The sequence below is a fragment of the Atractosteus spatula genome, chromosome 7 (assembly GCF_055471065.1).
Source record: "Atractosteus spatula isolate fAtrSpa1 chromosome 7, fAtrSpa1.hap1, whole genome shotgun sequence".
NCBI lineage: Eukaryota > Metazoa > Chordata > Actinopteri > Semionotiformes > Lepisosteidae > Atractosteus > Atractosteus spatula.
In genome coordinates this window covers 6,033,543-6,150,000 of record NC_142712.1, presented here as the reverse complement: position 1 = coordinate 6,150,000, position 116,458 = coordinate 6,033,543, and the positions used below count along the sequence as shown (strand labels likewise).

The window sequence follows — 116,458 nt, the reverse complement described above, 5'->3', positions numbered from 1 at the left end:
GAGAAATTCAACTTTGTGTTGCTGTTGTTGCCCTTGCATCTGCTGTTATTGTTGCAGTGGCTGTTTCTGTTGCTGTTGTTGCTATTTCTCCTACTGTCATTTTGACTCAGCTGGTAATATGATCATGGGGGTAACAGAGGACAGTAAAGCAAAGTGTACCTGGAAGTAGAAGAGGTAAAAATATATTATAAAAAAGCTGTGAAGAAACTGCTTGACTTTCCTGATACACCTGTCTATCCACCAGTAAAGCTGTTTCTTGAAAGATCCAATTTTCAGTGGGACTCACTGCATTCCAAACACAAATTGCAGCATGAAGATAAACCCACTTCAAACATAACAGACTTGCTACGAGCATGAATTAAATGGAGACACTCGATTTTTCCTGGAATCCTGGCTAGGATTTATAGACTCTCTTCCTATCCTAAATATTCCCATTTGTCTTTGACTTTGGTGAAAGAGTTTTCCCAGGTTTTCCCAGCTTGAATGAAGCACAGCAAACCAGGGATAAGCCAGAGCCTGTACTGCTGACTCTTTTACCTTTCTAATGAGCGGAGCTGAATAATCGCTCCCAGTTCATGGTGCTTTGCTAAAGGAAGCTGCAAACACAGATTAGGTGTTTCCACTGACTGTGTGCAAAGTGGTCTGTTCTGACACTGTGGTCGCCAGACCCTATAATTCTCACCTGCCCAGAAAGGAACTAAAACCCACAGTGCACTTGAGTCTTTACCGTCACCAAAATAAAACAGAAACTTCTCTTTTCAGGTCATTTTTTAACAATTTAAATAATTCAATCCAATCAGGGGAAATATTTGCTGATCGCAAGACTGCTTCTATAGAAATACCCACCTACATATCCATATAAAGAAAATCAGCTGTTTTAAGAATCCTCTAAATCACAGTTAGTAGCTGCATGATTTGACTTTGAGCTTTGTCCTGTATTTCTCCCTGAGTGACGGTGCTCATAGACTGTCTCTGTTCATTGTTCATCTCTCCCACTGTCCTCTCTTACCTGCTGGGTTGTGTATGTTCACGTTTGTTTAAAAAGGAACGTCACTGTTTTAGTGCATCGGAAATGTGGATTCCATTGTGTTGCTTTCCTATGCACAATTCTGAAACTTTCTCGAAATTACTCATTAAAAACGTTCACATGCATGTCTGTACACGTAGTAAACAATTTATGTTGACATCTATTATTAAATGTATTAATGCATTAATAAATTACTATTATTCAGTGCGTTCTATTCTAAAATATTAGGAAAGTGTATGTTTTAAGATTTAGTTATTTGTTGATTTTAAAATTCATAATGCACCAATATTTTTAAAGGCAGATTGCCTGATAATTATTTACCTTATTTGTTTGGAATCCATATTTTTACTTCCAGAAAACATCTCCTACCTTAAGAACGAGTGGAAATGTCTTAAATTCTTTAACCCTTTGCTCATCGGTCGTGGCTAGCACTTGCCGGAAAAGACGAACGAATCGCGAGTTTCTAAGAAATATTTTATTTTATTATTAACATCAGCATTATTTCTTTAAATAAATAAATAAATATTTTCCATTACATTGACGATACAATTACACAACTATTTCGAAAAAGAAACATCAGGAGAAAAAGCAAGGCAACAGTGTACATCGTTCTGAACACATTTCACAGTTCAGTAAAAATACCGTCATCTCCCATCTCCGTCAAAGGAGACGCTCGAAAACATTTCAGTAAAGCTAAACAGTTTTCACCATTGATACAAAATACTCGACTATTCGTTTCCAAAAATATAGAACGCTAACAAATGTGTCTGTTTTTTTTATGTACAGGATATCATATCTGGAATTACAGACCGTTATTAGGCGATCTTCTTGAAATCATTTGGATAGGCAACTCTCGGTAAAGATGAATCGCGTTTCGAAAGACTACCAACTTACGATAGGTACACAGATATAAAGCAATATAAGAATATCACACATTTAACAAGCTACAGTCTGGTTTTACGAAAGAGGAATCCTTCGTATAGCAGGTATAAACCAGTTGTTGTTGGGTTTTTTTTACATATACAGGTTACGGTTTAGAAAGTCTGTACAGGTGAGTTTTGGCTGCGTAGTGAAAGAGTTCGGAATTTAAAATTCCACAGGTAGGATCGCCGGCCAGCTTTCCTGGGACAGGCGTGTGCTCAAGGGGTCACGGAAAGGTCTCTGTCGTCCTTCCCCGAAGATGAAGGTGACATGGGGAGGTCTTCCTCTTCCTCCGAGCACCGCGCCGAGGACAGCGAGGTGCACTTGCAGGCGTGGACACCCACCCGGTGCGAGCTGCTCTTGCCCTCCTTCTTGTGCTTGACCCTGCGGTTCTGGAACCAGATCTTGACCTGCTTCTCGGACAGGTTCAGGTAGGTGGCGATTTCGATGCGCCGCAGTCTGGACAGGTACATGTTGGAGGAGAACTCCCTCTCCAGCTCCAGGAGCTGCGTGCTGGTGAACGCCGTGCGCATCCTCTTGCTGCTCTGGAGCTGGCTGCTGTTGCTCTCTGCACAAAACAACCAAGGGGGGGGGGAAATGTTAGCCGCGCTTGGCAATGCAGCAAACAGAACACCTGTTGTCGCACCACGGTAAAACTTTAACTACCCTGTTCAAGAATACAATAACTCCTACCCTTAGCCCTGACATGCATGCGTCCACCGCACACACCAAATGACCTGTTTCATACACCTTCGCCTTCCGTGCACGCAAACAGAACAGCAGATCACGCAAACGAATGGCTCGACAGTAAAGGTCTGTGTACATACCGATGGAGATGCAATGAAACTGCCGGGGATCTGGCACAGGGTACGCCGCCTGGTAGATGCCCGCGCCGTGGTTGATGCTGACCCCCGCGGACGCTGCGTGCTGCCTCCCGAGCGCCGAGTGACAGTACTGGGAGCTGAAGGCCGGGAAAGAGGCCTTGAGCAGCGGTATGGCCGGGGGAGAGGGGTGAAGCTGGGAGGCCGTGACGCACAAGGGACAGACGCACAGCAGTCCAGATTTGCGCGAGTGGCAGGAGCCGGCGGACAGCCCGTGAAGAGGGTGCGGAGGATGCACGGCGTAGGGAAACAGCGGCGGGTTGCTCTCAGTCCCCTTTTCGTTAGCCTCCCTCAGAATCAAGGAATCCACAAGGAACGATCTGGGCATCTTTGCAAACTTTGTCTTCTCTCTCTCACTTTCTCTCTCTCTTTCTCTCTCTCTCTCGGTCTTTCCCTCTCCGCGTTGTTGTCAACGTGGTTGGACAGCAGAATGGTGCTGAAAGCGAAAAGTGGTCTTGTTTAAATAGTCAGAGCATAGTTTACCCATGTGATGGTTACGCCATGAGCGGCTGAGAGCCCTCAATAGGCTTTTTGTGGCTTTTCTCTTGGCATTCACACTGCACGCTTCCCTATTATTTCACTTGTTAACTAAATGAACTGCATAATGTACTCTATTCTTGTCAGCCCCACCCACGCCGTAAGAGGCGCCCCACCCCCTCCCCGGCAGTCTTTCCCCCTTTTTTATTTTCGTATTTCAAAACGATTAAATATTTTTTCCCCCTTTCGTTCCCATCCAGGGCTTGTTTTCCTAGGCTTTACGCCTCTGGGTTCTTAATTGGTAGAGCTCTCATTTAGGTGTTATCCTGTCTCCATCTGGGGCTCGTTAGGACCCCAACTTTTCTCAGCGCCGTCTCCCCACTCAGTGTCCCAGAAAGTATTCTTCCTGCACACCTGCAGTACCTGACGCCTTGCGTTCTTCTGAGCACAACAGCGGTGCAAGTCCGGAACACTGCGATTCCTTATGTGGCAGAAGCTTTGCGTCCATTGAAATGTTTCCCCTGTTTTGTCACCGAAGGGCAGTGGGGATGGCGAGGTGTTCTGTCTTGAAACTCCGTTAACACATGATTGAAATGCTCTGTACTCATCTGCCGGCAGCTTGCGCGTGTTCTGAGACGAAAAGAATTGAAAAACGACGTGTTTGTTTTCCTCGTCTTATTTTAGCAACTGCCTCCGATGGACGTTTCTCTGGCTACGACGAAGAAAACATCTTCCGTTTTGCATTCCACTGATTTTTATGATTATTCCAAAGATTTCGGGGAATCCCGTTGTTAAAATGATTCAGGCTAGTTTTAATTTTTTTAATGCGGGTAATAAAATGGTTTCTCATACGCTGTCTTATTTTCATTAGTGAATTTCACCTTAGTAACATAGCAATTTTTTTTTCAATATTATACAGATTAAAAATATGTTTTATGCACAGCCGAAATAAGGTTAATTATTTTTGGATTAAAACTCCAATAAGAGCGAGGTTCAGCTACGTCCTTATAACGATCATTTTCATTTCTTAAGTTATTATCTTTGCGTTACAGTGATTGCAGGAACATAGACTGCTTTAGCTATTGTAAGGTCTTTCTGACATGTAAAATGTTTGGTGCTAAAATTCTTCGCTGTCTCAAACAGAGATCAGATATTATAAGAACGAAATTGTGTTTACTAAATACAATTTATGTTTCTCGACTGTATTTTTAAACGCCCATATGTGTTCGAAGTACTGTTCAGTGTAATAACAAAATAAACCTTTGTACTATTCTATGGGTTATTTAATGGTTATTGTGAGGGACCTGTAGCCTTTCCACTTTTTACTGTGATTGTCGAAAAGAACAGCAATCACCGAGCTCCAGGCAGTGTGGTTAAAAAACGGAATAATTCCCTAGCGCAGACCCCCGGGGTACGTGGAAGAATATATAAAAATAACCAGGTTTTCAGTGCCTGGACCTTATTGAATGTCATTGTAGAAAGTTCTGAATGGCGAATAAAGGGAGTCGAATTAAAGTGTGCGACAGGGAAGGCTCAGGACACACAAAGAGAACTCTGTCACACTCAGGCCAAATCCGTGGGCTTTTTAGCAAGCCTCCTCGCTATGATTGAATTAAGTAATAGGAAAACATTTTCTTTCACTTTAGAGCCACTAAACAGGGACTTCAAAGGAATGGCACTTTTTAATGTGCGAGTAAACAATGGAGTGTGTTTTTGTACTGAGAGTTTCTGCTTCTCCGCCCAAATAGTTCAGACCACTCTCCCGCTTTCAGCCGTAAGGCGTTTTATATACTTCACCGCGTCAAAGGCATACATTTTAAAATACATACGCAAAAGAAAAAGAGATAGTAATACAATTCGGTGTTTCAGTCTCGGTTACCAAACACACCCGGTGCTGGCGTGACAGAAACATATTTTCGTTTTTCGTTTTTTTTTAATAAGAACCGTGTTCCTGGGGAATACCGAAGGTTTAAATTTCGTTGCTCTGGTGTTGTGTTGCGTTGCGTGTTGAAAATCGTTTTGTGTGATAGCCAGTCTATACAAGACATCAAACACTCGAATGAGAAAATGAACCTCCACGTGAAATCGCCTGATATATCTACTACCGTCTACACGAAGTTTATCAATTTCTTTCTTCTATATGATCTATATCTTTGCACTTTTTAAATGTTACTTTCCTCACACGTTTACATGCGTACATCGCAGTGGCAGTGGAAATAAGCTTATATAAAGTTTCCGTCAGCTCGGTATTCATGGGGTTTCTTTCTTTTTTTTAAAAAAAAGTTTAGCCCCCCAAAGCCGATTATTTTGTCGAACCAAAGCAGTTAAAGAGAGATCGATACGTCAAACTAGTCAGCTCTGCGTAGGAAGACCTTGTGCTGCCTTTCAGGTGAGCACAGCTTTCACAAAGTGGAAAACCCTTTTTTTCGGAGTACTTTTACTGCTCACGAAAACTCACCACCAGCCATGGTAAGAAATTGTCTTGGACTCCCTCAGATGCCTATTGGTGTCAGACACAAACATTTCAGGTGGTCGAGACAGAGCCCCGTGCTGCTTGGTGTAACAGTTCTACTATAATATTAATATCCCGGTAGCGGGTGTATTGCTGCGGTTTTGACGCATTAACGAGGCTAGAAACTCAGAACGCTTTCTACTGGCGATTGAAAACGCTTTCTATTGGCGATTGCATGCAAAGGTATGGGGATATTCTGTCAATTCTTCACCCACGAGAAGAAACAATTCTTTGGTGCTCATGACCGTATGAGACAGAAGACAACCTGATGCAATGTTTTAAGCTGTGGACATATTTAGAATGGTTGGAGTAGCAGACATAATTTGCTCGTGACTGCATAGATAGCCTGAATTGCATACTCTGTAACATAATCTATATTGTAGGTCTGCTTTAACACAGAATGATTTTTGATTGAGAATATACGAAATATTTTGAATAACGTTTGCAATAATAGTGTATACGATGAGGTGAAATAGTTTCCATCTTAAATATAAAAACCCATTAGTTGCATTTTTCTTACACTTTCTAGGTACAGTAAATACAGTTTATCGCTCACATGTATCATTGAGCTAGTAAAGAGACTGCCGCCAGTAATTCGTTTCTTTTGTTTTAGACAAAAAAAAACAAATTAAACCATTTAAAAAATCGATTCCGCTGTAATAAGGAATCCCAATCCTATAATAATACGAATAAGAATAAGAATTTGATAGCTCACCTATCAATAAATATAATACCCTATAATATAATATATATAAATATATACAATATGATACATATATAATACACCTATAATACCTTTATACTAATTGAAAGAGTTTCTTTGTCATTTGTTCTTGGATTGAACCTGAAATAGACACCAGACCGCAGACCCCTACAAAAAAACTTCCGATATTTTGTTCGGTTGGTTGTGACAGTTCAAATAATCTCCGCTGGCTGATGAGTCTCTCCGCCCCCCCCCCCCATCCCATACTGTCAGAGACAAGGGCCACCGGCGGCTTGGCACCGTCCTTAAGCAGTATCGGATAATTACCACCGCACGCGTACTCACTGCCGACGCGCTTTTCCAATCAGCACCTCCCGGGCCCGGCGCGCTGAATGAGTCCCCTGTCATAATGACCCGTATTTGTTTAGCTCATCCAGGCTCTGATGGAGGGTGCGCCGCACGAGACAGGCAATACCACTTAACTGCAATGAAAGGTATAATTTGTTCACCACGTCCCTGCGCCTTAATAGCTCGTCTTTACCGCCGCCACCACCACCACGACGACAACAACAACAAAACAAAACCCCGGCCAATTAAGTCCTTTAACAAGCAGCAGGTCCATAAACACGATCGTAAGAGCCTGTTATTTTCTTAATGTTTCTGTAAGTAACATTATCCACTTGCGAACAGGTTATTTAATTCAGTGCGAGTGTTTGTGCCGTGCGCTTGTCCTGTTTACCGGATGATGCTGTTCCGTTCCTACCCATTTCCTAGACACCTTGCGTTAAACTCGAAGCGCAGAATTAACCTAAATATGGAATGTTTTAATTAGAGCACCGTATTTCAATTACACGTTTTCTTTCACAAAAGCGTCAATAATAATAGATGGCGTTGTACATTGTATTTCAATTTTAATAGAACATCAGTTCAAATTCTACAAATCAAAGATTTGTGTCGGGTAAATGTATGGTCTCGTAAGTATTTCCTTCGATTCACAGGCCAATTTGTCTCCGTTTGCTTACCTAGAAAGCGAACCTATGTTATTATTACTAAATACATCATACTGACAAAAGCCTAGTCTATCTGGCTGAAGTGTGAAATTCGCCCGTTATTAACAGGTGCCTTTAAGAAATATTCAGGGGGGAATTTATAACGACTAATTTAAAGAAAGGTTTGGGATAAAATGGAAAACAAATAGCACACTCAATTTTTAAAAGTGGGGTTCGTTCTGGTAACAATTGTCTATCCCCCTTCGAGAAGAAAATAGTTTTCAGGTAATGATTCCAAAAAACAAAATCCAGCCGACAGATGGCCTAATTTAAAAAAAAAAGATCAATGTATATCCTTTTCATTTCCTGAGTAGTAGACGTTTGCAATTAATTTTAACACAAATCAAAGATCGAACCGGTTGACAAGCCACACTTCCGCTTGGTTCCCTGCTCTTACAGGAGCAGGGACATCGAGCGCAATTGTTTAATAGGGACCGAATAGGTGGAGCATTTTACAGCGCTCATCTGTTTCTGACTTTGGGTGTGTGTGTGTGCACAATACAGAGGGGACAGCGAACGACCGAAGGATGTATGGAAATAATCCTTATTTGCAATCCCAACTGGGAATCGACGTATAGTTTTGACCTCACTGAACCCAGCTGTGCAGAGGCCCTCTAGGGGCGAGAGTAGGAACTGCACAGCAGAAGTGTGCTCCTGAACACGACACCTATGTTTACATTTCTGTCCGTCACATATCGAATTAGAGGAAACCAGACATAACAATGTTATATTTTCGTTTTTCAAATTGAGTGTTCCTCGGACTTAGATTAGCAATGTGAAGCAGCAGGTTTAAGTCGGGGGCTCAGAATGTATTAACGGAAAAGCTGTGGGTTCAAATTCTAGACAGCTCACTGTACCCTTGAACAAGGTACTTAGGCTTCGCTCCTATTGCTCCACCGTTGTGGCATGCTATAGAAATAGGTTCACCCCTAAAATGATTTGGATAAAGTCAGTCATTACATTTAATAACGATAAAATAGACCATTTCACATATCTAAGCGTCGTAATGCGTAATTTTATTTTTTTTCGGAGAGTATCCACGAGAAATACATCCGATTCTAGCCTCTCAACATTACAGTCCTTGTGTTTCGAATAAAATAGTGTCTTCATACATCAAAAGCCACCCAGCGTGGACATATATATATATTGTATGGATATTTAACACAAGGGAAAGGATTGTATTTCAAATTCTTTATCATTTTAAGAAACGTGGACAACGATACTAAAATGCAATCTCGATTATGATTTTCTTGTTTAGGTTGCTGCTGTTACATCGTTTACTGCTATTATTTATATGTAATGGCTTCTATCTGGCTGTTGATGCCAGCATATCAATATGGTAGACCCGAAATAAATAATAAAGCGTTGAATTAATTCGCTGAGATTTTGTGCCACTTTTCCCTCAAGTAGACTAAATACACTTCATCCACTTTTAAATTAATAATGTTGAACAAGGTCAATTGCAACAGTTTTACTGTTTTATAAAAAAGGCAGCGATGCACATCTTTTAACAAACAAATTTCTGCTGTGAAATTGAAGTTTACATTTGTATAGTCGATTCTGTATGGAGGACACGAGTTCGGGGTGTTCAGTCGTGCTGCAATTCGGTATAATCATCTACCACAGTGTTCATTGTTTTATTGTATTAGTAGTAGTACTATGGTCACTATTGTCATGTGGATGTTTGTTCCTGTCTTCTGGTAGTTTTTCGTTCGTTTTGCTCAGAAAACTGCTTCACAACCAGATGGGTCGTTTTACAGCAGTGAGTCGAGGCACGAAGCAGAAAACCCAACACTGAAGACGAATATTGAATTCTTGCACATTTTCCACACCATTTCTGTCATAGGTACAATCAGATCAGAACGAATGAATCAATCAATCAATCGATCAGTCAATCAATCACATAGAAATGTATTCCCTATGTTGCGAAACTATTGCTTTTTTGTTACACTGACCTAATTCAATTGCTGAATACAATCTATTTACTATCTCTGACTCGTACATATCTAGTACTACTACCTATCAGAGCTGAGCTCTACACCAGGCACAGCGGGTAGCCCAGAGCTACAGCGCCCCGCTCTCACTGTCCCCTCCTGTCGTCTCCCAGAGTGCGCTGGCTGCACTCAGCTTCCGCGTGGGCACCTACAGGCCGCGTTGCTCTGGAAGGTGCGCCACAGGAAGACACTTCAAAGCAAGACCGTGTCCCCCACTGGCCACCAGAGGAACAAGCAGGGCCGCTGGCAACCGTCTTCATATTCCCAAGCAGGCCAAGAGGAGCAGAGAGGCTCATTTCCTCCTCAACACTTACTACAAAGAAACCTGCCTGCAGGAGGTCTAGTAATCCAGGTCGCTGTGCACTGATCCTAAACAGCCCCTGATGGATGTGAAGGCTTTGGGGAGATCAATGAGGTGGGCATGCTGAGCAGCCAAGACCCAGAGCGGGGACCTGCAGCCTTCGAGAGTCTCGCGTCCTGCAGTAATAATCCTAACCTTGGAGCTGGCCGGGCTCAGGCCATGGGCGGAGGTGACGGCAGTGCTGGAGCTGGCTGGCAGGTCTCAGACCCCACTGGCCGCGTTTCACAGCTTCTGCCACCTCCAGCACCACAGCAGCCCCCAGGAGTCATCACTTCACTGAATTGTGCTCTTTTTCCACCCGGCATCAGCAGCAAGAATTCATCAAGTTATCACAGGAGGACAAATGTGAGTTCTAGAACGTTTTCCTGTTTGATTGCACTAAAGTGTCAGCGAAGTTCATACTGGGCGCACAACATCAGAGGAGAACGACCACAGTTTAAGAAGTTCACTTCAAGCTATTGAGAAGAGTTTGCGAAGGTGAGTTTGACTCTGAACAGCTGTCTGGATGGCTCTAAGGGGAAGAGATGACAGACTGGCGATGAGGGTATCAGGGGTGGTAGACTGGAGCTCCTAGAAGCGTCAGTGTTTAGAAGCCTTTTTCAAGGTGTTCGTTTTTGACATAAGTAGAAGCAGTGATGTACAGGAAAATAACATGGCATTGTAATCCAAGAACAGCAGAGTGAAATCAAATCTCCCAAGCAATATTTAACATCTAAAACAATTGATTGCCCCCGTAGACTTTGGAGACGAATCCCGGTATCTAAGCTTGAGGTTTTTAACAAGATAGATTCCCTTCTTGCTTTAAAAAATAGTGTTATTTAAATGTCATTATTGGTATTTTTATTTTCTTATACTTAATAAAAATGGCTGTTTCTTGTGTGCCTTCCCTGGGGTCTCTGTCTCAGGCTCTACCTGATCTTTCTCATTCCTGACAGGACAGCAGGCTACTAATCTCTCACTTACCCAGGCAGTCCTGACAATTAGACAGGATGCCCCCCTGCCAGCCCCTCCTGTTTACTCCAGACCGGCAGGCAGGTTCACCCTTTCCCAGTGTCTCTTGCGTTACTCATGTACTATAACCATATCTTCCCTGGGAACTCTTCCTCTGAGATAGCAGGTCAGGCCTTTGAAACAGCAGCTGCTTTCAGGGCAGCACCAGGGAGGTCAGTGAGTTCTCTGCCCAGCCCTCTGGGAGAAGCTAAAGGTCATGAGTGAGTATTGATCTGCTCCTCAAGCTAAAAGCAGTGATACCTGGTAACACCATCAGACACTGATGAGGCCAGAAGAGCCACAGAAAGCCCTGGAAAAGGGAGACTCCTGTGATGTTGCTATGAGTTTCTGGTCTCCTTGAGTTTTCGTGGAAGCATAGTACCCTATATAAAAGAGCTCCGATGTGTTCTACTTTTATGAAACTGGCTTTGGGTTTTCAGCAGTATAAGACCCCAAATGAAGACTGAATCTTGAAACTCACAGATAGCTTTTTCACTTTTGGCATTGATACTGTGTCAGTTGTCGCAAGGCAACACCAGTGTGCAGATCCCTGCATGTTGTGTAGTTCCAGTGACAGAGAGTCATTGTAAGGCTGCCCCAGGGAGTGTTCAGCACAAGAAACCAGCTTTACCTGGTACAGAGATTCTACAAAAAGCACAAACATATTTAGAAATCACTGCAGTGTTCTTACTCCCTAAGCATTCATGTACTTAAAAATGCAGTTAAAATGTGAAACTGTACTGTCACCTCAGTCAGATCAGCTCTGTTTTTGAGTGCACAAAATACAGAATCACTCATGAAGAACAACTCTTAAGTACCAGTACGTTCATTAATATTGTTTAAAATGTGTGCAATTAAAAGAGATTGCTGTATAAGCATCTAAGGATAGTCAGTCATTGGTCTTTTGCTTGTGTGTGTATGAATGCTGATGAACGCTGTGTAAAGAGTACAGAGACGTGAAGTTCTCAGAGCAGCCCTGGAGAGAGTGATGAAGAGTCCCTGTGTGCACCAGCCTGACATGTAACCAGTATATGTTTTCATCTGTACAGTGCTCACGTCTGTAGTTATGTGATTGCTAACACATAGCCTCCAATGGAGTAAAATATGTAGAAAGAGTATTTTTTTTAAATCGTGCTACTGTATGTATATGAAGAAATATCCCATTCTTTATCAATGTTCATGAGCTTACGCATAATCTAATATTATTGGTTTAGTCTTAACATTAAAGGTTTCTGTTTTATCAACTTAATTCTTCAGCGTGTTGAACCTTCTTTTTTAAAAAAATACTGAGTGGCATTAAAAAACAATAAAGGCTATTGATTGTCTCCTATGCTCCATTGTTGTATTTTAAATGCATCACAGTATGGTTTTAGCAATAAGTGGTAGGAGCACTAAAGGACTATATGAAATGTGGCTCTTTTAAAAAAATCATTAGGTAGGTCTCTTGAATCGAATAGCTGTTAAAACTCCTGTGAGCTAGATGGACTGAAGGACCTTCTCTCATTTGCAAACTTGATCATTTTCTTCCATCCACGCATTTTCTAACCACTATCCAATACAGGGCCATGGGCAAGCTGGGGCCTATCCTAGCTGGGGCAGAATAGACTGATGGACACCAGTCCACTGCAGCACAGACACACACAAACACAGACCAGTTCACACCACCTCACACCAGGGCCAGTCTTCCCAGAAGCCAGTTAACCTGCCAGCAAGTCTTTGGACTGTGGGAGGAAACCAGAGGAAACCCATGCAGGCAACATACAAAGTCCACCCCAGGTCTAGAATCGAACCCAGAACCCCTGCACAACCATGCTATAACCATGTTATTTTCCTCTGTTCTCATACATCTCAACCAGGGTTTGTTTACGTGGACTCCAGCGCTGCCGCTTGATCACACACACACAGATCCCAACTACAATGATTTTTTTTTTTATTCCCAAATACAATCAAACTCCAGTGAATCCCTCCCACCCCACCCCGGAACAAACAGCCTCCCTCAGACGGCCATGTTCGAGCTTCCCTCGGGGATGTGCTCCGGGGCTCACACAGAAACCTCCAGAGGCAGTATTAGGGAAGGGAAAACCAACAATGACTAAAAGTGGGGCTTTTTTTTTTTTTTTCCGAGCAGCAGCAGGACATGTGAACAGAAGACAATGGGTTTGCATTCACCCTGCTACAGTAGCAGGCTAGGTTTCCAAGTAAGAACTCTGAATGTGAATTTAGCTAGTTTTGGATAAAGACGCCTTTCAGCGTCAATAAACAGCATGAATGTGTGCGGCGGAGTTACAACTTAATGAGATTGAGTGGAAGTGTACGGGTCAGTGCTGGGCTTCTGGCCTGTGTCATGCTAATGAGCCCGGCAGACTGCAGCTGAAAAACTGCTGGAATTTCTCTCCTCGTCTCATTGAGCTCGGAGGCAGAGTGACCCAGGTGATGGGCCGCCACTCCAATGGCAGCCGGCAAGCTTCCCGGCGCGGGACGCCGGCCGGAGGGGGCGGAGCGTTTGCCCGTCCTCTCTTTGAAGCCGCGGGGATAATGGATCAACCGCGGCGGAAGGGAATTGATTTCATGATTTTTCTATAATTTCAACCCCTCTCCACTCCATCTGATTTCAGAAAGGGATCGGGGAGAAAAAAAGGCTAATTTAATCAGCCTGGCCCTCAATACTAATTAAAGGAGAAGAAAGGGGGCAGTAATGAAAGAGGTGGTGAGGAGCTCTGATGTTGCTGGTGGGAACCTCTTCTTAATTAGGTGAAGTCTTAAAGTAAATAATGTTACTGGAGACAAGCATGAAAGCTTTATTGCGTCGTCACTGTATGGCCAGTCAAATTCCCATGATTGATTACAGAGGTGTTCCTGGCTGGGCTGGGACGTGTGGAGCACGCCCCGTCATGCGCAGGACGGCGCTCTCCTGGGTCCTGGGTCTCCCTCGGCGTGGCTCCCGCGTGGCGCAGCCTGTGTGTGTCGCTTTGAGCCTCCACAGGGGAGATCCCCTGCCCCTGCCCCTGCCCGCTCGCTCGCTCCGCGCACACAGCCCCGCAGCTCCAGGGTGCGTCGTCTGCTGGGTGCCGCCTGGCACTGCAAGGCCTCCACAGCGCCCAAGCAGACAAGTGGAAAGTGCATTGACACCAGGGAGCAGGAGGATCTTCTTTACTCAAAGAGTTGTAGGAGTGTGGAACACCTGACCTAGCCATGTTGCTGAAAAGAATACCCTGGTTCTTTGAAGAAAGACAGCTGGGAGAGATTCCAGGATCAATAAGCTACCGACAATAAGCTACAAACAGGCTAGATGGGCCGTATGGCCTTCTCTCTTTTAGAACCGTTCTCATGTTCAATGATGCTCTAGTGGAAAGGACAGTTTTCGTTCTTGCAGCTATTAATGCAGACTGGCAGAAAACCTTAAAAAATGTTTTCTGTGTTCAAACACTCAAATCAAACACCTGCGTTAGTTCACTTTTCGTGATATGGTGGAAGTTAAGGGTAAGTGCTGTAAGAAAAGATTAACCTGCTTTGCCACAGATACGTATGTCTGTCAGTGCACTGATCTGTAACTTTTAAAACAGCTGTAGTTTTGTGCTGTTGTCCTCTTTCACCAAACCAACTAAATGATGGAAATTGCCATTGGCTCCACAGACAATTCCTGCGATTTTCCAATAAAATTCCTGTTTAATTATTGTGAGCCAGTTCTAACTTCAGACACAAGTTGTTTCTGCCTCAATTACAATGAACAATGGAAGTGCACCCGGTGAAGCATGGGGGCATCCTGCTCACTCTATTTAGCTCAGTGTTGACTAATGATACTTCGCCTCCAGAGAGAGCCTTCAAGAGGCGGGTGAGTAGAGGAAGAGATCAGCCCCTTCACTCCCCACAACAGACAGGCCCTTCTGCCTTCTCTGCTGGGTGTCTTGGCCAGCACCTCTCTCTCTGAACACTGAGAGAGCTTGCGCTGTTAGTGTGTCACTCGCTGCCCTCCATCACCAAGGCTGGAAAATAAAATAACACTTCGTCTCTGCGGCAGAAGATCCCATGCTGCTGCGCAGTTGCATTGTGCACTTGCCTGTCTTGGAAGTTTAAATCCTTAGTCTTGCTAATTTGGAGTTGAAGTAGTTTAATAGCGGGCATTAATCATCACAATTGGCAGGCAATGAAGTGCCAAGCCATGGAGCCCTGTGGGCTTCTTCAGGATTCGTGCGTTAGTTTAGACTTCAGGAATCATCTCAGCCACTGTGAGTGTTGTAAAATTTCCCTGTTTTTGCTTTCGGTTTTGAAAACAGAATCAAGAGCCCTCGGAGTCCTGTTGTTCAGTGAAGGTGCAGCGTGATAGAGCTGCTGCTGCTGCTGCAGTTATTGCAGATCGGAGGGTTCTGGCAGTGGCACAGGGATGGGAGGCAGTCCGACATGGGCACAGCGATCGCTGCAGGAACAGTTACAGTGCAGGGGTGCCAACACAGGTCTTTGTATTGCGTAACAGAGCAGCTGTTTCTCTGAGCCCCCTGAGGCTGCAGGAGCGTGGGGCTCAGAGGCATGAGAGAATAAGCACAGGCATGCGTATGAGAAATACAGGTTATGGACCAAGTTAGGTCTGGGAGAATAGTTTACATCAGGGCTGGCCAGGCCTCAGTGCCAGTTTCACAATTCCCCACTGTTGACAGTGATAACTATTACTCTATATCAGGTTACAGCAGGGACCCTGTAACTAGGGGTGTATGTGTGTGAGTTTCTCTCTTTATGGGGGTAGGAAAGACAAACTGCTGAGAGGAAATCTTTCTCGTTTTATTGACTTTAATCCTGGCGCTCGAATAAAGGTACCGTAAAGGGATTTGTGGGTCCCCAGAGCTGCCGGGCAGAGTCCTGCTGTGTCAGGGGTGCCCCGCGGGGGCGGGACGTGTCAGGTGAAGGAGCAGATTAGTGGTCGCGCTGCGCGCGGGCAGCAGGCCGTAGCAGATGGGCCAGGCCGCGCGGCGCACTGCGGCCGTCGGGGCGCCACTCCGAGCCATCCTGACAGAGCTCGCCACACCCCCCTGGCCCAAAGCCACTGGCATTAAAGCGGATTAAGCAGAGTTAAGGGCCTCGACTGGCCTCCACATTGATGAATCCACTAGCCTAATGCACCTTAGACCACTGCATAAAAGCCAGATAATGGGCTTATCCACATTCATACCTCCAGGCTGGCTCCTGGTCACAGTGCCCTGCTTGGTTGAGGAGTTACTACTAAGTACCTGGGGAGATTTCAGTATGAATGCATGGTTAGAGCTGTATTTTTGACTAGGTTAGGGCTTATGATTAGGGATATGGTTAGATTTCTTATTTACTCTCAGATACGCCTACCTACATCCTAGAGGGAGAAAGGAGAGGGAACTCAATTGAGCTGGCAGTACCCAGTACCTGATCTCCTGTCCCAGCCTGAGGAACAGACAGTGAGCCTGTCTCTCAATAATAATAATACAGTGTGTGATCCCCTGTCCCAGCCTGAGGAACAGACAGTGAGCTTGTCTCTCAATAATAATAATACAGTGTGTGATCTCCTGTCCCAGCCTGAGGAACAGACAGTGAGCCTGTCTCTCAGTAATAATAATACAGTGTGTGATCTCCTTTCCCAGCCTGAGGAACAGCAAAGCTGTCTTTCAATAATGTTCTACGTGTTGTATGTTGTATGTAAATGTCCTGTGATGTATTTGTATTGTGAATGTGTGAGGATGTTGTCTTGAGTGTATATGCTTTGGCAACACTGTAATTTCTTGGTCATGCCAATAAAGCTGTTTGAATTTGAATTTACACCTGTGTGCCTAGCATGCGTTTCTGTGGCAACATAAAAACCCTTCTGACCGGCTGTTTCTTACTGTCATTGTTGGGGTCCGACCCAGGTGTCCAACAAGGCATGCTGCTCTGTTCTTGCACTGGACAGAGGCGGACTGGACTGGACTGGACACCAGGACACTCACGGGACCTGTTAAACCTGGTCAGCGCGGGGCCATGCTGTGTATCAATGGGCCCATTTGAATGGTTCTTCTATCAAAGTGGGTGTTTTTTTTTCTTCAGTCTTCTTTCATTTCTAACAGCAGCTTGTTCCTCACTACCCCTCTGCAGATCCTCATCCTCTTATTTTGCCTGCTCCCTCGCAGAGCCGCAGAGCCAGACGTCACATGTGGAGTGTGCTATCGGTGACAATGGGACCAGGGTGCATTAGCTGTTACCCCCAGCGCAGCCAACGCAGGGGCAGTGTCACCAGCACACCTGATGTGTCGGACGCATTGTGTCGGCTGCAGGAGATGAGCAGGGGGAAACAGCCTCTCTGTGGTCACCCACCCCCTCCCGGCCCCCAGGCCCTGTGTCAACCAGACAGGAGCCAGTGACCATCCTCTAACCTCCCCCCTGGTAAAGCCCCTGATCGGCCTGCAGGCCCCTTCAAAGGGAGGAGGAACAAGGAGTGTGGAGAAGAGGGGGAGGAGGCTGTGACATTAAAGCTTATCTATCTCCCACATATCTTTGTCCAGCCCTCCTCCGGCCCATCTCCCCTCCGATAAAGAAGAAAAAGCAGACAGGCCTGAGGCTCTGAGGGAGGACTTTCTTAATTCGCATGAGCCCTCAGGTTAACTGTGGCGTGACCTCTCCGTGTCGCTCTCTTCTCTCCGCCCGAGCCTCTGGACAGCTCACAGCTGCTTCCTCGCGGTCGCCTGCCGCCCCGACATTGTTCTGCTGGAGCAGCGAGTGGGCGCCTGGTTTCGCGGTTAAACAACCCGCCCCACGCGGGCCAGGGGGACGTCCCCGCGCGCTGGAAGAGGGGCTCGCCTGCCCTCCTGCTCGAGGCCCGTGTGTGGACTTCCTTCCGTGGCTAAACTCGAAACCTTCCGAGAGACGAGTCTCAGAGGTTCGTATGGACCCACACAGGTTCACCTCTTCGGCGCCGGACGTCCTGCGATCTTATAGAAATGTGCCTTTATGCCGCTCGAGAACCCCTGAATGGCTTTTAAAAAGTGTTTCACACGGAGACAGCTCCTGGGGACTGCCGCCTGCAGAAGCAGAGCAGGGAGCTGGAGGCTGGGTTCTGAATGAGAATCAAGCCCCACAACAATGCAATGGATTTCTTTTCCCCACAAGTTCCTCTTTTGGCTGCCTTTTAATAGGTATCACACAGTGTGGGGGATTTCATTCATTCTGACTTTGCAATGTATCTTTTCCACTAGATTTGCTAACATTAGGCTCATTAGAAATTAAACCATTTGATCTGGGAAGAATTAGCCCACGGGAATGGACCACCCAATCTCTTCAAACCATTTCTCCTAATGTGGTCCAAATATTGGTTTTCCCTTAGTGTGTACATCCATACAGCAGCCATAAAGTATTCATTGTGCAACAGTAAATGTGTCAGCAGTGGGCAGTGTCAGAGTTCATGATAATCCCAAGATTGAGCTCCTCTGATTTGCATACATACATTTTTAATGGACTCTATAGAAAGAGATTCTTTTGCTTGCAATATTACCGATTGTTGTGTTGCTCATGGCAATGGGCTGCTTGAGAAGGATATTTTACCTTTTAAAAAAGGTGGAAAATATTCCTTCGATTCTTTTTAGTTTTAGTCTGGTCATTTATCGTCCAATCAGAAGATAGATTAATCAGAAGATTTAGTTCAGGGGAATCTGAAAGGGTAAGTCATGAGTAATAGAAGTCAGGAGGCAGATATTGTGGAAAGGAACAAGGAACGAAAGAGAGTAACTCAACTGATATGATTTCCCCTCACTTTTTATTACTTGCCCTCAAAAATAGAAAATCACTTTTTAACGTTGTTCCTTCTTCGTTTATTTAAATCCCACTGGCCTGGTCAGCTAGTTCAGTCTCAATGTGTAGACTTGACAGCTTTTACTGTCTCTGAGTATATATACTCTCTTGCTGAGCTGTCACAGAATTCAACAGGGAGGGCCTATATGATTGTAAATCGATATTAATACCCACATTAAGGTTTGCTTGTGACGTTTAAATGAACATTCTTGAATAACAGAGGAATATTTATTTTATAATATTTCTATCTAGATTCATACGCAGGCTTGCATGCATTCAGGTTTTTAGTACCAAACGATGTATTGTCAAAACTGCAATGTGAATACATTTGCTATGGTTCAGAAAAAGAGATCTTCCGAATCTTGCAGCTTTTTTTTCTCTTTTTGCTCAAACAAAGGCTCAGACGTCAAGGAACTCAAAAGAGTCCTTCTCCGCAATGCTTCATGGGTTAAGGAGGCCTAAAACACTTTGTATGAGATTTTGTATGGGCGACACCGTTTTTCCATTTCATCGGACTTTTGGTCTTTAAAATCACAGGTCAAATCAATGAATTTAATGAAGACCCTGCCTCACAATGGCTGTGTCGTGCATTTTGAACCCAAATAAAAGACTCAGCCCAGGTCACAAAGCTTTTTGCAGAACTTTTAAGTGGTTTGTACACAAATGTGACAGAATGCTTAGAATTTGGCAGCTCTGCGGTCCCCATTGACAAGATGTTCAAAGTATTTGGAAGAGAGAGTGTGAATGACCTTAGATAAGGTACTACTTTTGTTCCCTTTTGTGTCTGTTTTTTATTCACACCCAAACACTCTCAAACAAGAATGTGTGCTGTATTGTCTTTGCGCCTTTATTTTTCCGTCTTTAAAAAGGCAGAATCGCTCTTTAAACCTGCAAACTTTGACTCTGTGGTCATGCCACTTAAAATTGCGGCATTTTATGCTTTTTTCGTTGCATTTAAAAAGCACTCCCCTTTTATCCATTTTCAGGGAGTTACAGAAGAACTCAAGCATACCTTAATGACACTTTGATCTTTGACATCATTTTAGCCTCTGCTACCAGGGAGAAGAGTGATATTTTTTATGTTAATTGGAGACTCTTTTCATCTCTGCTTTTGTCCAAGAGCAAGTGGTTGGCAATACTTTCAGATTTTAAAGGTTTATTCTTAAAATGTGTGTGCAGGGTTTACTCCCTTTTCTTAATTGTTCCCCTAGCACAGTCTCAGAAAATACTGTAGATTTCAGCATTCCACGGAGAGATGTACAGAATGCAGCGATTGTATTCCTTTTTGTTGGAGTTAAAGCAAAAACAAATGGTTGTGCAGATTCGGTCCTGTAACTTGAAGTTCCAATTATTTGCCACTTTTAAAACCCTTTGTCTCTCATTATTGCCCTCAGCTGGGGATGGCTAATTAATCAAAATGGATTCAATTGCTCGCTGAGAGTGGCAGTGACAGTTTTGGGGATCCTAGTGCAGGATGATGGATGTAGCTCTGGGACCCTTGTCTTTTCCTCCCTCTCTTTCCCTCTGGCTCCTCCTGTAGCACTTCATTCCTGACAATCCTGCACATTTTCACATCATACAGGGATCACAATGCTGGACACCCAGGAAAGGAAAGCTCTGGAGCTCAGAGCTTTGAACGGAGCTGTGGTTTTCCCAAAGTTCAAAACCTACCGGCTGCACAATCGTGAGAAATCATGGGCCCCCAGTGTAGAGGACAGAGCTCCTGGTAAGACAACGCTATAAAACACCTTCTGGTTCTGCAGGAGAGGCTGTCATGCAGGGCATCACAAACTTGTATCTTCTGTGTTATTCAGGACTGTGGGGTTCCACTACTGATTTGAAATTAAGTCACGAAATCTGAAGACAGTTATCGATAAAGGTGCTTTTAAATGTTCACAGATTTCACTTTAAAGAAAGCAGTAATATTTCCAGTAAAAAGTAAATCACATTGTTCTAGAAGACAGCTGCATCACATTGCAATTATTACTCTGCTATTGAAGATCATAATGCTACAATTGTGTGTTGTACACTGCCTGTCTCCAAAACTTTCAGGTTTCCTATGAAAACCCAGCTCAATATAAATGCAGAGTCCTTTGTATTGGTCTCTGTGTGGTGTTTTCCCTTCATATCATATTGATGGAAGTTTAAACACCGAGTGATAAATGAGGGCACTTGAGTCATTTGCATATGCATCAAAGGTTTTTAAAGATTTTCATAACCGAATATCTTCTTTTCTTCCCAAATCTCTATGGATCGTATTGTTTATTTGGGGGACTTTTGTCCCCCTGTTTTGTTTGATTTTTTTTCTGCTGTTCATTCAGCAGCAACTTTCTGACACATCTCTGACTTTTCTCCTTACATCTGCATTAAAGCTGTCACTTCTGTTTTTTCCCCTCAATATTTGACAGCAATAGGCTCTATCAGGCTTTTATCCTTTTTTGTTCGCATTATGACGTAACCTGTGCAAAATGGCCCTGCTCCCTGGTTCTTGAGTGTAAAATTTGCTACATTTTTTTGAAACGGGTCACTGATCATTTTTGGGTCCCTTTCTTTATCTGAGTAGCGTGTTAAAACTTTTTGCAGATGCAGGCTATTCAGGAGGAGCCTGTGGCTACATGCAGAGATGAGCGAAGAAGAAAAGGCCTTCCTATTTTGCGATTGCCATAGTAACTCAAACATTGCCATTTCGCTTGTCAGTTTTGTAGGCCCAGACCAGAGAAAACAGCTTCCTGTGTAATCAAGCCCTCTACTGGAGCCCAAGCCTCCTGTGACACCGGGTTACAGGGAGGACAGTGTGCTTGTTAGGCCTGAAATTAAGCATTTCATTTTAAAATAATGCCCATTTGTATCCATTTTGTTCAACATAACAACAGCTGCTGTCTGCACCATGACAGACTTGCCTTTTCAGCATGCTATCATATGACATTTATTAATGAGTGTGCCCATTCCCCCCTCAGTTTCTATACGGCAAGTTGGATGAAATCATAAGGTTTTTAGTTGGGGTTTTTTCACATCACCAAAACCATGAGCATTACGTAATGACTTACCGAATAATGTCCCAATAATACTACAGTATATGCTTCAAACCAATGCCCCACTGGATTTCAAGCATTTGTCATCTTCTGTGACAACAGAAGTTAATTTAAATGCGTGGCTCCCACATCAAGTTTATTTTCCCCATCTAACAGAATAAAAGCAAAGCTACTCTCACTAGCAAAATCTTCCCATCTTACTTCATAAATGAGCTGATATATAAGCAGTCCGCCGGGCACCGGCAAACTCTGATCTTCTCGACTGGGTTTCTGGGACTGCTGTACCACAGTGTGCGGGGAGTGGGGGGTCCCGACGCATAAGTCCTGCAGTTTGGGGAGTGGGGGCAGCTTGTCTGGGCCTCTCCCCACGCATGAGAAGGAACAGAGAACCTCTCCTTTGTCAATTATGTTGACTCAAGTTCATGATCACCATTTTTTTTGGCTCTTCAAATATCGTTTCTTTTTTTTTTAAATTGAAAGAGCCCCCTCCGGTCCTGCCTGAGCATTGCCGATGGGATACTGAAATAACGTCCCATTGCTTCTGGTTCTCACTTGTTGCCATAGACGCGGGGGCATGGGCTTATACTCTGGTCTGTGTGTGCGCCCCAGCGGGCTCGCGTGCACTTGCTGATTTTGTCCATCTTTTTGTGTTTTTTCCCCCCTCTTCCGCTACTGTATTAGCTCCCTCTAGTTAAAGTGTTAAAAGACCAGCATTATTTCCCTGTCTTGAAGATTTACATGCCTAATGGCTTATTTATGTAATCCCGTAAACAGAGCCGCAAGGACTGCACTGTGCAGGGCTCGCGGCTGCAGACTGCGCAGGGGGCAGGTCACGGGGGTCTCAGCTGCAGCCCCGATGGGTAGCAGGCCCGTCTCCGCCGGCGCCGTGGCCTGAGGACCACCCAGCCTGTCCCCGAGCCGCGGCATCGCCAGGCGGGAGCAGGGCAGGGTTATAGTTCACCCTTCTGTGCGGAACAATCGCCAGGCTCCAGTACGGAAACCGTTTCATCCTCGAGATGAACTTCCTTCCCTCTTGGGGCAGATGCTTTCCCCTCAGCTTTTTCCCTTCTCTGTACTTTCTCTTCAGCTTCTTTTGTACGGCTCTCTCTCCTCTGCGCCAGTGGCGGGCGCAGGGCTGTGGTCTGGGGGGGGGGGGGGGTTGTCTAGGTGCTGTTTGCAGCTGACATTCTTCCATTTCATCAGACCCCTGCGAATCCTCCTCCTCCTCTTCTTCACACTGGCTCAGAGCTCTGAAAGAGGAGGACTCCACTGTGGCAATCACCTGCTCCTGGGGCTTTATCCAAGAGCGACGCACATTGAAGTGCTAAAGCCGATTCAGAGCGGACACTCCCAGTGGCTTTGAAGGCGGCAGCCTGTTTTGTGTTGAAGGAAGCGCCTTTCTCATGGATGTTACTTTCAAGGCCTAAGTGCCATGCCTATCCCCACGCAATGGCAGTAGCGTGTCATGAAACTAAAACCCAGTCATTTATTTGGTGGCTTGTTTATGGCAGCCGTTGCACAAAAGAGCAGTGGTCTTCTGTTGTCTTGTTCCATGACAGTGTCCCTCCCTTCAGGGCAGGCCGCCGCCGATCTCTTGAGAATACAGAAAGAATGAAAATTCAATACTGAATAAAGCCTGTCCCCAAGTTAATTTTCGGATGTTCCTTGAAGTGCTCTTTTTCTCTGTTCTTCCTCTCACTGTGAGCAGAGTGGACGACTGGGTGCAGTTACTGGGCCCTTTTACAGGGTACAGTGTCCAGAGTGCCAGTCTGATTTGTGGGTGTTGACTGTCAGAAGTTTTAGTAGTGTCACTAGCTGTTCAATTCAGTCTCTTGGACTGAGCAGATTCCTAGTCCAGATGCTTAGTGTTAATGCTGTCCAAGTTGGGTTGATGCATACTGGTATAATGCAGTATCCCAGTTCATTTGCTGAGTTTTTCTTGTGGGATCAGGAATCCCAGACCAGCTGGTGTGCATTGAAACTATTGTTCCCAGTCCAACTTCTGATGTTGATTTTCTGGATGGTGGTACAGCTCTGTACTGCAGTCTTGTCCACTCACAATGGAATTCCACTGCACGATGGCAAGTAAAATAGAAACCCAAGACCACTCTTTTACACACAAGCAATTCAGCTACAATCTCAATAGGATCGGATAGGATGGTTTTGTAAATGAGGCTGTTTGTATTCCATGACGTTCATGCAGGCTGAACATTTTCCATTGTTCTCTAACATACATGCATATTTATTATTACAGCAGAGGGCAATGGCTTCAGAGTTCCCTCTCAAAGCAACAATCACATAAAAGCAGAATGACATATTCAACTGAGATTTTGAGAGAATACAATTTTTGTACTGTATTTTGTACTCATCATTCAATCAAATGAATTTCCTTTACTCCTGAAGAGAATTCAGACTGACATTTCTTCTTGCATCTGTGCTAATAAATCACATTTCTGGAGAGAAACTTTACAAACCTTAAGAGCACATGACCAGATATCCCATTCATTAAACCCTGTTTAAGGTAAGAATGTGTGCTGCTGCTGTCTAGAATAGGGATAAAGTTACATCATTAAGAGACATTTTAAAAAGGATGAACAGCAATTCCTCCTCTAAAGCAGGGCTGCTGGACAAATAGAGAGAAAAAGCTTTGTCTTCAGGAAAAGCTCCCCTCTGGCAGCTTTATCCTACTGATCTGAAAAACCTACAAACCCCTCTTTGTTAACACGTTTTCGGGAGAGATTTCATGTGCATTGTGCAACTTTGTAGCAACTGCACACAACAAAATGCGCGATAATAAAGCCAGGAATTTTATTCATGGGGAGTGAGAGCACCTCCTCTCTCCCTGCTCTAACGAGAGACTGTGCTCATACAGCAAGCCTGTCACAAGACACATGGGCACACAAGAGAGCATGGAGGCCCACTGTGGTATTACAGAAAATATTAACAAACCATTCTCTTCTACAGCCGTTGTCTCACACTCCACGTGTGTGTGTGTGTGTGTGTGTGTGTGTGTGTGTGTGTGTGTTTGTGCTGTACTTCATTTTAAGCTTTTTCACTACTTCAGTACTGCAGAATCGCTACCCCTACAAATCAATACAATTTCTAGGGCATCTGAGGAAATGTTCAGATCACAGTTTGAAGGTTCACTATAATTCTTTTCCAGAGGTATTCCCACACAATTCACCTAAAGAATTCTGCATTTAATAAAAAGGTCTGTAAATAAAAGTTCCCAGACATGGGTTTAGTCCTCAGGAAACTGAACTGCAGAAATCTCACTCACACCACTCTTGATTATCTTATTGCTTAAATGAAAATGTGTGCACTTATTTAAAATTTTGGCGCGTCTTCCATTCAGTTTTGTACTAAGCATCTGTTTTATTTAATTACCCACTGGAATACTCTACTTGTGTATTCAGAGTCCCATATGATTCTGTAACAAGCCAGAGCCAAGGATGGCCCTTATCTTGAAAGTCATAGAATAGCAGACCCTTTCTTGAAATTATGCAGGCTAGGTCACATCTTAAACTGTGAAAGAATTGCTGAGTGAGCCAATATCTTCACCCACATAGGCTGTAGCACAGATCAAGAATAACACAAGATCCACCACAGAAACCTCGAAGGCAAATGTTCATTGTAAATCCTTAACCCTGCTGTCAACTCTTACCTTATGTACATTTATAAAAAGAACATTTAAGCCTTTGTGAGTTACTTAAAAAAAGCGCTTCTGTTCGGAGAACTTAATTGAAATTCTCGCTCTTAATGATCAAAAGCATTGTCAATTAACCAAATTAACATCACATCATGGCTTTTTAACGCATAACAACCACTGAGCTGGGGACATGTACATTTTAGCTAGCTTTTGAAGGTTCCCCTAAATTATTAAAACTAATTAAACAGTACTTGACACATTTTGTTGGGTGGATTCTAATGGTGCACTTCTTAATTTCATACTTAACTAAATGCTCGTTTCTGCAAATGGAAGTGATTACATTTTAATAGGAATGACATCCAGCTCAAAAGACACAAGACAGTGTGAATATCACATTCAAGGCAATCCCAGAAACTAGATAGGAGTTTTCACCGTACAGGGTATGTTGCAATTTAAATACCAGTATGGTCCTTTAGCATTACTACAGTAAATGGCTAGAATGCAAAAGGCAGCCGATAAGATTATTTAAAGTGCTGATTTTACAACTTTGCCAGTGTGCAAGATTTTTTCAGAGCTATTTGGGAAGGCCTGTGCCCTCTTGTAGTTTTGCTTTGAAAGATTGGCAGGAATTCACTCAGTGTTTTACGCAAAGCAGAGCAAATTCTGCTTCAAATTTGGCAAAAAAAAAAAAAGATTTTCTTCTCGATAAGTGCAAACCTGGGATTAACACAACCCTAATAAAGAAACTATTGGGGTTTCACAACACGGTTGAGAAAACAAGCTTCATGCTGTTGATGACCCCCAATTCATTCATTTTCCAACAGCATTAAAATCACATGCAAGTCTCATGATCAGTATCTGAAGAAAATAAAAACACCATTAGCACCCTCTGAACATCCCCCCCCATCTTAAACAGGCACCCCAATAAGGCCTACCTAGATACTGAAGAGGGCCCCAGTGTGGTATAAAGAAAAGCCTTCAACCCCAACAATCAGGTTAATTACAGGATTCCAATGTACATGCATGAAGAAAAAACACCTTACTATATTCCTTTTCTATTTGTTTTATTAAAGAAGTCAGCGAAATGTCACAACAAGCTTTTTTAAAAAGCTCTTATTACAGAGTAGTTCTGTAATCCACAGACAAGTGGATTCAGCTATTTTTAACAGTCGTTTTAAGAGGGAACAAGTGCAATAGTTTAAGTTACCCAATACTATGGATCACTTAATGAAATAAAACAAAGTAAAGAAAATGAATAAAACATTGCTTATTTAATTCCTATTTTCAGCAGTGTTAAATTCATACAGATACTGCACTACCACATCAAAGCATCTGAGGATAGATGCAGTTTCTTTTGATATTCAGACAGTAAAATCATTCTCAGATTGGAAATGCATCTCACCACCATCAGAAAAGAAACATTCAAAACATCCCTGAACAATGTCTGAGCAATAATGTGGAAGTATAAAATGAATTCCCAGAAAAGTCAAATTCCTTGGGCATTCCCAACAAGAAGATAAAGGTGAGGTTTAACCGGCATGGAGCTCTGAAAGCGAGACTTCCTGCGTGACTCAAACTTGGCATCTGTATGAAGCAGTAAGTTGTCTAAAAGCCTTTTGAACGGAATCCATTCATCCAGCATGAGAAACCTGCTTATTTGTGGCAATATTCATGGCAGCCTGGAGCCTCTCCTGGAAGCAGAGGGTGCAAAGCAGAATGACACCCTGGACAAGCTGCCAGTCCAGTGCAAGCAGGCAGAGACACAAGGATAAACATATCCAGGCTGTACTTCTAAGCCAGAGCAGCCAGTAAAAACCTATGGCTCAATGCCCTGCTAAGTGACTAATTTCTGTTTCCATTTCTTTTGCCTACTAACTTCATTTTCAATGCGTTTTTCAGCTTCACTGCTTGTCTCTCACAACAGCAGTTTTTAAAAAACCCGGAATGCAAAGTTTCACTAAGAGGACTCCAACTACATGCCTCTGGCACGGTGGCTCAGAAAACAAGGTTGGTGACCAAACCTAAAACAGAGAAAAGGACCTTTAGTCCTGTACTCGTCACCTTCCTCCACAGTCACCCTGGGCCAGGACAGCACAATCACCATGTCACATGGCGCACTGACCACCGGACACTACAGACCGACCACTGCGGAAGAGACTGCACACTGAACGTTCCCACGGCCGTTTGACGGCTGTCCTGTTGACGTCGCCAGGAAGTGCCAGCAGTTAACAGGAGATCTCTCCCAAGATGCCTGGAGACGTCATCTGTCACATCCGTCATGTCCCTGCATCTCATTCACCAGACTCACACAACCACACACTCATCTCATTTTCTTAAAATAACTAAAACGCACAACTATGTACGGAACATTGCACACAGCAACACACAAACTGGGATAATTAGGCTATGAAGTCACCGACGTCACCTGTTAAACAAGGGACACCCTGGCACAGCTGTAGCAGTCCATGTCCTACAGTCAATCTGAGCATCACTAGCAACCAGGTGGCCTGTCTGTTTGGAAGGAGCTCCCTATCTGCAGCTCCCCACAGAGCTGCCCTGAAGGGGGTCTTCTAGAAGGCTGCGGTGTTGGAGGGTGGAGAAGGGCAGGAGGAAGGGGGGCTGGTGGCAGACCTGGGGCTCTGCTGGCAGCCAGGTGGGCTATGCCTGACCGGGGAGCGAGACCTGTCTCTGTTGTAGCGCTGTGTGTGCCTGCCTGAACGAGAGTGGCGTTTTCTTGGCGTTTCTTCTTCTTCCTTCTGGTTCCTGGCTGACTGGTGGCCTGTACTGCCTCCTGCTGGTCGCCGCTCAGACAGCCCGCGAAGGGGGACTGTGTTCCTGAGGGTGTTGAGGAGGAACCTCTTATTGGGGCCTCTTAAAGGACACTTCATCCTGGGAAACAGTGAACAAACACAAAACCAATGCATGAAAAGCACTCCGGGGGCCACAGATAATTGCACAACGGGCACCCCAGCACCCCACTTTCTTTTCCTTGTTTCCTTGTGTCGCTACCCAGGGCCAAGACACCTGGGAGAAGCAGCTGCAGTAGGCATGTACAAATTCGATAAAGAGATTGAAAAAAGCAGATATTCCCATTCTAAGGAACTATGTATGTCGCAGCTCTTTACTTACAGTACAGTAACACCATTCTTAAGCATCTAAAAGGCTCATGGAACTACAGAGGCTGTTCGCTGTTCATGGTGAAGTGAATCTCGAGGAGTGTTCGAATTATTACACACCAGCGACAGTGGAAGACATCAAAGCAGGCAGAGGAAATGCGCCCTCTTCACTGTCCATTCTACACAGGAGGTTTTAGTATGGTAGATGAAATGGAAAAAAAGAACATGATATGTGAAGAGACCCTGTGGGAGAATCGCTGCCCAAGGACTGCTGGTTTTGACAGGCTCTCCCCGTGCTCAGGTTACGTGAGCCGGCAAGTCGATGAGCTGTGCTCTTAGCACGAGAGCACACATGAATATTGCATCTCTGTGAGGTGACAAGAAACCCAGCTCAAAGGAAAAGAACTCAGAAACAATGCGATGTGGAGTCTTCAGTGTCTGTCTTGTTAAATGGGCAGGGACACAACACGTCTACAGTACTCTGTTAATTTAGCTCCCTCATTTCACTCGTACTAATGAAAGAGTCGAAACATGAAATCAGATGATACCTAAACATCACTCTCCTGAGACGTCCCCGCTATCTGCCAGGAGACTGCATCATCAAATCAAAACGATCGATTGCTTTCTGCCTTTCAGTTTACCAACATCTCAATTACTGGAATGTGAATCTGTCACTATTAGTGCATCCAGCGTATCAGCTCTTAAAAATGGATTTCAGCAATTGTGGGGAAAGAAGAACTGCTCTCATGGAATGACCTTGGCCGGAACAGTAACATGGAAAGATATTAATAACTAGTAATCATGCATGAAACCTAACTCTGCTTGCACCTGCAAAAGGGACTAAAGTATTATAACAAGTGTGCTGAAATAAAACTAGGACAGGAGAAAATGCATAAAAGGCACGAGCCAGAATGCTTGAGATGACCCATAAGTATCTTTGAGAGACAAGCATGCTTCCCTGACATAATCCCTGCTGTCACTGGAAGAGCTATATTATCTTTTTTGACACTGATGCTCGTGTGCAAAATGTTACCACCTCACTAAGGTGACAACTTTCTAATGGGAAAACATCATCTGACCATTTCCAGGTTAATAATAAACCTGTTCAGCATTTATGTTTAAACGCTTCTTTCTTTATTTGACGACACTGAGTATTTGATCAAAATTGGTCAAAATGGTGTGACAGGGTATTCCTGTCAAATGTGGCAGGGAAGTCCCAGAGCACAGCACACTTGCACAGTGCTGTGTGTCTTACCAGCCAGCAGGGCCCATAGTCTCTGCCCGGATCCTCCCTCGCTTCGCCTCGTTGAGAAGCTCGTCCACAGCTCTCCTGTTCAGGAAGAAATCATAAAAAAGGCTTTTATACTGCAATGCTGTACTGAGTGCTCAACCTTGCTATAGACAGCAGCTCTAAAGACACTGTAGGCAAAGTGTTATAGGTATCTCCAAATCAACATGTGTTACAGAATTTTAGCAATACCAGTTATAACAACTATAAATTGGCACAGCCAGCGTTAAACATTTATGTTATAACTAAAGACTTGCTGTACAGAGTTTAAGATGGGTAATTTAAGTTTAACTTAGCTGTTGGGGGTGCAGTATCAACCTCTTTTTCTAATATTAAAGCTTGAGGTGCAGGTTATAAAATTGTCAAATGATTCTGAAACTGAATGAGGCTGTGCTTTTGTCTCACACAAATATGTTTTTTTGGTTTTGCTAAAGCTATGAATAAAAGGTACGCCGATCTGAATTCAAGACAGACCTCTTATTCTCTCCAATGCTGCAACCTGACACCACGCTGAACTGAATACAGAACCCTGGTTTTGAGCCAGCTGTTTCACACCATCTGTTATAACACCTATCAGTGACAGGGCATACCAACTGCTGGGCAGCTGTCATCCTCTACCCCGGCACAATGTGCCCCAAGTGTGGATCTGCCCAGCCTGCCTCCTCTGTACAGCCCTCACTGGCAGTGGGGGCGAGTTTATGGCTGAACAGTGCTACAGAGCTGCCACCCTTAAGCATTGCAATTTCATTCCACACAGCCAAACACAGAGCCACAAAACAATTTATATTTCACCACAAAGTATTCTGAAATGTGCAGAATTAGTGCAAATGCTCAGTGGCCGCCTCTCAGAATAAATCTAAACTTCGACCAATAGAAATGAAGCACTAGGTGCTGGATGGCAGGTTTTCATTGAGTAGAAGCAGGAAATGTGTCACACAAACGGCCATTGTCAAATATCAGGAATGGAGCTCCTGACTGGCCAGCGGGTCAAAGCATTGAATAAATTCACACCTAACACTAATTTAAACGGTTTTAATAGCAAATCACAAGTCCATATTTACTGCGATATTGCAAACAATGTGTAACAATTAATTTGAGAAGCAGAAATGTTTTACGAATTGAAACTTTGCTTCACAAAGCTAGAGAGTTGTAATTTCCGAGACTGAAGTGCTTGTTGTGGCAAAAACAGCCGAAAAGCAGAACACAAAGCTGCCTTCTGGGAGTCCCAAGACATCCTCTCTCACCCCTACTTATGAATCAGGTTTAAGGAAACATGTAATTTAATCTAGTGTGGTAACATTTAACAACTACTTAATCATTCTGGTCTGGCAAGCAGTCAACTACTTTATACTGAGCTGTATAACCACCAAAAAGTCAGAAATATGGGATAATTATAATGCCTTCTAAACCACCACAAGGACTATATTTACAAAGAAAAATTCATAATGAGCTTTTGCCCTGACATCTTTGCCCTTTGAAATGCAGAAACTGTACTCTGACAGCTACATCTGCTCTCGTCAGCAGTTCTTTTCCAAGTTTGTTTTGGTGGATTGGCATATGGAATAATAATATAATTTACTCACTCCTTCTTAAAAAAGGAGAAATCTATTCCCAGCTCCGTGCCAAATTGAAATTAGCATGTACAGCAAACATAATATGAAGCACCATTGATCTAAAGGGGAAAACTCTTCATCGGCAGTGGGTTTTCAGGAACATATACACAACATCCTCTACAGCTTTATATTAATTCATTCTTCTCTTTTGTCAAATGCACTAAAACTGCTGAAAAAATAATTAGAAAAAAATCTGTTACTTATCATTAATGATCTTCCAAATTCCACTTCTAAAGACTGTAATGAACTTCCGTTTTCAGTTTCATTCCATGGAAACTGTCTGATTAGTTTTGACTGTTAATGTACAAAACTGTGGTTTTACCCATAATAGGTGACAACGTAAAAAAAAATGTCTGATTTTCGCCAGCTACTGAGCGGTGATCATAGTAGTGTGCGATACATATCAGACATGTACTGTATAGTTACTAATAGCTCACCTCAAACTTTTAAGTATGTTCTCCTATTACACGTGTCATAGAAAATACATTGAATTATTGAGCAATGCACAGCACATTTTTTGAACATGAGTACTTAATAAATTCGGACGATCGGTATGGCTAGTCGTGCAGTAAAATATTTTATTAGAGTACAAAGGTATAATAAAATGAGCAAGGATCAACACCACAGTAACAGATCAGACAGTTAATTCAACGTGTTAAGAAGTGCAGAACGCAACATTAACAAGCTCTCGGGTGGTATTACTAGTAATGTTTTCCATTGTAAACAAATGGATATATGGTAAAGCGCTAACTGCAAGTACAATAGTTCACTAAGTGTTTCGTTAATGATTGTGATTATTTCTAATTTCTCGTATTAATAATAAAGGCATTGGAAGCATTAATTACAGCACATTAAGGAAGCGGTACTGATGCCGTGATACCTGCTTCAGCTGACAACCAGCGGCCGCGGCACCCCCTCTTTCGAAACCAGCACGATGTTTCTACATTCAATGTTCAAATCTGTGTACATTTTCCACCGCTGTACTCACCTCTCCAGCTCTCGATCCTCCTCCATTTCAAATACCACACGCCGAGACTAGACTAGACGAGACGACAGCACTCAACGCCGTCTACTCCAACTTCCTAAACAAGAGCTTCCAGGACCAGTAGGACCCCTCCGCGATTGGTGCCCTCGCAGATGCCGTACTGCGTCGCCAGCGCTAGAATCGCACTAAGCGATTGCACAAAAGCATTCTTTGGCCTACGTGGCGCTCAGATCATTTTTTAAAGCGACTTCTTGGTGCGGCAGCCATGAATAAGCGGTGCTCCGGGGAGCGATCGCTTAGCAAAGCACCGAGGCGGCTGTGTTTTGAGTCAGGCGCTGTGAGGGGGTGCAGGGCGCTTCATGCTACCATGACATCACGCCGGCCCCGCCCCTCTCCGGTGAGCTCTGGGCAGGAGGGCGGGTGGGGCGGTTCTCCTCCCCCGGTAGGCGGCGAGGGCGTCAGTCCGCCGTGCGGTCGTGCCCTGTGTGGCTCAAGTGAGTTTTGATTGAGCCGCAGAATTGTCCCAGGTCCGAGCTGGAGTTCACAGAAGGGCGGCGGCGAAGAGGGGGTGGTGGGCACTTTGCAATAGGTAATGTACTGCGGTATCCATTTGTTCGTTCTGCATGCGTTTATAATTTTAAAATAAGAATGTCGCCGCCTCCGCTACGATTCGAAATAGTTACTTTGTTCAGGAGGACAGAAAAAAAACGTGTGAGAATTTTTTCAAAGTGTCTCATCGTACTGTTCTTGGGGAGTGTAGTGTAAATTGTACTGCTTATCAATAGGCGGATATTATTTGATAATACATGATCTGCCTGTGTTACTTACACCCCCTTTCTTTAAGTGAACGTGATGGATGCTTCGCTTAGGTGACAAGCCGTAGAAAACAGCTGTACAGTCTGCTATGTACAGTGAGCACTTTCAGAAATGTGTCCATGATTTGACGTCCAGTTCTTTGTTGCCGTACAGTATATAGGTTAAACGAGCAGCGAACACAGTAGGTAACAAAGACATTTATATGAAATATCGATTGCAGTGCTCAATGTTAAACGCCATCCGTATCAAATTGCCCGTTTCCTCACTGGGATTCCTGCTGACAGATCTGAGACGGCGGACTCAGTGCACGCTGTTCTCTGCGTTGGTTGCTTGTCATCCAGCCACGGTGGGGGCACCCCTTGAGTTTCAAGGAGAATGACAACGACTTTGTGTGAACAAAGCAACACCTAGAGAACAATAACTGTTGGTGGACTTCGCTTTCCCTACTTCGACGGCATTGTCTAGTCGCAGCCTGGTGCCGCGAATGAATTGCTCGAAGGTTCAGCGTTCTTTGAAATTCATGATGCATGGAAAGCACACGCTGAGCACACCTTATAGCAGTCATAATTTGTCTCTGTTTTACAATGTGAGATAATTGTGTCATTTATCTGAGATGTAAAATGCAAGCCTGCATGCTACACACAGTGTGGCCTAGATTTTCTGAAATATATGTGTGCACCTACTGTATAGTGTGCACGCTCTTGCACAGAGACTATAAAAGATGAATTGAACTCCAAGGCTTTTCAGGTCAGTGCACCAGATGCAATATATATATGTTCTGGCTTATATAATGGTATTTTTCATTTAAAGCTCTGTACAGTTGCACTGATGTGGTGTTAATAAAAGATTTAGCGACCTAGTCCTGGCAGTATGCGGTCTCTCGCAGTCCTACAGGGTGGTGAGGAGCGTGGACAGAAGTCAGACATCTTGTGTCGGATTGGAGTCTTGGGGTGCAGAGGGCAGATTGGCGTCCTCAGGGCAGCGGTCTCTATGGGCACAGGCAGCTGTGGGCATGTGAGGAGACTGTTCGTGTGGACAGACGCCCCATGTGTCCACTAACACTGGACCAAAACCCAGTGACCATTTCTGCCTGATTCCTCCGACATGCAGCGTGGATTCAGAGTAAAAGTAACAGCTTCTTTGGGAGAAGGAGAAACTCGCTGGCGTTATCTGGCATCGAGCTACAGCTGCAAAGTATTTTGTAGGTTGTGTGGTAGTTTTAAAACAGATCTTACACAAGCGTTCTCTGGTGTTTAAATAATTTAAACTGCATGCCTGTTTCTCTGAAGAGTCTGGCATGAAGCTTGGGCCTGGCGGTTTGTCTCGAGTCTTGCTTTACTCCGCTCAGAGTTGAACCTCGCACAATAATGTAGGGAAAAACAAGCCAGGAAAACGAGGTTGTTGATGTACAAGGCTGGTTTCATTTCCAAATCTTTGCCTTTGCTGCTGTCGCAGTCGAGCTTTGACGGCATGGTACGGTGTTTTATCACAAAGAAGAACCCTGCGAGAGAACCTCTGCTGCTACCCATAAGCATAACATTCCACAATAGGTTGTTGTTCTGGAGGAACAAATGCTTTTTTTTCCCCCAGTTTGTGCGAGACAAAACGCATCTTTGCAGCGTGACCTTGTGCCAAGCAGTGAAGCACTTGTCAGGCTCTTTGCCTCTAGGAGCTCAGCACTCCTCTTTTGCCAACATGTGTCTTTTCCACTGACCTTTCCACCTGAAGCCTCCTGGGACGATCAAGGCAGAGCGGTTTTTTTGAGGGCAGGCCGTCCGAACAGCCGGGCTGGGAAGTTCCCTGCATCGGCTTTATCTGTCTGGCCAAAGAGATCTCAGGTGACATTGGAGCTGCTAGGGGGTGGCATGGAGCGAGGGCTGGAGGTCTGGAATGTATACAGGAGTGTTCTGGGCTCAGAATGCTAATGAGGACATGAGTCTTGTAATCCTGCTTCCTGCACAGACCCACTGTACATAGTGGTACATCAAAGGGGTCCAAATCGCAATAAATCATCTCTAATAGCAATGACAGTGGTATCACGCGTTCCAGTCAGTTCTAAGTCACTCTTTGTCAGGTGCTCTTCATCATTAATCACCTTTGTCAGGTGCTCTATGCACATCCATTATGTTGAGAAAACTTCTTTTTATGCTACAGTTCATAGATCTCCCAGAATAGCTGAACTATTAGCTATTAAAAAATTGGGTTCAGTTTCCATTGAAAATTGTTGTAGAAGTGTGTTTCTGCAAAAGAAGGAAAAGCACTTGAGTGAAAGGAGAAGAACAATGCAAAATGTCTAGCAGAGTATGTAAAGCCAGGATCCTGTTGTGTTTCTTCTGCAGAGCACATTATTGAGCACGGTTTTTCCTCTGTTGTCTCCATCTGTTGTTGGGGATAAAGGTATCTGGAAGATCAATGTCCATTTCATTGTTACTATTAAAGACAGTTTATTGCATCAGTTATTGATGCTGTGGGATTGATTGACTCCTCGTCTCCGGATTGCTCTAATGGTAGCTGTCTCTCGCAAACCACATAGCTGGAATCTAGAAGCCAGATTTATGTTTACTCTGCTACTCTTCCCCCATCAGACTGCAGTCAGGATTCAGCTATTCATTTTCATTAAACCTATTAAATTAATTTCTTAGAGGCTGCCTTCTGAAAGTGAAAGCAATCAAATTACTAAGTGAAAAATGGCTAGACTTAATGATTATTGATTATGAAGTACACTGAGTGTCTTTGCTCCTCTTTATGGTCCTAATCAAGAGGTTGGGTAGCAGCTGTCACCGAGCGCAAGTTAAAACACATAATATTACAGAAACGGACCAATGAATCGGCATAAAAAATGAAACCATATCTTAACAAAAAGTGTTTAAAATACCTGAGCAGGACTCCTTCCTTTATCTACTGTTGACTATGAATGGTGAAATGGATTTTTGACAAAGTGCAAAATGTAGACTGGAACTAAAAGAATTCCTTTGAGTAAAATAAACTTATCATGGAAAATTAAGTAAGTAGGCAAATGTCTAATATTGCTTCCCAGTCAGCCAGGGGCGTGATATGTGAAATCACAGCAAGATGCTAAATATGGAAAAGGAAATGTTTGTTGTTCGCCTGGATGCACAGGAAGGTTTATCCTGCCACCACAGACCTCTGGGAGTCATGCGGCTGTGACACTGGGGATAATACAGTACATTTGCAAGCACTGGCATTGTCAGTATCAGAAACAAGGTTTTATTTGTATCAGGTATCCAATTATTTTAGTAAGTGCACTAATGTAATAAAATAGGAGGTGTGGATATTTAAATAAAGATGGGTAAAGTTATAATCATAGAATTATAATATAAAAATTGTGTCCTGACCCCAGCTTGCCTTGTAAGCAAATTATTTAAGTGTCAGCGCTTAAAGGCAGGTGCTTTTTTTGTCTTCTTGGGCACACTTTTCTATGCTACCAGTTAGGTAACTGTAAAAAAAAAAGGCAACAAACCTTAGCAGAACTTAGCCCTCCAGCTGAGCTACTGTAAAAGAGAAAGGGGAATCTGCTTCTTATAAAATGAGAGCCCCTGCATTGGACTGAATCCCTTCCTAAAAGGGAGCTAAGCAAATGTTACATATTAGTAAAATTCCTTTCTCCATTCTCCAAATAGCACATCACTACATACCACAGATATATGAGAAAAGTATTTTTACAACTATACGACAGAAGTTTCTAAAACTGTGAGTTTTAGAAACAGTCTGGGTGCCTACAATGCTGTTATAAGAGAAAGAAATAATCCGAGAGTCGGTCTGTTCAGTGCTCCAACTACCTTACAGCAAAGATATCTGTCATCTGGTCTGCAAAGGAGGAGCCCTCACACAGTCCTGTTCTTCTCCCTTCCAATTCCTCTGGTTCTGTGACTCAGTGTGTTGCTCTCTTTAACCTGCCTCGTGCCCCAGTTTCTGTCTGTACAACCCCTAAACTGACAGGCGTAATGACCTTGCCACAGATGATCTGGTCATTGTTAGATATTAGTAAAACTGGTTTGCTACCTGGGTTTATGGCCCTTGGGACTGCCTGGAGTAACAAGATAATAGTCAGCTGAGTAAATGCTGGAAAAAATGGGGTGCACTGAGCTAATTTTGATACCTTCGGCCCATATGACATGATTATTTGTGAAACTGTCGGTTGCTTGTTATTATATACCCTCCTTATTTGATATGGCTGATTGTATTGTATCTTTTATACCTAGGCTCTCCCCACATAGGGAGAATGCAGATGGGCAGAAGGACACCCCTGGCCTGCTTGTCTTTTGGAACGTCGCAGGCTCTGCAGTGACGCACGGCAGGGTGAGCGCCGATTGGGGGAGAGGCGTGTCCCTCAGTGATGTCACTGCAAGCCTGTAGGTGTCTGGGAAGTGGTTCACAGGGTTGCTCCTTCACTGACAGCCAAAAGCTCCAGCCCTGATGGACCCAGCTGTATGCCTGACACTCGTGCACGACCATAGAGCTCCACATACCTCCCTTAGCTGGAAGACCCAGCTGCAGGCAGATTATTTAAACGTTCTGAACATTTAGCCCCTCTGCAGCATGTTAGCAAGTGGTAGTTCGGACGCTCGAGTGAGTGAACCTAGTTAAAATAGGTGTCTCAATGCTTATACCTGCAACGGTATGCAAGCTCATTGACCAGACTGTACCTGTAATGACAGCCAGTTAATTAGTTGCTCATTCATTCCGGTGCCGAGAGTCAGGAATCTCGGTGCGAAGCAGATTCCATTAAAACTGGTGAGTCCAGCCCTTAGGTCATGCTCTGGTGGAAAAACAGCCCCTTATCTGAATTGACAGGGCAATTAGCAGCTTCATTTGAAAACATCACCAGTCAATTTTTCAGTGATCAGGCTCTTTGGCTCGCTTCAGGAAGTCAGGGTTCTGGCAGCCCTTTTGCCACTCGCCCTCTGCTCTCCAAAAAAAAAAAAGATGCAGTTTGCCGTTCCGTGACAGCCTGTAATAAATCAGACGCTCGGGGAGTTTGTCAGTCCGCGTGAGGCCTGTGGCGGAGACGGAGTGCGCGCGTGCCTGTCAGCCTGCCATTGCTTCAGGGGCGTTCGGTACACAACCGCTCCCTTACACTGTTGCACGTTCCTCTGTTCCGTATTTCCGACTCTTCAGCCCTGCTTCTGATTTCTGGCTCTCGTCCGGATTCATTCCAAAGCAGTGTTTATTTTCCTAATTATCTCCAGGAGATATCCTGGAGGAATGTTTGTGAGCACGTTGGCTTTAAATTGCACCAGGGAGGCAGAGGACATTCATGAAGAGATCACTACTGGGACAGCTAGCAGGTCTTTAGGCAAATCAAGACCCCCTTCCCCTCTGTTTCCCTTAATTCATTCTGGCGCACGCCTTTAGTTTTGATTCATAAATATAATTACAGCTCTCCGCTGTCAAAGCACAGAACAGCAGAAAAATGCAGAATGCATCTCTGCTCTTTCTGCTCAAGTCTTTAAAATGAATATGCGGTTTGAAGTGTGAGCTGATCTCTGCACTGGCACACCGTACAGTCTGATGACGCTCCTTGCCTTCCCACAGCTGCAGATGAACCCCGCAGAGGGCCGAAGGCAGTTTTACGTTGTGCTATTTGCGTGACCCCCATGGGATTTATATGCTCAGTTCTTAATTTGTGGCAAATGTATTAACAGCCTGGAGGAAAGGCTAATCTTGTCTAACAATGCCAGGAATTATCTGGGACAAGGTTGGTACAGGAAGTTTGGAGTGTCTTTCTGCTGCACATTTCTTGGGATTATTTCTCTCTTATAACAGCATTGTAGGCACGTATACACGCAAGACTGTATTCGGGATTCTTGAATTCTGTTGATCAGAGAGGCTTGTTTTTGTAAAACCCCTTGTTCTGGGGCATGTATCCTTTCACTCTGACCCTCAGGACACCAGGCTGTTTTCTCTGACTGACAATGTATGTAACTGGACCGTGGTCTGTTTTTTGGCAGTACAGACAAAATCGAAACCATCCTTAATCCCTTTCTCTTTGGGGACAAGGAACCTCTGCCTTGTTTAATCCACAAGAATGGAAACCACTCTGTTGTCCTTTTAGTGCTTGTCTCGGTTTCTGTGGAATATACAGTATGACATAATCTTCAATAACCTTGAGTTACTTTATAAAGTCCCAGAGATACAGAGAGCAACTATGAAATTAATACTGCAAACCTGGTTGACTGTGTGAACATATGTAAACTGGTTTAGAACATTTGAAATTAAAATTTGATAGATTAGGAGCATGAAAATTACAGTACAATTGGTTTGATTGCAATCTGCATAAATATTAATACCTTGCGAGAATTCTCTGATTATTTTAGCTGAAGTAGAAATACTATTACAGATAGTCTGGTTGTCTTAGGAAGATGCCTGTGGCAGATGTTATGTCTCTGGAGTTATGCAAAAAAACATCAGATATGAAGATTAAAGGGTGTATTCCTTTAAGTACAGCCATGCCCTCTCTCCCACCCTGCTGTCGTGACAGTCGTACAGCACATCTGTCCACAGATGTGTGACAAGTGCACTCAGCTTATGTAAGCAGTGGAGGAATCACCTTTGTTGTAGATAACAGATTCCCTGTAAAGAGAAAGAAGCAAACAATGTTACAACATTAATTATTGCAGAGATTATCCATTAAGGGGAAGGGATTCATTATTTTGTATCTCTGCCCTTCTGCTTAGTGTGTGTCGGCTAGGCAGCTTTCAGAATGAGATAAGCATGATTTAATACAGAAATTGTCAAGGAGACAACCAGCAGAGTCTCAGTAAGTCTGAGCCGTGCCATGCAGAAGAAGAAGCTGAACTCCGGGCACCTGTCTGTGATTTAAAACAAAGTAGCCATTTTTTCATCCTCGTTTTGATTTTGCAGTGTTAAGCCGCAGTGTTTTCATCTTGGGACATGACCTCTGTAAAACTGAACAGCACTTAATGAACTGCAATAGCCCAGAGCTGTTTAAACAGATTTCTAATGTCATTGTTTTTGTAAATTAGTCCCATGTGCAGTAATTCACACATTTCTTTGACTAATAAAAGTCTTTACGGGTTAACTGCATTTAGAGTTATACAAGAAAACACATGAACCGTGTTTTCTTTCAGACAGTATCATTGATAACCATCTCTAGTTCTTCCTCCTGTTGTTTGGAGGGATATTTTTGTCCTCTGGATGTTTTCCCTGCCTGTTATTCTCCCAGATTACCAAGTGGTCAAAACCCTCCTGATCAAAAATCCAGATTTCCCGGTCATTGTGCAGTATGGTGTCTGGCGCCGAGCGGATTTCTGAGTGCGGGAGACTGGCGGTCACTAAGCTGTTTGCCAGCATCTTACTGCTGCCATTGAACCGCAAGAGGGAACCCAACTAATCCTGGAATATTTTGGGCTAAGCTTAGAAATTGGTAGGTAATTTTAAACAAATACTGAAAACAGTGGCTGGGCAGCGTTGGGCAGACATGAATAAATGGCCTTGTCCCCTTCAGAGTCCTCAGGGGTATTCACTCAGGCTGGTGAGCGTGTCTCTGTTTGTGTGTGCCCACATCAGCAAGTGTCTATACTCGATGTGTATGTGTGTATAGCGGAATAAATATATTTTGTGACAGAAGTGTTGCGGCGATCGTCTCCTCGTTTCAACGGCACGTGCGGATTTGATCCAGAGCCGGGTCTGACGCAGTCTGTGGTTTCTGATCGCCGCAGGGCTGGGCCCCATGCTCTGAACAGGACTCAGGGCTGCGGGAGTGACGGGCTGGGCCGAGCAGAAGGGGAACAGGAGAGGGAGTCACTTCCAGTGTGGTGAGTGGAGTGGGGAGATGGGGGCGGCTGCTCTACACTCACTGTCTGCCTGCTGAGGGACCGCTGTCATGCTTTCACATCACATTGCTCCTGATTTCCTCTACCCTTCACATTTGTGACAGTTGGAGCGAGTTTTGACTCTGACTAGAAAAAGAATAGCCTTGAACTACGGTAAATCTTGAGTGTGACATTGCACCAGGTTGCAGGAGGTGTGAATGGCTGGACCTGTGGGTGGCATTTCTATTTTCTGTATCCATTCACGAATATGTAGAGAAAAAAACAAATTAAAGACAGAAACCTTGTGACTGAAGCACCAATTAATGAACAATGAAACTGACATGCTGTAACATCCCTTATTACATTTTGTGACCTAGAAATGTTACCTTCATCGCTTTTAATTTAATTTGAGCCCCAAATGAAAGCAAACATTTTCAGGTGTCAAATGAAAAGAGTTTTTATTTTATTTATTGCATTATGTTTTTGTTTAAGTACAAGATAATGGCATTATCTCTCTGCACATAAAAGCACAGCACAGCACAGCCTTTATACAAACGCATTCACAGATCCTCGTTGCTTTTGCTGGCTTGCTTGAAGCAGTCCTGTGTGTCTGAGGTGGCAGTGGTGTGTGTGGTGTTTGTTTCAGGGACATCCTGTGTGGGATGAAGGGTTAGTTCTGGGGCAGTACTGGTATCAGATGAACTCTGACTGTGGCAGCTGGGAACGAAAGGTACTGTTCAGCACTTTGCAATGGAATGCGAAGCCTCTGCAGAGCTTCAGGTCAACACTTGTGTCTGTTGCTGCTATATTTTTGCAGTCAGTGAAAGCAACATGGAGACAGCACACAGGCTCACGATTTACTCTGCACACAAGTGCTCTTTTCCATTAGTTTATTATTTTTTTCAGATGCACGTATATTATTCTTTTTTCCAACAGAGCTTGGGCCTTGACTGATGTGAATTGCACTCACTAAGGCATTGAGGATCCCGCTTGTGCTGGAGGACTTCTGTTCTGTGAATTAAAACTGGGGCTGAAAGAGAGAGAGGGCTTGTGGACTGGGCCAGTGGCGTTTATCTCCTTTGATCAAAGGAGTTATGTAATGTAGATTATTGCCAGACGTCCCACAGCTCTGTCTTATCCAACCCGGCATCATTCCTGCAGTGCAAGAGAGCCGGGAGGTGTGGGGGGAGGGAGTTTGGTGCAGGACAGCCCAGTCTAAAAGGGTCCAAAAAAAACAGGCAGGCACTTCCTGAGCTCCCTGATGCGTGTGAGGTGAGAGGACAGATCATTTCCACAAAAGGAGCCATTTCGCACTGAGAAGTGCCGTGGCTGAACGATGCCAGTGCGGCCATTGAATTAAACCTTTTATAAACTTAACGAGCCCCAGAGCCTTGGTGCAGCAACTCTGTTTTGCACACTGCTGTTTCAGTCCAGTGGGGGCAGGCAGGGGGCTGAAGGAATCCTCCAGCAGAGCAAGCAGTTCCCTGCCCTCGTAGACCCCAGAGCAGAGCCTGTTCTCTCCTTCTCTCAGCCTGTGGGCTGTTAATATAACAGTAAGCCAGCTTTCGGTGTAATTGCAGCTCGTGCCGTATAACACTGGGAGGAACTGGGGTTCAGGCCTCCGCAGGATGTTCTTGTGTTTTTTGCACCTCTCAGCTCTTTGCTGCCAGATTGACCTAATTAGGTGCTTCAATGGGCCAATTTTAACAACATAATGCCATAAGTAAGGCTGAAAAGAAAGGAAGCCCTTCGGCCTGTCTCGCTCTTTGTGGTTACTCAGTAGCTAATCGATCCCAGGGATTCATTAAGCCTTTTCTTTAAAGAAAGATTGAAAGAAAGGAGTCCACTTCAACAATGTGATTGGGTGGTGGATAGTTCAGTACAGGTGCCCTTGTTGGATAGCAGCATTACCAGCTTGTAGACTGAGCTTCTCAGGTCTCAGAAGCTCAGGAAGGCTGGGCCTGGGGAGTACTAGGATGCAAGACCTGGAGTGAAAGCTCGCTCTTGGCTGTAAGTGATTGACTGGTGCTGTAAGAAGTGGTTTTCCTGCATTATTATATTTCATAATTATAAAATTATACTAAATAATAAAATTACTGTGACTGTCATCATAATATTGCTCATAATATTTCTCTTAATATTCCTCAGAATCCTTCTATAATTGCTTTGTGGAAAAAGCACAGTACAATATCCTAAAGCTTGGCAAGGAACATGATAAGAAACTATAAAGCCCAGGGAGGTATCATAAAACATGGTACACAATGTGCTAAACCACTTCAAAGCAAAATAAATTAATTGAACATGGGGAAAATTAACCAGAAATTCAGCATTGTGCAGGTATATTGTGGCAACTTGTCATTAGAATTGAGCTGTTGATGAACTCTTGTAGCCTATTGAGGGCCATGGAGCTGTTTAGGCACAGCTCTCCAAACTTGTCATGTTCTGACTTCTGCCCTCTGACCTCAGCTTCCTGAGAGAGGGCAGCATCCACAGTTAAGTTCCGTTAATACCTGGCTGTTCTCCTATGGACTTGTTCACTGACAGCAGAAGCATCTGCTGATCTGTTAGGGAAATGTGTTTAGGTGTTCCGCATGGCACTGTGCTGGGTCTTTGTGGCTTCTAAATTGATTGTTTTTCAGGGCTTTCCTAATATTACTCCAACCTGGAGTGTTCGAAAGAAACATGCCACTCTTTAATTTTTTTAACCAAACAGTGTTAGTTTCTTTGCTGGAAATTAAGTCAGTTCTATTCCACATGAGAATTAGAATGTGTCTAATTGAGATCAAATCCTTACCTTCCAAACCCCTGTCTGAAAACCCTTTCAGAACCTCTGTTACTCTTGAGTTCGCTGTTCACCGTTAGGTAACTGATTCTGTAAACAGAAGGCTACACAGGGTTTTGCAGCCTTCTATGAAGAATTGCCTTGGCCAATCCCAATCCCAATTCCAATTCCACTGACACCAGTGGCGCAGAGCACTGGGATTGTACTACAACAGCTGTGACAGATGTGTCAGATGTTTGCCTTTCCCTGGTAACTCCTGCTGTCCCAGGCTGGCTGTCCAGTGGTTCTGTTCTGCGGCCTTACACTGCAGGCATTGGAAAGACCATGGTGATGGAATGGGCATGATTTAATGGAAGGAATTAAGAGTGATTATGCTGCTGTTGGCAGATGGGTTTCGGAGTGCGGGGGCTGTCAGACTGGATTATTAGAGTTGCCTGGCTCCTTTCCCTAACCCTGGGCCCTGTTTTAATGAGCTAGGCAACTGACTGCTCGAGTCCTGCCAGCTGAGATCTTTGTTGAAAGAGTGCTCTTCCGCTACCTTGCTGGATTAGCTGGATTTGTCAAAACTGTGTTTGTAAATTGCCCGGGATTCATTTCTCTCGCTTATCTGGGTCAGGCATCGAGCGATTCAAGGTGTTTATCATTTAATTAGTTTCGTTAAGGAGACATTGAAAAGGGACAGGTCTGCAGGCTGGCACACAACGGAATGGGATAGGGGGCTGGCGGTCAGCCCCATTACATGGTGAATTCCAAAATACTGACATGTGACCCATCCCTTCTAAAATATGAAGACCCCCCCCAGCCAGACTAACACTGAGTTCCTGAAATCAGAAGGAAAAACGAGGTGCTAGTTTGCCCTGCCACTTGACCTGAACATCACCGAAGTGTAAAGAAGCTTGACAGGAGATACAAGCTGAGAGATGGACCAGATAGAAAAATAATGAGCTCTAGTAGACTATCAGAATGTGTAGAGAGGTGTGGCAGGTATGCTTGCTAACAAGGGGCATATTTCGAGGAGAGAATGTTTGTCATGAATGTCAGCACAAATATCCTCTGGTGTTTTTTTTTTCTTTTTAGAAGGCTAGTATGTTTTCACATGGACCAGTGCAGTGGGTCAGATGCAAACTGCTTTTACCCCTTACATTTATTCCTGTGGTGCTGTCCAGATGTCTCCATCAGCCCTGGGCCCCCGGTGAGCGCGTGACTGTGCTGGGTAACATCCCCATACAGCACATCTTAGTTTATGACTATCGGGACAGTGTTTATCAGGGAGCGCAGCGGAATGAGAGTCTTCCTCATTTATTTATATGTTTCCTCTGTGTGTGCTGACAGTTTTAAAATTATCATCTTTGAGGGCTGTGAACCCCTCTTAGGTACTCCACCGTCTTTGTACTTTTACCATGGTAAATCGCTCAGACCTTTCATGTTTGGCCAGCTGGGTTTAGGGACATGCAGGGTTAAATGGTGCTGTTGGAATCTGCAGGGTTAAAGGATGTGGTTTGTTGTGGATTGCTATAAATAGATCTGCAAACTGTTTGTTTGTGCACCTGTTCCCTGGCTCGGAGATCACTGGAAGCTCAGGACAGCTGCAGTGCTGCATGATGGGTACTGAAAGTAAAACATACGTTGATAGTAATTGTTCACCTGAAACTGTGACTTTTGTAACCAAAAATAAGCTCAATGCAATGTTGTTAAATTTAATATGAAGTATCTGTGATACTTTGCATACTTTGAGTTTCTTTACTTCTTACCAAAAGCACAAATTCAAAAAACAGACAAGGCAGATTCATTATGTGAGTGTGTTGATTCGTACTCCTCCATGTCATTTTGGTTCCGTATCTTTTCTTTTTTCATTGGGATTGCAGCAGTTCCACAGGAGAATATGCCAACCTTAAAACACAACAGCGCTGAAGGCTGTGTGTCAAATGGGACTCCAACACTGCTGCAGAAGTGAGATCCTTTATTCAGACCCAGAAGCCTCCCCTTTGTCATCGGAGGTGTCATGGTGAAACTAAAATATTTTAGATTTTTTTTACAGATGCATCTTCTGTTAGTGATGAGCAGTGTTGAGGCTTGAATTCTGGATAGCTCCAAATAGCTGGATTGTGTCTGAATGTAAGAACGCTTTGCACTCTGTGAACCCCAGGAGTTTGTGTTGCATTTGCACAGAGAGTAGTATACCTTGTGCTCTCCCAGCAATGTGGCTGCAGTCTGGCCCACATTGTCACCTGTGTGCAAGGCAGTGTCAGCAGCCAGCCAGCCAGCCAGCAAGAAGGTCTTCCTGCAGAGCTGGGCACTAGAATTGATCACTGAAGCATGACCCTCTGTGGGAGCACAGAGCTCTTAAGCTACGCAGGAATTCTGTTTGCTAGGAGAGGCAGTAATCCCTATGTGGCTTGCAATTGTAAGATTTCTGCTCTTGTGCACCAGTGGCAGAAATAAATCCATACAGATCACGGGTTATGAAAACAGTGTCCACTGCGCAGCCTCCTCCAGCACTCATGACGACTGATTTACAGGGCACAGGGTTTTTTTCAGAAATATGTAGATAAGAAATGAAGGAAGTTGAGGAGAGGAGAACAAGCCGTTCAGCCCATAATAGCTAGTGGGTGTCAGGCTGACTGTATACAGTTCTGCATGGGATGACAAGCTCTGCATTCTTTAAGAATTCCTACTATAAATAAAACTTTTATTTTCCAGCCTTTGCAAACTATGCCCCACTCCTGACCAGTCTCTGCTGGTGTCCCTGCAGCCTGCTGTACTGAGCATACTGACGGAGTGCGATTACACATTCTACAGCAGGCTTGGGCTCAGGTGAAGACCTTCAGTTCTCTGTGCGTGTAGTCCTCCCCCCTCCGGCCTGTTTCTTCCCCCCCTGAGGAGGACCAGAGAATGCAGGCTAAAGGACGGGTCGCCAGTCCTAGTCCTGGAGGCTGGTTTTCATCCCAGCCGGGCTCCCGGGTGCACACGAGCACTAATTGTCCTAGTAATAGGATTACACTTTGTTTTCGGCTCTTAAACATGTTGCAGGCTGCCTCTCACTATTGCATTTCATAAGGAAAATAAAATTCCAAACTGCTGACTAGAAAAAAAAAATGGTAGATATTTTAATCGAGCAACATGTTAGTTCAATTGAGGCTTCAGGTAGCTAATTAAGCTTGGCCAGGACCAGGACTGGAAACCCCTGAGTTACACTCCTGAGGTGTTCATCTGACATTTTCGGAGCGGAAAGTTTTGATGATTGCATTATTTCCAGCCCAGTCCCAACTTTTCACGGAGGCTAAAACTTGCAGAAGCTTCGGGAGTTTCATTTGTGATAACAATTAAAAATCCCTGGAATTGGCTGGCTTTCCGGTGTCGGAAAAAGAGCTGCCGACACAGGCGGGGGAGAGGAGGGAGCGCTGTGGCGGGGTTTTTAATCTGGGCGCTCTGCTGGGTCTGAGAGGAGGTTACACGCTTCGCAGACGGCCCGGGAGCGGGGGTCAGGGTTCTGCGGTTTCGCTCAGACGGCTCATCCAATTTGTGCCCCGCGCGAAGTGTCCCTTGTGGGACATTCCCGGTGGAGTGCGCCCTCTTTGTTCCCTTCCCCCGCTGCGCGGCCGCGCTCGGAGCATTCGGATAGAGCTGTGCCAGGCTTGCCGGGAAGCAGGATGGAATGAAAAATGTATTATGTAATTACCTCTCCGCTACCTAGCATTCATTTTAATGGGGTAGGCGCAAAAGTATATTACAGCTGAAGTACGTGTGGGTTTGGAGTTCAGAATTTAATAGCATGGGGAGCATATGTATTATTTACTATTCCACCAAGCACTGAGCACGAGCATTTTAGCAAGTTTTTTTTTTTCCTGCATTGTTCTGGTACTAAATAGAGTGCACATTCACAAGAAACTGTAACATCAGTTCTGATGGGCTGGATGTCTGGAGCTCCTCTGTAACTTCTAACCGCCTCACAGCCTGTCGTCCTCCAGGCCAAACATGAATGCTGGAATAGCTGACTTCTAAAGAAAACCAGGTTGCTGCTGTAGATGACTTTGGTGGACCAGTAGGTGGTGCTCTTCCCTCTGGGCCACAGTTTACATACCTGTACTCCAGTATGGTGACCTTGGACACCGTGCTGTTTACAGCGCTCTTCTCTGGGTGAGAGCTGAAACTGAGGTCGTTGAAGAGCCCATGGTCATTTCTGTGACAACGGGGGTGTTAACCCCAGTGTCCTAGCTAACTTCCTCACTGGGCTCGTGCAAACTAGGCTTCATAAAGTTTCCCGGCAGTGCGAAAGGTGAGGTAATTTGTCACTACCCCAGCTGACCTGCTGTGAAGCGGGGCTACCGGTGCAGAGTGGCCCCACCTAGGTGGGTGCTGCGCGCCCGAGGTGGATGACGTTTGTCCTTCGAACAGTTGGCATTGAAACAGAAGACCAGTTTGTTCTTCTGTTTGAATGCCAGATCTCAGGATGCAGTCTTTCATTCGTATGAATAATTTAATCGTTACAATTCCTCCGTAGAATTACCAAGCTGGGTTTTGGATGTTGGACTATATTTTTAAAATAAGATAAAGTCTGCTGATGCACAGACCAGCTCACAGTTGCTGCCAGTTTGGCATTCTGATGATTTGTGTTAATAGACCAGTGTTTTTTTTTTGTTTTCTTTGAGTTTCAAGTTCAACACTGCAGGCTAGATACAAGGTTTGGCTGCTGTATATACCATGTCAACGACACTGGGACTAGCAATGAGAAAGAAGGAATCATTCTCTGAATTGTGTGACATTAAGAGACTTAACTTGAAGTGCCTGGAAGCAGCGTGTGTGAGTCTCAGGAGTACACTGGGGTGTGGTGATTCTCTGCAATTGCAGTCTTGCAGTCTTTGGAGTTTACATACATCAGTCACTGACCTGGACAGCTCAGAGCTTCCTAACCAGAGTTGCTCTTCTCAAGGCTCATTTTATGAAAGCACTTTTGTTCTTTTATTACGTGGATTATTATAGGCCCATAATCCTACAGCTTTAGCAGCATCCTGCCTGTGGTTTTTTTTTAAAGAATGTCACAGTTTATTATGGACGTCACAGTCTGAGTCAGGCCCCTCTCCCTGCGAGACATGCGCTGTCCCATCATGGCTGTGGCCTGGGGACGGCACTCCACAAGACTGAGGACGGGGCTTTCCGGCCCGCATGCCACAGGGAGATCCCAAAACAAGATTGTTCGCTTCCTTAATAGTTTGAAAAGTTAAATAATATTCTTGGACAGAAGGCCAAAGCCTGGGAAAACCATGCAGAGGAAAGTGAAGCATAGAGATAAGCAGTGCACCTGCAGTCATTGCAGACTTGAACGTTTTGTCTTCCTCATCTTTAAAAAGTGAAACTCTGCCTCACAGTCGAGCAGCTTTGTGAAGATTAAACATTTTCTTAGCTTCCTCTGGTGCTTTGCTGTGTCAGCTAGGTGTAGTATGAACCAGAGCTGTTGTGTGTTGTGTGTTGGGTTGTGTAAGAGTCAGTGTGCGAGAACATGAGTGTTGGAGTGCGTACACGCTTACACCTGCCTGTCCCAGTTTCATTTTCACTCCCCCTCTCCTTTCGGTGACCAACTGGGACTGAGGGCTGACCTCTTGTTTGATCACCTGCTGTCTTGTCTTCTCACTCAGCAAGGTCCAGCTGAACACATGTTCAGCTCTATACTTTCTGTTGCCCTCGCTGACCTCCAGGTGCTGTCTTCATGCTTTTTCCTTTCTGCTCCTTCCTCTCTGAGGCGGGTCTAGACATCAGCATTTCCTGTAAGTCAGCCTGACCTGCATGTTAAATGGGCTGCGCACATTGACGTGGCTCCAGCATTTCAGAGTAAGCTTCAGAACAGATTTTTAAAACACCCCCCTTCCTTTTCCTGGGGCTGTTTTATTAGATTCTTTTAGACTGCAGGAGAGTCTAGGCTTGCAGAACAGCTTGTCTGGGTTCACCTTGTTGGGAAACACTTCCAGATGTTACAGCTGTCAGACCAACCTGTTTCCTGGGTTCAGAGCTTTTTGTACTCGGGCATGTGGAGACTCAAAGTTCTGTTTGTCTCTTCTAGCTAACTGGAAAAACCCTTGTGTCAGTAGAGTCCTGTCTTATGATGTCTCTTTGGGGTTGTCATTACTTGTTTTTGAGTATGTTTCAGTGCTTTAGTGCCTTCTATTTCTGCCTCTTTTGTTTTTAAAAAATAATTTAGAATTGCTCATGCTCTTTTGTTTTTCCTCCTTCGATTTAGATTCACCAGTTGTGTGTTTTATGACTCTCAACTACCAGCTCTGACCCCGTACGCAGGGGAGAATACGTCAGAAGGAGCAGCAGACCCCTTAGACTTCCTACCCCTCGAAACATTCAGCTTTTAACCTGTCACAGGCATCACATAGCTATGAACTATGAAGTAACGGGATGGTGAGAGCAGCCTCTCTAGAGCATTATTCTGGCTACCCCCATCTCTTTTAAACCTGCTAAAGGAGCTGCTGTTGAAACAAAAAATTAGAGAATACATAACTGGCATCTCAGGACTGCAGGTAATAATTATGCTAGGGTAATATGCCAGTTCTGTTTCCTTTTTTCTCACATGAAGAATCAATCAACCTACACACTGCTGAACAACTGATTTCTGGGGCAGATACAGTGAGACTCAAGACTGCACAACAATTAGGGAGCAGATGGGCTGTCATACTGAGCAGGGAGTGAATCTGAAGTGCCTTAGATTTATAGACTTAGTAATTGAAGCTCCTGTACCCAGAGTTTTATTTGTTTTTGTTGTGTTTTGTATTTTAATCTGTGCCACACAGCTGTGTAGTTTTTCCATTCTGTAGGACAGATGCAGATGGCGTTACACAACTCGCTCTTCCTGGGTTCAGCAAGCAAATTTTTCTCAGCCTGGTTTTTATGGCTTCCTCTGTTATGTTTTTCCCACAGACATTCCTGCTTCTGCCTTGTTATAATCTGACCTCCTGTCATGTGCTGGACCTTTTTCATATTTGTCTATATGAAAGCATCCCAAAAGTTAATGTTCAAGAGCCTGGTGTTGTATGCACTTAAAAAACCCTCTTGCCTTCTTAATCACAACCCTTTGCATTTTGATCTTGTCACGATGCCACTGATGTGTGTATGTGATTGTAAAGAATGGCTTTCACTGCACAGTGTAGATGGTTGTGCTGAGCCCTCCCTACTATGATAGGACTATAGACAAGTCACCTTCCTGCCACACCCAACCCATGTAGAAATAGGGGGTCTCTGATCACTGTCAAAGCCCCCATCTGTGTCAAACATTTTGATTCTTTGTTGTTTTTATGGTCATAACTATACTTTTCCAGTTGACTGATCCTGGCAGTGTGGAGTGTAGTCAGGTTAGTGGGTTTGTACATGAGCTCCTTGCTCTGTCACTTCCTTTCCTGGCCTGGAACATATTGTACTAGGAGTGGGATACAGCACCACCTGGTGGAGAAAAATGTGGAGATATCCAATTGTTTCCTCTAAAAATGCTGGCTTTGGAGTGGAAGCCTGATCCCACTGCTGACACCATATGGGACAGATCTTCTTTTGGTAGCATGGTTCCTTAGATCTATGCACATCAAATTGTCAAAACCAGCTTAGATGTTGATGTCCAGGAAGCTACGTGGTCTTTATTTAAAAAAGTTTTTCTTAACACTCTTAAATAATAACCAGCTACAAGTACAAACCAAAAAAAACACTATAACATCTCTTTGCCTCTAAGTGACATATCTTTATATAAGCTCAAACACCAATTGAAACCCAGGTGAAAACATGTACTCTGCTTAATTATTTACAGTAGTAGCCTCTTTTGTCAGATTATTAGAGTCTTTTACCTAGGCTGGCCTGTCACACCAGCACCCAGTGTGTCAGTTCACACTGCTGCTGATGGATGTGTTTTCAACAGAAAAGCAAAGTGAAGAAGGCAGGAACTTTCGACTTCCTAACCCAGGGAGAGGTGTGAAGGAAGTTGGTGGAAGCTCATGTTCCAGCTGCGGACCTGCTCTGAGATGGAGGTATTTGCAGAGAACAAGGGCTGGTTGAGGGTTGCTGTTGTGCAGAGATCAACATTCTGGCCCATTTGCTTGTTTGCATTTCACCAGAAAGATGTATAATAAGGTCTTTATTTTTTTTTAAAGCTTTCATGTTTTCTGTTCCATTATATAAAGGTTACATAAATGCCATTAGCTCAAAATGTAATTTTCATTATGGGGCAACTAATAGGACAGAAAAACCACACCAGTGGGAGACATATGATTACCTTAATTGCAGGTTAACCCTGGTGACTGGAAATGAATCTGTGAGTTACATTCTTCTGCGGGATCCTTTTATTCTGACCTCCCTTTTGCATGGCTCATTTAGAGAAACAATTCCGAAAGTAAGTCCCCTGTCCTCAGGAGTCTGGGATTTCTATTTTTACTCCCTTCAGCATGAATATTGCCTCAATCCAAGGAGAGACTGATAGAGGCTACTGTGGCAACCTTCCTTAATAATGGAGCCCATTGTTGAGAACACATTAACTGTAACTGTACATATTTGGACCAGTCCTGTTATTCTGTTTGCAGGCTCAGAACTGTCTCATGTGTGCAGCCAGATCAATTCTCATTCACTGCCTCGGGTATTATATACTGTACACATCTTTTCATAAATGCATCTCCAGCAGAGACATAATTTAATAACCTTGGTCTGTTATTGTTCATCTCTAGACCTTTATGCTTGGCTCTGCAGCAGTCCAGCTCATTTTAATGCTACTCAGTGACTGCACGCTCGTCCCTTGGTGCCTGCTGGATCTGCAGGCAGTCTGGGAGCCCTGTGCACTGTGGCCCAGCAGCCCGGAGAGCTCCCGCCGAACGAGGAAATCGCAGGCCATTGTTCCTCGGGGGCTGAACCCTTCTCTCAGCCAGTCTAGGAAGGGATCGTTAAACACCCCCAGACCTCATTTCCAAAACCGCCTGACAGCAGCAAAGAGCTGCAGTCGCGGATGACCTCAGTAGTTTCTCTCTCCCACACGCACGGCCGTGCCTTGGCTGTGTTTTTTCTACAGAAGGCAGCCTCTGTGCCCGCCCTCCACGACGGAGGGAAATGTTAATTATTGATTCCGGATCGTTAAACGGATTCTGTTGCCCCTCTTGCGATGAGCAGAGTGTGATTAACAGTCCCAGAGAGAGTGTTACGAGTTACCGAACACTGCAGAGAGTCAGCGTTCCTCAGTCCAGACTACAGCACACAGCCCCTGGAGACAGAATCCCTTTACAATCCAGTTATCTCACCCATCATACAAATCATATGCACTTATTGACAGAATTTCCAGATTTAATCCTGAATGGAATGCATTTCATGCACCTCTATGTGTCAATAGTAAGCCATCAGGGAGTCCCACTTAACCTTCATCTTACAGTATTTTATGACTCCTCCAGAAACGGGGGACATCCAGGATGGTGGCTAAGCATAATCAAAAGAGGTCCTCTTTTCTAGTCATGAGAACGGTAAATGCAGGAATAGACTTCCTTTGCACAAGAGGTTAAACCATTCCAGCTTTCAACAGATGTGTATAACCCAACAAAACAAGTGACCCTATTCTGAGTAGGTTTGTAGAGACCTGTGGCTCTCAAATAAAGATCTGACTTCCTTGCTTGTTAATAGGAGAAGTCCTTGCAAGCATGTCCAGTCTTAGTTCAGTTAATGGGGAGCAGAGTGGGAGAGAGTGTATGGTACTGCGTGGTGGAGACAACTCTCAGCTCTGTGCTGGCCTGTGTTTATGCCGGGGTCTCAGAGCATAGGTACCAATTTTCCAACATAATTCTGGGTTGCTGATCTTAAAGTGTACTGACATTTGCAAAGCATTTCTCTGTCCCACATTGGACCTCAACCCAACAAACAATGACTTTCTTATTATTAACAAAGGCTTTGTTATCAGTAAGAACGTGTCAAGGAGAACAGACAGTGTGTTGGCAGCCCTGCTAATGAAACTATTTATAAAACTATTTATCTTCAGTGTCCAGTATAACAGAATCTTTGTAAATATGGGGCACAGAAGAAATGCACTGCCTTTTTCTTTGCAGACCTTAGTTAATCATTATCCACATGTTTTCTGTGTTGTTTTACTATAGAAGCTCCAGGCTGACAGCCAGATTGTTCATGCTTTCGAAACCTTCCGATTGCCATCTGTCAAACCCATTTTCAACAACTCTGCCTTTTTCTAAAACTTGATTAAGTCTCTACCTTTTTCATCTTCAGTTTTGCAAAAAGCCTTCCCCTTCTCATCATTAAGCAAGAACCACTTTGTCACTCTCGTCGTTAATGCTGATGTTCACTGTGCTGCACAGTTTTGCTCCAGTCTGCCACTGGCTTCCTCACCATCATTAAGCTTTTTGGCAGCGCGCTCCGTTACTGTCAGAAGTCAAGTTGAGTGCAGACGCTGGGGTTTGTGGTTTTTTTAGAGGGCTGGTTTCCCAAATATTTCTGAAATGTACAGCTCCTGTACCTTCGCTCATTGACAGCAGCTGTCCTGCCTGGACACCTTTTCTGATCCAACGTCTGTTGCTCACGATTGACTGAGAAATAGTTGAATGATAAATCAGCGGAATCATAATTAACTAGTCTTAACATAATTAAGACTGCAGAGTCTGCAGCAAGACATGATAGTTATTGAGCATTGTATCAGCTCTATCCTATGGTAAATTCCCAAACATGAACAAAATGGAACTGCATTTACTCCTGCTTTAGCAATATGATTAAAATATATCAAAATAATATAATCAGAAATATGGGGGGTGCCACATATCTGTGCTCAGACTCTGGGAACTCGCAGTGCCTATGTCACAGAGAAGGTCCTCTTTCTGTTTTGCTACACTGCCTTTCAGTAGGTCAAATGATTATAAATTAGATTATAAATATTGTGATTATGATCATAATTAGCACAGAAGGTAGGGCTAATGTATCTACAACTTTTTTTCTGTTTTTTGTACGGTGTCTGCAGTTGAAATAGTCAGTCTGGATATTCATTTTAGGAATAGAATGCGTTCTATTTAAAGAATGGCCCAACTGCAGGTTTGTGAATTTACCTCAGTCTTTCTGACTCAGTCTCGGGATTGAGCTGAATGATTTTCGGTGGGTGATTAACGATCAGCATCCCAACAAACATATTGGAGTGAGTGGCCTCTTCTTATCTGCAGTCTCTATCATGTACCTGCAGTCTGTCGTGTCTGAAGGCGTACCTGTGCAGTAGCTAACTTCAGGCATGCATACGTAGCTCGGCTATGGAGTTCCTGATTCCAGGCTCGAGGAGGTGAGGGTTCCAGCCCGGTTCTGCTGTGTTGGGTCACACCCTGGACCGCATGGGATTGTGAGCTTCTGATGGGTTTTGTTGTCCCTATTAGAAGGGCTGGCTGGATGAGCACACTCAGGCCTGCTGTCTAATGAGACCGTCTCTCTCCCAGACTGCCACGCCAGAGGAGGTGCGCTCCTGTCGTTAACCACGCTGAGTCGCTCGGTAATTGAATGGCGTCGTTAGCAAGCCGCGGGAATGTGAGCTGAATCTTAAACACGGAAGAGCAAGATAACGCAGACACAAAAGACAGACAGGAATGGTGATGTGAAGAACAAACCGAAGAAAACTCTTAATTGTGCTCCCCCCGCCAGTCGCTCTAATAACTAAAATGTACAGGTAATAATAAGAGCACCATATAATCGGTAGTGAAAATGATCAATTAAAGCGAATCATGCAGTGTATGCTTCTGTTGTTCTGCTGTATTTGAAAATGAATGCTGTGTTCGAAAGGATTGAAGGGGTAACTGCCGGTTATTTTGTGGTCTGTATGTTTGCTGCCAAGGGTCTGTTGCTGCTGTGCAAGTCTGCCTTCAGCTCCAAGTCTTGCCACCTGCAGCCTCCTCTCTGTGCTCCTGTCTGCCTCCTTTGTGTCTGCACTCCTGTCTGCAGCCGCGCAGGAGGTCTCTGGCGTCCTTGTGGGGTCTTCACCTGCGCTTGATCCTCTGTCACAGCTGGGCTGTAGAGGATGCAAGTTCTCGTAACGGGATAAGGAGGAATGGTTAGGCAGTGTCCTTTAGTTTGTGTTGATTCAATGACGTGGCTGGATGTTATCCTCTGTCTGTAAGTACTTTCCAGTGTAGTGAATGAATAGCCTTCTATGACAGTATTGTGCTGGGAGAGAGCCCTGTATGTTTGTACTGTGGCTGACCTTGGCGTCTCGGAGTGATAGCACACACAGAGCTCTGGGATTGTGTGTGTGTCGGGGTCTAGGTCACTAGAGCGGCGTCTGGTTTTGATCACTTCCTTTTTAAATATTTGTTTGCCTGTAGAGTAATAAGCGTTGACCTGGGCCTAACGGCGCGTCTGACCTGCCATCGTTCCTCATCTCCGGCTTGATCAGCATTGTGGTGCTGGCCTTCAGAGCTGGGCAGAGGCTGAGGGATAATGGTCACGGAGACCGCCGATTCGGCGCTCAGCTCAGCAGGGCAGGTGTGGGGCTCCTGCCTGGGTGACCTCACGAGAGGGCAGTGATGCCCGTTCTGGTCCTCTGCCCCTGTGGGGAGGTTAGGTGAGGAGTGCTCAGTACACGCTCTGCTGCAGACAGGTTACATTCATCGCAGAAACTGATACATTATTTAAATGCACTTATTTAAAGCAAACTGTTAAATGATTGAAATCATGGACAGGAATGACTGTGTTAATCATGGTCTCTCTCTGACTGGGCTCTTTTCCATCTAATCCTGCAGGTGTTTACTCTCGGCAGTCATTTTATTGTTCTTTTTTTTTTTTTCCTTCAAAGGAAATGGCTGACAAGAGCTCTGATGTACACGGACTTGCTTTGTGTGTTCGGTCCGACTGACTAACGTGTGGTAACGCACGTCCAGGATGGCCAGGGCTCTTGTACCTTTGCTCCGGGACCCCAAGAAGCAACATCCTCTCAGTTGCGGCCCTGAGCCCGCAATCCTGGATTACAAATTACAGCCTAATCCACTTTGTTGCTTCATACACCATTGTAATCCTTGTAAAATGTGCAGGAAGTCTGGTGTTTGGCAGTGTGAGCTTGTGGCTAGGGAGATGCACACAGACCGTGGGCTGGGGGTACTCACAGACGGCCTGGGCCGCAGCTTTATCAGGGTGGGAGGGAGAGCTGTCTGTGCGGTTACACTATCCCAGCCCCGATAGACCAGGATGATTTTATGGAACCATCGGGAGGCTGCCAGCACTATTTTGGGTGTTTTTTTTCACAGAACGTTCAAGCCCCGTAGCTGGGAGACACGGGTCCTGATTTCTGTTGGAGCTATACACTCTACGGGCACTTGCCACCAGAGTCTTCATTAAGGTTTAATCATTGTTGACTGACACTAGCAAATGGGAAACTATTCCAAATGTGAAGCCCAGCAATAATCTTCCAGGAGTCATTCCTACATGCCCAACGTACACAACATGATGAACTCTAACCCCCAGTTCTTCTCATGCAGTATCTGCGCCTTTTTAATGAGTAATACATGCTGATGGTATATGTTACAAGTATCGGTGTCTTGATCAATATACAGTATATTGTTGTCATCTTTTTGTTCTGTTTTGTTTCATGCGTGCCATGTGAATCGCATTGAGTTACGGTAGTTTTCTGTAGAAGATGTGTGAAGAAAAACGAAACTGCTGCTGGCTCAGGCTGATGGTTGTGTACAATGAAGACCTTATGAGAAATCCTTGGCTGTGTATGTAAACCAAACCCTTGTGAGGCACTATGGGCATCAGGGCATCTGGCTTATACTGCAGTTACACGAGAAAGGGTGTTCTTATTTTCCAGTCGTGACAAAGCCCTTGCCTGATGTTTGAAAAGGTGAGGAAGAGATCGGGTGACTATATCATGCTCTGGCCACAGTCCAAAATCTCTCCTGCTTCCAGGCACCAGCAGAGTGATCCACTGATCCATAGATTCCCAGAGGTTTTCTCACACTGTAATACTTTTTTTCTCCACGGTGCAATACCACACAATTCGAGAACTGTTCTCGAGCGAATCTTAGCAGAATGTCGGAATGATCCCGGAATGGCAGTAATTCCTGGAGGAGGTGGGCCGTGGCCAGCAAGCCTGGTGCCCTGCAGTTTAACAGTGCTGGCAGCCCCTGTCCCAGACCTGCTTTGACAGCAAACACAGAGAGCGCAAGCTCTTCCGTATGCAAACTTCTGCTGAGAAGAGCTTTGAACAATTAAGAACGTTGAGCCCGACTTAATTTATTTATGGAGTTCTTTGGCTTTCCGGTTGTCAGATTGTAAGTTGCTGTAGAAATGTATGTGTGCTGCTGACAGCTCGCCTGTTTCTCCCTGCAGGAAGTGAAGGGAGCTCTAGAGAGGGACGCTGACTCTGTTTTATTCTCTGCGCGGGCAGGAACATGAAGCAGTGTGCACCGGCAGGGGCGCAGCGCTGCCCGGCGAGAGAAGCATCCTGAGCGAGGCATGGAGAGGCGCTAAGGAGGGGCCGCGAGGCGGGTGACAGCGCGGTGCCAAAGTGGAGCCTGCATGGGCACGGCCAGCATGGACACGAGCGCGGCTGTGGAGACGAACCCTGCCCTGAACCCGCTGTGCCAGGACTGCGGGCAGCAGCACTGGAGCCGAGAGAACCACCTGTACAACTACCGGCACGAAGTGGACGATGACCTGGTGTGCCACATCTGCCTGCAGCCGCTGGTGCAGCCTCTGGACACGCCCTGCGGGCACACCTTCTGCTTCAAGTGCCTACGCAACTTCCTGCAGGAGAAGGACTTCTGCCCGCTGGACCGCAAGAAGCTGCACTTCAAGGTCTGCAAAAAGTCCAGCATCCTGGTGCACAAGCTGCTGGACAAGCTGCCCGTGTCCTGCCCGTTCTCCGCCGCCTGCCCCGACTCCATGCCCCGCTGTGACCTGGAGGCACACCTCAAACACAGGTGAGGGAGCACGCAGCACGCCCATCGCTGCACAGCCCGGCTGCTCACACTGCAGCACCTGCAGAAATCAACGAGACCTGAGCAGGTGCAGGTGGAGGTCTGTGGGCTGGAGAGGTCAGGGAAAATCTTTTGATGCCAGATAAACAAGGAATGAGTTTCGAAGTTGTAGTTCAAAACAGTGACTTGTCAGGAGACATTCTGATTGATCATGCAGCACAGTTACACTCTAGTCAAGCTGAAGAGTGCCTGTAAGCTTGGGATCAAGCTCTCCGTGGTTCGTGACATCTTGTCACACACTGTGGGTGAAGCACATTTCCTCCCCAGCAGTCTTTGTTAGCCTATGATCTTCTAAAGCAACTCCACAGACTGACTGTTCTTTCAGTCACGTCGTTTGGACCTGTCATATTTTTTTTAAGCTGCACTGGAGAGCTTGTTACTAATCACTACATTCTACATCAGGCACCAGATAATGACAAAAGAAAAACAAGCCTCTAATCAAAGAGCATGGGTAGGATTTAGCTGTACAAAAAGACGTTTTTTTGGGAGAGGGTTTAACGCATCACTAGAATTAGAATGTAATGTTTTTTAGAAATATGTAGAATCTAAATCAAGTGTTAAGCTAAAATGGTATAATATGGTAGTAAGGCTTCATTACTGTTGCACCTGAATGATCACTACGTTATAGAAAAGACATTGCTGCTCTGGAAACAGTCCAGAGAAGAGCAGAGGGATATATTCTGGGGATGAAGGGAATATTCTACACAGAAACAGAGAGCAGAAGACAAGTTTATTCACAATGTGTTATGGGATCATGTAACAATCTACCCAGCCATATTCTTGAAGCTGAACCCTTAGCTTATTTCAGAAAGTCTGGTTATGCTCCTTTTTAACGCCTCGCTACTCACTCCTAAAAGGGTTAGATGGGCCAGACAGATTCCTCTGCTTGGAATTCTAGTTTTAGACATGTCAAAGCATTTATCTGATGACGTTTTGTGTAGAAACTAGATTTTTTTAGACCTTTACCTTTCAGTGATGTTCACACTCCCCGCTAGACTACTGTGAACAGCAGGGAAATGGGACACCATTGTGTGCTGGGCCTGCCCCCCCAAGGGACTGCCGAAGTAACAGGAATACTCGTTGCTGTGTGAAGAGGGGTAAAGCAGGGTTCTGTGGAGCGTGAGGGAGAGAGGAGGAGGTGCTCACTGCTCTGGCCTGGTCACATGCGCTCACACCGTGGGGATTAGGCCCCACCAGGGGTGTCTGTCTCTATCATGTGAGGGGGGGGGGGGTGCCCACAGATTCCCACAGATTCCCACTCTCTGCTTGTACTATGCCGGGAAACTTCGACTCCAGGAACCTCTTCAATTATTTCTTTTGTGAAACTGCGAAAGGGAACCCCACTCTGTGGTGAGTCGCCGCTCAGGCCTCTCTGTCTCTCAGAATCTGCCGGGAAGCTCCAGCTGATTTTATCTGGAACTTCGGTAGGTCCTCTGCCGCCTCTGCTCTTTCATCTGCTGGCTTCAGGGATCAGTGAACAATTCCCCATCTTGAAAGCGGTGGTACGGTCACTGGGGCTTCTAGTCTGTGTGAAGTGCGGTGTAGAAGAGTCTTGTCTGTGGCCAGTTTAGCGGGCGCTCAGTTGCAAAGCTTTGTCAGGACACAGCATCCTTCGCTGTCCTGCCCACAAGCTCCCTGCGCTCCCAGCGCCAGAGCACTGCTGTCCCTGTGATGAGGGCAGCGGGCAGAAACGCAGTGCTGCCGCTGGCTGCTCTCTTCCACTCCGCTTCCTGTGCATCTGGTTTATCCCCATGCGCTTTTCTTTCAGCCATAACAGGACGCTTGTCAAGGCCCCTCTGTTTCGGATGGCAAATGCACTCGCTCCTAGTTTTCCAAGCCACGCATCTAAAATCGAGCAGCAGAATGGATTCGTTTTCTGCTCCGCTAGATTTTCACCTGAACACTTAAGAACGTGAAAAGAGAGGTTGCCGATGGGAGGAGTTGTTCAGTCTGTTGTGCTCGTCTTCTGGTTGCACATGGATTTGGGGTCCGAGGGTTTCACCAGGATTCTTCTTCGGGAGATCCAGTTAAATCTCCTTTTATCGTCATCATGATCATCGCAATACCAATTATTAGTTCCTTGGATTTGTATTGAGCCTTACAAATAGGACGGGACCAACGTCATCCAGCACCGAAGGGTAGCACACAGTGGCTGTTCCGTGCCAGCTCCCCAGCCGCACAGCCAGACCATTGGAGAAGTTAGAATCGGCTTCAAGCTTTCAAACTTTCAATAAAGGGAAAATTTTACAGAGGCCACATTGTAGAGTACAAGTGAAGTCAAATTTAGCCAGGACACAAGGGTAAAGCCCATTCTTCTGAACAGTTTTATAGGATCTTTAGTGACCAAATAGTCAGGATCTCAGGATGACATCTCATCCTAAGGGCATGAACTCCTACAGCACCGTGTCCCCCCCTCACCCTACTGAGGCTTCTCAGGAGGAACGACTGATCCAGGAGGAAAAGTCCAGCAGCCACACATTTCCCTAGACACCTCCCAGTAGCGACCAGGCCCATCATTGCTAAGCTGCTGAGATCTGATGAGATCAGGCTACAGTATTGTAACGCTCTTGTCCAGGACGTGTCATGGTCAGGTAAGTTCACAGCGGCGTTCAAAAAAATGGGTGACAGATTTGGCTCTGGAGCAAAAAGTTCTGTAAATTCCCTTTCGTGTCTGCGTGTATTAACTTCAGCAAGAAGGTTATCGCACTGTGCTGTCAGATGCCCTTGATCTGCGGGGACCGCTGTCCTCTGGTCTGGTTTCATTCCGCCTCGTGTCATCTGAGGTGATGAGCAACAGCATCAGTCTGCTTCAGAACACAATCTGCACTGTGGGATCTGGGAATGCTTACAGGTCACCTGCTGTTAAAAACTGCCGCTAGTGAGGAATTTTGATTTTTGTGAGAATGATGTTTAGTCTCTGGTGATCTAACGCCTGGCACAAGTGTAGCTTTCGTAGCATGCTGCTGGAAGATGATTGACTCCCTGTTGGTTTGCATAGTCTTATCAAAGCACCGTAGGGTTAGACTGGATTTGCTGGAAGGGTTGTGGGAATGCGTTATGCACTGCAGTCCTCATTCCTACCCTGTGGGGCAGTGTGGTAAAGTCAGCAAGTGTGTCCCATGTCCCAGGTGTCCAGGAGCTCTAAATCACCGGGCAGGCCTGGAGAGGAGGCGCTCGGAGAGGCTGCCAGCACCTGACAGCGGCGGGGAGGGCAGAGCCATGGGGATGGAGCCTCCGGACAGCGCACAGTCGCCCGAGCTGGGGAGCGCCGGGGATTCCCCACCAGGGGGCAGCACCGCCTGTGCCGCGGTGCCCATGTGGACAGACGAACACGGCCTGGACAACCCCGCTTTTGAAGAGAGCACGGAGGAAGACAGTGAGTATGGGTCTGCCTGTCAGCCTGCATTTTCCCCTAGAAGTTGGCAGAATTTGGAAGCCATGATACGCTTCTCTTGAGCATCTTGTATAGTCTGTGTGCACCATGGCTCATGGCTACAGAAAAGGCACCATCCTGTCTGTCTTTCTCTCGTTCTCTACCTCTGTTGACAGTCCCAAGGCTGAGCTGAAGTCTGAAGGAACGTCCATCCATTAATTCTCCCTTTGCTTGATGTTCCGCTCAGACTTGCCAGCGGGTGTAAGCGAATGAGACCACTTGCCATGCAGATGGCAGACCAAGAGAGAGATTCGGGAAAAGTGAGGGCAAGAGAAGAGAAGGTCTTACTCACACCATTCCAGACAGTTCCTGAACTCTCTTGTTGAAATGAGTGGGATACACAGTGTCCTAGTACCTCTATCAACACACTTTCATATATCTGATGCCTTTTTAAGCACAATTGAAGTCTGGAATCCATGTGTAGAAAGATCCACTAAATTACTGCATCGGTTGGGGCTCTGGACTCAAAACTGGAAGGTTGTGGGTTCAAACCCCATGTGAGTCACAGCCTGACTAGAATACAGTAGAATCCCCAACTATGCACATGTAGATATAGATCGCTGGATAATAAAAGTGTCAGCCAGCTAAAATAATTACCATGAGAAAATGAAAAGGTACACACACAGTGCGGTCTTAATAACTTGTGTGCGTTTAAACTGTAGGGAAGAAGTGTCGTACTCTAACCTACCCACATGTTGATAAACCAGTTCTAGCACCCATGTGTCTTCAGTAGGAGGGCTGATAATATTTATAACATCGAACTTCAAATTGTATAACACCTTTTTCGTTGGCATAACTCTTCATGGAAGAAACTAGATTCATAGATCACAGTCCTTTGTTGGTATATAGTATGTGTTCTTCTCTTCCATTTTCCCCCAAAGCTTTAAGTTTCCCATTGTGCTGTTAACTCTCTGTGCTCAGCTCTTTGTTGTGATTCTAATCCTGATGAACAGAGATTAATCTCCTGGTGTGTTCATCGCCAAAGGGAGTAGCTAGCTGGGATTTAGGTGATGTGTGTGGGTGAGTTCTCTTAACTGTGTCAATGCAGTTCCTCAGTAAGGTCTCGGAGTCCCCTTCTCTCTGTGCCTGGACACATTATTAGAAGCCATCATCTAACTGTTCCCCTGTCCAGTGTTCCAGTATCTCTCCCTACAATCCCTCCATTCACATGACAGTACAGTAGGCATGCAGCTTTAATAATGATTTAATGATGACAAGCTTTTGCACATAATACGCTGTTGTCCAATAACTATTTTGTTGCTTACACTTCAGCAGCCTATAAACAACACACATTGTAATTTCCCATAGTTCCCATAACTCTTCAGTTGTTTTAACAGTTTTTTGAATGGCTTTTATTCTCCAGTGCCCAATACAGCTGGTACAGTATAGTCCGGTTTATGCTGACTGTGGTCTTCATTCATATACCCCCTTGTGTGCTGGCCTGTGTGGGAGCCTGTTGTATTGTTATTATGTGAAATGCATTAATTCATAATCTTGTACCGTTAAAGTGGGCACATTTATTAGATATTTTAATTTTTTGTGCTCACTGTTATATAATATGCTTCTCTGCCTTCGCTTTTGTTTCTTGGTATTAAACATGAGCCAAGTGTCTTCTAAGTCAGTGCTTCCCCTCTGTAGATCACCACAGTGTGAAATATTGTTCGTGCTGTATGTTAATGTGTGTAGCCACCAACTCCATTGCGTCCGCCACAATGCTCACACTCATTTCCAGCATATTGTGGAGGTTTGGTCATCGGAAATCAAAGAAAAGCTACATATGTATTCATCACAATGCATGACATCAATGCAAAGCGTGTAGCCTGTCCGAAGGTTTGGGTTTTGCCTGCATCTCCTGTACACTAAATGTAGGACCTTGATAGGTTTGTGATCATTATAAATACTAATGCATCTCTTATGTCTTCTGGAAAAATCTTTATAAAGGATCATTAACATTACTTTAGCACCATATGTAGCTTTTATGAAAGTATGAAGTAATCAAATTAAAGAGCATTCATCGTCTATGTTATTTCCTGTTTCTTCACAGGATTAGTTTCCAATATATATTGTTTTGAAACTTAGAAGCATTGTGTCCTTAAAACATTTCTGTTTGGTCTGGGTGTATTTTAGGTTCAGTAAGTTTATTTTGTTTTCTATTGTTTCGAACGTTTGTTTTCAGCTGTTGTTAAAATAACCAGTTAAGCCCATGAACAATAACAGATGACTAAGAAACGATTGAACCCTGTGCTGTGTCCCAACAACTGTTACCCCTGTCCATTTGTTTCTGTGACTCTCTCCACTAAATGAATAGAACAAACCCGAGTCACAGGCCTGAAGTTTTTGAGAAGATCGACTGGGAGATCTGGGAGCTCTTGGTGTAGCGGCCCTGTCTGTTCCCCGGGTGACACGTCAGAATGGGATCTGTGTTTGCTCCGCAGGTGTGCACAGCTTGGACTGCAATCCAGCCCGTGCCAAGAGACCCCTGAGTAACCCCTGTATCCACCTGCACAGAACCAGCAGCACCAATTCCTCCGGCTGGGATATTCCCGAGGATGTACCACAACCCCCTGCCGAGGAAGGTAGCGCTCCCTTTTCCTCTGCCTCTTCCTCTTCCTCTTCCTGTCCTGCCAGCTCCAGCTGCACGGGCCTGTCGGAGGCTGTCCTTCCTCCTCCCCCGCTGTGTGAGTTAGTCAGCCCGTGGAGTGAGTGTGTGAGTGTGTGAGTGTGTGAGTGTGTGAGTGTGTGAGTGTGTGAGTGTGTGAGTGTGTGACTGTGAGCTTGTCGAGACACGGACAGCTCCCTTTAGCTGGTTCAGCGCAGGCCATGCCTGTGGAATGCATTCAAACGAAGCCAAGCTCTGGCCACAGAGGCCGAAGTTCAGGCCAGGCAGTTTTGTTTTTTCCACTGGAGCGACGGGTGACTTAAAAAACAGAAGGGTATTTTCAGACGGAGTGTCCGTGGTCAAGCCGCGGTTTAGCACTGTCTGTCTTGAAGCAGTGTGTCCGTGAGCTGCGGTCCGCACCCCACCTGCTGTGCTGGCCCCTGTGGCCCCAGTGTGACCGTGTTGGCCTTCCTGAACCCCTCCCAGGCTGCCCGAAGGTCCCTGGCCTGCCGGAGGGGGAGATTACCACCATTGACATCCAGCGCTGCAACCCCTACATGGAGCTGGGCATCAGCGTCGTCGGCGGCAATGAGACGCCGCTCATCAACCTCGTGATCCAGGAGGTGTACCGCGATGGCATCATCGCCAGGGACGGCCGTCTGCTGGCGGGAGACCAGATCCTCCAGGTGCTCCCCCCCTCACCCCCCCACTACCCCGGGATCGAGCTCGTGTTCTGGGGCTCATTTGTTGGCTGTTAATTTTCTATATTGCTGTGTTTACTGATGGCAGTCGTTTCATAAACTCAGCTATATAAAACAGGCAACACGAAAATGGCAAATAATGTTCAGGCCTGATTGCCAAGTGATTGTGTGAGGTGGGATGTAAAAAGGCACAAAGATGTCTGGACTGCTACAGCATCAGAGAAAGTCAGTTGTTTGACTCCGGCCTGGTCCATCGACAGTCAGGAGTTTTGGTAATGAAACGTCTGCGAGTCCACAGCCCTGCAGTTATTCACCCCTCTTGGCCAGCCAGCCAAGGGCCCGATCCTGGGCCTGGACTGGTTTGACGTGAATAATCCTGTGAAGGGTTCTGAGGAGGGCCCGCACACACGTCCCGCCCTGGGCTGACAGGCCGCCGTCGGTTCTGCTCCCCCAGGTGAACGGTGTCGACCTCAGCAACGTGCCCCACAACTTCGCCCGCGCCACCCTGTCCCAGCCCTGCCCCGCGCTGCAGCTGACCGTGCTCCGGGAGCGGCGCTTCTCCGGCCGGCCGGCCGCGCCCGGCCCCGAGGGCGGCGGCGCCTCTCCGCGCGACGACGGCCTGCACGTCACCCTGCACAAGCGCGACTCCGGCGAGCAGCTGGGCATCAAGCTGGTGCGGCGCACCGACGAGCCCGGCGTCTTCGTGCTGGACCTGCTGGAGGGGGGGCTGGCCGCGCAGGACGGGCGCCTCTGCAGCAACGACCGCGTGCTGGGCATCAACGGGCACGACCTGCGGCACGGCACCCCCGAGCTCGCGGCTCAGATCATCCAGGTACCGCAGCCCGTACGGGGAGTGTACCATTGGAGAGCCTTTCCTTCCTCCTCTTGAAAGACAGTCAGGAGTCCGAAGCTCCGAAGCTGAAAGAAGTTTTTCTTTTCATGCACATGGGAGCGACGCACGCAGAGGTGCTCGGTGTATTTTTCTCAAAGTGATTAAATTAGAACAGTCCTTAAATATTTTTCTGTTCTCTATCACGCTTTCCTGCGCTGAAATCACGCACATCTTCCTCTTCCCTGTTTGCCAAGGATAACTTCTTTTAGCACGATTGGTAGCTTAGTTTCGTGGCCCGCGTTCCTATAGAACACAGTATAGAATTAGATAGTAGCCCTTGTGTCTCCAGCATTCTTCGAATCCAGTTCAAACCAATTCTGTAGGACTGTTTTATAAAACACTGCAGCGTCTGTAGAAAACGTATGTACAAAGTTCACAGAGACCCTCTAAACAGTACTGTGGATACCGAGGAACTGGTATACTTGGTGTGGTTTACACCTGTATGCAAGACAGTGTAAAAATCCACATCTGGTACTGTATATACAGAGACTGGGCATATCAACAAGGATAAGGTAAAGCAAAGGATAAAACAGCACCGAGAACACACCTAAGCAGTAACAAAGAGGTGCACTGACTTAATGAGTCCTGCAGGAACAAATTAATATAGAAGGCTATTATTTTTGCCACGCTTGCAGAAAATGTTTGAGAAAACTGGGAGAATCCTGTAGGAGAGAATGCTCATTTTATTTTCCTGGGCTCTGGCTATGGGTATGTTCTGAAGTTTTGTGATTACAGTAAGATACCTAATGGATCTGAAAGGGTAGCAGCTGTCAGTGTTCAGTAGTAGAATTATCCTGCACTGGATTGATTGAAGATGAATTGTAGAGATTAGCTGAACAAAACAGACTGTGTACACAGTGGATGGTAGGAGCTGTAATTGCTGTACAGTGAAAGAGTCATGGACTGAAATGACCTTTTGTCTCCACCCTTCCTCTCTCCCTGTCTCCCTGTGTTGGACTGACAGGCCAGCGGGGAGCGAGTCCACCTGGTGATCTGCCGACCCAGCAAGCCGCTGCCCCCCCTGCCCAGTGCCAACGCCAACGCCGTCCGTGAGGCAGGGTGCCACACCATCGCCCTTCCGCACCCCCTCCACCCCCCGGTCTCCACCGCCATGCAGCACCTCGGGCGGCCCAGCTCACACGCCACGCACCGGGTGAGCCCCCGCCCAGGCACCCTCGAGACTGTTCAGAGAGCCCTCTCCAACACAGTGAGAGCGTCCTGCTTCTCACGCACGGGTCCCACATCCCCACTTCAGCTGCGGACCCCTAAAGGGCAATGAGATTAGACTGAAGTGGGGATGTAATTGAGAACATCAGACCTGTCTTGCAGAATTACTGTAATTTTTCTAGCACATTTCATTCCAAAGCGCCTTGCATGTTGGAGGGGACCTACTTCACACCCCGTGTGCACGCCACCCTCAAACGGGTGACATGCAGCCCCCCCCTGCAAAACAGGGGTAGCACCTCAACTCTCATGAACAGTGTCGGGGGATCCCTTATAACAAAAACCGCCAGGACCCCAGTTTACTTTCAAATCTGAGGGATGGCACCTCGTACAGCATGGGGGTCCCAGGTCACCTTTCTAGTCAAGAAGGAAGGAAGAAGAAATGTCGCCACCTACTGGTCCAACACCAACACCACCATCTTGCCTTTCCTTAGAGGTCATCCATCCTAGTACTGACTTAACTTTGGAAATCTAAGGTCAGGCTACAGGATGATAAGGCAGCTGTAAAGTGAAATGCTGAAGAGGAAAGAATACCTGCCTCTACAGTATCTAGCCTTGCTCTACGGCTGCATCCTCATCTCTGGCCAGCTGCTTTGGTGGTACGCCATAGGACCCCCCTGTCTTCACTCTCTGACCTCAGGCTGCATGATGCCCTTTTTGCCATAGGTGCCTTATGTCTACTGTGACGGCCAGAAAAGACCATGAAATACGTCTGATTTACTCAGTCTGAACTCTCAGCGTGCCAGCCGAAATCTCTCAACCTGAGTGCTTGCCAGGCTACCTTCTCCATTCACTTGTGTTATGCTCTGAGCTGTTCATCAATATTTAATCAGTCACTCTGATACAGAGCAGTGCTGGCAACCACAGTGGTTTCCAGGAATGTAAAATTAGCCCTCCGTTTTGTTGGGAGGAGGCCTGGGATTTGTGAAAAGATAAACAAACAAATCCAACAGTGAAGTGAGCCTGAAGCAGGATTAAGTTTCGCTGATACTTTTTTGCGATTGATTTGGATTTATGAAGTGTCCGTGGGCTGCATGTCTTTTTCTGGGCCCGAGCAGGAACACAGTATGTCTTTATCTCCCAGACAAAGGTGACATGCAGTGGGAGTAATCCATATCCATATCAAAAGAGCTTTTCATTCTTCCATTTATTTTTGGTGAAGATATGTCGGGTTGGAAACAAGGCAAGTTCAGTTGTATTTGGAAGAAAAAGTAGATTTGTGTATTTTGCAACGTAACCATGCACATGCGTACACGCATGTAAATCATATATATATACAAGGCTGGGGCTCAACGCGTTTTTAACGTGCATTTATTTCCGGGTGTTTTCTTTAAAAAGCATGATGCATTCTGGTGGTGTCTCCCCGCAGGACCTGTCTCAGTGTGTGACCTGCCAGGAGAAGCAGATCAGTGTGAAGAAGGAGCCCCATGAGTCTCTGGGGATGACTGTAGCTGGCGGCCGGGGGAGCAAGAGTGGGGAGCTGCCTATCTTCGTCACCAGTGTGCAGCCACATGGCTGCCTGGCCAGAGATGGCAGGATCAAGCGAGGTAAGAGCCTGAGCTGCCTCAAGCTCCCGGGAGAGCATGTAGCGTGTCAGTGCGTTGCAGCAGTAGTGCCGCACAGCTCTCTTCAACAGCAGTGTTTTTAACCCCTCCCCTGCTGCTCACCTGACATACACACCACACTTCTGCCCGCTGTGCACACTGGCACCCTGGTTCTGTCTGTTATACACATTGGCACACAGTTCTGCCTGTTGGACACACTAGAACTACGGTTCTGCCCGCTGTGGACACTGACACCAGGGTTCTACTCACTGTGGACACTGGCACCAGGGTTCTGCCCGCTGTGTATGCTGGCACAAGGGTTCTGCTCACTGTGGACACTGGCACAGTTCTGCCTTCTGTGAACACTGGCATCATGGTTCTGCCTGTTATATACACTGGCACCAGGGTTCTCCCGCTGTGGACATTGGCACCAGGGGTCTGTTCATGGTGGACACTGGCACACAGCTCTGCCTGCTGTATGTACCGTTAGAGTTGAGCTTCCTGCTTACGCTGGAAAGTTGTCCTTGAAATTTAAAATTCACCAAGAGTCACTTTGACTGTCAGGCTTAAAGCAAACTTGATTGGTTGAGCAGATATACAGTACTGCTTCTCTACTGAGGGCGGGAGTGGACAAGCTGTCACTGTGCTTTCCTTGGTGGACTTTGGTGGATTTAAATTGCTGATATATTGTCTTTTAACTTGGAGTTTGCCAGCTCGACAGATGATTTCAATTTAAATGTTAAAATTCGAGGGCTTGCATAAAGCTTGCTAAACATATATAGAGAAATCTTTGGAGATGTTCTGTTTACCTGATGTTAATTCTCCAGGAAATGTAAACTCAGAAAGGCCACAGAGGAGAGGGGGTCATTTCACCCATCAGGCTCAGCTGATTATAGTTCCCAGTCCTGGGACAACCCCCTTCTGAGTATGAAGTCCCTTTGAGACTCCCCAAGAAAGGGGCAGTTTATCGTAGCTAATAAACCTTAACCTGCATGTAAAATATAGCAGCCAGCAGCAACCCAGACTAACACATTGGAGATCAAGCAGGCCTCACACAGGCAGACACAGTTTGCAAACAAACCCAGGACCATGGATCGTAAATATAAGGTAGGAACTTGTCTAATTTTGGCAAGAGAGACAGGATGAAGAGCAAAGTGAGTTCCTGTCCATTTTCACTTCTCGGTTTGCAGCAGAGGAGAGTGGTTTTGTGAGCACAGTGCCACGCTGCAGTGATCCCTCTACCCCTCCTGCTGTGTGTGTCGGTGTGGGAGTTTAGCGTCGCAGTCACCGGCGGTGTGGCTCATAGTGTCGCTGTCACACAGCGTTTGTGTCAGGCGGTCACTTCTCCTTCCCTCGCTGCCCGCGCCTGCTGACTGGCAGTTTGGTGTCAGAGGGGATGGCGGTAACTGTCAGCGGGCATGCAGTGCCCAGCCAGGGGTCTGCTCAAGCAGATGCTGCTCTCTTAAGGCTGGCGTGACTGCAGTACACAGGCCAGCACCCCAGATCACTCATGGCAGATGACTGGCAGCCAAGCTGTGGTTGAACTCGATAACACTGCGCCTTTAAAGTACTTTCCAATACTTCACTGATATCCTTTGTATAATATATCTTTAGTTCTGTGTTCTTTTTTGCTTTTGTTTTAAATTTAAGGCAAAATACAACCCTTAAGGCAAAATACATTTCTTTGTATTTGTTTTAAGTAAGCCTGTGCTTTGTGGTTAAGCTTTTCTTTTTTCTTGATTAAAGCGCTGTGAATGCATTCTATGCGTGAGGTGCCGCAGAAATTCTCTTTATTGTTAGCCGCCAGTCTGACTCCTCATGGGTTGCTGTCCTCCAGTTGCAGGCTGTGTGCCTGACGGTGCTCTGTGTTTTCAGGGGACGTGCTGCTGAGCATCAATGGCATGGACCTGACCAGTCTGAGTCACAGCGAGGCCGTGGCCACGCTGAAGGCCAGCGCTGCCTCCTCCTCGGTCCTGCTGAGGGCGCTGGAGGTGCAGACCATCGAGGAGCAGGGCCAAGCCGCCGAGGAGACGCTGCCTGCCGCCCATGACAACGACTACGATGCCAGCTGGTCCCCGTCCTGGGTCATGTGGCTCGGCCTGCCCAGGTGCGTCCCCAGGGCTCCAGCTGTGTGTTCTGCAGCGTTGTTGGCACAGACGGGATGCATATGTACCACATAACACAAACCCCAAAGTGGATTAGACACAGACACAGCAGTGTACCAGTATGGTCCTTGTATGTCAGCAGGGCCTGATGCAGATGCTCTTGGGAAAAGACGATGTGAGCACTCTGGGTGGAATTATTCATTTTGTCTCCAGTTGATGGGATGTGCCATATGGATTGGTACGACCCATAAAGGATTTAAACAAACACGGCACATTCTCTAGGTCCATGTTGCATACATGCTGGCCTGCAGCAATGATTGATCATTATTGACCAATAGTTTAAGCATCACAGATATAATGGCAACACAATGGCAACCAAGCACAGAATGGAGCAGGCAGACAATATGTCTGGAATATCCTGGTTTCCTGCATTGTGCATGACATGACACAACCACATGTGCAAAAGGCTTGAATTCCCACTCCAGGCACTGGGGGCCTGGACAGCAGAGAATGTGCCTCCTGTTAATGGTGGATGTTTCTCTGGCTCTGCATCGCAGTTACCTGCACAGCTGCCATGAGATCGTGTTGAGGAGGAGCAGCCTGGGCAGTTGGGGCTTCAGCATTGTGGGAGGGTACGAGGAGAACCACACCAACCAGCCTTTCTTCATCAAAACCATCGTGCTGGGCACACCTGCTTATTATGACGGCCGCCTCAAGTAAGCCTCTTCCCTTCTAAAACGATTGCACTGCTGTATCTGCATGGTGGCTCTCACTCTTTATGACCACGATTTCGCTGTGCATTTGCTGCAGATCTGCTAGGCTTTCACAGTGCTTTCTGCTGTTAGCTCGGTCATGGATTCACCGTGACTAGTTAAGTGTCCCCATGCTTTCACTGTGATCTTCTTTGAAAGCATCTTTATTTTTACAAATACATGTTTATAAGGGATGGTTCAAACATGCAGACCTTATCTTTTGTTGGGGTGGGCACTTATGTGTGCACCGACTGTGGTGTCTTGGCCTGGCACCCTGGTGTAGCCACAACCCTCGAGCACTGGTCTTTCCGAACAGCCAGACGCGCAATCAGAAGTTCCTCTTTCCTTAGCTTGTGGAAGTGCAGTTGTTTGGTTTGCTTCTGATCCAGCCTTCGGCCAGTTTGTCTTTCCACGTATTTAAAAGCATACAAGCAGTATACCTGTAAACCAGGAGAACTACATCTCTGGTTTCTATCAAGGCAATGCCAGTGGAGCTCAAGTGATAGAAACTCCAAGATATGAAACATTGCCAGCGTCTTTACTGGTGGTGCCAATTTTGCACATGTCTAAGACTGACAACTCTTTCTTTCTCTGTTCTCTGTGCACGTGTGTTTTATTTAACGTGATGGCGGGCAGGTGTGGAGACATGATCGTCGCTGTGAACGGGCTGTCCACAGCAGGGATGAGCCACTCGGCGCTGGTGCCCATGCTGAAGGAGCAGAGGAACAAGGTGGCACTGACCGTGGTGTCCTGGCCCGGCAGCCTGGTGTAGCCGCAGCCCCCGGGGCAGCAGGGGTGAGGCAGGAGTCCGGCGTGTCCCCGGGCTGGCTGGGGCCTGGTGCACGCGGACTGCACAGAGCCCGCAGGCAGGCTTCAGGGTGCACAGGCGTCCGTGTTGTTGGAACATTTTAAAATGTCACAGAACGCAGACGAGCTGAGCAACGAAACGGAAAGATATTCTGCAATTTTTTTGCCCACCAAATATTTTTTAGGGTTCTCCCAGTGCTTCGAGAATGGTGTGAAAGTAGAAGTAGACCCAGACATCCTTACTCCATGCCATTTACAAAGGCCTTATCCACCACACTGGCTTTAGGGCAGAGACCCAGCTTACAGTGCCCCAGACTGGGCATGGGGCAGGTTTGGGGCTGTTGTTCACTGGCAGAGAAGAACAGTTTCTATGTTTGTTATCGGTCACTTAAATTATTAAATCCTTTGTCAGGGATTGATCTCATTGAGTCTGTCTCTCTGAGTGTTATTTTGCTGTCTCGTTTTCCATTGCCCTGGGGTTTAACAGCCACAGACAGCTGAGGAGACTTCCTCTGCACAGCGACCTGCACTGCTGTGTCTTACCTTCGGTGTCAGCTGGAGAGGTTATTCTCTCTACTTCAGTGGTTCTGAAAAAACAACAATATTGAATGCCCTGTGTACCTTTTAAGCTTTTAATCTTTTCTCCAAGGATGTTAGAAGTGCATCTGTTGACGATCTAACTTCGCTCGCTCGCTCGGACATCCAGGTCCCCCAGGTAATAAACTGAATTGTTTTCTGAAATAAAACTTAAATATAAAAATCAGCGAGGTGGAGACTGACACAATCTGTCAGTCCTGTCCACAAGTATTAGAACAGTACAGCAGCATATTGGAAGCTATTTAACTGCAGCAGTATTTTTTTAAATTACTCCTAATTTGAATTCACTGTCTCGCCAGGCATGGGCCGCAGGCTTCTGCTGACCCTGTCCTGAATCGAACGTCTGCCCCCAGGTTGACGTTGTGCCGAACAGTGTTTTCAGGGAGCCGCTACCTGGGACCAGAACACGAGAGATTCTTTACTTTCTTAAAAGTACCACAGGTAGAAAGAGCTGTTCTGTTTCTTCATGAAAGAGGGGAAAAATAAATGCAAGACAGGTCTGATATTAGGTTGTCTTTAGTGCCTAAACAGTGCCATGTTTCATAACATTCCAGTACACCCCAGCCAGTAGCATCAGTATTCGTACCGGGACCCTGAAAGGCCATACTGGCAGAGATGGGGAAACTGCACGATGTGCTGTAGATCCAGTGACGGAGTCCTCCTATTGTGGGGCTAGAGAGATTACCTGCAGGTGTATTTACAGTACCCACTGAGGACAAGAGGCACGTCTTCACACACAGGGCGGTGAGCATCAGGAACAAGCTACCCAACCATGTTGTTGGAGCCGATACCCTGGCATCCTTCAAGAAACGGCCTGAGGGGACCCTGGGAATAATTAGCTACAAATTTCCAAATAGTCTTTGTGGGCCAGAAGGCCTTCTCTCGTTTGTAACCTTCCTTGTGTTCTTATTAGACCCATTTGTGGCTGTACAAGGAGAGACTTCAGTGACATCAGCACAGTGTCTCAAAATCCCCCTTGCCTTTCTGTGTTCTTGTAAAATCCTGGTTTAAAAATACATTCTTTTTCCCTGTTGAAGGAAACTAGTTTCAGCAAACTGGGATTCTATTTCCATCAGTGCCAAGAGAGTTTTGTGTTCTCCAAACTTTAATATGAAGTGTTTAAGCTGTGAATGTGATCAAATTTAAAAGACAGTCCGCTTTGAAATTTTCTTTGTTCAATCTTTTTTTTTGGGAGCAGTTTACAGAAGTTTATCATCCTTCTTATCGGCAATATACTACTTCTGCTCATTTTTTATCTTTGTCTTGCTGATAAATCCTATGTAACTTCATAACCTGAGTTTTCAGTTCTCTTGTTAAACAAACTTTATAGTATTTTTTTCCCAAACAAAATCTTAAAATGTCATGTTAAAGGGAGCCTGAAATGTTCACAAAAATTATACTGTCTCATTAGCATGCATTAGCATGCATATTGTTATTCAATATTAAAGTAAAGAAAGTTTACACAAGAATAAACTAAGATTTATTTCTGAGTACCAGTCTCTGGTGGTTGCTATATCATTGTTCTAAATTTGTGACGCCATTGGTCTGCTGTTGTGACATCACGGGTATGGGGTCACTGGTTGAGTGTTGTGGCGTGAGAGAGCAACAGCAGAACTAGGTCCAGTTAACACTAGGCTGTATTTATATAGTCTTTGACTAGATAAGATATCAACAATAGATTCCATCTCACGTTTTAAATATCCAATATACTGTGAGACAATCGAACTACGAGGAATAAAGTGTCGTGTGAACCGCAAACCAATCGTTACAAATGACTGTCATGGGTTCTATGCAACCCAAAATCAGCAATAATATCAGTATTGGCCCATTACAGTACCTAAGGTTTCTCAAAGCAGTTAATATCAATTAAATAGTCATTAAAGATCAGACATTCGTCGATCTGAATACAAACAACTCTCCAGCCCAGTAGTTCAAAACACTGTGAAAAAAGCGAACATGTGTAAAAGTAACGTAAACATAAGAGAATCAATGAGAAGACTCAGGTAAACTTGGACTTGCGCTCCATGAACTGCCGTCGGTTTTAACGCGTTCCAACACTTTCATGAGTATGAAGACCAGCTACGGGCTGTCTATGTCAGGTTATATAATTATATTTTCGTGTTATTTCCACTCTTGTACCAACACGCAGGCACAAAGCAGGGCTTCGGTAGCTTCTGTCGACGGGTCTTTTGAATTAGCTTATGAAAATCAGGGAAAGACAGGAGGAGAAACTTTATAATATAAAATATTTGGTGAAAACGAAATACCAGTCAAGCATGTACAGATCGTAGAAAATCAAATGCTTTTATCAAATGTGGGGCATTACGTTGGAAAATAACGATTTTGCTTCTCCACACACACGTCCTCCCTGGAATGGCTATAGACATCTCGATTTCAAGCTACACCGTTATTACTCTGTGTACTGCAGCTTCTGCTCAGCGCTGAATACCAGTTTGACAGATTTAATATCAATCGATCGGTCTTGTGTTTGCTGTAGCGAAGAAGATAAAAACTCACTCACGGAGGGAGAGAATAAAGGTCCCAGAGGGATTTCCTCAAATATTCCTGTCCGAGTTTTTTTTCGCTGTCTGCCGAGATGTCAGTCACAATCCGGACTGCTCCCGTTAGTAAGTCTAACGTTTTGTATCATGCCTTGCCACCTGCGTTGTGATCAGACTTAATATTTATGCACCTGATCCTCGCTTTTGAAATGACCACTACGTAAAGGGTCTCCAAGATTCCGGCAGTCAGGGGGCACTTTTTCTATTTAAGATGCAATGGCACATAGGAAATTTCCATTTACCCAGACATTTTAAAATAATCTCTTTACCAGTTTCTCACCCACATTGTTTTCTCAGGAAAATTTCAACCAGACAGAAATGACTTACTTTATTATTATTATTATTATTATTATTATTATTATTATTATTAACATTGAATAACAATACTTTCACTATAGTCTGTATAATTGAGTCTCTCCATCATTTCAGTTTCCCTTTAACATGTACAGTCTGGTCAGCAATGGCGGACACCTCTTGTCAGGGTTGTCATTTGTCAAATAAATAATTTGTTCTTTTGTTCAATTTTAATTTATATTTAAAATGCTACAATTGTGAATGATTGTTACTGCCTTTTCTGTTCCCTTTAAAAATTGCTGATCCTGTCTTTCTGACGTATCTGCAAGTTTCGGCCAGGTATTTTGTAACTCACGAATTCCCTGTACACCTCTGTACCACCCTGGTCTGAATCACGAGTGTGTTTTGAACAGTATAACTAAAATATAAGTGCGTAAAAAGCGGACTGTGGGCCTGATACTTCAGCGGTGAAGGTCGACTGTGGCTGTAATACAATTATTTTATTTTAGACGCTGAGAAGAATTGTAATCTTCAGGTTAGTAAAAGAAACAGCTGTTGAAAGTCATTAATATTAATTCCAGCTAAAGCTGAAAGACTACCGTGAAAGCAAGCAGTTTTGTTTTTATTTTAGCTGATGTGTGTCTGATATCCGGACGCACATCCAGGGACCTGTGCGGGATGTTCAGGGTATCACCTTTGTGGTATCTTCGAGAAAGAGGAACCCGAGTCCATTCTGTGATGCTCACCTGCAGTGCCAACAGTGCGGGCGCCTCGCAGGAACAAAGAAACCGCTCGGATATTTCAACCCCAACAGCAAGACTTCATTACAGTTCTTCAGCCAAAATACGTTTTTTTTTCCCTCAATACCAAACTTTCAAAATGTAAGCAGTTAATTGTTTTATGTACTTTTGGGGGGTTTCGTTTGCGTTTAATTTATGGTATTGTATAGCGTGCTATGACGTGCGCAGCGATACACAAAAAACACCAGTGCTGGTTAAGCTGTTCAAATGCGAGGCTTTCTGGTTTGCAGTTGTGTGTGTTAACACTCCCTGTTTCCTGAAAGGACAGCTCTGACTTGTGCACGACATGCACTTTGTCGAGGAATCACACAGGAACGTCAGTATGTTCTAGGTAGTGGGTTATCAGCCGGAACGACCCTGTAATCACGTCACACAACAGCACATACTGTACTGCTGCGGTTGTATGGAGGTGTCGGGGGTTCTTGAATCTTGAAAGCAACGGTGGTCTTTTCTGTTTGCCTGTGTGATAGCTTGGAGAAGACGCTGCGCGGTCCTGGTGTGTGATTTATGTCCTTGTTCTCTCCTCTTCATCTTCCTTGTGTCTGAGAGGAGCTGATCCCTATGTGCATTATATTGCAGTTTTGAAATGATCACGTTTTCTATATAAAGATTCTGGTGTTCAAAGGATGTTTGTGTGGATTGAATGAAAATTTCCTTTTTTTATTTTTACTCATTATTGCTGCATGCGTTTTTTTAGTGAAAGGTTGGGGCTCATTAATGATTAATCAGTAATCGCTCAGTCACTTTGCGATTATGTGTTGCCTTAGTGGTTGAAGTGTTAACACATGAACAGCTAGGTGCTGCTGAGTTACTGGTGCTTAAAAGTTCTTGAGTCTGGTGAAAAAATCCTCACCACCTGTTGTAAAATGAGTTTCACAGTGTAACACTAGTCAAGTTTTAATAGCAATTGAGCTCTAACTCACAGATTATGGACTTCAGTATTTAAATTCTTTTTAAGAAAAAATCTACATAGCTGCACCACCTTGTGCAATGCAGTTACCCTCAAATGATTAGGCAAAATGATGACAGGTTAACGTCTTTTATATCATGCTTGTTGTAAGCAAGAGATTCACGTCTTGGGATTGTCTGATCCTTCTTTGGAAGAGCTGTTGGTAAACGAAACTCTCTCTCTGCTGCATGAAGAAGATCAGCTTGTCCATTGCATTGCACAGCTGAAGATTTGTATCCCTTTATATAATGTCACTCGGCCTTCAAAGGAGCTTCTAACAAGACTCAAAAAAGTAAGGACTGGATTTATCATAGAAATATTTGGGCAATGAATGTCCCAGATACAAACATGTAAAGTTATCTTTGTGTTCTGAAATGTAGGATGTAGAAAAATGCCTTTCATCTTTAACACACTTTTTGTATTTTGGTCATGATTTTTTAAGGTAAAAATGAAACCAGACTGTACAAAATGATAAATATCAGACGACAAACCGCGTGAAAAGCCGGCACTGTGGTTCAGGTCTATTAAAAGTCGCATGCTTGCTTTGTCACACGCTGGAGCTCATAGTTGTCAGACAAATTCTAGGTCCGGTACCACAGAGAGTGTGGCCACCTTCCTCTTACTAGGAATGTCAGTGTTGTCACATGCTGAGGCCAGGGTTTGGCTCATGGAATAAAATTTTCATCCTGTGTTCATATACAGTACACCCCTTCAGAAGTCTTATACTGTAAAAAGACACTTAGGCAGGCTCCAGTTTGTTTGCTCTGCGAATTGGTTTCAAAATAAAAATTTGATAACCTGTAAAATTTCTGTTAAAATAGTCCTTTTTTGAAAAAAAAACTTGAATAGTAATGGCTCTTTCTACCAGCCCGGGAGAAAAAAAAATTATATTAAATAAAGCTCCTAATGAAATAGGTATTAAAAGGTCCATAATTGCTAATGATTTGGGCTCCAGGCTGACCTTTCCCTCTACACATTCTGATAATATAATCTCTTCAGGGAGTAGGATGCATTGGACAATGTAGTCATGAGTATGCATTATTCATACTTCAGAATGATGTTTGTGGATGTGGGGGAGTGAGTCATGAAACACCAGGCAACCATTACTGAACACAGAGTCTCTCTGTCAAACTGGCTCTCCAGGTCTGACTCAATGTTTCACACTCTTTTCTCACTTTAACACAAAGACTAGCGCAGCGTCTGGTCAGATTTCCCCAAATTGTCAGTCACATCCTCTCTGCTTTAGATTGTAAGGGTCTGCAGCTGTAGGATAAGAACTAAGAAAAGTGGTGTGGTTTGTGGCACTGAGAAACGCTGCAATAAGACTGCTGCTGAGGTTTCACTGAACTGGAATTGTGTGCAGCTTTTCCTTTCGCAAGGTGAGATAGCAAAAAGATCATAACAGCCTTGTCCTCTGTCCAGTAGAGCAACTTGTTGTGGGTCTCTGCCATGCTTTGTATTGCTGTTTTTTTTGTTTGTTCTTTTAAAAATGATGTTTTTGCAATGGGTGGCACAGTGGTTAGCACGGTTGCCTTGCAGTGCTGGTGTCCTGGGTTCAATTCTGGACTTGGGGTGCTATCCGGGGAGTCTGTGTGTTCTCATGCAAACGCCCTGGTTTCACTCCAACAGTCCCAAGACATGCTGATACGGGAGGTTAATTGGCTTCTGGGAACACAGACCCAGGATTGAGTGTGTGTGTGCCGTGTGATGGACTGGCATCCTGTCCAGGGTGTATCCTGCCTTGCACCTGTTGCTTGCTGGGATAGGCACTGGCTCTCCTGGGACGCTTAATTGGAGGCAGCAGTTAGAAAACGGATGTTTTTGGACTTGGAGAGTAGCCAAAAAATGGAGAACTGAGTACAAATGGATGGCTAGAAAACTGATTTATTTTTTTTTACATTTTCAACAAAATTGCTGTGCATAGTGCAGTAAGGTGTGACCTCTGGTCAGAATTGGTATATGTGTGGAGACACCAAATGTTGGTTAATTGGGATTTAACTGCCACTGAAAGTCCACCTCTGGTGCAGGGTATTTTGTATTGATCCCGGATAAATCAAAAGTTAGCAGCTAGACTTATTGTAGTTTATGTTTGCACAGCTGTTCCAGCAATAAGCAACTTCCTTTTGTAGTACGACAGCCCTGAGCAGCACATCCTGGCCAAAGTCACAATATAAAAACTGAAAGACCACAATTACATTGTGCTTCCTAATGCCCACGAAGTCTTAGTTACCAACATTACTTAGGTTTTCACAGCCCAGTGTATAAAAACAGCAGAAAATACCTCTCTGTTTGTTTAATACCAGCAATACTGTTACAAATTAAACGAATACCATCTTAAAACTTTTCTTTGTTAGCAGGCAATTGCAGTTATTATGCCTGAAAAAAGGTAGTCAAGTTAATGCAATAACCATGACGTGCACTTGCCCATTACTCAGTTGTAATCATCTCAGAGTCACAAAGACTCTTGACAATAATGGAACATCAAAGATCAGCTCTTAGATGTTATTTTGATCATTCTTCTCTGAAATGGCGGAGATTAAGAGCTTGTGCTGAGGTACAGCAATTACAGAAAATGAACTGCGTTCGGGGACGCAGAGAAAGAACTGGGCCAAGTTGCAAAGCCCTTGGAGAGTCACATGGAACAGCTCTGTACTCTGTAAACGTTTTACCACGGCTGGTCTCATGCAAGTCCTCACAACTGCCTGCACTTTAACAGGCATTTGCTGCCAGACATGAGATGAGCCAGGCCTTGCCGTGTGGGTCCTTAGCAGGCTCTTTCCATTCCGCACCAGGGCTACGAGTATCTACTTGCGTTCCTGAGTGGACGAAGATCACAAAACGCATAGGCTTGCTTGTTGTTCCAACAGAGTCCTCCTTCCTGCCATTTGTGTTAAATATCTTTCTTTGCCCCTCACTTCCTCTCTGTAAACTCAGGAAGGTGGAATTGCTGGTATAGGGATAGTACATGCTGGCTGGGCACACATTGCTAAGATGTTAGTAGACCGTGACTGCAGCACTGTGGTAGAAAGAGACAGGAGCTCATGTTTCATTTTCACTGGTGCCATGACAGAAGACACTGAAACAATTCCTCAGGACCCGTCTTGGTGAAGTTCCTGGTAGTTTGACAGCCCAGTTAGGCCTTGGTTAACCCCAGGAAATTAAAAGGACATTGTGGGAATAAAAACAAATGTATGACTGCCCCCCATGATCAGAGCAAGCTGCTCCAGGCATTTGAAAAGGGAGCACTAACAGGGATCACTTAGCGCAGGACTGAAAAACGAAAGAGCCAGTAACCAGTTGTTAGAGGGTAACGTATCTCTGCCTAATGGACGGTAATTACTGCTACAGCCTGGTGGGCCCCCGACTGCCTGCAGCTCGTTTACATTTCCAGCTTCAAAAACATCTGCAGAAGGGCGCAGGCAGACTGAGTCACATTGGACCCGGAGAGAGAAACAAAACATCCTGCCAATATCGGTAAGTGGGTCTTCTCTGTCCAGCTCTGTCCAAACTGCCTGCACCACTGTTTCCTTGTCTACGCCCCCCCCCCCCCCCCCCCCCCGCTATCAGAATGTTAATAGACGGCTCTGTGGTTGTGTGTCCCTGTGCGTGCATGTGTGTGTGTGCGTGCAGCCAGGCTTTGTATTTCCACTTGAAACAGAGAAAAACGGCAGAGGCATTAAAAAAGATAAAAGGGAAAAGGGCAGTAATGAATTTAGAGGAAAATGAACATTAATGGTACTAGCATTACTCATGTTCCATATAACAAATTATTGGAAATTTGACAAGCACACCAAATTATCTACTCATCTGCTGTTGGGAGGCCCTCTGGAGCCATCCAAAGCCAGCAGAAGCAAGACAATTTAAGCTAATTTTACTATTTATAACAATAGAGCAGACCATTAAGACAAATTAATGTCATTATCAAGTCTCTATGAAAATGACAACTACCACCATTTCAAGCAGCTTTAGAGGCTATTGACTATAATGAAATCTGCTGTACAGGTACTGAAAAGAAACACTCCAAGTAATTATTTTCTAGTAGCTTGTTTGTCTCCTGCCCGTTCATTTGCTTTCAGCACAATTAGTTCTGCACACAATATGTGGAAACTAACAGTCAACACTGTGTGGCATTAAGCCTAATTGGCCAATTACGATGCAGTTTTCAGCCTTTTAGCTCCTGAAGAGAGCCAGGAGTAAACATTCTAGAGGCAGCAGTAAGTGCACTAGACGGGCTGCTATTGTTTTAGTTTAGAGGAACACAATATGGGGAAATAAGTGAAGTCTATTTCAAAGGCAATACAGAATACATCAGAATGTAATATGTTTTGCTTATTTCTGCAAGTCGATGACAACAGCCGGGGGTTGACATGAAGCCAAGACGACGACATGGGTGCTGTGCTTCCTCAGGCGGGAAGCAGGTCCCGTGTTTCGGCTGCCGGGGTGACAGCTGGGATCCCCGTGAGGCAGGGAACAGCGGTCTTCCAGCCTGGGATTTAGATAAAGGCGCCAGGGAAGCTCCAGAGCAGAGTGTCAGAATCCAGTAAAGTATTTATCGTGAAAATGAAGCCAGGGGTTGTGTTGTGAGCCCGTAAAAGGAAAAACTGTAATAAATGATTATGATCACCCAATATTTGTTTTTCTTTGGGCATGCATGTGCCTACTGATCAGTCAGCATCAGTATCAGATATCAAGGATGTGGCTCTAGAAAATAGAACGAATACCATGTATAGAGCTCTTTATTTTACACACAGATATACAGAGGACGTATAAAAGAAGCTGTTATTTGTATAAGAATATGAGAAAGTGAATTCAGATGTTAGAAACTTGTCATTTGTAAATTGGACAAAATTTTAAAACACAGAAAGACAAAACAATTTGTCTTACTGTGTCAGGTCTAGTTAATATTTGTGTTTCCTATATTGTTTTTCCCCCAGCTGACGACGTATCTGAGACTCTGAGCACAGGTGAAAGGAGCTCACCACGGTGTGGAAATTCTGGTACAAATAGGAGAGCACCACCTACTGGTCAACCAGCACCACTCACAGCAGCAGCTTGGTTTTCATCCGAGGTCTCCCAGTACTAGTTAGGCCCAGTCTTGCTTAGCTTCGTTTATCTGACTAAAACCGTCTGGAAGGAGACGAAGCTGCTGGGGACCAGGAGTGTGCAAACCCCGATCTCCAGAGATTGAAACATTAACTACACGACAGTCTGAAAACTAACAAGGACATGAAGCAGTGAGAGGTAAGGATGCTGACAGTTTTGGGGAAGGGTGTACCCATAAGGCTTCTAAAGATATTTCTCATATACAGTATGCACTTCATTTAGCTTCGGTGTGGTTAAAATCCTGGAAGGCACCGATGAAGTCAACTCAGGGGACTTCAAGACCAGCAGGAACACAAGACAAAAGGAGGTGTAGAAACAGGAGGCACTTTGTCACACACTGCTGGGATTAAGGGTTCTGGGACCAGCTCCCAGTCCTGTGTTTGGGGCCAGGTCTGCGGGACACTTCAAGAACGGATGAGCTCAATTCTTCAATCGTTAAGTAACAGGAACATGAACAAGCTAAATGACTGAGTGGTTCACTGAGTGATCCTTAATTCTGTTCAGATTGATTTTTTTTTTGTTTGTTTGGACCGGGGACAAGAAGAAGATCAAGCAGAACCAGAAAATACATTCGGTCATGAATCAAATTGTACTGGAGTTGTTCAGTTAGGCAAAGCTGAACATTTTGTTCAAGTTTTCTTTTTATTATTTACATTATTTGTAGAATTTTTAGAGATTGTTTTCGGTTATTGATATTCTCACGCTGCTTGGGAGGAACACATTACAGGAAAAAAAAAACATAGTTCTTTGAAGAAGGTGCCTGGACCACCTGGCCAGGGAAGTTCTCTGCTGCAGTGATTTTCTGTGTCTCATGAATAAAAGTCGATATTTGTGTGTCTGTTGGTGTCTGTGCACAGGCTGTCATGTAAATCTGTGTCTGAAGGCTCTGATAGTCTGTCCAGGGCATTGCTGCTGGGTAACAGCTCTTCAAGGCTGGCAGGATAATAGGCCATTCAGTCCCCCACAAAGTACTTTATTTATTGTGGAGTAAACACTGACATTATCCATTCTCTTCAAATGAGGATCATGGAGCGTCAGCTAATTAAACACTCTTTCAGATCATTTACTCTCTCAAGTGCCTCCGAGCATGGCTCCCATTAGGAGAAAGCCATGCTATCTGCATTTAGAAATTTAGCTATACATTTATTAAAGTGAAATTCATCCATTAATTACCTCTGTCACCGGCCTCTCATAGCACCCTCATTACAGAAGTGGGCTACCTGCTGAAAGCCGACTGAAACAATTTTACCAACATTCTGTGAAGTAATTAGACCTTCTAACACCCCCTGCCATTGAGTACAGTGTAATTATTTTAATACAAAATGAAATCCCAAACCAGGAGGATCATTATGTAAAAATACACGGTAATAAACCATTAGCGATGATTTTATTTTTATTAAAAACGGTTACAACACCTGTTCAAGTCAGAAATTAATTTATCAAGTAGCCTGACCAAATGAGCTATCCAGCAAAAAGTTTTGGGCTGCTGTTACACAATTTCCTATATATTACAGGCTAACCCTTCCCCCATCAAGCAGCAGACTGTGTGGACAGGAGCAATATAATGAGAAAGCAAAGGAATTTTGTGTTGTAGTTTAATTTTTCGGCTGAATAAGAGATGTATCTATTGTGAATGAAACAAATGAAATAAGGGTTAAGTATAAACAAATGAATTGTTTGAGGTTTAGTGGGGTAATTATGTTTTTTTTTAAAAAACACTAAACCGCTTCCTTTGCCTTAATCATATCACAATTAAAAGCAACTAATTAGACAGCAATATAATAAGAATAATCTGAGTAAAAACCTAGTAGAAATTATTAAACAGCACATCAAAGCTCAATTCAAAAAAGGAGTTTCTGAGGATTTAATATGTAGATCCTGCCACCAGTCGAGGACGAATTAGACTGCTGTTGATGTTCTTCAGCAGGCGATTTTCCCTGTCATTCTCTGAAAGTGCAAGCCTTGTTTGATTAACAACTTGGGACATTTTGTTTTTCAGTCCAGAACAACACAGAATGCTGTGTTGACAACCGAGGGTGTCACAATACAGAAAATCTGTGGCCTCCTGGACAATGAAGACAAAGGGAAAGGGAACCAATCAAAAAAAATTAGACAGCTTTTGAAGACAAAAGAAAGTGTCTGGCCATGGAATCACAGGATTGTTCAGCGGCTTGTATATGAAAATTTAAATTTCGTAAGGAAAATATATGCAAGTGGATGCAGTAAGGTATGATCCGAGGGTATACCAGCCTCCACCCAAACCTGACTAGGACAGACTAAGAGGCTGAAAATGCATCATGATAGCTGGTATTTTCCTTGGCTCCTGATGCACAAAATCTTGAAAGGTGATGGAGACCTGGGGGATAGAACTGACCTCACCCACAGTTTTCACAGAACTCGCAGGTCTCACCTGGCCTGTGTTTAACCAGGGGTATTGGTCACAAGGCCGAGGACAAGCCCAGATGCTGGTGAATGTAGCTGTTAGAATCACAGTGCCTCGTGCATTATGGCTCTCATTATTGTTCGGCTGTAAGCAGCTGACCGAAGGACGGCTGTCACACTGATTCTCCTTCATTAGTAGCAGAAACAAGAGAGGCTGGGTCATCTGGAGCTTTTTGTCATGTTGTTTTTCCTTTTCGGTGATTTCTCACTCGAAGACCCTAGGATAAGAGAGCAACTTTGCGTGTTATCTGTTAATGAGTAACACTGTGGGGCTCCCACAGAGCAGTCTATGGGAGGTTCTGATCCAAGTATTCAAAATTCTCAACATCCCTGACAAAGTCAACCCAGTGCATTTCTTCATAATGAACTGTGAACATGTGCCAGAGGACAGAAGAGGAAACTACTTAAAAGCGAATTTAAAAGTCAGAGCAGTACACCCTTCTTAACCCAAAGGGTTGTGTTGTGGGTGTCTGGAACAAGGTACTCATCTATGCTGCTGAAGTCAGTACCAAAGTTTCCTTCAGGAAACTGCAGCATAAGATTCTGGATCGATTGACTACAAATTACTAAATGGACTGGGTGGATTGAATAGCTTCTCTCATTTGTAACATTTTTATGTCCTTGTGTTTCAATGAAACAACATGATAAAACATAAACAATAAGACAGCAAAATACAATTATTTTTTCCACGTATTTTTAACAGAAGGCATTATTAAAAAAGGAAACAGTAATTTGGCATGGGAATTTTAACTGAATACACATAGATGCTATCCTTAGATTATACCCCAGAATTTAATGAGCCCGTTTTGGAGACAGGTCAAGAGAGGTGAACACTGGATGGAATCCATATACTTTAGCTCCATATAGTTGGAAATTGACATGTAGCTGAATGATAGCATATCTCCGTGAAGGAAAACTGCACACCCACTCATATCTCACAGAGACAGGAAGACTGGACATGATTACCAAAATGAAGGTCTGGAGATGCTACTGTGTGAGACACACACACACAAGTTCATCCAGATACACACACACACACACAGCTCATCCAGATACACAGACACAAATGGCTCATGCAGATAAACAGATACACACGGCTCATCCAGATACACACACTGCTCATCCAGATACACAGACATACACACAGCTCATCTGGATACACAGATACACACACTGCTCATCCGGATACACAGATACACACACTGCTCATCCAGATACGCAGATACACACAAACAGCTCATCCAGATACACAGACACACACAGCTCATCCAGATAGATAGACACACACACAGCTCATTCAGATACACACACACGGCGCATCCAGATACACAGACATACACACAGCTCATTCAGATACACACACACTCAGCTCATCCAGATTCACAGACACACACGGCTCATCCAGATACACAGACACACACACACACACACAGAGCTCATCCAGATACACAGACACTCACACAGGCAAACAGGCGAGGGACAGAGAAATACAGAGCAGTCCCATCGCCCCCGAAGCAGAAGCCATTGGCACGAGGAAGGGGGAGAGTCGGGGCAAGCCTGAGCAGCGCAGGAGCCGTGCCTCATTGTTCAGCACATAAAGGCCGGAGTCAGTGCTCCCCACTCCCGGCGCAGGCCACAGAGCAGCTGGGTGCAGCAAACCCCTTTCAGCCAATTAGAGGGCCTAGCTGCGTCAGAGCCCTCACCCAGTGCACCTGCAGCTGAATAGCGATTGATTAACATTTTCGAAGGCCCATAATAGACTTCTCAGAGGGAGGGTTAGAAGGTCTGACATCAAATGAACTATTTATGCCGTTTATTCTCTGTATATATCTGTCTGTTTCCCTCTCAGTTTGGATTCTCCTCCACCTGCCACAGCCGACCGTCGCGCCCTTTTCTTCTGACTCAGAGGGGCTGAGTTGCCCCCTTTTTGTTTTTCAAAGCAAGTCTTCTGTCCAGCGCTGTGTAACCCAAGACTTGTCCTGGGGCAGCACTGAAATGCCACTTTTTGGGGTCTACTCGAGAAGGCCCAAATTCATGTCGCGCAGCTACGTCGGAGAGCGCTGAACAGACCTCTCTGCAAGAAGCTGGGGAGGGGTGAGAGGGTGGGTTCTGAGTCCCTCACGCAGGAGGGCTGGAATAGCCCTTTGCCAGCCTGTTCGGCTGGGCAGTGGACACATTCAACTGAGGGGGTTACATCCTGTACTATGGCAAAATATGGAGTCCTTATTTTCTCATCTTTCGCTCAGTGAAGTGCCCCCTGAAGGAGTTCTGGAGTCTTTTTTCTGGATTCATTTCTGAGTTATACTTGCATGACCGATAGCTAAAGGAATAAGCTAAAGGAATCTCAGCATTACCATGAATAAGGAGAAAAACGTACGTCCTAGATCATTAGATAAGATAAGATCACTTGATTGGCCATATACAATTTCTTGCATTAGGGATTTGTCTTTTCACATACCCCGGCTTGCTCTCCATGAGACACACAGACAGGGAAAGAAGCTTGGGGACAGAGCGCAGGGTCAGCCATTTATGCAGCGCCCCTGGAGCAGTTGGGGTTAAGGGCCTTGCTCAGGGTCTCAACGGAGTAGGATTCCTCTGCTGGCTGCGGGATATGAACCGGCAACCTTCCAGCCACAGGCGCAGATCCTTAGCCACAGAATGTGTTGCCTGTCTGTTACAGGTGCTGCATGAAAATGGTATCTAATGTTCAATGATGTCTCTCTTTGACCTCTTTTAAAATAGACTCTTTGTAAATCTGGTGACAGGTTTACACCATAATTTACTATTATATGAATCTGCCTTAGTCCCTGGTAGAGGGACTTGCCTTGTTAAAAGTGTACTAAATAAATGCCAGGGGACTTCAGCTCAGCCGAGCAGCACACAGTCACGGCAGTGTTTCTTTCCACTCAGCTCTTCTGCACTGCGAGAGGCCAGGTGTCACCCTTGCAAAGTGCAATCCACGCATCTCATTTAGAAACCAGCCCCCCTAGGGAACAGCACCCTGCCTTTCCTCGGGACAAGGCTAATGTTTCGGGTTAATGCCAGTTCTGTGAACCGAACTGTCCTGCAACAGTGCAGCCTATTTCCAGTGGTGTGGAACACTCAGAGAACAGCAGGCCACATCAGGCCAGTTTGTTCCTCACATCACAAGAAAACAAAATCATTTCTTTTTGAGCCCAGAGGGAAGCCCTCTCATGGGTTAAGCTGGGGTTTTTGTTGGGGGCAGTGTGGTTGTGCAGGACACAAGCCTCCATGCACAGCACTAATTGGGAGCGAGGCAGCTCTGGCCTCCAGTGTGAATGCTCATTCTGAGAACCTGTCTGTCTTCCAGCTCAGTCAAGCATGCACACGGACCCACCTGCTGGTAACAAACGAAGGACGTTTTCTTTCCTTTCTCTTCTCCTCTAATGGGAGTTACTAACTGCTCTGCCACGGGCTGCGGCTGCCACTGGAGACCACTCGCTCACTGAACACAAACGGGTGATTTGCAAAAACAAAAGGGAATTCTGAGGGGCTCCGGACCCCCAGACATCCCTGAAAAACATCATCAGAGGAAGCTGGCTCTCAGAAAAGAAAAGCCAGGCTTTCTCCCTGTCAAATCTGATTTGGCCTGCATCAGCAGAAACATCCCAACCCTTTGAGTGCAACCAGATATTTCAACCCAAAAGACTCATACTGCTGCACTGTGTTTTTTTACAAGAAAAATGCAAAAAGTGTTCTTTTTATTGTTCTATTGGCTCTTACATTTTTTTAGAGGATTATAATAGAGATGAATAATTAGACATTATTAAAAGCATTTTAAATTGCTTGTTAAATAGAAACATAACTAACACATTTAATGTGAGTAAACAGTTTGATATGAGCAGTGTGGGAGCCATAGGTATTTAAACAGAAAGTGCAATCAATAAGAAATTATATGCGTTATCTGCAGGTGTACCTCAGTGAGCAGGGTGATGTGACACATGAAAATCCAGCTGTTTTTTTTTTACTTTATTTTTAATGTCCTCGGAGAGACTACTTCTTCTCATCGAGACAAAATAATTCATGACGGAATTATTTTGACTGCACCTCGGAAATCACTGCTTGATTTTCGTTGTATTGCTAGTGGCAGGACACTGTGGACCATGCGGAGCTCTTCTGCCAAGCGACACCATCCTCTAGTGTTGCCGTGTTGTGTCAGAAGAGCAGGTCCTGCACTCCTCAGCAACAGCGCATTGCTGGCGGACAGTGAAGCGATCTGCAGTGCTTGTGCTATTGCTGTACTGCACATAAGAGGAAGAGATGATATCGAAAATTAATTTACCAGACAGATGAGCTCAGAGGCCGACTTAAGTCGCTCTACTGTCTATCTGAGTGGGTGACTACAGGACGTCCACTGGCTGAAAGCCCAGCCTCCACTACTACTCTTTTGTGAACAGTAGAACCGTCCACAGCCTATTCCCCAAATTGTGGAAAATCCTTAAGATTGTCAGGACACATCAGTGCTTGTCTCTCACACCACAAGAAGACGAACCACACAAACCCTCCGGGGCTCGTTCTTTCGAGCACACACACAGCATGTTTACAGCTGAGACGGCTGCTCTCAGCCCGACTCCTCGTCACCGCCTGTGTTCTGACACAGCTCCTATTCACAAGCAGTATGGAAGGCACACCACTCATTCTTCTGCGCCGTTTCAGTTGCTGTTCGCTCTTTAACTTCGCAAAGGCACAGTGAAGGGACGGAGTTTAACTGCCAGCCTGCGCTATTCAGTTTCTTAGAAATAAAGTCCCTTATTGCCAGTCTTTTCATTTTCCTTCGTTTCTTCCCTTTATTTTTTCCCCACTTCTCGTAGCCGATGATTTAAGCTAAACTCTGACCCCGCGCAGTGACCCCTCTTCTTCCCGTGTTTGAACTTCCTGTAGTTGCAATATTGAAAGGGGTCGCGGACGAGAAAGGGCTTCTCGGGGGCGCATAATGGCTGGCGGGTGCTGCACAATCCCATCAGACCTCGGGCACGCAGGAGGTCAGCACCTGTGCTGGGCAGGTGACGGCGTGGCGCGCTGCGATAGGCTGCGCTGCTGCGATCCCACACCGGGGGTGACCGCCATTCACGAAAGTGAAGATTAGATTCCTTTTGTGCGGAGGGACGTTAAACAAATTAATCTATTGCTGTTCATCTGACTGTAAAATCTCTAGATTTACTGTTTCTAAAGGGATCTTTCACTCTGCCCGGCTGGGGCCATGCTGCGCCCTTAGTCCTGTCTTAAAATAAAAAAAAGACGCGTTTTCATGTCTTTGTGGGGAGCAAAACAATCAACAAATATGAAAAGGAAAAAAAAAACATACAATAACAGCCATATAAAACATCTATGTACTCTTTAATCAACATTAATTTGATTTTAATTCGCTAATGCCCCCCAAAATATCCCCGCCTCTTCGTTTAATCTCCCCTCCCCTGAGTGGTCCTTGAATACTTTAGAAAACAGCCCTTTGTGTGTCAATAATTGCCTTTTTCGTTTTTGTAAGACCCTGCAAATTATCCTAAAGATAAAAGACGGCCTTTGAATAGAAAAAAAAGATTATTTCAGTTCTAAAAACGGTTCACTCATCGTAGTACAGAATCTGAATTATTTATACACGCAGCAAAGCAGATAATTAACAGTGGGGATGAAAAAAAAACGTTTTTTCTTTAAAATATCTGTCCTTTAAGGGAAATAATAGCAGTCTATTCTTCACAGCCACATAAAGAGCCACAGGGTTCCTTAAGGAATATTTATTAACTCTTCCGTATTGCCCGAAATAAAAGCAGCCTATCAGAAGTATTGTGCTGCTCCAAAGTGTGTCAGCCTTCATTATTTTCAGATGAGCACTGATGTTCCTAGCTTCGCTTGACCACAGGCAAATAACTTTCGCAAATGTTCGCAAGAGTTTGCTGTTGTTGGAAAATGTAATTAAATAGTTTAGAGCACGCAAGTTGCTATTTCATTTTCCAGTACTGGCTTATTTAATGTCCTGTTTTCTGATTTGGGGTATTTCTGCATTTTTATGTTTTATCTTTATTTGAATACCATTAGATGAACATATCCCTGTGCTTTAACTGCTACATTTCATGGTTCCACCCCTCCTACGCAGAATCTTTAACCTCTACGCGTGTTTTTAAGAAAAAAAGTTATATTTTTAAGATTCTTCAGATTAAATCTCAGCCTCTGCTATCTGAACCAGCCGGGATTTCAGCCATTTTCTCTTTTTAAAGTTTTAGAGTTTGGAGTAAGGATTAAGATAATGGTTGGTAATATTTTAGTAATTTACAAAGAGATACAACGGTTATCATAAAATTATGCAGCGTGGATAATAACCGGGGTGCTCATAAAATGTATTTACACTATAAGGCGCAAATAGTAGAAAAATGGAAAATGTGGAGCAATGTTGTGAGTAATGGATGTAAAGGAATTATCCTTCCATTACATGGTAATATAGGAAAAGAAAACTGCATACAAATAAACACAATACATACGTACGATTTTGTGCTGAGGCAACGGTCTGTAGTTAAACATGACTAAGGAGAGCTACAGGACTACACCCAGACGCGACGCACACGTCATCATTGTGCGACACATCGGAGCTGCACAAAGGTAGGACCTTCTCCGCTTACATTCTCTGCAAAGGTCTGGGGGCTCATCTTGAGCAGACGACGCTTGTTATTTGTTTGATTCCCCCTGCCCCGGGTATCAACGCTAATTAAAAGCGTCTCTTTTTAGCACACTACTCCCTGTATTCCTCCCTTTGGATCGAAGCGGGTGCATTTAAGGTAAACTGATCACTTTTTTTTCACCGGGCTAAGGACGTACAGTACCATTTCGTCCCCGTTGACGTTTGTTTTATAGTAATCAGTGTCAGTGCCTCAGAGATACAGACCCAGTCCTTAGGCACCTCTGCCACTTTAAGGCCATTTGCAAGTAATTATCTAAGATTAAACCATTGCGAATTAAAACATATGTGCCGAGCTGTGGCTTTCGTATTGCCTAACATACACAACCGAAGAAGGTCCATTAGCGAAACGTTTTGTGTTTTCGTTCTTTCTGCTTTTGAGCGTGGGATTAAGTTCGTGTTTCCTGGCAGCTCCCCCCTCCAGCCATTCCATGCCCCTTACTTGAGATGCAGTACTCTTGGCTACTGTAAGGATTTCGGATTGTTAGTTGCGGGTGTGCTGAAATTACTGTGGGAGCAGGCTCGCTAAAACTGTTGTTAGAACCTGGTGGAGGTTTTGGGATCAAGAGCCTGTTAAACACTCAGATAAGCAAGTGGCCTCCGGTCGTTTTGTAACCTTTCTGGTTTTTCTTGACAGAATGGCGGCGGGGTGTTTGAGGAGAGTGGTGCTTCAGGCTGGGAGGCAGGGCTCCTGTTGCCTGGGATTCTCCAGCCCCGCGCGGCTGCAGTCCCTCGTGGGCTCTCTCTGGAGGCTGGCCGGCCAGCCCAGGGGCGTCCTTCCTGGCCCCGCGTGGAGCCGGGCGGCCCGGCCGCTGACCACAGCCAGCAGCAGGGAGGAGGAGGAGGGCAGGAGGGCGAAGAAGAAGCAGGACCCCCGCGCGCGGAAAACGGTGGGCAGCGTGGGCAGGAAGATCCACCACCGAGTGGTGCGGGTGATCAGCGAGCTCGGGGAGGACCTGGGCGCCATGCACCGCGCCGACGTCATTCGCATTATGGACCAGCGCGAACTGAAACTGGTGCCCCTGCGGGAGAACGAGGAGCCCCCCGTTTTCAGGCTTATGACTGGGAAGCAGATCCACGAGGAGCAGCTCAAGCTCCGCGAGAGGCAGAAAGCCCAGCCCGGTAGGTGTGTGCGGAGGTCTTGTGTAGCTTCAGGTTCTGCAGAGCACAGCCCCTGGATCAGTGCACCTGCACAGTGGTTTTACTCTTCAACGGTGAGTTGGCCTTGTGCACTGACCTGCTCCTTAGTATCGGCACGCTTATGCTAAAAGGGGGCTGGATCTGTTGTTGAGAATTAAGGATTAAGCAAGTTTTAAGCATTCAGTGTCCCATCCTGTAGCCCCCACGCAGGTGAAGGAGCTGACTCTGTCTTCAGACATCGCCCGGCACGACCTGGACACCAAGGTCAAGCAGATCCAGAGCTGGGTGGAGAAGAAGCACCATGTGAAGGTGACAGTCAGAAAAGGTTCACCGGCAGCAGAGATCGCCGAGCTGGTGAGATTTGAGCACGCTACGTGCTGCTGGGGTGAGGTTGTGGGGGGGGGGTGAGCGTTCCCCGTTTAACAACGCCCTCTGCATGTGAAGCCACATCTCAAGCCAACCGCAGTGAGATGGAAGTTATTTAATGAGGCTGGGGAGGGATAACAAGAAGTCAGTTTCACACAGCTGTACCTACTCACCGTCAATACGAAACTTGCTGTAAATAATGAACTGAAACACCACCCTTCGCGTTTGTCTCGAGCACCCCTCCTCCACCTTGCTCCAGTCCTCCCTTAAGGGGGGGGGGGGGGTAGGCCTCCATCTGCTACCCATTAACTAAGCCGGTTAACCCACATTAGACACCAACCCTGCACGAAGGTCCACCTTCTCTTCCTTCAAAAGATGATGTACTTAGAATATGAACTAAACTGAAAGGATGACATTTCTCCCAACTGGTTTTAATTACACAAGATCAGTCAAGCTCAGTCTGCTGTGAATGAGTAGAGACCACTGGCCAGGCTAGAGCCTAGCAGACAAGAAGTGGAGAAAAGTGGAGACATAAGGGTCTAGCAATCTGAAAAGGATCACTAATAGGGAGCAGCATTAAAATATAGCAAGTCTATTGTATTTGCTACTGCTTTGAGTTTGTAATGCCACTCCTTGTAGGAAGGACATTTACACGATGGTTGCTTTGACCCAGTTCGAACATCTGCCTTGAGTGCTTAATGGGCGAAGTTAAATGTGTGATTCTTCCTTCTCTCCTGCTGCACTCTGGAAACAGGAAGGCGTGCTGGAGCAGGTCGCCCAGCATCTGGCAGGCATTGCCACCTTCATCTCCAAACCCAAAACCATCAAGGACGGGAAGGCAGCCATGGGCATCTTAAGGGCTCTGTCCCGGGCCGAGCTCAGCAAACTCAAGTCGCAGGAGAAACAGCAGCTGCTGCTCAAGGAGCAGGATCAAGCCCCAGAGACCCTCACAAACGACCCACAAGACAAGGTTCTGCAATCGTGATGTTTACTTAAAAAAAAATAAAGTGGTATATACATAATTTAAATTGTGTGCAATAATGCAACTAAAAAAAAAAGCTTAAGGTTGGGGAAAACAGGATGAACACTGGTGATTTGGTAACACGGAGATCTGAGACTTCACTCCATATGGCAAGACGTGTCCGACAGGAGAGGCTGTTAAGTACTCTGCTCCTCCGACTCCAGGGTTGCAGCTTGGAGGAGCTGGGCGAGCTTCTTCGCGTCCTTGCAGGGCTGGAACCCGCTGAGTCTCGAGGCCATGCTTCGCTTCGGCCGCGGGATCTTGTGACAGAAGAAGATACACAGCGGCATTAAGGATTGTAGAAATGCAACTTTGTACTAACATCAACCTGGAGTCTCTTCGGTGTCCATGTTTCCTTCTCAGTCGATACAAGATTTTAATCGGCAGCATTTATTCAAATTTCCTGCTGACGTAAAAGATGTACAGACAGGTAACCTCCATACAGGTTTCTGGAAATTGGAAGGTTTTGTAAAAAAATACCTTTAGCTTCTTCTTTTCCGGATCGTGCACAACACCATGTCGCTGCAGACTTTGCTGGGGGAGGAGAGGGAGAAGAAAAAAAAGCACACTCGAATGATGACGATCATTACGACAATCTGTGCAATCGGTATTTGGAAGTCACGCGAGACAGGCAATTGAAACTGGGTTGATGCAGGGTGTAGGAGATCCAGTAATGGCAGCGACTGGCCTTTTGCGTTTGAACCACAATGGAAACCGATTGCCGGGGGGGGCAGAGGGTCAGACGCGCTGCTGGCGGGCAGGGAGCTGGAGCGCTAGCCTTACCCGCATGGCGAAGGCCTTGCCGCAGCCCGGGTGAGGGCAGGCGAAGGGCCGCTGCTCCTCGTGGAAGGACAGGATGTGGCTCTGCAGGTTGAAGGGGGTCGTGTAGGTGCGCTGGCAGCCCTCCCGGGGGCAGCGCAGCACGGGCCGGCTCTCCTGGTGGATCCTCTGGTGCTCCCGCAGGAGTCCGCTTCTCTTGAAGGTCCGGTTGCACTGGTCACACTGCAGCAGCTCTGAGAGACAAGCGGAGGCAGTCAGCCAGCTCCCGCCACCTGCGCCCTGCCAGCACTGCCCCGGGGGTTCTGGGAAGTGGAGCCAGGTGCAGCAACTGCCTGGGACGAGGCTTAGACACCTCTATGCTTGGTGCGGACCATGGACTTTTTGTCACAGTCAAGCAACAAGCATATTGTACAGTGGTCAGCTGCTGGCTGCAGTTGTATGATCACCCTGCAACTCACAGAAGCTAAGCAGGTGTGAGCCTGGTCAGTACCTGGATGGGAGACCTCCTGGGAAAGGTAAGGGTGCTGCTGAAAGAGACTTAGTGGACCATTAGGGGGTGCTCACCCTGCAGGCTGTGTGGGTCCCAATACAGTGACAGAGACACTGTACTGTAAAAAGGCATGGAGGAGACATGAAACCGAGGTGGTGCAGGGGACTCCCCATTGTCTGTAAAGAGGTTTGAGCAGAGTGTCCAGAAAAGCACTTTGTAAGTGTAAGCTTATTATAATTATGGAACAAAAAATAGGTTTATTTCATACTGAAAAGAGAATAAACAAAACAACATTTCGGCCATAGAGCCTTCTTCAGGTGTGAGCTGAAATGTTTTCCCTTTCTTCTCTTTTCAGCATGGAATAAACCTACTACTTGTTCCTTTGCAGCCTACGCATGCTGACGCAGCTCCCCACCTGAACTGCTCATTATAATTATTATACAACAGGTTATGGGCCAGGCTATTCGGTCCAATCTAAGGTTTCACGTTCCACTTTTACCTTGATGCAAGGCGTTCTTGTGCTTCAAGTACTCTGTCCAGTTCTTGCCCACAAATGAGCAGTCGTCTTCTTTGCAAGGGTAACCTGCTCCAAAGAAAAAAAAAAATCAAATACCGAGGATAATGAGATAAAAAAACTGAATTCAGAATGAACTTCTGTGCTCGAAAGCATGAAACATTCAGCAAGAATTAGTACCCAGGAGCACCAGTACTGCCCCGGCTGACCCCTGCCAATTACCATCCGACACCCCGGTCGGAGCCGAGCTCACCTCGATGGACTTTCTCGTGTCGCTTCAGCTTGCTGGGGACGAGAAAGCGTTTGTCGCAGCCCTCGAAGCTACACCTACATACGGGAAGAGCACAGGTCACCCAGCTGCAACGTCCTCGTCACACACAGTGCTTCACTCCCAAGCAGGGGAACTCTGTCCATAATGGTGGAGAAACTGGGCCAGCTCAGATTGGACTCCCCATACCAGGGTCTAAAACCAAGCTGTCAGTGGAGCAGCAGAACAGCGAGATTCTTGCACTGAAGCGCATTGACTGGGAAGTCAACCTGAATTGGACATGTTTCTGCACTGTACAGCAGGGGGGTAAAGGGGCTTCCACTTGCTCTTCCAAGGTGAAGAAGTCAGTTCTCTTAAATACCTCATGCCATGCTTCACTGCAGATATTCAATAGCTTTGCAGCTCCCTGCGAGTCGCCTTGTAACCTGCCTACAGTTTTAGAGCCAGATCATTAGAACTATGCAACAGCTTGAGTGGGAGAACTAGAAGACACCAGGCCCTCCAGGACCTGAGCCCAAATCACTCCAGGGGTTCAAAAAAAAAAAAGACATCAGTTGTGCCAGATTGGAAACGCTGCTAGTTATGATATAGCAGAGCTGTGGATGGCTTTTCAAGAAATTGATCACAGTATTTTCACATATATGCAAGACTTTTGTTGACTACTACATTGTGTATCCTAGGTGTGGAAATCCAACTTAAAATCAGTGATGCAGCAGGACTACAGCCTGTTGAAATGATCTGCTCATCTCTGGGGAAAGGCTCTAACACCAGAGTCCAGTTTGATCTTTGTAATACAGTCTGTATCATTTGTTTAACTCCCTTTTGGTCTTACTTACTTAAAAGGCAAAATATTGGTGTGTTCATACTCATGGGACTTCAGCTGGTTGTTTTTCTTGAATGATTTCCCACAACCCTCGTACTTGCACTGCAAAGAGACCAGTTCAGGTGTCAGACTGGGTGTACATCAATGACTACAACACAATAAAGGGAGGGTCTGTGTGTAGGCTTCAGAAGTATAACAGTAACTCTAACCAGGTTCAGTTCATTTGTCAGATGCAGAACTAGTTGATATGTAAATACCATCCAGACATTTACAAAAAAATGCCACTAGTACCTCACTGGAGAGCTGACAATGCAAATACAAAAGACAAAAAAAAAAAGAGGTTATTGACAACTCAAAGCATAGTATACAACATCACTCACAATATAAGGCTTGCCCTGGTGTTCGTGTATGCGAGCCACGTGCCTTTTCAAGCTACAGTTTATGGTGAAAACTTCATCACATCCATCAACTGGGCATCTGCGAGAGATGAGAGGGGCAGTATCGGTAAGGCCACTGTCCTTCCTCTCCATTTCAACAGTTCCACGTTAAGTGCTACACAGCCACAATAAGTCAGAACACCAGCATTCACTGGAGAAGATTAAGAATGCCATAACATCCATTAGAATTTGCTTCGTCCACAAAAATGACATTTCACCGCTATCCCGTGTGAGGAGTTCGCGGAGCGGCTCCGCCCACCCGACTCACCGGAAAGGTTTCTTCCCGCTGTGGGTTATCTGGTGCCTGGCCAGGTGAAAACTGCGGGTGAACGTCTTACCACAGCCCTCATAATCGCACACGAACGGCCTCTGTAGAGAGGAGATTGGAGAGCCGTCTGACAGAGACAGACTGATCACACGCCGCGTAAGAGCCCAGCTGCGCGGAGTGCAGAAAGAAACAGCAGGCGTATCAAAGCCAAGTGGAGTGAATATCCGCGGCTAAAAAACCCTGAAATGCATCAGAAACGCGTCCATCTCATTTTGGCTGTAAAAAAGCCTGACCTGAAGACGGAACCGTAATACGGAATGAAACACGGCAGTGGAACGACTTACCTCCCCGGTGTGCTTATACTGGTGCACCTCCAGCTTCCAGGATTTATTAAAGGAGGCGCTACAGTCAGGAAATGAACAAATAAACCTTTTAACGGGATCTCCCATTGTCTCACCCATGGCAAAAACGGAGAGTGGAATTACAACACTACTTATTACACTAGAACTGCTCAACTGCACGCTACCACCCTCCATCTTGCCGCACACGTGTTCCCCGTATATCCTGGCCGAGCATACTACCCTGAAGCCACGGCAGGGGTGGGATCGGACCATGTTTGTGCTGTGCAAAACGGAAAACGGAAAGCGAAGGGCATGAAGACCAGAGAAAAACATTTATAAGTACCATTTATAATCCACAGCAATAAAAATAGGCCATCCTGTTATATTTTATTTTGTCTGCAATTACCTAACATTCACGTCCTCCCCCTAACGAATAGAACATACTTCTACTCCCCGCCCAGTATTATCAGTCTATAATATAGGGATCCTTGAAGCGTGTTTTTTCAATTTACACACATTATATATGTCAACAAAACGCCGTGTATATGTTTTTCCTTTATTGTCAAAATAATTATTTTAATCAAAATTTACATTTTTCTAAAAATGATCTTACTTTTTAGCTGAACATGCTGGCTGCCTTCTGTATAGCACGTGACCTCAGCCAACCGGCCAGCAGGCTTCACCAGTGCTCGCTGTAATACAGTAACTGTAATAAAACCGTTACTTTTATTGAGTCTCTTTCTAAAAATTATTGCATTTAACATTCAGCGACGTTGGGGCTTTCATGCCTGAGTTACATATTGCATTTGTATGATGTGTTATGAGATAAGATCACTTTGTTAGCCATATACAATTCCTTGCATTAGGAATTTGTCTTTTTATATACCCCAGCTTATTCTCCAGGAGACACACAGACAGGGAGAGAGAAGCTTGGGGTCAGAGCACAGGGTCAGCCATTTATACAGCACCCCTGGAGCAGTTGGGGTTAGGGGCCTTGCTCAGGGGCCCAACAGAGTAGGATTCCTCTGCCAGCCACAGGATTTGAACCAGCAACCTTCTGGCCACAGGCACAGATCCTGTGCCACTGCTCCACTGCTCTGCCCCTTATTATTGATAGTTTTCCGCAGGGAAGGAAAAGGGTGGCTTTCGTAGGGATAGGGGCATTTTCGGGATGAACGGTCACCCAGCTATGCCTGTCTAGGCTCTGAAATTCCAGCGCCCGTTTGAAACACGCTAATGAAATGAGCTTGTTTACCTGCAAAAAAGGAAAGGTAGTGTAGGAAGGGTTAGCCACTCCACTAACTGTATCTTCACTTGTGGTTCAGTATTTAGTGGCTTATCGAATCTAAAATGTCATCAGTCCATTTCTCGAAAGAGCCCGGAATGTGGGCCAGACACATGATTCTCAGGTCTCCAGTTTTAAAAATATTTGTTTCTGTTTTCTAAAACATAAAACAATGCCAGATAAGAACTTCAAAAGACACTGTAGGCTGTGCTAATCCTGAGTTTAAATACTGTAGCACTCCAGGCTTCACATGGGTATGCGCCCTCGCCACTGCCACCTCAGGTCAGCCCCCCCACCTTCAGGGACTCGAACCCGGGCCTCGGGCGTCACTCAACAGGGACCCGGCCACTTGAGGTAAAGGGAGATCTCCCGTCAGCCCAGCGGCTGCGGTCCCTGCTATTCACAGGGAAGGGCGGTGACGTCACCGCACTGGTAAGCCGGCTCGCACAACCCACAATGGTGGCCGTGTGCGTTACAATACATTATATTAAATGCAATATGTTCAAAATTACACATTACATTCTCCGACCAATTAGAAGCAATGCAACGTCACTTCCGTGCACCCGAGAAGATTGATAACTATTCAGTCACGTGGCGACACACCTGAGATGCGGTCGTACCCCCTCAGCCCATGTGCGCTTCTCCTCGAGAACGCGTCACATCGCACCTCGGCCCTGTGTGACTCGTAGTGAAATCAGCAATGACAGGGTTAAATTGCACTCCCCGGTTGATCCAATTCCCTCATCTCATCCTGGCAGAATCCATTAGAATCACGGCCGCGGACAAGTGCTTTAAATCGCACTGTAAATGAAAAGTAATAGGAGTGCCAGGAGAAGTGCAAGTACCGTGTTTGCATGTTTACCACAGTGGGTATCCTGGGAGCCAGCGCGGTGCCCTGGATCGGTACCAGCTGGCAGCAGAGTCCTGTTTTGTCATGCAGATGGGCTAAAACAATGCCGTGATTAAAACTGCGCGCATTGCTCCTCCGCAGGCCCTGCTTGCACGGTGCAGAAACGGGGTCCCTCTCCTTTTACCTCAAAACTGTTTTCCAGCTCGCGGGCGGCCTTTGCGGCTGCTCCCGTATTGCTCAGTTCTAGAGCAAGGTGGCCACGTGCTGTTTTGCTCAATGAAGGTACGTGTATCATGCTTAACACAGCTAGACCGGGGAGAAAGATTAAGGAGTATTTTCCAGTGTAGTCCTGAATATGTATAGAAAAAAAAACCCTTCGTGTAATCACTTTTTTTTTGGCTACAAACAGAACGGAACACATATTGTATTGGTTCCTTTCTTTAATTTTCATGTGTAGTGTATTGTACAGTATGCATTTTAACGTCTCGTGATCTATGTCGTGTTTGCTTTCCAGACCCCCCAAATAATATCCTAAGAACTGTTTTACAATTTAATCACCTTGACAGCAGAGTGGAAGACACCACTACCAGCCTTATTTGCTTCTCTGTTGACGAACCGCTCGGCGGGACAGCACCTGTTCCCCTTGTCTTCATTTGTTAGATGCATTCAGCAGCCGACCTGGAGCTGTTGACGGCTTTATAAGCAATTCAGGCCTTCCCGGGGTGACAGATGACTCAAGAGTGCCACCAAGTGGATGAACTCTGTACGTGACAGTTTTAAAATATCCATTAATTTTCCTGGATAAACTGCCAAGGGAATCTTGCACGAATTTTGAAAAACGAGTAACCCCAATCAAAGTTATTTTTAATTTTTATGCAAAAAACTATTTACAGAAATTATATCATTTACAGAAATGATATGATATAGAAATGATATGACGTTCTGATATAGTCCCATCAGGCAACAATTGAACCAACTAAACGACCATTAAGTTGAAAGATACATTCTAACTTTGCTGTTGTCTCTGAATGCCTTCAAGTTTCTCAGCAGCTGCAGTTTTACTGTCTCAGTCTGCCTCTCTGTTCTACTGGAATACTGTACAGCAGGAGTCTCTAACCCTGGTCTTGGGAGAGCCCTAACAAAGTAATTTAAATACAGAACATGATAAATCACCTGCAGCTAAAGACTACAAATAACTCCAACATTATTTGTTCAGCTCAGGAAGCTCTTGTCCTTAATAGCTAAATGCTATTCAGATTGGTAAATCACCTAATTCCATAAATTACCGATTTTTGATCATCAAAGTGTTCTAAGTCCTTACAGTTATAAAACCAGATCTATCATACCTGCAGGACTGGGATATACTGTGGGATGGAGCCCCTTCCTGTACAGTGATACTGCAATACTTCATTTTCCACAAGAGAATGCGCCATTCAATGTTATATTCCTCACAGTGTTGCTGCCAGAGGTGATTTATTGCATTTTCAGTGATCCCTGTGTAACAGCTCCTTGACACACTCATTAACCCCAGACAGAGGCTCCTGTGAGACAGTGACTCTTGGCTGTGGAGGATTCGGCAGCATTGAACCCAAAGGCACCAGAGAAACTCTAGGAGGTGTTTATAGCCCCTATCGGGTTTTATTAGCATGTTTCCTGGAGGTAGGGTATTTCACAAGAAGATAAAGTGTGATTTATGGCTAATGTGTCATTGCAACTTTCACTTTTATTCCCACTGTTTAAATATTTCTCAGGAAATTGTTGGTTTACCAGACGACCTGGGTTGTAGCTGCAGTGTTGTCTGTGAAATGAGCACCTCAAGTCCTGTCTGATTACTATTTTAGTGACGGTATATACTCCCTTTTCATCTACAGACATATCTAACCGATAAGCGTCTTTTCAGAGGAGACGGCGTGTGTTTTCTTTATGTGTCACATAGTATGAAGCTGAACAGCTTGTTAGTTCATGCTGTTCTTTAGGTCAGCAGCTGCTACGCTGGTGTGTTGGTCAGTATCATTCTGCTGGGATACGGCAGGTTTCCTCTGTCCTCTGCCCTGGTCATCTTCCCTGGTAGAGGGGCGCCAGTTTTCCGATCCTCTGCTCAGCCTTGCTCCTGGGAAACAAGACAGACTGTGTGTGACTGATGGCACTAGCTGTCAGCAGGAGCTGCTTTTTCAATAATTAACATTGCAAACAGTTACAAAACACCAAAGCAAACACCCGCCTGCATTTACTGAAGCAATCTACAAGGTGTGTGGACACTTTCACAACACAATCAGGAGGGTTTTTTCTGTCTCTTTTTTTCCATAGCGTGCAAAGAAAAACCCCTGACCTTTTACCTACAGACCCAGGGAAGTGTGGCTCACTTTCTCTTCCCCTCCTGCTTCTTCCCCTTCCCTCTGTTTCCCCCCTTTCAATATGCTACGATCATAACGGTTTGATGTCTGATTTCTCTGTAATTTGTCTTGCATTCAAGCAGCTATGTTTTACACACACAGGTCTGTGCAGGACATACAAACAAGTCGGTGGATGGTGCTCATTGGTGGTGGTGGAGGGGATCCCCATTACCTGTAAAGCACTTTGAGTGAAGTGTCCTGAAAAGCGCTATAGAAGCATAAGCAATTATTATAATTATTATTATTAAGTAACATTACATTCCAAATAACTATAACATCACACAACAGATGCCTACCCTGCGTATTCATTTCCAGTCACTCCGACAGGCATCCCCCAAGGGTTTTGCCATTCATTGCAATTACGAGGCGCGTTGAAGACGATAACCTGGAGTCTTCTAAGAAAGGGCAGGATGAGATCCTTGAATCAACATCTAACTAACAAACGGACAAGATGGGCTGAACGTCTTCCTCTTGTTTGTAACCCTTCTTTGTTCTTATGTTCTCGTGCTATGAGGTGCACAAGCTCTTATGCTCCTACATTATTGTGTTCTTTTGCCCTTATGTTCATATACCCGCATTTTCTTGGGATCTTATATTCTCATGCTCTTGTGGTCTCATGTCCCTTTGCCCTCCTGTTCTCATGTCCATGTTTGCCTAGTCTTATGTTCTTACACTTTGTGTTTCTATGCCTTCTGTTGTTATATTGTAATGTTCTTATCTTCTTACATTCATGCATTCTTGTGTTTAGATAGCCTTAGGTTCTAACATTCTTGTGTTTTAGGTTTCTATGTTCATCTGTTTATATGTTTTCTGTTCTGCATAGACACAGAGACCTAAAAGAACAACCACAGCCTTCTAAACATCCCCAGTTGTCGTGCTTAAATTTTGCATGACACCAACCCCTCAGTGGGGCTTTGTAGTCATTTTGCAGTCAATCAGTCAGCTTCTGAATTTCTGCGAGGCGTAGACAGTTTTTGATTTTCTAACAATTATACTGAGGGGTCATAATCCACATACCTTTTAACATGTGTGAGATTCAGCCTTGCAGCTGGGACACAGCGGTCCTTGTGCTCATACCACTGCCAGCGGAGGCCCATGTGGTCAATGGGGTGTGCCTGCGTCTTTTCCTCCCCTGCTGATGGAGCTCTCACCCTGCAGGGGATGAATGGTGATTTTAGATAGGTGGTTTCGCAAATGTAATGGAAGTGTCTAAGGAGAAAAAACATCCATCCTGTTATTCCATTACTGGAGGTCTGGCTGCCCCCATCTTCACCAGGACTAAGCACCTTTCTGAATGGATCATGAATGAAAGGACGATTGGTTGAGGATTGGAGGATTTTCCCACAGGGAGTGGAAGCTGTCTGTGTGTCAGTCTGATGTTCAGAGTGGAACAGCTGTGTCTTTCCTCCGCGCAGAGATTCAGCCGCTCAGTCAGAGGTCACAGGAATCCCACTGACTGTGTCCAATCACATCCCCCTGCAGGGAGAAGCCGATGTCATCAATCAAAAGAGATTCACAGCCACGTGTGTGGAATGCAGCTTGTTAATAACCACTGGCAGACAGTGGCATTCTGTGGCGATTAATTATCGCTAGTGGTCATGTCTGTTCTCATCAGACTGTGACATGAAAGCCCCTCAGCACTGTCCACCTTCCGAGCTCACAGACCCTGGAGTATGGGATTACAGTAGTGTGATCGAAGCTGAATCCTCACTCTCTCGCGTGACGAGACCTGCAGAGCACACTGTTATGAGCTCTGAGCCTCTCATTAGTCCATATTTAATACAATAAGTGTCACATTCAATTTTATGGGTATAAGCATGGCCATCTCTCCCTGAAGACTGAAACGTGAACGTGAACGGGCTATGTGAAAGGGGAAACTATGTGAAAGTGTATTTAAAACTCAGAAGGTTTACTGTAAACTGAGAACAGGAGGCACTTTGTAACTCAAAGGGTGGTGGAACTGTGGAATAAGCTACCCAGCCATGTTGTTGAAGCAGATACTCTGGATTCTTCCAGGAAACAGCTGGAGGAGATCCTAGGATCAATTAGCTACTAACAACCAAACCTGCTAGAAGGCTGAATGGCCTCTTCTCATTTGTAACCTGTCTTCTGCTCGGCTGTTCTCTGCTCTTATTGAGACCAGGTGGATGCTGCACATTGGTGGGGGTGGAGGGGAGTCCCCATTACCTGTAAAGCGCTTTGAGTGGAGTGTCCAGAAAAGCGCTATATAAGTGTAAGCAATTATTATTATATTATTATTATCTTCAGAAGACAGTCCTATGCTCTATGAACACCTTGACCATCATCAAAATGATTATTACCGAAGGATCCAAGGTGTTTGTTAGCTGGTGATGGGGCAAGAGGCAGAGCTGATGTATTTGAAAAGCCCTGTTCCAGGTCGGGAAGGCAGCAGGCACCGTGTTGTTTCCCAAGACCCATCCGCAGTGTTTCTAAAGCTGACAGCACACACAGTTTGCAAGGGGACAAAAATCGTAATTTCAGCACCTTGTCACTTTTATGCCACGCCTCACTCCAGTGAACGTGGGGGCGTTTCAGGTGCGCCCTCTTCCTGTGAGGATGCCTTATCTTGAAAAAGCAAAAGTCTTCATTCTCAGTGATGCAGTCCCACATGCAGGAGAAATATTTGCTCCCTCTCGCCACAGGACAGTTATCTTGATGGGGTTTGACTCAGGTTTGCTCACCATCTGGTGGTAAAGCTCAGCCGTAGTTGTTCACTGACTAGTACATTATTAATCATAAGTCAGTGACAGTGTTACTGGTTTGAAACAGTCTACACGAATAATGGAAACAATACTGACCGTTTTCAACATTTATTCACTAGGAACTCTTTTTGCAACACTGCAAAAAAATTGCCTGGGTGAGACACTCATGAGCTCTAGTATTTCTCAAAGTGTAGGGCCATCCTCCTGAGAGCCAGAGTGTGTTACGAGTACCACAGCGCAGTCAAGGCAATCCAGGAAACTCCGCTGGGGCCTCAGAGTGGATCCCCACAAGATTAAACAGAGTAGATTCCTTGCAGGAGATCCATACCCGATTACTCGAATCAGGAACTGCCCTTGCGTCAGCCCTCCGAATGAATGAATGAATGGTCTCTGAAGACGCTGGGTATCACTTTGATCCTTTTAACAAACGTCCCATCTGCTTGCGAGACCTTCAAGTCCTCTTGAGATCCCAGCTCAGCCCCCGGGACTGAGAGTCTGTAATTGTGAGAGCGATACAGTCTTGGTCTCAGGAACAATCACAAAGCATATCGGCCCACCTCCCTCTTCACCCAGCATACAGTAGACAGTCTCTCTCTGCGTGTCCGGTATACCCATACGGCTCAGAAAACGGCGGTGTTGACACGGGTTGAAAGAACCAGAGCCCTTGAAAACAGTTTTGTCATTGTTCTCCAAAATCACAGCTGGCGAGGGGGGTCACTGTGCTCCGCTGAGGCAGGATGTGTGCCAGAGGCTTCCCAGCCTGCGTGTGACATAGACTTGGCAAACATCTCAGCGCTGCAAGTAAAAGCAATCCATGTATGACTGCTGGCTGATAAGGCTCTCCAACTTGTAATGAGGTTTTTATGTTGCTCCTCACTGCTACTGTCATGTTAATTAATAGCATCAACATTAGCCTGGGGGAGTTTATTTTTCTCAGAGACTTCCCACACCTCCTTAGGGACATCACTAGGTAGATGCGGTCAATCCGTCATCAGAGTTCCGTATCGCTTCACTTGAGCTTAACGTGGACAGCTTGTATTATTATTTTAGAATGAATCGTGTCATCCAGAGGTTATCAGTCATCTCTTAAGCACCCTGGTTATTTTCCTAAAGTCAGTTCCACTACGCTGCTTTTGCAAAGAGGCTTGCACACAAGCCAGGGCTCAGATTAATTCAGTGCTTCGAACCAGCACATCAAATCTCAAATGATTAACTCCGCACTCCATTTTTTTTTTTTCTGTGAGAGTTAAAGGTCGCTTCCCTTAACCCAGCGAAAATCAGGTTTACAATCTGGTTCTGCGTTGGGTGCTGATGATTGGTAGGTGGGTGTAGGGTGGGATCCAGGCGGAACCCAGGTCGGACAAGCTGGGGAACTCTGTGCAGGGGGTCTGCTGCGCGCGATTTGTGCCGTTTCAGTGAGTTCATTTCGTCCCTCTTGGCCTTTTCCGAAACTGACCCGACTTTGTCCTCAGACTGAGGGTGCCAGTCACCCACAGTCCTGAGGAATCGGCCCTGCCGCACTCCAGCGACTGTGCAAGAGGAGGTGAATTCCAGGCGACACAACAACCTTCTCTTCTCCTCTTCGCCACCGTTTGCGGGGCGTTTGGAATTGTCCCGTTTTGCCCCCCGTTCTTTTCTCTGTGGCTTTTTTGTTTTGTCTTTTTTTTCCTTCTCTCTGGAAGAGGAGGGTGATGCTACTCAGGAAGCCTGCTGACACCCCCCCCCCCACTGCCACCCCCGTTCCACAAAGGCCTCAGTGAGTGTGAACACAAGACCCAGGGATGAGGAAAGAGGTGCAGTGGAGTAGGCACAGATCTTTGTGACGGCCTCTCCTCCAAGGGACCACAGGCACAGGACTAATCACATTAGCATGAAAGTAAAGAAATGGGAAGTAGACAGTACCATAAAGGCAGGGAGCAAGGCAAGACTAATCTTATTAAGTCAGAGTAAAGGGGGACGCTACTCCTACATAGTAGCTGAGAAATTCTTGATTTTCCCAGGAATGAGTTCACCTGTATGTTAACACAGAAAGTTGCCCTTTTGATGGTTATTAATGTAGACAATCGCTCTTGGCACGTACCAATGGGTTTTTGGGGCGCAGCTCATTGTCGGTATTTAAAACGGCTGCAGACAGTGCATTCCTTAAGATCCCTTTTATGCAGCAGCGAAAGGGGGCTTTTAAATCCTCCTGTACAAGCCATTTAAACAGAGAGAGGGGGCAATTTAGAGGAGGGGTGTGGGGTTGGAGAAAGGGGGAGCTGTAAAACGGATAAAGCTTATTTTATCTCTGATTGTAAGCGCACCCGAGTTCACCCTTAATGCAAACCTTAGCAGCCAGTATCAAAATGGGATGCTCTCTAAAATTAGATCGCACAGAGTAATCTCTGGCAGATGGCTCAGACGGGCATTTCAGCGTCTTTAGCCAATGTGGAAACTCTAACGAGAGTTTGACAGCAAGGTTTGTTGTTGCTGTGAAGACGGGGCTCCTGGAGGTGTACAGCAGCCTGGGATTCCTGCTGTTCCCTAGCAACCAGAAGGACAATGAGCAGTCAGTTTTGATTCGTCAGGTTGCCACTTAATTAAGCAGCACTTTCTCTCAGGAGGAGAATTAAGCAAGTGGTTAAAAGGGGGGTTTTAACGGCATGAATGGCTGTGCGGATCTGTGCAAGATGTCCTGCAACGGCCCTGTTCAAGAAGGTCCATGAAGGCTCGTGAAGGTACATGAGGGACTGAGTCAGAGGCGGCTTTGCTTGCACAGGTTGGCCCTGCTGCAAAGGCTCGTGGGATCAAATGAAAGAGAGTTGGCTGGATTTGTAGCTTTACAAAAACACCCCAGTGCATGGTGATGGTTTGGTCAATCATTGTGATAGCTTTTCGGTATTTGAATTACGACACATTCAGTTATTTTTGGTGGAATAGGAACAACGGAGGAAGAAAGCTAGATCTAGGTCATTCGTAGAGATCTTCTCCTGTTGACCTCCCCCCAGAGTGTGATTCTCATTTGAAAGCTCCCATTTTATTCAGTTGATTCTGGAATTCTGTCATTTCTTTAGCGCTTTTAGATTCTTTTTGTCTTAACTGTGTGTTTAAATTGTATGTTCCATCCATCCGTTTTCAAACTAAGGGTCGCATCCAATCCAGGGTTGCAGAGAGGAGCCTATCCCAACAAGCAACGGGCACGAGGCAGGGTACGCCTTGGGCGGGATGCCAGTCCATCTTAGGGCAGACACACAGATGCACGCCAGGGCCCATTTTCCCAGAAGCCAATTAAGCCAAACATCCATGCACCTCATGTCTGGAATATAGCCCAGGGCTTCAGCACTATGAGGCAGCAGTGCTAACCACGGCACTGCCATGCTGCCCTAAATTGTACATTGTACAGGTATTTGAAATGTTACAGTAAACCTGCAATGATTGATGGCGAGATGACAATTATACTCCCAAGAGAGGATCTCATTCTTCCTTTGAAAACACACTCCATCAACAGACCACCAGTGTTTATTTTGCACGTTTTAAAAAGCTTTCAGGTCCTTGGTGTAAATGTCAACAAATCTCATCATAATACTTTTAGCTTATGAAGGAGCTTACAGAGATCATGCATACCTTTAGTAATTCTCAAAAGGCATGTTCACAATGAGCCTGTGTGTATACAGTAGGTTAATTTAATGTTGTGGACACTGGAGGCCCTCAATTCACTGTCCAAATAAATAACTCTCTTATCTCCCAAAGCCTTGCTGTACTGTACTCTTTGCTGATGATGCCTGTCTGTTTTGTTGTTGTCTGTTGTATTGTTGTATTGGACTCTGCCGTAAAACACATTTCCCCCAGGGCACAATAAAGCTTGAATTGATTCAACTATCCCAATCCTCTCAGCCACAATGGGGACTCTGACACCCCGCTGTCCCCTGACTCGCCTGGGCCTGCCAGACTCAAACAGAGAGCCCTCTCATCTGACCTTCGAGACACCCAGGGGTGAAGCCATTGAGAGAACCAAGTTAGAATGAGGCTTAGAGCTGGAGACAGGAGCGGTAAGCAAAATAAAAGTTGGTTGTGGTTTTCTTGGAGACGTGAAGCTGATGAGGAGCAGAGGGGACGGGCTGGGAAGAAGAGACGCATGGAAGGGTTGTCATGGTGATGGAACGTGTGATGCACTCTTGCATCCTGATATGAGTTCAGGCAGGTTAGTTGTTTCAGCAACAGTCTGATCATGGTCCAGAATGTAGGAGGGGGACAAAAGAGCTTCCTGAATTCTATGGGGACTTGCGAGGCCTCCTGACAGCTGAGTGGAGTCTATTAAGAATCTGAGAAAAGAGAAAAGCTACAAATGAGCTGAGGGCGCAGAGCCTTCTGGTGTGATCAGATATCAGTGGACTGTTGATACCAGACGTTCACCAATTGAAGAAGGGTCCCGGGACATCACCTTCAATGACACGGCTCAGTAATCTAGCTTGACCCTAAACGTGATATTCAGGCTTCATTGATGAATGAAGACTGCTGCAGCACGCTGCCTGCCACACAATGTAGCCATTTCTAGTGCTTAGGAGCTGCATCTGTGCGGGTGGAAAACTGAAACGTACTGTATATCGTTCCTTTCAGTGTACTGAATGAGAGCAAGAAGAGCTATGATTATCTGAGGAAGGTGTTAGCAAGGAACCACAGAGGAGGTTCTGTCCCCAGACAGCTTAGTGACACAGCTTCAACACCTTCCTGACAAACAGCACCCTTGTGCTTCTGCGCCCCCGAGGTCACAGAAAGAACTGGATGTGTAATTGGGCGCAAATCATCGTCCTCTCTGGTGGCTATTGCCTTCTAATCAGCCCTGTCTGACACTAGGCCAGCAGGGGTAACACACAGGGACAGGCCATCGATATCAACTGAGTTAAAGATTAAACCCCTGTCTCTCCCCCCCTTTTTAAACAAAGGGGAAGAGTCAATATTGAGCTTGTCTTAAAATTCCAGTGAAAACATGGGAACAGGACACAGGATTGTATGGGGGGCTTTTTTATTAAGTGGAGGGAAGGAATCAGTCACTCAGCAGACAACAAAGGGCTTGATTGTCAGGAGGAGGGCAACCTGTCCGGACCTGCCTGCTCTGGACAGGCTGGGAACCCCACCGTGTGGCTATCACTGTCAGTTCAAGGCCAGGTCTGCCGGGGCCTGCTGATAAAACCCTGTTCTGGAAATGGTTCCAGTGTTACAATGTTTAAAATGCACAGTGTGTCTCGCTCTGCGCACAAACATTTCTATTGTATCTGCAGATATTTGGTTAGGTGCATTGTATCCCACTCATTGTACTGTACCTACCTTGAACACTTCAATCACTTACCCACAGTCTTCTGTCTCCTCTGTACCCATTACACTCAACACAGCCCATCCCTGTAGCCCACCGAGCCCCCTATATACCAAGTACCCTACTATAGCCAACCTACTGTACCCTTTTGTAAGTAGCTCGCTCAGGGTCTGAGAGCTTAGTCCCTGGGACGAGGTAGTATCCAAGAGTGGCAGCTTGGCATTAGAGCAACACAAGCATGAAGGCAGCCTGCCTCACTGCCTCAGGGGCTGTGTGACTTAATTGATCAGGCCCTCTGAGGCTCTTTGTCCTGCCTTCTCCCCTGCTCTGTAACACATTCATCTGGACATCAAACTCAGAATTCTGCCCATTCTCATGATAATGGCATCCATTGTGGAATTCCATCATTAAAGGTTGTAATCCCGGGTATTGTGTAAACAGGAGGTTTGTGTCTGGGTTTTGACCCTCCGGAATTTCATATTGAATATCCCCCCCCCCGACACATTCGCTGCCTCTAACATCACATGGCCTCTTGTCCTGAATTATAGTTGACCCTGTCTTGGGGAGCTCAGTCTGACATGGATTCAAGATCTGTCTGCAAGCACAAGCATTTTATGGGGGATCTTAACCTCAGCACCTGCTCTGAGACTTTACCAGCCAGATTACTGCACCAGCACTTCATCAAGTAGGCTTAAAGTCTTTTGTAGAGAGTCTGGTGGGTTTGACAGCGATTAATACAGCACCTGAAAACTTTTACATGAGATACATACACAGGCTGTCTGAAGTCATGTCAGTGAATTGGGTTTAAAAAAAAAATGAGAGAATAATGGTTTTGACCCCAGATGCAGTGAGCCCTGCCATAGGGACTGTGACACTGTGACACAGCAGACAGATGGGTCAAAATCCCAAACTACTGCCATTGTGAAATACTGCCAGGACAGCTCTTGATGGGGGTCCCAGCTCTGCCTTTGTAGAAGAACAAACTGGACTGGTAAAATCAGACGCTCAGGAGAGGGAATGGACTAACTTATTCTTCCAACTTGTGCTTGGGACATCTCTGTGCAAGTAAACTCTCCACGCAGGCATGTATAGCCAGGGACTGCATTTCATTTATATTACAGGAAAACAGATGGAGTTCAAAAGCCGCGGTGATGATTCCTTTCTGGCGCAGTGAAAGGCCGTCCGACGTATAGGATTGAGCAACGTCATTAAACAAGTCAAACGCTTGTATCGTTTCAAACGGCACTTCACGGGCCTTAAAGTCCCACTGCCCCAAGGAAACAGCATCGTTTCAGACAGTTGTCTCGGGGCTATCGACTGCGTATTCCCGGCTGGAAGAGCAGACGACCAGGGGAAGCTGTGCAATACTCGCTGCTTCCCTCAGGGGGCGATAGGGAGCTGGGGGGGGGAGCTAGTTACCGCCTGTTTGCGATCCTGACGAGGAGAAATCAATGTGTTCCGATTTGATTAATCGGCACGGCCGGAGCGCCTGGCGCCTCGCAGGGTGCCCATCTGTAGCCCGGAGTCTGGGAGAGAGGCCGTGCCTGTCAGGCTGAGGTGTTGCCACATTAGCAGAGCTCCAGAGAGGAGTGTCGAGGAGAGCAAACACTCACTCGCCCCCCCCCCCCTCCACCACCTCCACCATTTCCACAGCTGCCTGTATCTTTATCCTGAGCAGAGCCTCTGCAAGCACAGTTTGCACAGCAAACTGAGCTTAATTTGGGCAAACATTGTGTAAAGTACCCTATGGGTTTAAGACAAAGATAACATGTTTGTCTGATATTAACTTGGCTATTCAGCCTTTATGTATAAACAGGCCAAAGGCATACATCAAGATAAGCAGTGAGCATGCAGGCGGAGGGTCTCCTATCAGCAGCAGTGATAGGGCTATGTTAGGGCTCAGAGATACACCTGAACACTTTAACCTGAATGATGCAGTTAAGATAACAGCTGTTACTGGTGCTCATGGGGTAACAGGCAGCACCCTGAGTCAGCAGGACTAGGCTGACAATGATGTGTGAATGGTCACACTGATAAAAGGAATTGCAGCCAGTAGTCACTTTGCACTGTGCTGGAATTCTGTGTCTATAAAGTACAATGTGGCTATTACTGTGCTCAGTAGTCTTAATCAGTGTTTAATTGTTTTTATCCCTGCTGAATGGTGTCTTATAAAAACAATAAAAACACACCTTTTTATTGGTGTGTTTAAGCAATTGTGCATTGTGCTGAAATGTGTGTTTAATTGAGCTCTAAATGATGTCAGGCAGTGGGGCTCAATACCATGTTTGCAACACCCCCCCAGAGCCCAGGACGAGCCACTGCCCAGCTTCACTGACACACACAGCCCAGCAGCAGCAGAACAACACTGTTCCTCCATCGCTCCCGGGAAGGTCTGGTGTCAGGTGCCTGTGTATTTAAATCAGATACAGTTCACTCACAGCTGGTACTCAAAAGGTCAATACAATCAGACAGCTCTGCGTGTAACTGCACACACACAGGCAGGCAGGGTCTCTGGGGGTTAGGCTGGATCAGATGACTCCTGCTGTTTAACAAGGAAACTGAAAAAGCTGGTTGACTACACTGTACACAGCACACTTCTGGGGCCTCCATATTCCAGCCAGTGTAAATTCCTTTCAGAATACCCTTCCACAGCCAAGTTCCTTCCTGATGAAACCCCACTGAGCCATGAGTCTTTGCTAAGTGCTTTCGCACAAATCGGGAAAAGATCATAAATAAAACACCCCAACAGTAGTGGCATATCAAGCGAAGCTGATTTAAAAAAAAAACAATTGTGATTTTAAACAGTATCTGCAAAATCTTTAAAAAAGAATCAGTTCATGCCTTGAGCAATAATCGTTTGATATGATAAAAACAATTCAGACAATGTATAAATGTAAAGGCAGATTCATTGATTCACTCTTAATCGATGGATTCAGAACTGCCCAGGAGGATCTGCTGGATCTGCTGGATCCGTTCAGTCCCCTGCAAACTCAACACCTTCTCCCTGAGGGCACTTTGCTCTAATCATTAGTCATTCAAGATGCTTCATTTTCACGGCCAATGAGTAAAATCAGTGTTGCCAAAGCAAAACAAATACAATTAAAATAAAAAAACTACAGACATTTACAATTAAGACACATCATAAGATATTTACCTAGAAACATATGGAACATTCCTGGGAGACAGGCTCACTGCTCCTCAGGCTGTGACAGGAGATCACACACTGGGCCGCCAGTTCAGCTGAGTTCCCTCCTCCCTCTCCCAGTAGGATTGGGACCTGTTGAGGTTCTCTGGGAATTCTGGGATTGGATTTGTAAATTTAGGGAAGAATGTTTCTCTGATCCCAGAATATTCATCACAGTGCAGCTCTGTCTCTGTTTCTATTTCTCAGTCTCCTGAGAGAAAAACAAATAATACATCAGGAGAAACAGGTGGGAATGGTGACACACAAGGACAATCTCAACCCCAGTGGTGGGAGGCTGGCGTGTGTCAGTGTGGGAGGGTGTCAGGGGTCCGGTTCGGTCCGGTTTGTGTTGGGGCAGGTCGGGCCTCCTCTGTCCTCACCTCCCTGCACTCATCTCCAGGGTCTCCAGCCACAATTCAGCACATTTTACATTTTACACCGTTAAATCCTCAAATTCTAAAGACTGGAATAATCTGGCTGTGACCCGCTGAATAGGTGATTTGTTTAATCAAGTAATTCAGTGATCCTTTGAAGCAAAAATCGAGAACAGCCCTCGGCCTTCAACAGCCCTCGTTTTCTTAATTGAGTAAATTGTTTTCAATTAACAAATAGCTTCCAGGCGTTTCCAATATTTTGAAACAGGGGAGTGCAGATGACGTACAAAATATTCCGGGTCGCTCCTCTCCAGTAACAGGGCTGGAAACCGCTTGCATAACGTAATAACCCGTTAGAATAAGTTCTTTCACACTCCAAAAGTACAGATACAGCGCATAACCTTTCAGTTTAGTAAGAACGCGCTTACTCGGTCACATGACGAAACAAACCCTTCTTTAATCCTGTGTTCGGAGACTGCTTCGTGTTGCGGTGCATTGCGACCTCTAGCGTTTCTTATGCTGCAGTGCAGCCCTGATTGACGAAACCGGTTTTCCAAAGAGCTGTTACCGGTCCGGCGGGATTATCCCTTTCCAGGGGTAATCTCGGGAAAGACCTAATAACTGTTGAGTGGCCTAAAGAAATAAGAATAAAAAAACAACTTCTGGTTATAGATAAAAAAGCATGATAGAGGTTATCCCCAGTTTCACTCAGCGAGCGATTAATACCTCAATTACTTCATTTCTCTTCATTGATTGACCCCCTCTGCTCAAAATCACTCAACTAATTCTACGCGTTGGACCAACAGCTGCAATGGAATGGAGAAGCCAATATTATGTACTCATGGTCTGGTACAAATAATTAAACAGGCTGTTCAGTTGTTTATCTTCACTTTGCATACAATCATAGAAATGTTAAAACAGCTTGGTGTATGATCTCTTTTCAGAATAACTTTTATCATTTGTTTAAATACACTATATGTATATATTTTAGAGCAGGTGTGAGAGCACATAAATACGAAGTCCTTCCCGTTCCGGGATTTAAAACAGTGAACGCAGCGCGCCAGCAGGAGGCGCTGTTTGTCTCCCGTGTCTGCATGCAGGCCCATGTTCTGCAGCTGCAAGCTGAGCGGCTCTGCCTTTTACTAGGCTAACGGCAATGCATCTGGGAGGGCGAAGCATAGGGCTCTCCGGCAGTGCAAAAGACACACCGACACAGAACCTGAACCTACACTGTCCAGAGAACCTTTGGTGCGGGAAAAAATATTTTTCGAAATGGGCGAAATCTCGGACTGTCAGAGACCGTGCTTCCTCTATCGCTGCTCTATGGCTATGGGCCGCCCTTCCTCTGACTCTGGGGGAGACAAATTCTCTGTCTTCAAATCCAAACTCAAAACTCCTCTCTTTTCTAGGGCCTCCGTCGGATTGTCTTACATACTATCTCTATGTTCTTGTTTATTTTTCCATGTGCTGTTTTTTTTACTGTATTTTGTTTTGTCTTTTTCTTTAGCACTATATACAGTACAGCGTCCTTGGGTTTGGAAAGGCGATGTCCCCGGCTGTAATTCCTGAAAAGCGCCACCTCTGGTGGTCGCGCAGGGTGCTTGTCAAATATCTGTCAAGCCGCTGGTGATGACGGCAACTTCCGACGGAAAATCGCTAGTCAGGACAGTATCGCTCTGTGTTGAATAC

At 45.4% G+C, this 116,458-nt stretch overlaps 5 protein-coding genes across 6 annotated transcripts; 2 read left to right on the top strand and 3 right to left on the bottom strand.

Annotated features, from left to right (window-relative positions):
* Positions 1-2,166: 2,166 nt before the first annotated feature.
* On the bottom strand, positions 2,167-3,157 carry gsx1 (GS homeobox 1). The gene is made up of 2 exons (XM_088921712.1): positions 2,776-3,157; positions 2,167-2,516 (listed from the first exon to the last, which is right to left on the bottom strand). Exons 1-2 carry the CDS (start codon positions 3,155-3,157, stop codon positions 2,167-2,169), a joined length of 732 nt encoding a protein of 243 aa, XP_088777838.1.
* A 23,258-nt stretch (positions 3,158-26,415) lies between these two features.
* On the bottom strand, positions 26,416-32,496 carry LOC148830295 (protein POLR1D). Its single transcript, XM_088922371.1, has 3 exons — positions 32,378-32,496; positions 29,744-29,818; positions 26,416-28,261 (listed from the first exon to the last, which is right to left on the bottom strand). Exons 1-3 carry the CDS (start codon positions 32,401-32,403, stop codon positions 27,943-27,945), a joined length of 420 nt encoding a protein of 139 aa, XP_088778497.1. The 5' UTR covers positions 32,404-32,496; the 3' UTR covers positions 26,416-27,942.
* Positions 32,497-32,814: 318 nt separating this feature from the next.
* Positions 32,815-73,209, top strand: lnx2a (ligand of numb-protein X 2a). Its single transcript, XM_088921807.1, has 12 exons — positions 32,815-32,963; positions 40,894-40,989; positions 58,140-58,674; positions 61,860-62,107; positions 64,600-64,740; positions 65,250-65,449; positions 65,919-66,296; positions 67,321-67,509; positions 68,950-69,127; positions 71,000-71,231; positions 71,787-71,945; positions 72,618-73,209. Exons 3-12 carry the CDS (start codon positions 58,271-58,273, stop codon positions 72,751-72,753), a joined length of 2,265 nt encoding a protein of 754 aa, XP_088777933.1. The 5' UTR covers positions 32,815-32,963; positions 40,894-40,989; positions 58,140-58,270; the 3' UTR covers positions 72,754-73,209.
* An 18,857-nt stretch (positions 73,210-92,066) lies between these two features.
* mtif3 (mitochondrial translational initiation factor 3) lies at positions 92,067-94,750 on the top strand. Its single transcript, XM_088922223.1, has 4 exons — positions 92,067-92,146; positions 92,860-93,344; positions 93,562-93,716; positions 94,483-94,750. Exons 1-4 carry the CDS (start codon positions 92,067-92,069, stop codon positions 94,711-94,713), a joined length of 951 nt encoding a protein of 316 aa, XP_088778349.1. The 3' UTR covers positions 94,714-94,750.
* On the bottom strand, positions 94,700-98,886 carry gtf3ab (general transcription factor IIIA, b). Of its 2 annotated transcripts, XM_088922210.1 has the most exons (9): positions 98,674-98,886; positions 98,330-98,430; positions 98,005-98,101; positions 97,638-97,726; positions 96,787-96,860; positions 96,519-96,602; positions 95,533-95,762; positions 95,230-95,283; positions 94,700-95,009 (listed from the first exon to the last, which is right to left on the bottom strand). In XM_088922210.1, exons 1-9 carry the CDS (start codon positions 98,863-98,865, stop codon positions 94,887-94,889), a joined length of 1,044 nt encoding a protein of 347 aa, XP_088778336.1. In that variant the 5' UTR covers positions 98,866-98,886; the 3' UTR covers positions 94,700-94,886. The 2 variants fall into 2 exon arrangements, with proteins under 2 accessions (XP_088778336.1, XP_088778337.1); XM_088922211.1 differs by lacking the exons at positions 98,005-98,101; positions 98,330-98,430 and having other exon boundaries at positions 98,674-98,869.
* Positions 98,887-116,458: the final 17,572 nt, after the last annotated feature.

What these genes read in the sequence shown, in the direction of transcription:
- gsx1 (XM_088921712.1), bottom strand. Translation starts at nt 3,157, where the DNA reads ATGCCCAGATCGTTCCTTGTGGATTCCTTGATTCTGAGGGAGGCTAAC. An exon ending in GTTTCATTGCATCTCCATCG is followed by an intron (nt 2,517 to 2,775) that starts GTATGTACACAG and finishes TGTTTTGTGCAG; the next exon opens with AGAGCAACAGCAGCCAGCTC.
- LOC148830295 (XM_088922371.1), bottom strand. Translation starts at nt 32,403, where the DNA reads ATGGAGGAGGATCGAGAGCTGGAGAG. An exon ending in GAGGATCGAGAGCTGGAGAG is followed by an intron (nt 29,819 to 32,377) that starts GTGAGTACAGCG and finishes CTTCCTGAACAG; the next exon opens with GAGAGCTGTGGACGAGCTTC. An exon ending in ACTATGGGCCCTGCTGGCTG is followed by an intron (nt 28,262 to 29,743) that starts GTAAGACACACA and finishes ACTGTTTCCCAG; the next exon opens with GATGAAGTGTCCTTTAAGAG.
- lnx2a (XM_088921807.1), top strand. Translation starts at nt 58,271, where the DNA reads ATGGGCACGGCCAGCATGGACACGAGCGCGGCTGTGGAGACGAACCCT. An exon ending in GAGGCACACCTCAAACACAG is followed by an intron (nt 58,675 to 61,859) that starts GTGAGGGAGCAC and finishes CCCATGTCCCAG; the next exon opens with GTGTCCAGGAGCTCTAAATC. An exon ending in TATTATGACGGCCGCCTCAA is followed by an intron (nt 71,946 to 72,617) that starts GTAAGCCTCTTC and finishes GATGGCGGGCAG; the next exon opens with GTGTGGAGACATGATCGTCG.
- mtif3 (XM_088922223.1), top strand. Translation starts at nt 92,067, where the DNA reads ATGACTAAGGAGAGCTACAGGACTACACCCAGACGCGACGCACACGTC. An exon ending in CACATCGGAGCTGCACAAAG is followed by an intron (nt 92,147 to 92,859) that starts GTAGGACCTTCT and finishes TTTTCTTGACAG; the next exon opens with AATGGCGGCGGGGTGTTTGA. An exon ending in CAGCAGAGATCGCCGAGCTG is followed by an intron (nt 93,717 to 94,482) that starts GTGAGATTTGAG and finishes CTCTGGAAACAG; the next exon opens with GAAGGCGTGCTGGAGCAGGT.
- gtf3ab (XM_088922210.1), bottom strand. Translation starts at nt 98,865, where the DNA reads ATGGAGGGTGGTAGCGTGCAGTTGAGCAGTTCTAGTGTAATAAGTAGT. An exon ending in ACCAGGGCAAGCCTTATATT is followed by an intron (nt 97,727 to 98,004) that starts GTGAGTGATGTT and finishes GTCTCTTTGCAG; the next exon opens with TGCAAGTACGAGGGTTGTGG. An exon ending in ACACGAGAAAGTCCATCGAG is followed by an intron (nt 96,603 to 96,786) that starts GTGAGCTCGGCT and finishes TCTTTGGAGCAG; the next exon opens with GTTACCCTTGCAAAGAAGAC.